Here is a 123,927-nt window from a genome sequence, read left to right on the forward strand (position 1 = left end):
CGGGTAACACACCACACACATAAGTGTTTCCATACTAAAAAGCAAACGAAGCCGGCCCGGGCTACAGAGTAAGTTTAAGGAGAGACTGATCATTAAATAATTTGGAGCTGGCGAAAGCGCAGTGGCTGAAAGCTCTCTCAGCAATCATAAGGTCCTCGGTTCCATGCCCACTGCCATAGAAGAGTCCAAATGTACTCTCTAGCACGCAGAGATCCAGCTACCCTCAATCCATTTGTTGAAAACACCATTCCTGGGCTGGAGCGATGGCTCAGTGGTTAAGATCACTTGCTGTTCTTCAAGAGCAGGTTCAATCCCCAGCACACACATGGCAGACTGTAACTCTCATTTCAGGGGACCCAACGCCCTCACATAGACATATACGCAGGCAAAACATCCATGCATGTGAAATACAAATAAATTAAAAAGAAAGAGAAAAAAGAAAATGCATTCCTCCTTTCCCTGAATCCCCTTTTGTGGCTGACCAGTTGACCATCAGTAGATGTCAAGCTACTGTCAGCAAGATACTGACTTGAGCTTGAGGTGAGAGCCAAGAGCCAGATGCAAACCTTCGGGGCAGACAGGAGGGCTCATGTATATCCAGCCCCTTTGGAATGTCTTATTCTGTGGTACTCAGTGATACTGTAGTTTTCTCTTACTAAAGGAAAACTAAGCTTTAGAGAGATTGTGAGATTCAGGAACGGCCAATCAGGGGCCTGGTCTCCTGTCAAGCTCCCGGAAAAGAAATGACTGTCGCTGACCTCAGTTGGTAGAATGCTTGCTTGCATCAGCACTGCATGGGTCCCCAGCGCTAATAAAACGGGGCATGGTAATAAGTTCCAGCCCCACTGCAGAGTGAGACCCTGTCTCGAAAACAGAAAGGTCCAAGGTCATCCTCATAATGAGTTCAAGGCCAGCTTGGGATACAAAAGAGGCTGCCCACAGAAGGAAGGGGAGGGAAAGGAAGGAGAAACAAGCAGTATGGTTTGTAAACAGAAACATGGCTTCTACCCAACAGGTCTACGGTGGCATGTTCAGGGCTGACTGGTCCACTCCAAAGGCAAGACTCCAGCTCTGGGGAGCTCAGCCTGGCCCACAGGGTTCAGCATAGCAGTTGCCTGTCCCTGGCCATGTGTGCACAGTCCAGGGCCTCCTGCTCTGGAGGCCAAAAGGGTCTGTGTCAAAGACTACTTCAGGCTCAGTCTCGAACAAGCCACAGTGCACAAGAACTGCTAAGGCTATGGGTTTGCTTTTTTGGGTTGTGTGTATGGGGATTTTTCTGTGGAGGGAGGGGTTCAGCTTCCTCAGTCCTGCTAAAGGTTTGGCTGTCTATTTCTGGAGAGGTTTGGAACACATGGAGTGTACACGCTCACAGACATGTGCACACGAGAGCTGGACTGCAGCCCAGCCCTGGGGAAGCTGCTTCCCTGGTGACAGATTCCCAGAAAGGAAAAGCCCACGTGTGAACGCATATGAAATCATTAGGTTGCCTAGAGCCTGTCCGTCACAGGATGCCACAGCCACCTGATATTCAGGAAACAAGGATGCTCTAAATACCAGGGCAGAGAGGTTCTTCCTTCAAAGGAGAACTCTCAGGGACTACAGAGAGAAAGAGTGAGTCTGCTTCCTCCCAAAGGGGCCAAGAAGCCCACAGTTGACTTCAACCAGCAAGTGGTGGAAGCCCAGCAGTAACCTACATGTTAACTACCTGGGGCGATGTGCATCTGTTACACCAACCCCAAGGAAACGTGCCCCCTTCCCTGAAGGTCCCTGTTGCTTTGTAGATTTGGTCCATGCTAGGAAGGGGGATAGGACAGAAAGGGGACAACAAATACTTATGTGTAAGTCTCCACCATGTAAACAAACACTGGTTAAGTATGTAAGTGGCTTCGAGGGCAGCGGTGTGTGTGTGTGTGTGTGTGTGTGTGTGTGTGTGTGTGTGTGTGTGTGTGACTGGGGGGCTCCAAGGTTCTGAATAACACAGGTGACTACTTCCTCCTCCAACAGGTGGAGCCTGTTCCCGAGCTCCAGAGCAAATTGCAGGTTCAAGGTAATTTAGACAGAGAGACCCAGCAGACAACATGCACGTGCAGTACATGGAGGGTGACTCCCCAGGCTTGCCCAGTTATTCAGCAGGAAGTCACTTTGTCACTTCCATGTTTGTTATTAGAAGATAATGGTCAGGGAGTTGAAGGCCATTCTGTAGAATCTCTGACCAGGAGCCGAGCATCGTAGCTCACACGTGTAATCCTAGCCCTTGGGGGCAATGCTGGGAGGAGTGTGAGCTCAAGGCTATCCTCAGCTACATACTGAGTTGGAAGCCCGGGCAACCCAAGAGTCTGTGTCTTAACAATAAATCAAACCAGATCAAAATGAAAATATTTGATCAAAGACTTGAGTGTTGTCGAAATTACTGAAGAACAAGAAAGGGTTGGGATGGGGTTGAGGATTTAGCTCAGTGGTAGAGCGCTTGCCTAGCAAGCGCAAGGCCCTGGGTTCGGTCCCCAGCTCCGAAAAAAAGAAAAGAAAAAAAAAAAGAAAGAAAGAAAGAAAGAAAGAAAGAAGGAAAGAAGGAAAGAAAGAGTTGGGATAGTGTCCCAGCCCAGAGGAGCATCAGCAAGCTAATCACATGGAGTCCTGCATGGGTTCTCAGAATGGAAGGCTTTGCTGTGTGTAGCATACATCTCTGGGGGTGGGAGGAACTGAAGCATGGTGGCAGGGTGGGACCCAGGCTTCACAGTGCCCTCTGCCTGCATCCTTCCTCCATCCTCCTCAACCCAGACCCTGGCAACCCTGACACCAAGGGCTCAACCTCGTTACCACTGTCTCCTGCCCAGCTCATGGACGGTGAAGTGGTTTCCGTGGTGGTGGTGACTTTATTGCAGTATGTGGCCTGAGGCTGGAGTCTCCCCACAGCAAAATTCGTGGGAACAACCCCAGCTGCAAAAAGCACCTCCTGGTGTTTTCACATCTGCCGAGACCAGCGAGGGAAGGCAGCTTTAGGGAGCAGATGGTAAAAATGCTGGGTGATCACTGTGGACAGAACGTCAGGGCAGATGGAAGCCATCTTGGAGACAACAATGCTTGCTGCATACACTGCAGGTGAGCCGCATGGGCACAGCTCCGGAGGACAGGCAGCAGCATCGCTCGCACCACAGTAAAGAGAACACTAGGGAGGCTGTTTAATAACAGCGGTAGGCTCTCGTGGGAAGGGTGCCTGGTCTCATAAGAGACCTCAAGTCTTTGTCAGGCTCCCTAGGATTGACAGACCAAAGAACCAACAGCACCAAACTCCCCCCTGCTTTGCGGCAGCTCCCCGACTGCTTCCTGCAGCATTCCAGCTGGGCAAGGACCACAAACCCACGCGGACACTTGAAAGCGGTGAGGACTGCAGAGTCTCACTCAACAACAGTTTGAGGCGCTCTGTTCGTGGAGCTGGCTCTTGCTGGCATGAGTGAGAGGAGACAGGTGCACTTTGGAAGATGCCTGTCATTTTCTGCCACCCCCTCCCCATTCCTTCAAATAGGAAAGTGGAATGTAGCTTACGTTCCTCCCAGCCCAAACAAGCCTGTGGCGTGGAGCAAGGTGGGGCCTGCCTCACCCGGACCCCACTGAATTACCTCCTGTTTCCAAAATTAGCCACTATAGTTGAGTTACATTGACGAGCTTGGTAAACTCACTCATGTAACCACACACGGGGCGGGTAAGAAGGCCCTGGCCAGGCTCCCACCAAGTTAATTTACAGAAAGAGTCACCAGGAGTTGGGAACAGTCAGGTAAGTAAGTCATAGTCTTTTGGGAGTCTGAAAACATAAAAAAAAAAAAAAAAGTCTGGTGTCCCCTCTTTCTGGAGGCCCTGGGCCTGTCGTCCTGCAGCACTTGAGGACCCTGGGCCATCTCAGGTTCTGAGATAGAGGCTATAACTGACACCCCACCCTGCCCTACCCTACCCCCGTGTCTCTGGGCTCTCCAAGTTGTGGAGTTCCTAAGACCTAATAATACACACAAATCAGAAGGCAGGTCCCAGTCCCTAGCCATGCAAGGGCAGGAAGAAAGTTGATACCTGCCCTGGCTTGTCCCCTGGCTTTGCCCTCAGGCAGCACGGCTGCCCAGGACCAGCCGGGCCTATATTGAGAGCATGAGCCTGCGGGTGGGAATGGCTGGCATGCATGCAGCTGTCCCAGCAACCCTGCCCAAGCCATCCAGCAGAGCTGAGCTCACAGGGACATTGTCATTATTGCTGTCTTCCAGTTAGAACCCATGGAAGCACTGCACATGAGGAAGGGGACGCCACTTAGGGCAGGACGACATCAACCGAGGAGGTCATGTGTACTCAGAAGACCCGCCCAAGGTCTAAGTGGGAAAGGAACCACCTGAAGCCCCACCATCCCGGAAGTCACCTTAAGATCTCCTGACTCCGGGGAAGCACAGGCAGAGACAATGTCTTGATACAATAGTATCTACTAGTATCTGTGATCACACCCCCTTGGCTTTGTCTTGATACAATGGTATCTACTCCTTGCTCTCATATCCACTAAGTAGGACTCTTGGAAACTCTTCTCCCTAGGGGCAGCTCTCAGAGGGACAGTTCCTTTACTCCAGGTCACCTCCCCCAGCTAGGCCTGCTGTGAGGGAGCCAGTTATGAAGGGAAACTTGGTCTTTACTTTTCCAAGGCTGGTCAGAGAACGGCAGGCATCTCAGGGAGAGTGTCTAGAAGCTTGAAGGAAGGTTGCTTCGCCCTTGGGATCAGGGGATCAGAACCTGAACCCTGGATATCTGGACTCTTGAGAATTGTCTATCAAAGCTGCTCTCAGTCCTGAGTTTACATTTTAGGCTGTGCTTACTGGGCTAAGGTAAGCCACAAAGCCAGAGCAGGCTTGTCGGTGTCCTCTGCTTCCTGCTGGGGTCAGGCAGCATTGAAGAGAGGTCAGCTGCTGCCACAGGCTTCCCTCCAGAAGAGGAACCTGTGCCAGGGAAAAAGCGCGCATAGAAAGCTTCAGTGTTCTGGGAGGCCCTGCTTCAGTCATTTTTCTGAGTGTGGGGATCTTCTTGAAGACAGACCGACACGTTTTTGACTCTTTTCCACCAGCTCCACAAGCCAGTGTCTATCCCGGGGATGTGGGACACACATTCACTTTAACCACCCACCTCCCCAAAGCATGTTGAGGAGATGCATGTTGTCCTACCTCACCTGGATCCCTCTTCTGGAGTGGACAAAGCTCCACTCAGTATGGACTTTACAGATGAGAAAGAGGAAGCTTAAAGACATGGCCTAATCTACCCAAGCTACCATTCTTCCCTGAACGGCAGCCCCGGGGCTTCTGTCTGTGGTTCTGTCTTTATCTCAGCATCCGTTGTGTAGCTGAGAGACCTGTCACACAGGTGCCTGTGCCCACTGTTCCCTAGCCCTTCCTGAAACAGATGCCTCTGGTACCCCAGCCTGCTGCTGTGCTTGTAAATACTCTGTTCCCAGAGCCTCTAAAGCAACCAAGGGCCTTGCAGCTCTAAAGCACTTAGGGCCTCCTCATAACAGCAGAATTGCTCTGAAATTCCAGCATAGATTTTCAAATGACTCCTTCAGCCCTTGCCCTCTGCCATCAGATTCTCCTCCACCAACTGGAAGGCTTATTTCACGCAAGATGTGAGCAGGCGCTGGTATAAAAATAGAAGCAGGCAGTGGGCGCTGCTCAGTGACTCACTGAGAATGGCTCTGTAGACAGCTGCTGCCCAGCTCCTCTCTCCCTCCTCCTCCCCCTTCAAGCTCCCCTCCCAACCAGCACCCTCCCTTCCCTTTGCTGTCCCTCTCCCGTTATCCTGGGCTCTCATCTCCTCACCCCCTTCCCTTCCCTCTACCCACACACACCTACACACACACACACACACACACACACACACACACACACACACACACACAGAGCAGGGACTCCAGAGCCCACTAAGGGTCAGGCAGGACTATTTACACAAGATAGGAGGGGACCACGGCAGCAGGAGCTCTTGCCCTCCAATAGTCATGGATTTTCTTTTTTCTTTTTTATTTTATTTTTTTATTTTTTTTCTTTTCTTTTTTTCGGAGCTGGGGACCGAACCCAGGGCCTTGCGCTTGCTAGACAAGTGCTCTACCGCTGAGCTAAATCCCCAACTCCTAGTCATGGATTTTCTGCTCAGCATGTTTTAATTCCAGTTGTACTGAACCTCCCTCCTAGCCCCAAGCTTCCAATGGACTGAAGGGAAATGAAAAGGCTTAAAGCCACCCAGGGCCCGGGCTGCACCCCTCCCCCACCCAACACAAGGTGTGCTGGTGGTAAAAACAGATCAGTGATTTCCAATTGTATTTATTTATTGTTTATTATTATTACTTGCTTATTTAACGTAGGCTTGAGTGTTCTGTCAGATGATTACACGCTGGGATCAAACCCCAGTCCTCCGGACTAGAGCTTTTTTTTTTTTTTTTTTTTTTTTGATTCTTTTTTTTCAGAGCTGGGGACTGAACCCAGGGCCTTGGGCTTCCTAGGCAAGTGCTCTACCACTGAGCTAAATCCCCAGCCCGACGGCCAGAGCTCTTAAAACAAGGAGCCATCTCTCTAGCTCTCTCCCAGGGTTCTTATACTGCACAAACTGTATGTGTCCAGCAATGAGGTTCACGCAGTGGGGCAGCCACTCTCAGCACCCACACCTTCTCCAGCCACAACCTTTCTCCAAGTCCAGCCATGGCCTTGCAAGAGCCTCTCCTCTCAATATGTCAACTACTCCTGGCCTCCAGAACTCCTCCCCAGCACTATGACTGGGTCTAACCTTTCTTCTTCTTCTTCTTCTTCTTCTTCTTCTTCTTCTTCTTCTTCTTCTTCTTCTTCTTCTTCTTCTTCTTCTTCTTCCTCTTCCTCTTCCTCTTCCTCTTCCTCTTCCTCCTCTTCCTCCTCTTCTTCCTCTTCTTCCTCTTCCTCCTCTTCTTCCTCTTCTTCTTCCTCCTCTTCCTCCTCTTCTTCCTCCTCTTCCTCCTCTTCCTCTTCTCCTCCTCCTCTTCTTTTTTAATTTATTTCACTTTTCTTTAAAAAATTTTTATTATATACATTTCTTTCTTTTTTTTTTTTTTTTGGTTCTTTTTTTCGGAGCTGGGGACCGAACCCAGGGCCTTGCGCTTCCTAGGCAAGCGCTCTACCACTGAGCTAAATCCCCAGCCCCTATATACATTTCTTTACTTACATTCCAAATGTTATTCCCTTTCCCGGTTTCCTGTCCATAAGGCCCCATCTCATCCCCTCCCCCTCCCCCATACAGGTATTCCCCCCATACATCCCTTACTGCCCCCCATATTCCCCTGCACTGGGGGTCCAACCTTGGCAGGAGCAAGGGCTTCCCCTTCCACTAGTGCCCCAACAAGGCTATTCTCTGTTACATATGCAGTTGGAGCCCTGGGTCAGTCCATGTATAGACTTTCAGTAGTGGTTTAGTCCCTGGAAGCTCTGGTTGGTTGGCATTGTTGTTCTTATGGGGTTGCAAGCTCCTTCAACTCTTTCAATAATTCTTCTAATTTCCCACAAGGGAGTCCTGTTCTCAGTTCAGTGGTTTGCTGGTAGCATTTGCCTCTGGATTTGACATGCTCTGGATGTGTCTCTCAGGAGAGATCTATATCCGGTCCCTTTCCGCATGCATTTTATCTTCATCAATCTTATCTAGTTTTGGTGGCTGTATTTATATGGGCCACATGTGGGTCAGGCTCTGAATGGCCATTCTTTGAGTTGCTGCTCTAAACTTTGCTTCCATATCCCCTCCTATGGATATTTTTTCTCCTTTTAAGAAGGAGTGGGAGCATCTGCGTTTTGGTCATCCTTCTTCTTGAGCTTCCTGTGGTCTGTGGATTGCATCTTGGGTAATTTGAGGTTTTTTTTTTTGGCTAATATCCATTTATCAATGTGTTTTTCTGTGACTGAGTAACCCCACTCAGGATGTTATTTTCTAGTTCATTCCATTTGCCTATGAATTTCATGAGGTCATTGTTTTTGATAGCTGAGTAGTACTCCATTGTGTAGATGTACCACATTTTTTAAATCCATTCCTCTGTTGAAGGGCATCTGGGTTCTTTCCAGCTTCTGGCTATTATAAATAAGGCTACTGTGAACATAGTGCAGCATGTGTCTTTGTTGTATGTTGGAGCATCTTTTGGGAATATGCCTAAGAGAGGTATAGTTGGGTCCTCAGGTAGTCTAACCCTTCTCCTTTGCAGCCTGTATGGAGCCTTCTGTTGGCATTCTGTCTAAGCTCCACCCCCACAGTTACCGAGCAACAGCCAGGTATGCTCCACCCCACAGTTACCTGGCAATAGCCAGGTATGCCTGACTCACTATAAAAGGGGTTGCTTGCCCCTCCTCATTCTCTTCTCTTGCTCTCTTGCCCTCTTCCCCTTTGTCCCTTCTCTCCCCCATTTAATGAGAGAAGAAGAGTAGAAGAGTAGAGGAATAGAGGCCAGCCATGAGCATGTGGAGGGAAGGGGGGATGGAAGAAAGGGACGGGGACAAAGAGGGCATAAGAGCAGAGAAGAGTGAGAGAGGAGTAAGAGGGAGAGGAGGGGGCAAGCAGACCCTTATATAGTCAGGTACAGATGGCTGTTGCCAGGCAACTCTGGGGTGGAACATACCTGGCTATTGCCAGGTAGCTGTGGGGGTGGAGCTCAGACAGAATACCAACACCCTGCTTTCCTTGTCTTTTCCTGATGATGGAAACCAGGGTTGGTTCCATAGCTTAGCTAGTGCGGATAGTGTTGCAAAGCACTGATGTGCAGGGGTCTCTGTGGTTTGTTGACTTGGAGTCCTTCGGTGAAATCCCCAAAAGTGGAGACTGTCTAGCAGAGCACAGGGGAGTAGGGAGGAGAGAGAAGGGAGAGAGGAAGGGCAGGCAGGTGGAGGAGATGCTCAGCGTGCATTATACGTACAGATGTCCTCAAGTAACCCTGTGCAATGAACATTAACACTGACTGGAAAACTGAAATGGCCCGTTATTACCCCAGAGCCTGGCTGATTCTTTGAAAGTGTCACCTCGATACAGCAGGAAGGAGACAACCCCATCTGGAACTGAAGAGACCTGTGGTGACTCTCTGGCCTCACCTGCCCTGGCATATGAGTGACCTTATGGGATTCCTTTCTTATTATATATTTGTTTGCTCAATTACTTGCTTATTTTGAGTCAATCTCTTACTCTGTAGCTCTGGATGGTCTAGAATGCTCTGTGTAGACCAGGGTAGCCTTGAACTCCCAAAGATCCACCTGCCATTTGCTTCCCGGGTGCTAGGGTTACAGGTGGTCATCACCACATGTGCCTTATGTGATTTCTGAGGGACTGTAGACCCTCTCCCCAATTCTCTCTTTGTTGGGCAAGGCCAGCATGGTGGGGGCAAAACATAGCCCTCTCCCCCTCTGTTGTCTCTCTGTTCTGTCTGGGAACTCCTAGGGAGCTCAGCTAGCCCTGCCTGGACTTTGAGGGACTCTCAGGGAAGTGTGGGAGAACTCCCCTCCCCTCCCCTCCCTGCTGTGCATGATTTACAAGCTATGACACTCACAGCCCCTGAGTTTAGATCCAGCTTTCTCCCCTACCTCTCCACAGGACTCAGAGCTGCAGGTCCCTTCCCACAGTGTTCTTCATGCATCAAACCCAGGCCTGGTTGGCTTTAATGTCAACTTGCCACAAATTCGGATCATCTGGGTAGGGAGCCTTGCCTGAAGAATGCCCCTGGTTGGTTTGGTTGATGTGTATAAATTTACCTTTATTCCCCAGATGTAATTGTCATCTTGTTGGCCTACTGCTGAATAAGCTCACCCTTTCTTGCTCTTTCTGAACTCTGGCTGGCTGGTTCAACTCAGCTGTTCTGGCCCAAATTCCTCTGCAAGCTGACTGATTAAAACTAACTTCTCGGGCTGGAGAGGTGGCTCAGAGGTTAAGAGCACTGACTGCTCTTCCAGAGGTCCTGAGTTCAAATCCCAGCAACCACATGGTGGCTTACGACCATCTGTAATGGGATCTGATGCCCTCTTCTGGTGTGTCTGACAGCTACAGTGGACCCATACATAAAATACATTAAAAAAAACAAAAAACAAACAACAACAACAACAAAACTGGCTTCTCACCGAACTGCTCTGTTCGGCCTCAAACTAACTCTGGCACTCTGTTCTAAATATCTGGCTCCTTCTTTTTTTTTTTTTTTTTTTTTTTTAAAGATTTTATTTATTTTATATATGCGAGTACACTGTAGCTGTCCTCAGACACACCAGAAGAGGGCATCAGATCTCATTACAGATGGTTGTGAGCCATCATGTGGTTGCTGGGAATTGAACTCAGGACCTCTGGAAGGGCAGTCAGTGCTCTTAACCGCTGAGCCATCTCTCCAGCCCCCTGGCTCCTTCTTACTCTCTGGTTTCAACTGCCTCTGCATGAACTCACGAACAAACTCAACTAAACCGCCTTGCCTGAAGTCAAACTCCACTCTCCCTGTGTGGCTCTTAAGTAGCCTCTCTTTCCTGTCCTCATGAGAGATGGATATATCCTCTTTCCGACTCATTCTGGTGAATCTTTCTCTAATTCGTCACTTTGTCTGCCCCTCAATTAGGCATCACTTTCAAACATGAGTGCTTCCTACAAGAAGCCAGTTTTACCTTTGTTGTTTGGGATTAAAGGTTTGTATTAAGGCCGAGTCTATTTCAGCCAGATTACATAGACCTAGAAGGTCTTTGGTGTGATCTTCTTATGCCAGAGCAGACACATTGCTGGATTAAAACTCTTCTAGAGAAGTGGAAAGACCTACCCTGATTGTGTGCAGCTTCTTCTAGTAGGAGTCCAGATAAGGGTGTGGGAGACGGCCAATCATCTTGGCCTTTTTTCTTGCGGCAGAGTTAACTTGGCCTTCGCTGCTGTTGCTGCTGCTGCTGCTGCTTCCTTGCTGACTTCAGAACCAACAGTTCCAACCTTTACCCTATGAGGAGAATAAAACATTTGTATATAGGTGGATCTCTGAGTTAAGGCCAACCTGGTTTACAAAGGAATTCCAGGACAGCCAGGGCTACACAGAGCAATCCTGTCTCAGATAAAAAAAGAAAAAAGGAAGGAAGGAAAGAAGGGAGGAAACAAGGGAGGAAGGAAGAAAGGAAGGAACACTTGCACAAAAGCAGGGAAAGGTAAAAGATTTAAATTCCTTGTCCTAAACACAGCACAGAAAATACCAGTATTTAATGTTTCTTATAAAGTCTACCTTATTTTTAAACATTGTCTTCAAATCATTAAAAAGGAGTTTAGGGGGGGGTTGGGGATTTAGCTCAGTGGTAGAGCGCTTGCCTAGGAAGCGCAAGGCCCTGGGTTCGGTCCCCAGCTCCGAAAAATAGAACCAAAAAAAAAAGGAGTTTAGGGGTTAGGGATTCAGCTCAGTGGTAGAGCGCTTGCCTAGCAAGTGCAAGGCCCTGGGTTCGGTCCTCAGCTCTGAACAACAACAACAAAAAAAATCAATAAAAAGGAGTTTGATTTTTTTTTTTTCTTTTCCTATCACATCTCGGAGTGAGAAACTCCTCTAGGGAGGGAGTGGAGTGCCTCTTCAGTAGCTTGCGTAGTAAGCCCCTGAGTTAGGCTCTACCATAAGGGGCTAATTATTCCATTTATTCAGTGGCCTGGTTTACTGGAAGCCTGCCTTCCTAGGGGCGGTTCCTTGGCCGGGAAACTGACCTGGCCCCATTGGAATGTCTACACTCAGGCCAGAGATTCTATTCTCTTGACTAGGAGTTTTCTCTTAACAGACTGTCTTAGTCAGGGTTTGTATTCCTGCACAAAACATCATGACCAAGAAGCAAGATGGGCAGGAAAGGGTTTATTCAGCTTACACTTCCACATTGCTGCTCATCACCAAAGGAAGTCAGGACAGGAACTCAAGCAGGTCAGGAAGCAGGAGCTGAGGCAGAGGCCATGGAGGGATGTTTCTTACTGACTGGCTTCCCCTGGCTTGCTCAGCTTGCTCTCTTATAGAACCCAAGACCACCAGCCCAGGCACCACCCACAATGGGCTGGGTCTTCCCGCTTTGATCACTAATTGAGAAAATGCCTTACAGCTGGGTCTCATGGAGACATTTCCTCAGGGGAGGCTCCGTTCTCTGTGATGACTCCAGCTTGGGTCACGTTGACACACAAAACCAGCCAGTGCGCAGGCTTTCCTTGCTACTTAAACCTCCTGCTCCCCCTCCTGCCTCCATTTTGGGCTCCCCCTCCTCTAGTCGCTAAGGCTGTTCTCCAAAGTGGCAAACCCAGCATCTGATTTCAGGCCCTTTGGTAGCTGTTGGGGTGTCTACAGCCAAGAGTGTTTTGGACCTCTTGTAAGGCTTTCAGACAGGGAGAGAAGAGATATTTAGCCATTGCTTAATAAGTTTAGGTTAAAGTAACAGTTGGGCAAGGTGGTATAGGCCTTTAATCCCAGCACCAGGGAGACAGAGGCAGGCAGATCTCTGAGTTCAAGGACAGCCTGGTTTACAAAGCAAGTTCTAGGACACCTAGGGCTACACAGAGAAATCCTGCCTTGGAAGACAAAACAAGTGGCCAAAATTAGTTTTCTTTCTCTCTCTCTCTCTCTCTCTCTCTCTCTCTCTCTCTCTTTCTTTCTTTCTTTCTTTCTTTCTCCTTTCTTCTTTGTTTGTTTGTGTTTGTTTTTGTATCATCGAGGCCAGTTGAGGATCTGGTTCTCAGGGTCCCCTGGACTAGGAAGGGATCTCCTGTTCCTTTACCCTTTCACCACAAAAACAATTTCACACTTTATTATTTTTTTTTGTTTGTTGTTTGTTCCTTTGTTTTTTAGATAGGGTTTCACTGTATAGTCCTGGCTGTCCTGGAACTTCTTTTGTAGACCAGGCTGGTTTCGAACTTACAGACCCACCTACCTCTGCCTCCTGTGTGCTGGGACTAAAGACCTAAGCCACCACCACCCAGCTTTGTTCTCCTTTCTTACTAACATGAGACATTGTAACAGACCCTGAGGCCTCAACACAACTTAATACCATGAGACATTGTAACAGACCCTGAGGCCTCAACACAACTTAATACCATGAGACATTGTAACAGACCCTGAGGCCTCAACACAACTTAATACCATGAGACTCTGTAACAGACCCTGAGGCCTTAACACAACTGACTCCATGATGGAAGAATCGTTCAGCCGCGATACTCAGCATGTAAACAGTACCACCTGCCGGGGCTAAGGCAAATGTCTGCTCTGTAGTTCCGGGAACATCTCCAAATGGACTATCCTTGATTTTTTGGGTTCTGTAGTTCTGCTGCTGGCTAACCGTTCTTGTTAACTGGAATATGTCAACCTGAGACATATTTTTTGTGCTTAAAAGTTCACACTGAGGGTTGGGGATTTAGCTCAGTGGTAGAGCGCTTGCCCAGCAAGCGCAAGGCCCTGGGTTCGGTCCCCACCTCCGAAAAAAAGAAAAGAAAAAAAAAAAAGTTTACTCTGAGAAAGACTCAGGGCTATGCTGGGATCCCAAACACCACTTTCTATTGGCTTAACCCCATGTAGGAACAGTCCTCTCTGGCGAATACACTACAATGTAACAACATCAACAAATAAATGTATCCTCTGTTATGAAAACTTTCTCTCTGGGGAGAAGGGGGAACTCAGTCATGTCTCTCCTGCTTCATGAGGTCCCAATGACGAACCAAACATTGGTTCCATCAAAGTTTGCTCTGGGTGACCAATGGGTTTACTGAGCTTACTGACAGAACATGGCTGAGATGTTTTGACTGGAATGTGGGTCCTCAAGAGTAGCCACACTGGAAAGTCTTCGCCCTGTACCTGAGGGCTCCCCCAAAGCTGCACAGGTGGTCCCCCTCTCCCTAATCTTTCCCAACTATGTACTTACTATAACAGCTCCTCCCCGAAAACCATGAGGCCACATCTGACGAGGACAGAATTACACACCTCCGACTGGGAAGAAAGGCTTGCTGCTCAGGTGAAAGTCCAGTGTCATGCTCTAGCCACTACAAAGGACCCTTCACGGTCACCAAGCCCAGCTGCCTTAGCCTGCTCTGACAACCCACTGCTGGCTTTAAGAGGACAGCAGCTGTTTGGCTTACAGAGTAGTGCTGTGTAGTTCCAGCTATGTGAGGAGCGCTGACCCCAAACTATATACGTAAGATGAAGTAATGCGTTAATATGGCATACGCACTGCTAAGCTATGAGGCTCTGTAAGTCCCCAGATAAATCTCCTAGAAAACACAAGACAATCTTTGTAGGTCTATTCCTCCCATTGGTCTGTCTCTTTGGAGAACCCTGACTAACACATCCTCCCGGCCTCTGAACTAGAACCCCCACCACTGGGAGGGTGGGGCTTTTTCCTTTGCCTATTTATTTGACTTTCATTTCACTTTAATGTTTCAACGCTAACATGATACATAACTGCTGGAAATATTAAGTCAGGAGGAACATGGAAAAGTGGGGGGATGGGCAGAAAAGGAAAAAAAATAAAACCCACAAAACCCAGCCCTCGTGCTCCCCGTAAAAGCTTTGTGGTGATTCGTCACTTTGACCTGATTCCTCTGTCCATTTTACCCTTCATTTTGTTCTTTTTTCATGGTTCAGATGGTCCACGGGCACATTATGTGTCAGTGTTAGCCTGCAGGGCCCTCGGTCCCCCTGGCCTTCCAGCTGCTCTTGTCCTCCTGGGGACTTGTCCAGAACAGCAGGTTGAAACAGGCAGCAGGGCTGGGGCTGGCCCTCAGCTGGTGGAGTACTTGTATAACATATGCAAAGCGCAGGTTCCACCCCCATGCTCCATAAACTAGGCTGCTGGAGCACCCCTTTAGCACTAATCACCTAATCTGATCATCTAGATCAGAAGGTCAAGGCCGTCCTTTATTTTTGGCAGAACAACAACAAACAACAACAATAACAAACAAACCAGAGGACAGTAGAGTTTGGGTCACACCCCCACACACCCCTGGCTCCAAGTTGAGCTGAGCAGCGCTTCAGAAGCAATGATGGGACTGACACTTTTTAAGACTGGGAGGCTGCATTTTATCATTGTTTGCATTGCTGTTCTGTGCTCCTTTGTTGTGTGGAAAGCAGTGCTCTGACCATGTCTCATCTGGCCTGCTCTCACACCCAAGGTTCCTACACGTTGGTTTCTTTTTTTTTTTTTTTTTTGGTTCTTTTTTTCGGAGCTGGGGATCGAACCCAGGGCCTTGCGCTTCCTAGGTAAGCGCTCTACCACTGAGCTAAATCCCCAGCCCCACACGTTGTTATTCTCTCCCCTGCTGCTATTCTCTCCCCTGCTAAGCTAGAGCCCCAAGGGGAGAGAACGGTCACCTGAGTGCATGCTGAGATGCTCAGACGCACAGTTTGTGGTGTATTCTCTCTCTCTCTCTCTCTCTCTCTCTCTCTCTCTCTGTGTGTGTGTGTGTGTGTGTGTGCTGGTGTGGTGTGACCTGTTTTGTGCCTCATTATGTTGTTTTGTTTTGATCAGGGTCTCATGTTGACCAGCCTGATTTCAAACTTACTGCAGAGCCTAGGATGAATTCCTTTATCTCCCTAGGGTTGGGATTACTAGCATGTGCTACCAAATTCAGCATTCTCTCTCTATCCCTCTCCCTCTCCCTCTCCCTCTTTCCCTCCTCTGTCTCTGTCTCTGTCTCTTTGTAACTGTCTCTCTGTCTCTGTCTCTATGTGTGTGTGTGTGAGTGTGTGTGTGTGTGTGTGTGTGTGTGTGTTTTCTGTGTTGGGAACATGCTACACTGAACTTTCAAGCCTAACAGTTTGTCAGACATCAACAACTTTCTCCAAGGGCATGAGAAGATGCAGAACACTTAACAAAATGTATGACCCTTGCTTCTTTTCAGAGAAATATCAGGAAAAGAAAGGAAACCTTAGGCTTGGTAAGTCTTGAGTGAAATTATACAGTCCATTAGACTCTGACTGGTGCTCAGGGAAGCAATTCGATTCCAGAGTCTAAATTCTGTCAGCTTCAGAGTATCTTGAGTTGCTTGTTGATTGCCACTGCAGGAGAAACAGGTCATTACCCTGCCCATACTTAAGTCTCTGGCTCCAATGTGCCCAATATGGCAGCCAACCTAGAGAATACTGATGGTTTCCTGGGTGATATTCATTCAGATATGTCCGGCATTGGGTATCAGCAGGCTGGGCATCCCTAGTTATATTTAATATTATTAATACAACTTGAGTTCCTATATAAGGCTAGAAATTGATCCATCTTGAGCTTTCCTCCCTGCTGGGTAGAACAAACGTGTGGTTTTCAGTCTGGTATCGTCCACTCATTGTAATAAAGTCTGAAGCTGTATTTAGAAGCCAGCTCTTCTGAACAGTGCCCTGGGGCCCTTGGAAATTCCCGGAGCTTGTCAATGGGAAAGAAAGAGGGAAGAACCCTGAGCTCTGTGGCAGGTAACAGGTACATGGTCAAGCCCGTCTGTGAACATGCGTCTAAGTGAACTTTTTTTTTCTTGAGTTGGCATCTGTTTTATTGAAATCACTGCTCTTGGAAATATTGACTGGGACTAGTAAGGTACTTTTATATCAAGTTGGGTCTATCAAGTGATATTAGTGGGATGGCAACTACAGAGAGGCAGGGGTCGGGGGAGGGTGGCTGAGAGTCCAAGGCCAGCCTCTACTACATAAGAGATCATGTCTAAGAAAGAGATAAAAACAGGTATAGTTGTCTCCTGGGGAATTTCAAACTGTCGTGGTTTGTTTCTTTAAAACATTTGGTGGTGGCTGGGATGTAACTCAGCGACTGCGTGTTGTCCTAGCATGCTTAGGGCACTGGGTTGGGTTTTTAAGATGGTTAAGTGGTGACCGATATTTGTGCTTATGATGTCTTCTTCTATGAGCCCGGCTGCCAGCCTTGGACTTTGTGAGCCCAGATCCTTCCTTTCTGGATAGCCCAGATCCTTCCTTGTTCTCCCTTCCTGGTAGCTTCCCCACAGTCCCGCAAGAAGAGAGCCCCTTAGCGCCACCAGCATTTAATGGAAAGGAAGAGTTGGTGACTGTTAAAAGTTCTCAGTACCGCTGGTTAGACTAGAGGATCCAATTTCCAGACCTGGCGAGAGGCGATTCGGGCAGCACCACGGCCAGCGCCTGCCTCACAGCAGGCAGTGACCGCCTCTTAAGGGGGTTGGGGGTGGGGAGATGCTTTGCCAAGCAGCCAGGGACCAGACAAGCCACTTAGATCCCCTTATAGGGGGGACTGGCTATGATCTAGAAGGAAAAACAATGGGGGGGGGCGAGAAGACTTAACTTCCTAACGTCTTTCTTAAGGAGCTCACCCAGTCTGTGAACAGTGAGAGGTGGAGAAGGGTCCTTCGTTTGCCCACTGCCTACTCCCAGTAAATAAAGACAACACACACTTTATTGGAGCAAAACAGAATGGCTGGCTTTAATGCTTCAAGTTTTCCATTTCCTTCCACAGGGCTTTGTTTGAAAAATAACAAAATGAGGTAAAACGAGTGAATCTATGTACACGTCAAAAACAGGCGCCGGCTGCAGTGGCGGCGATGGAGCCACGGCGGAGGATGGGGCCACCCTGCAACCATAGCACGATGGTCGATTGTCGTCCTGAGGAGAGAGAGCGCGTACACAGACGCGGGTGCGCCTAGAAGCATTTGCGGTGCACAATGGAGGGGCCGGCCTCGTCGTACTCCTGCTTGGTGATCCACATCTGCTGGAAGGTGGACAGCGAGGCCAGGATGGAGCCGCCGATCCACACTGAGTACTTGCGCTCAGGGGGGGCGATGATCTGCAAGACAAGAGTGTCAGGTGCCTGCGAGTTCCCCCCGCCCCTGGTCTCCGCCCATACCAGGCGCGTCATCCACCTTGATCTTCATGGTGCTGGGAGCCAGAGCTGTGATCTCCTTCTGCATGCGGTCAGCGATACCGGGGTACATGGTAGTGCCCCCTGACATGACGTTGTTGGCGTACAGGTCCTTCCTGATGTCGATGTCGCACTTCATGATGCTGTTGTAGGTGGTCTCATGGATCCCCGCAGACTCCATACCTGGTGGCCCGGGGGAGAGGCAGTGTGAGCAACCACAGAGTCAGACTAAGGGCACCGGCGGGAGGAGACCCCGTACTCTGAGGCGTGGGATGAGGGAAAATTGATTCCGGCAAACCAGCGGAGCCGGAGGCTCACCGATAAAGGAAGGCTGGAAGAGCGTCTCCGGGCAACGGAAGCGCTCATTGCCGATGGTGATGACCTGCCCGTCAGGCAGCTCATAGCTCTTTTCCAGGGAGGAGGAAGAGGCAGCGGTGGCCATCTCATTCTCGAAGTCCAGGGCCACGTAGCACAGCTTCTCTTTGATGTCGCGCACAATCTCACGTTCAGCTGCAGGAGCAGAAGCAGTGGGAGGCCTCAGAGCAAGGCCTGGGGCATGTGCTCACCCTCTGCCGGCCCACCCTCAGCGGGGCGTTGAGAGCACGCACCTGTGGTCACGAAGGAATAGCCACGCTCGGTGAGGATTTTCATCAGGTAGTCAGTAAGGTCGCGACCAGCCAGGTCCAGACGCATGATGGCGTGTGGCAGGGCATAACCCTCATAGATGGGCACGTTGTGGGTGACACCGTCCCCAGAATCCAACACGATGCCTGTGCAGGGGAGGAGCAGTGTGTGAGTGGAGGGGACCAGCAGAGAGAGCAGGGACAGTGGTTCTGGACTGGGGGTCATCAGGGATTGAATGGGAACGGTGCAGGGTCTGAGGCAGAGGATTCAAAAGCTGGGCTGGAATGTTGGGGCGACGCTACCTGGACCAGAGTGGGCCGTGTGTGAGCACTCACCGGTGGTACGGCCGGAGGCATAGAGAGACAGCACCGCCTGAATAGCCACATACATAGCAGGCACGTTGAAGGTCTCAAACATGATTTGAGTCATCTTCTCCCGGTTAGCTTTGGGGTTCAAAGGGGCCTCAGTGAGCAGGGTCGGGTGCTCCTCGGGGGCCACACGCAGCTCATTGTAGAAGGTGTGGTGCCAGATCTTCTCCATGTCGTCCCAGTTGGTGATAATGCCGTGTTCAATGGGGTACTTCAGGGTCAGGATACCTCGCTTGCTCTGGGCCTCGTCGCCCACGTAGGAATCCTTCTGACCCATACCGACCATGACACCCTGCAGATGGAGACATCAGATACTTGTTACTACAGCCAGGGGGCAGGGAGAACACCGGCTGTATTCGGAGAGCCTATCTTCTGCTAGCAGCCTGACCTGGTGACGGGGCCGACCCACGATGGATGGGAACACAGCCCTGGGGGCATCATCCCCGGCAAAGCCAGCTTTCACCAGGCCAGAGCCGTTGTCACACACAAGAGCGGTGGTCTCGTCCTCGTCACACATGGTGTCTAGTTTCTGCAAAGAGAAAGTGTTGAGCGTTGTGAGTATGTGATGGGGGTTAAGGTGAAGCTCTGCTTAACCCATCTTCACTTTGGAGATCCACACACTCCTCTCCCCCAGCCCCTTCCTTGCACAGGGCCAGAGGATGCTCTCCCAGGTCAAGGCTGTGCTTTTTGCTATGGGAAGCAGTTTGTTGGCCACTTTAATCCCTCCATGTAGGCATGCAGAGGACATCCTGAGATCCTCAGCCTTCGCTGTTGGCCACACATGTCACAGCTAGCGCTGGCGCTATTCCTCTCTACTCAATCTCATCTGTGAAGGAGGCATTAAGGTCCACCTGCCAGTCTTATGAGAGCGGCAAGGATTTTGCCCAAGGAAGGGTAATACTGTCCCAACTCTGGAAAGAATTGCCCGTTTGAAGCCCCACGGCATTCCAAACTCAGAAGGAACCCTTCCACCCGCCTCCTATTTCAGAGAAGAGTAGCCTGGCACGGTGCTGGGCTTTAGAAAAGCCTTGAGCTCAGAAGGCTAAGACAATGCTTGCCTCTCTCCAAACTCATCTTCAAGTCAGTCTCCCAGGGGCTGGCTCTGTGGGAGATCCAGCCCACCTCTTGCATCACAAGGGCCCAGATTTGATCCCAGCAGAGAAAGAGGGTGGGGAGGAGAGAGGGATGAAAGGCAGGAGGGGAAACTAATTCAGGGAGAGAAATCTCAACCAACCAGGGGCTGGTGTGTGGCTCGGTAGGAAAACACTGGCTTGCTCACTTGCAGGAGGACTCGGATTTAGTCCCCAGCAAGGGGGGGGGGAGGGTAGAGTCTGAGGGTGGAAATGGATGGGTGTCAGACACCCCCTCCCACCAGGCAAAAAAGTCAGCATCCCAAATGGGCTGGATATGAGTTTGGAGAAATTTCCAGAGCCCAGTGACAAATACAGGCCCAAGGCTCAATAGGTTTCTCTGCTGGGTCTCCAGGTCACCCTCCCCACCTCCACCCTACCTGCTGCTCTGACTCTGGCCCTGGGTGCCGAGGGTAGGAAGTGAGGCTTCACGTCCGTGTGACCGCCTGTCCCTAGCTCAGGTTTTTATATAGTCCTGGAGCTCTCTCCACACCGCCCCGAAGGAATGTTGTTGCCCTTCCCAAGCCATATTTGGGTGTTGGGCACTAGAGTCCCTTCGGCTGCTTCTCAGCCTGGGTCCCCGCCCGGGTCTCCTGCACTGACCAAAGAAGGAGAGAACTGGCCCTGGCCCAGGTAGCTAGGACCGGACCGGGCCGTATATGGAGAGTATCCCAGCTGTCCGCTCCTCCCAACTGGCTCCAAGGCTGCTGAAGGGCTGGGCTGGACCAAAGGTCACTGTTTTGCCGATCACTGATCTGCACTTCCCAAGTTTTACCTGTTTCAAAGGTCTCCCCAGATCTGCCCACCTGAGCGTGATTGCTGACTTGTCACAATGCACTCCACCTACGGGTTCTTAACTCAGACTACCAAACCCTGATGCGAAAGCCCAGGGGAGGGAGCCCTGTTGTCAGATGAGCTGGGAGGGGTCATGGGCCCCAGATAGGGATGGAAAAGAACCCCCACATTCAAACATTTTCTTCCCCACCTCAAAGCTCCCCAATCCAGAGATCTGACACACATCACCCCCATTCACCCCCACAGGCTGTCAGTCAGTGTAGAACATGCAGCTGTCACTGGGTAGACAACTGGTGGAAGAGAGGGGAGGAGGTAGTGAGGGGAGAGGCATGGTGGCTATGTGGCCTTGGCCCAAGGAATGTGAGGCCAGGGCATTAGAGCTGTCCCCGAATTCTACGTGTACTCTTGAAAGGAATGGAAGGGCCAGTGTGCGCATGTGTATCCCAAACTCTGGAATTGACTGGCATCTTGTTGGCTAGGTTGAGCAAATGATACCCGTTCTCCTCTGGTGGCACTAAGTTTCCCTCCCCTGGGTCTGAGCAAAGGGTCCCACCTGGAACTGTTGGAACCTAGAGGGGGCTGAGGCAGGGAGAGGTGGTGATGAACGTGCCTTCTAAGGAGCACTCAGATCTTACCCTGCAGCCCAAGAGCAGCTCCTCCCACCAGACTCATCTTTATATTTAGAGGATGATGCCTGACAGCCAGGCTGCTTCCCATCCACCTTGGGGGCACCACCTGCCAGGCCTGTGTGGGTTCTATTTATACTGCAGATAGATGGGGATCTATCCGCCTTTGGGTTTCTAGAAGGAGCTACTTATGGAAGCTGGGGCAGGGGGGTGAGTAGAGGTCATCTCTTGGCGCCTGTCTCAATTTGGGAATGGAGAGGGATAAGAAAGCCCAAAGGAAACTGTTCTGTGACCAACCAGGCGACATGCTTGGAGGGGTGCATCAGAGCCAAGCCTCCATGGAGCCATTCACTTTTCTGATGGCTTAAGCGCTCCCAAAATAGCTGTTCCCATTTGGAGTGGAACTTAGCAGCTGGGACAGGTGCAGAGCCTCTGAGAGAAGAGGCTCCATGAAGGGACTCCAGGCTCCCACACAGCTCTTCCTAAACCGGGGCTGCACTGCCTAACCAGCATCAGTCCTGTGGCTTTGCCTTTACCCTGTGCCGGGACAATGGGACCGTTAGAATAGAGCAAGCAGCACTTTGGGCATTCATATTGGGGCCATGGATGGAGGGAGAATTGGGCTGATGTGCTGGACCACAGCAGGGCTGCTCCTAGAAGCTCTTGTTAATCCCACTATGCAGATTTCTCAGCTGTGCGTGAGAGCACATTCAAAGTGGACCGTGAATACATGTATGCAAACTACAGGAAGCCTGCGGCACCATGCCTGGGGCAATGTCGGTGGCAGGTGAGCAGGGCAGATGAATTCTAACCTCAGTTGCACTCTTTCCTGACAGTTCTCTGGAATCCTGGCTAGGCTCTCACCATCTTCCTGCTGGTCCCCTAAATGCTTGTGTGCAGGGCGCTTCTACCACACCTCTCCCTTTTGTGCCATTACCCCTCACATCCTGTTAGTCCTTGCAGTATCTACCCAGGCAAGGCTGCAATCTCCCAGTCTTCTGTTGTAGCAAAGGTTTGTATTAGATCAGTCTGCCCTTCCCCAGGGGGCAGCAGCTCTGAAGTCACAGAGCCTCACAGGGAGGGCACATGTGTCACAGGACAGCCTTATGGACCTGGTCCTCTCCCTCCACTCATGTACTCTGGGAACTGGATTCAGGCTTGCCCCGCTTGTGATGCTTAACTGCCGAGCCTAAGAAGCTGGTTCTTATGAGTAAAAAGCAGACAAAAAGAAAACCTTGTTTTTATTAAGGCTATAGAAGATCTGTACAAGGAAGGACCTGCCATCCTAGCAGGGAGGGAAACCAGAAAAGCTCCTTTGAGAACTTAAGTCAAAAGGTGTGCAAAGTACTCACCCTTCCCCACATAATACAAAAGGTGGTCTACTGCAGCCTGAGGCTCATTTCTTTTTTTTCTTTTTTAAGATTTATTCATTTATTATATATTCATTTATTATACAGTGTATAAATACACTGTAGCTATCTTCAGACACACCAGAAGAGGGCATCAGATCTCATTACAGATGGTTGTGAGTCACCATGTGGGTGCTGGAATTTGAACTCAGGACCTCTGGAAGAGCAGTCGGTGCTCTTAACTAGCGAGCGTCTCTCCATTCCGCGAGGCTCATTTCAAACAGAAGTCCCAGGCTTCTAGGTAAACCAGTTATGTGGGTTTATTTTGGATATGAGCTGAATGTCATGCTCCACATGCCTTAGAAAACTGTTCTAGCCAGGGCTGGTGTGTACACTTGTGGTTTTAGCACTTGGGAGGCTGAGGCAGAGGGACTGAGAGTTTGAGGCCAGCCAGAGCTGCATAGTGAGACCTTATCTCAAAAGTTAAGTTTTATAAAATGTGTGTGTGTACAATGTATACAATATACATACATTGTATCATACACATGATAAACATATTTACAACATATATACACTGTTTCCCAGCATATACTGTATTTTATACATGGTTGTCATGCCATTCTGAGGACAGACTGGGTGGGTGGTGGAGGCTCCAGTGAGCCTGCAGTTAGCCTGGAAACACTCAAGAGTGCAGGGCCATGACAGGCTGAGATGACAGCCTGAGATGCCGTGAGTTCATCTTGCAGACCTCTGGCTCTCCCCACAGCAGTCGGTCAAGAGAATGAAACAGTAAAACCTCTCCCTCTGTGCTCCCTATAGGTTGCCAGGACCCTTTCTGGGGGTTTGCAGTCAGTGTGCCTGTCCTACCCAGGTCCTGACTGACTCACATATCCTCAGAGCACAGCACACTCACCTCGGGGACAAGGGTGGCTGCTGTCACTCACAGTCCTGGTCAGTTCACATGCTGAACTAATGAATAGACCAACAAGGTCCCAAGAAGAATGTGTCACTGGGTACCAGGAGAGACTTAGCTACTTCATTTAGAAACAAATCATTAACTCTTCAGAGATGAAATATGTGCCCAGTCTTTAAAAGTTAGGAGGGAAAGATATTCAAAACTAAACGTCGTCATTTCGTTTACTGTTGGATAAGTTGAAATGCCAACCATTCTGGAGCTGTAGTTGTTGACAAAGGTTTAGCTCCCTCCTTCAGACAGGTAGGCTTGGCATGACAGGGAGACTGGAAACCATCCTAGTCCTATCAGTCAGGACTAAGATCACAGCCAATGCCAGCACCATATTTGGTAGTAGCGACAAGTCACTGATGGCTCAGAAAGCCACGTGAATGTCTTACAAACACTCTAAGACTCCTCCATTACTGATGGGTGTGGTCGTCTACACCTTAATCTCAAACTCAAGAGGCAGGTAGACCTGAGTCTGAGGTCACCCTGGTCTACAAGAGTAGATTCCAGATCAGACAGAGTTACACAGTGAGACCCCTATGTCAATGGGTTTTTTGACTCTTAATTTTATCTTTTTAAAAAGACTTATGTATGTGAGTACACTGTCACTCTCATCAGACACACCAGAAGAGGGCCTCGGATCTTATTACAGATGGTTGTGAGCCACCATGTGGGTGCTGGGAATTGAACTCAGGACCTCTGGAAGAGTAGTCAGTATTCTTAACCATAGAGTTATCTTTCCAGCCCTTGCTTTTAACTTTTAAACCAATGTAGAAAGTAAGGAACATCCCCAGTGAATTACCAGCTGTCAACTTTCCTGAGTTAGACTTAGTGTTTTGGTTTCTATCTAGGTCAGAGTGTAAGTCAGTAAAACCTCATCTTAATTTTGCTAAGTAGGTACTTCCTCTGGCTCTGATGAGAGAGAAAGAGAGAGAGAGAGGGTGGGGGGGAGAAGAAGAGGAGGAGGAGGAGGAAGAGGAAGAGGAAGAGGAGAGGGGGGGCGGGGAGGGAGGGGAGAGAGGGGGAGGGAGAGGAAGAGGCGGGACAGGGAAGAAGGGAGCCAGCTTCCCAGAGACTCCTCAGTGTACCACATGCAGAGGGTAATCTCTAATGTTTCCCACACCTCACATCACTCCTGCTGGCCTGCTCTCTCAGACTCATGGCCTCTTTTAATTGTTGACTCAAATACAGACACAACCCGCTCAGTCCATACAACTGTTATGTGCGTGTATATTATTCCAGGGCTGTAAGACAAGACCCTACTATGCTGTCCAGGCTGACTGTGAACTCAGGGTCCAGTGCTGGGATGACAGGTATATGGCTCCAAACCTGGCTCAGTCTCACAACCCTCAAGACAGTAATTGATGTGCACACGAGGCCGCGCTGGAGAGACTGCTGCCTCGGTGGACCAAGGGAAGCTGGAGAAGGGCAGCAACACAGAAACAAGGGCAACTTCGAGTGGAAGAGGAGGAGGCAATACCTTACAGCTGAAAAGGGACATTAGGGTTGCACCTCCTTTTACATCATGCACCCACATAAAGCATGGAAAACCCACTGCCGCAGATAAAACAGACCTCAAGTTGATTAAGAAAAGACCTAAGTTTTTTGGCCTCAATATTTTTTTAATAAGCAAACATTTATACAAATTTTAGAAAACTATTTCTACAAATGTCACATCTGTCCTTGGACATAATACTCATAATTTGCTTTTAGAACAAACTCGAAGTAAGAGTTGGACTTGAGGCTCCCCAGCTGCTCGGCCTGCAGCAGGTCCTTCACCTCTGGTAGATACTCGCTGAGCTGGACGCCTGCAAACAAAAGACATGGTCACTCTGGTCCTGAGATGCCCACGCTGCCCACGCTGTGGCCTCCTCGTCCGGAGCCCTCAGGAGGATGGCAGCTTCTCCAGAGCCCTGCAGGTTCCTATTGGTCAGAGCAGCTTCTCCAGAGGAAATCTTCAGTAGAATCCAAAATTTTCCTTTTTTTCTACAGTTTAAGATATGTCTTTAATGTGTAAGTTTTCAACTAATAGTCATTTCTATGTTGTCCTATTGGGGGACTAATTTAATAGAAACACCATCACAAAGCTGGCCACAGTACTGCAAAGATGTTAAGACTCAACCAGGGAGCCTGTCTTACCAGCACTCAGGATGCTGAAGGAGGAGGATCCCTTGAACCTGAACGCACGCACGCACGCACGCACGCACGCCTACCCACCCACCCAGCATTTTACTATCAGGGTCTCTTTGTTGTCGCTTTGGTTTTTTGAGGCAGGGTTTCTCTGTGTGACAGCCCTGGCAGTCCTGGTCTTGCTCTGTAGACCAGGCTGCTCTTGTACTCACTGAGATTCACTGCTGCTACCTCCTGAGTGCTGGGGTTGAAGGTGAGTACCAGCACATCAGGCCTGGTTTCCTGGTTTTAAATGGGGTACCCCTGAGAGGAGGCACTTGTCACGTTAAAGTGTTCTTGATGTATCCAGCATCGTCTTTTTTTGTATTTGTTATAAGTTGAACAATTCAATATCATCGAAACCCAAAAAGCTTACTGAGCAACTGTGTACCAGGCAGGGGAGGGCATGTTTTATGCAGATTAAATGACACACCTTGCACCATGTGTAGCATGGGGATCGTCTGACTGCCATCCTCAGTCATTCTGCAGGGTCGCTGGAGTCAGGCTCCATTCACTCACTGGATGTTTCAAATACAGCATCTCTGTATCTACCAAGACCTGCCAGACGCAGGCCAGCTGGTCTGCGCACTGCCAGGACCTGGTACCCTGGTGTTGATCTAATAATTCTGTAGGAATCACATCTGCTTCTCTGTGGCCTGCTCTGTCTTCTGTGCCTTCCTGACATTCTGCATTAAGCCCCCAGTATATAAAAGAAAGGGAGGTCTTTTGAGAATCATCTTTCCCAAAGCAGTACAGACGTGGGCCTTTTCCAGCAAATATGATTTTCTCACTGCTTTAGACACAGACATACTCAGTCCTTAGTTTTATATCTTTCTCAAAATATTTATTTATTTCATGTATATGAGTACACTGTCACTGTCTTCAGACACCAGAAGAGGGCATTGGATCCCATTACAGATGGGTGTGAGCCACCATGTGGGCGCTGGGAATCAAATCCAGCTTCTCAGGAACAACAGCAAATGCTCCTATCTGTTTAGCCATCTCTCCAGCCCCAATTTCTAAATTATATTTTCTTTAAGATATATTTATTTAGTCATTTAGAAGTATTTTATATGTATGACTGTTCTGCCTGCAAGTATGAACGTACACCTCATGTGTGCCTGGTACTGAACAGGCAAGGACTTCAGACTCCCCAAGACCAGAGTTACAGACAGCAGGAAGTTACCCTGTGGGGGCTGGGATGGAACCAGAGCTCTTAACCGAAGAACCAGCTCCTACCTACCCTTGCCCTCCTCGTGTGTGTATGAAGGTCGGAGCACGACTTCTAGGAGTTGACTGTTTCCTTCCACCACGTGGGGATGAACTCACGTCCTCAGGCCTGGCGGAAGTCTCTACTGCTGAGATGGCCCAGCAGTCATGTGTGAGCTGGTGACTGTGCCATGTGTGAGCTGGTGACTGTGCCATGTGTGAGCTGGTGACTGTGCCATGTGTGAGCTGGTGACTGTGCCATGTGTGAGCTGGTGACTGTGCCATGTGTGAGCTGGTGACTGTGTGGCAGATGTGAGCTGCCCAGCATGGGACCTAGGAACTGAACGCCCGTCTGGTAACTGCAGAGCCATTTCTGCAGCCCTCTTGTCATTTACTCTTGAGCAGCTCAGGAAGGAAGGAGTACACCGAGAGTCTATTTCTCTTTTCACATCTGCAGTCTTTGCAGGAGTCAGCAGACAGTCATTTCAGTCAGACTTTGGCTGTTATAACCAGAGTCTGTGTCAAGGGGTGAAGAACTTCAACTGAACCTTGTTAACCCTGAGGCCCCAGTGCCAAAAACAGAAAAGCACCTTCACTGAGAACAAGGCTTATCCTGCACAGGATCCCAATTCATCTGACCCCTGGCACGGGTCATGTTGGCAACACACAATTCCCACGATATCCAAAATTAACTTGCAACGTTTTCTGTGTAACAGCTTTAATTGTCCTGGAACTCACTCTGTAGACCAGGCTGGCCTCAAACTCAGAGATCTGCCTGCCTCTGCCTCCTGAGTGCTGGGATTAAAGATGTGCTCCACCAAGCCCCCTGCAACATTTAATCTCTAATAGTTAATAAATCACCTACCATCTTTTATAAGTTTCTGCAAGATCTTCACAAACACACTGTCTTTAGACACTTCAATCGGATCGTCTCTGCCATCTGAGCCAGACCAGCTGAAAAAAAAATCACAAGGTAAACGGAATCATCATGGCAACTGACACATGGTTTTTGTTTGCCACTGTGGCCTTCTCCTGATAGCCATGGGATGACAGGTTCTGGGACACTGCTCTAAAGTATCAAAGTGACAGACTTTAGACATGGGACCTATCTACATCTGTATTGGCCTAAGCTACACTGGCAGCACATGCTATCAATTCCACCACCACAGAAGCTTTAAGACTTTGGTTTTTTGAACATGGCATTTTGCTATGTAGTACAGGCTAGCCCCAAACTCTATCCTCACGCCTCACACCTCTCAGGTGCTACTAGAATCACAGGCACGTTATCATACCTGTTGTGAGGCATCTTTCTGAAGAAAATGCTTCATTTACAAACCTAGTCAGCATCCTAGAATGCTGTCCCGAGCACAGCAGTCTAAACAGTTCTCAGCACTTCCTGTCTTTCCTGACCATGAGTGTGCGACCTCAGCTGTGGCCATGAAGATCCTGCAGCTGTTTTCTAGTGCTCCATGTACACAGCCACAGCCAATGTAAAACAAGGGCTTAGTGTGTAAACATTCTGCCATCCAGGTCTGATGTTGCAAGGTTGACACCAGGTGAAGAAGGTAGGGAAGGAGAGAACTTTCCACGGTTATTCTCTGACCTCTACCACACCCACATACAATGGCTAAACATTTGAAACTGGGCCAGGGAGTTCTCATCACAATACAGTATGTTTCTGAGAGCGAAAGACCTGGTCCTGCTCCTCACTCAGGAGCCTGCCTTGCATTTTGCCTAAGCAGCATAGTGGAGCCAGTCCAGGGCAGAGAGAGGGAGGGAGGGAGAGCTGGCCCAGCCCCTCCCAGGCTGGTTCCTTGCCTTAACTGGGCAACACAGTGAAGCTGGCTCTGGAGGATGTGCAGGTAAGCCAGCCTAAGGGCACGACAGCCAACCTTGCTCTTGCTGACGGTGGCACTGGGTGGCCTAGCTGGAGCAGTGGAGAGCTCCCCCTGGTGGTGCGGATAAGGTAGAGCTGGCAGGCTGGCCAGCTCAGCTACCTACCACAGGCCTAGATTCAGGGCTCTGATTGGCCCACAGTCTATATACTCTTCAAATGGCGAGAGATGTGTGTAAGGACCAGCCCTGCTGATCCAAACCTGTAGGATCTCCATGACACAGAGCAACAACAGGATAACCAGGAGAAGGTCCAGTAAGGACCCAATATTGACGATGTCACAGAAGCCAGAGATGTGGAGCCAGACCAATAAGTCATTGCAATGAACAGAGCAAGTAAAGATGTATGGACAGATGGACATACTGTGTGACACACTGTGACATGTTACAGCTTCCAAGATGGGATGTTTCTATGCTTTTGTTGTTTGTTTTACTGGGGGAGTTGCAAGGGCATAGGAAGACAGACAGAAGGGGTGGGGAGATGAGTGGGGTTGGAGTGCACAACGGGAAACTCAATCAATACGCAGTAACCCATGGTGTGTTACGCTAAAGGTGAAACACCCAGAAGCACGTAAGCCATCTTGTGTGCCCAGTCACGGTTCCCACCCGTGGACCTGGTGCCCGAGAGGACTTACTCGTCTCTCTGCAGCGCTCTGCACAGGATCTCCAGTTTCAGGTCATCGATGTTCACATCTTCCTCCTGTACAGCAAACAGAGCAACCCGACTAAAGCTCGGCTTCACTGAAGAGCACAGTAAAACTTCATAATCCTGGCCCCAAGTTATACTGCGTTCACACGAACTCACAACCACCGCCACCTAGAAACTTGCCTATGCCTATGAATATTTTGCTGATATGTATATAAATGTACTGTGTGTGTGCATGATGCCCAGGGAGGCCAGAAGAGGGCACAGGATCTCCTGGAACTGGAGCTACAGATGGTTGTGAGCTGCCATGTGGGTGAGGAACACACCAGGGTCCCTGCAAAAGCAGCAGGTGTCCCTGCCTGTGACGCTCCAGTCCCCTTTACCCTCTCCAGTGTTTGCTCTGCTGACAGCTGTGCTGGTCCCACTGAGTTCATCAGGAATCTCAGAGGTTAAGATGATAAAGGGTCGGGCAGGGAAAGCCCAGAGAGGCCCCGGGGTCAGGAGGCACATCTGTAATCCTGCAAGGGAGAGAGAAAGGAGGACCCCTGGTCTCACTGGCCAGCCAGTATAGTCCAAGTGATGAGTTCCAGGAAAACAAATGACCTTGTCCCAATGGACGTGTGTGGATGTGGTCCTGAGGAGGACACTCAAGGTTGTCCTCTGACCGCCACACCCAGGTGCACAGATGCACACATGCAGACACAAACATGAATGCACATAGGATAAAAACCCAAATGGCTATATAGCCAGGCATGGCGGCACACACGTGTGAGCTCAGCAGTTAGATGATCTCCATCATACCAATACCCTATTTCAAAAACAAAACAAAAATGGAAAAAAACCAAAACCAACCCAAATCCGAGATGGGCTGGGGAGAGGACGCAACCATCAACAGTGCTTTCTACTCTTACAGAGGATGGGGTTTGGCTTCTTGCACCCACGATGAGGTCACAGCCGTTTGTAGATTCGGTTTCAGGGACGCTGGCACCCCCTGCTGGCCTCTGTCGGCACTGCACACAGATGCTGTACTACAGGCGTGTGGCAAACATTCACACAATAAAATCCCCCAACAAAAAAGGCGTGGGACAGTTATCACCATGACCTACAACCTATCAAGCAACTGCTCCTTACACAGCCGGAAACACAACCCAGAGCCTCCACCTTGCATCCTGACCTCTGGAAGCTGAGAGACAAGCTTCCATCAGGCACCTACTGAGGAACACCGTGCGACTTTGAAAGGCTCCACTGAAGTTTGTTCTGTGGCAGGTAAGGGCACTTGTCACAAAGTCTAATGACCTCACTTTGCTCCTGGGAACCCACCTGGTAAGGAGGAGAGAACTCTGGCGTATAAGCTGCCTCCACACGCAAACGCATAAATAACCCCTTTCCAGTTTTTTTCCACTTGCACAGGAAAAGCCAACTGGAGATGTAGCCTTTCCTGTCAGTTCTGGAACAGTCTGGATGGATGTCTGCCTTCACAAGTAACCTTAGGCTCTTAACCAAAACCGAATCTCTCCATAAGGACATCTTTTTATGCAGATGCCTGGGGGAGTGTTTTCTCTTTCTCTTTTTTAACTTTTTTCACTCTGTAGACCAGGCTGGCCTTGAACTCACCTGCCTCTGCGTCCTGAGTGCTGAGAGTAAAGGCGTGGGCCACTCTGCCCAGCTGGAGGATTTCTTACCTCATCAATGTACTCCAGTAAGTCCAAGGCTTTCTTGAAATCATACTCATTGGCTCTTCTGTTTTCTTCACAGATATACAGCTGTAACAAGTCCAAGGCGGATTACACACAACATTTAAGGAGGAAACAAGTCATTATTTTCTTTCATATAATCTGCATGTATTTTTTTGTAGCCAAAGAACAATGTCACATTTGGGAGCTATTTTGTGTTTATAGAAAATTGTCTAACACGGGCTGGAGAGATGGTTCAGTGGTTAAGAAAATTGTCTAACAATGGATATTCTAAGCCAAAAGTTGATTTGTACAATTCGATATACATGATTTTTTAAAATGACAAAACTTTCTATTCTTAGGCCAGGAGTGCAGCACAGCTCTCTCACAGGCTCAGGAACAAGCTTTGCCATAAACTCCTGCCCCTGAGCTCACGGGACACTCGGTGTCTGGCTCTGGAAGGCCACTCTTTCAAATGGCTTTAAAAACTACAACCTAGTGCTCGCTTCAGCAGCACATATACTAAAATTGGAACGATACAGAGAAGATTAGTATGGCCCCTGCGCAAGGATGACACGCAAATTCGTAAAGCGTTCCATATTTTTCTGAGAATAGGACCCCCGTTGAAGGAATCAGAGAAAGAACTGGAAGAGCTTGAAGGGGCTCGAGACCCCATATGTACAACAATGCCAAGCAACCAGAGCTTCCAGGGACTAAGCCACTACCTAAAGACTATACATGGACTGACCCTGGACTCTGACCTCATAGGTAGCAATGAATATCCTAGTAAGAGCACCAGTGGAAGGGGAAGCCCTGGGTCCTGCTAAGACTGAACCCCCAGTGAACTAGACTGGTGGGGGGAGGGCGGCAATGGGGGGAGGGTTGGGAGGGGAACACCCATAAGGAAGGGGAGGGGGGAGGGGGAGGTTTGCCCTGATACCGGGAAAGGGAATAACACTCGAAATGTATATAAGAAATACTCAAGTTAATAAAAAAAAAAAATAAAATGTAAAAAAAAAAAAAAAAAAAACTACAACCTAGCACACAGCTGGGTTTGTGGTGAGCACCTTCGTAGCCCAGGAGGCTCCGGGTCCAAGTGCCTGACACCATAGACGTGAACAAACGCCTGTGTGATCTAGTCTCTCTGTGATGACAGATGACTACACATGTTACTTAAAATCCTGCCATCTTTTAATCAAAAAACATTTTTTTTGATTAAAGGATTAACCTTTAATCCCAGTGCTCAGGGAGGTAGAGGCCGGTCTCCAAGTTCAAGGCCAGCCTGGTCTATAAAGTGAGTTCCCGGACAGCCAAAGCTACACAGAGTAAACCCTGTCTTGAAAAAAACAAAACGAAACAACTCAAACAAGTTTTTTTTTTTTAATTAAAATTACCAATATGAGTTTTCCTATCTCCTTCTGCTTAGCATTATATGTCATAAGACAAATTTTATTTTTAAAAACTGTATATAATTCTTTAAAAATGTCCTAGCTTTTGCCACCATAGAGTCTTAAAATCTATAATGTTTTGCAAAATCCATTTGCCTCCACCCTTGAAAACTGGAGAGTAGCATTTAACTGGCTGGTGTGTCTGAACAAGCCTGGCATCATGGTGTCCATGAATAACGGCACGCACAGCCTACATCTATCTTAGATCTCTCAATTAAATGTCCCCAGGAGAGCGCACCATCAGAAGCTGCTGCTGGCCGTGGCTACTCTCACTCAAGGCCCTGGACTGCTTGATTTCCTCTGACTGTGAGGAGGAGGAGGCAGAGGGCACAGCCCCAGCTGCCCCTCTGATGCATCCTAGATGCTCTGGCCTTGCCTGGATCACTGTTGCCAGGAAACAGTGCAGGACTTAAGTCTGCTTCTGAGCTCCTCAAGAGCAGCTGTGCTGACAGGAGCTGCAGATAATGCCTGGGAAGAGTCTCCACGGCTTGCACTCCTACTCTAAGAAAGAAAACATCTTACTGTGATTCCTACAAGTCCTCTGAAGGAGGGAGCACCAGGACGGGGAGGGCCGGGCAGCTTACACTCCTGCATCTAACAGCTTTCCTAGGGGAAAGATCTCTCTCTCTCTCTCTCTCTCTCTCTCTCTCTCCAGGTGAGAGAAGGGAAAGACCCTATGGGGAGCTCCAGAGCATGGCCTAGCAAACGCCAACTTGCTCTGGGTGAGGACACAGGACAAGGCTGTGAGACCTAAGACACTTACACTGATGAGCTGTGGTGCAGTCAACACGGGCATTGCACTAAGACTCAGCTGTCTCTCGGTCAGCAGCTGCTCTGGCAGGGTCTCCTGGTGCAGCAGGAAGCGCTCTTGCTCAGCCATGGCTGGTGATCAAGGACAATGGGATTTCACTGCTGCCATCGTCAGTCACTCAAATGCAAATTAAAGCCCACCAGCCCTAAACAGCTCTAAAAGGCCGGTCACTGCATGGGTTCAAGCCCTCTGCCCAGTGAGGTTCTCTGCCAGATGCGTGCCCACCATAGCAGTCACAACAGGCTGAAGCCCAGCCCGTCCTCAGGGCAGCAATGTCCACAAACTCTCGGCAAGCAAAACAAAACCAAAATCACAGCAGTTCCTTCCGGAACAGGAAACTTCCAATCCATCCCCTTCCACAGAAATTACTCATAGAATTAAAATTGATTTAATTTTTGAGACCAAGTGGGATCACTGGAGTGCCCAGCCACTAAAAAAAAATGTTTTTTTCTTTTTTTAGACAGGATCTTACACAGCCCAGGCTGGCCTTCAGTTTCCTATGTAGCCAGGATTGGCCTTAAAACTTCAGTTCCTCCGCTTTAGCCTCCAAGGTGCAGGGATCACAGGCAGGGGCCACCAGGCCTGGCTTTCCTCCTCCATTTCTTCCCCTCCCCCTTTCTATCATAGGGAGGCTGCAGCCCTCATGGCATTTAAATTCTAAGTATACAGGAGGTATTTTTTTTTTTAAGATTTATTCATTTATTATATATGAGTACACTGTAGCTGTCTTCAGATACACCAGAAAAGGGCATCAAATCTCATTACAGATGGTTGTGAGCCACCATGTGGTTGCTGGGAATTGAACTCAGGACCCCTGGAAGAGTAGTCAGGTGCTCTTAACCCTATAGGAGGTATTCCTAAGAATAAGGACGTGCCTTTAATTCCAGAACTAGGGAGGCAGAGGCAGGAAGATCTTCAAGTTTGACACCAACCTGGTTTATAGTGAGTTCCAGGACAGCCAGGACAGAGAAATCCTGTCTCAAAAAAATACCCTCCAAAAAAAAAAATAAGGGCTGGAGAGATGGCTCAGTGGTTAAGAGCACTAACTGCTCTTCCAGAGGTCCTGAGTTCAATTCCCAGCACCCACATGGTGGCTCACACCCATCTGTAATGGGATCTGATGCCCTCTTCTGGTGTGTCTGAAGACAGCTATAGTGTACTTATATGCATAAAACATCTTAAAAAAAAAAGAAAAGGGCATCTAACCACCAACAGCATTATCCAGTCTGCAGAGGTTAACACGCTTATTGCACTGTCATCTAGTATTAAATACGTTCATGGGAGGATAATACTGTAAGTTCAGATGCCAGCTCGGGCTTCAGAGTGAGACTCCATTTCAAGGGAAAAAAAGAGAAGTTCAAGTTTCCTAGGTGTTCCCAAAATACTCCTGCCAGTGGTTTGGTTGAGCGATGACCCTTGTGCCTTCACAGTACTGACAACTGAAGGGTGTAGGCTGGGTGTGTACGGTGCCCTGCTCCCTTGTGCTGAGGCCACTGGCAAAGGGACTTGTGAGCTGATGACATGGCTTGTCTTAGCTGAGAGGTCTGTGCTGACACGAGACCAGGCCTCTCTTCTCCCCAGCCCCTCAACCCAATGGCTCAGTTTTTGCTTATGTAGAAGTCGGAGGCTGACACAGGATGTCTTCTTCAGCTGCTCTCTACCTTAGTTCGTTTTCAGACGGAGTTTCTTAAACAAAAATCAAACCAGAGCTCACTGATTTGGCTGGACCAGCCACCTACCCAGCAGACTGGGGATGGATTAATGACTCCAGTCCATGGCTGAACCCTAAGACAGGCAGCACCATCCTACTGAGATGGAGTGACCACAGGCAGACACAGCGTGCTCCTCGATTACCTTCGATCTTCTCTTGCAGCGTGTCCTCTGAAAGGTCTGAAGCTAGGGCAGCCAGTTTACTCAGGCCGAGAAGGGTTTTTTTCTTTGCAAAGTAACGGGTCTCCATATTTGCCAAACCTAGCAGTGTTGTATGAGCCTACAATAAACAAAACAAGGAAGCTGTCTGAAAGGAAAACACATTGGTGAGCAGTGAACCAAGCTGGGGTCAGTGTCAAAGCAACCCACAGTGAGACCGCAGGCTGACAGGGCAAGCACAAGAAGGGAGACTCGGGAGACTCCTCCCTAGCACCCTGTCCCCAACACTTCACTATACACCGCCTCTCTCCTAATCTGAGTTGTGTGCATGTGTTCCTGTTTGTGTGCACGCAGGGCAGAGGTACTTGGTATCGTTAAAAAATGTTTTTAACATTTATTCTATGTATTTATTTGAGTGTTCTATCTACATACACACCTGTGTGTCAGAAGAGGGCTTAGATCCCATTACAGATGGTGTGAGCCACCATGGGGTTCCTGGGAATTGAACGCAGGACCTCTGCAAGAGCAGTCAGTGCTCTAACTGCTGGGCCACCTCTCTGTCCCCAAGTTTGGAGTCTTTCTTTTATGAGACAGTGTCTCTCACTGAGCTCGGAGCTCATGAACTCGGCTGCCTGCCCAGGGAGCTCCAGGATCTGCCTATCTCTGCCTTTTCAGTCCTGAAGTCACATGTGTGCCCTGGAGGTCAGTCCTGAAGTCACATGTGTGCCCTGGAGGTCAGTCCTGAAGTCACATGTGTGCACTGGAGGTCAGTCCTGAAGTCACATGTGTGCCCTGGAGGTCAGTCCTGAAGTCACATGTGTGCCCTGGAGGTCAGTCCTGAAGTCACATGTGTGCCCTGGAGGTCAGTCCTGAAGTCACATGTGTGCCCTGGAGGTCAGTCCTGAAGTCACATGTGTGCCCTGGAGGTCAGTCCTGAAGTCACATGTGTGCACTGGAGGTCAGTCCTGAAGTCACATGTGTGCACTGGAGGTCAGTCCTGAAGTCACATGTGTGCACTGGAGGTCTGGCTTTTACATAGCTTCCCAGGATCCTAACTCAGACCCTTCTGTTTGTACAGCAAGCACTTACTGAGTCATCTCCACAGATTCCATGATTTAAATTTTCATTACAAGTCATTAGCAAGAAAAAACTATTGATTTTATATAATTAATAAAATGTTTACAATTTTAAAAATTTAGTGGACCGAGCGCAATGACCCCCATCTGGAGTAACAGATGTGCACATGTCTGTCTGGACGCCCACATGGGTGGTGTCATCCCAGACACATGGGCCTGGGCTATGTAAGAAGGTTCCTGAATGTGAGCCTGAAGACAAGCTAGCAAGCCGAGTCCTCCATGGCTCCTGTCTCTGCTTCTGTTTGAGTTCCTGTCCCAACTTCCTTCAGAGATCACTGTGATTAGGATGTGGAGGCCAAATCAACCTTTTCTTCCCTAAGTTGTTCTTTGTCACAGTGTTTATGACAGAAAAGTGTATGTGTTAAGAATCCATTAATAGTATGTTTTAAATGAAAAAAAGGAAAAGTTTATTATAAGTTGACACATCTTACGTCTATATATTCACGGGATACAAGATGCAGTTTAAACATGCATACAATGTGAAAAGGTAACGGCTAACAAACACATCTACACCACAGGAACTTACCGGTCAGAGACGGATCATTAGATAAGCAGGCTTGGCACCAGCATGGACCACCTGAGTTTGATCCCTAGCACTAGGGTGAAAAGAACTAACCTGAGGTTGTCGTCTGACCCCTCCCCGCAGTGCTCACGGTGCGCACACACACAAAATGATGTAAAGAATTTTAAGTCAGGTGTGGTGGCGTATGCTTTTAATTCCAGTACTCACAAGGTAGAAACAATGAGACCTCTGTGACTGTGAGGCCAGCCTGGTCTACAAAGTCAGTAGTCAGTTCCAGATTAGCTAGGGTTACAGAAGAGACCTTGTCTCCAATGAGAAAAGAAAACTCAGGGTTGGGGATTTGGCTCAGTGGCAGAGCGCTTGCCTAGGAAGCGCAAGGCCCTGGGTTCGGTCCCCAGCTCCGAAAAAAAGAACCAAAAAAAAAAAAAAAAAAAAAAGAAAAGTCTAGATACTATCCATTTACCAGCTGTATAGCTATAAATACTTCTTCTTTTTTTTTTTTTTTGGTTCTTTTTTTCGGAGCTGGGGACCGAACCCGGGGCCTTGCGCTTCCTAGGTAAGCGTTCTACCACTGAGCTAAATCCCCAGCCCCTAGCTATAAATACTTTAATTATTAAAACTGAGATTAATTCAAAGTACTTAAACTACATAACCAGCTACTTCTTATAACCGAACCATCTTACCTTTTCTAATTCTTGACTATTAATTTCATGTAACCAGCTGAGATGCTCATGGGCTTGCAAAAAATTTGCCAACTGTCCATGCTGAGAAATGGGCTGAGATAGCAATTTGCCCCGCTTTCCTTTCTCCAGGTACCAACGAAAGAGAAAGTCTGAAAAATTCTACAGAGAATAGACCAAGAATATGTCAACAGGTAGTAAAACTGTTTTAAAATATAAAATATTCAGTCCCTTTTAGAACCCCCAAACAGAAAGAATCCCTCCAACTTTTTACCACGTGTGTGTGTGTGTGTGTGTGTGTGTGTGTGTGTGTGTGTGTGTGTGTTAGGGCGTGCCCACATGTGCCACGTTAAGCATGAAGGTCAGAGGACAACTTGGGAATTGGTTCTCTTTCCACCATGTAGGTTCTAGGATCTAAGTCAGGTCATCAGGTGCTAAGCTACCTTGCAGTTCCCCAAACAGAATTTTTTAGCAAGTAATCCTGTGTTCTAAAAATACAATACAATATAGTTGGGGCTGAAGAGCTGGTTCAGCATTTAAATCACTGGCTGCCCTTACAGAGATCCCAGGTTCAATTTCCAGGGCCCACATGGTAGTTCACAGCTATATTTAATCCAGTTCTTAGTGATCCAATACCCTCTTCTGGCTTTTTCCAGGCATGCATGTGGTGTCTAGACATACATGCAGGCAAAACATCCATATACATTTACTTAAGAAGCAAAGCAAAACAAAATACTGTCCCATATGATTAGCGTCTGCCCCTCATGGACAGTGCATTCCTACTCTTGAATCCGGCCATCTCTTGACAAATCGACTAAGAAGCACTGGTGTGAGGGCTGGAGATTACTCAGCAGTGAAGAACTCCCACAAAGGACCTGGTTTAGTTCTCAGAACCTACATGACGGCTCACAACCAGCGGTAACTGATGTTCCAGTGGATCAATGCCTTCTGACCTCCAGAGGCATTGGGAACGCCCATGCTGCAAATATAAACCCGGGCAGGCAACATCATAGACATCAAAGAAACAACTGAAGAGAAGTGAAGCACGAGCATCTGTGCTAATACAGGACCCACATACTGGTCCTCACAAGCACACTGCACACACACCACCAAAGGTCACTGGAACTCAGTTACATTAAAACCTGTTCAGCCAGGCATGTGGTTTAAAACCCAGCACTGCAAAGGGAAGGACAGGTGGGTCTCAGCTAAGGTCAAGGTTTAGCTACAAAAGAAGTCCCAGGAGACCCTATTTGGAAAATGAAACCTGTTTTCTTTTTTTTCTTCCTCAAGCCATTGACAGCTACTTATACCCAGTGGTTCGGCTCTGTAGTGGCGGTCTGAATTTAATACCAAATTCCTTTAATAGTGGAGGGGAATGGCTTTTATACGGTTAACTCATGGGACAAAGTAGCTATTTAAAGGACAATCAAATCATCCTGGCAGCATCAGGCATCAAAACTTTGTCTAAAAACAGAAAGCTGGCATCAGAACTGCTGATGGTAGGAGCCTGTCTGAGTGCTCTACAGGCCGGCTCCCCGCCTGGGAGGATGCTCTGTTTCAAGCGATCCATCCCTGTACTTCAGAGGTCAAACCACCAAGGTGAAGGTTTAACATTTCCCAAAGGCGTAAACCTCCCCGTGTTTATGTGGTGGTGTGATGAGATGTCCCCTACGGGTTTGGACATTTAGTCCCTTGTCAGTGGCACTGTTTGAGTAGGTCTAGGGGGAGTGGCTTAGTGAAAGAAGTATGTCACTGGCCTCAGACCACGCGTTTCTAGATGAAAGACACGCAGCCTTTCCATGTTTAAACGGCCCTAGGCAGCATGACACCCCTTGGCCTGTGAGAGTCCACTTCCCTACAGATGACTCCGTTACTCATTTCCAGGTTCCATCTGGGCCGCTCTCAACAATAACAAGGCAGCCCTCTGGGCCACGCTCTCTTGTCCCCAGCCCATGGTAGCCCTTCATTTTTAAAAATGCTTTAGGCAGCACGGTAGCTAGGCAACTGTGGTCTAAAGCGGGGAGGAACCCCGCACCAGGACTTTAAAGATATGTTTACAACACGAGATGGCTGACAATGAACAGCCTCACCCCATCACCCCATCTCTAGCTTGCCCTCTCTGCTGGAGGCTCAAGATGTGTGAGCCTTCTGCTTTCGATGGTCATGCGTTTGCTCTGCCTCTGTAAATGTAAACGCACTCTTCCCTAGTTGCCTTGGTGATGTTGTATCACAGCAACAGAAAGGTAGCTGACAACCATTTACATAAGGACGAGTATGCTGACAAGACAACATAACGTGAAAACCTGTCATCTTCCCCTCTCACTCTTCTTCATTTCAAAGCCACAGCAGCTTTCTGGAAAGGGAAAGCCTTAGGCAGTGTGGTACGAGAGCCCCACCCCCACCAGTGTGGTTACCTGGTCAGCGAACTGGGTCATGTAGCGCTGGAGTCGGGCCTGGTTGTCCGTCTGCTCACACATCTGCACCAGGATGTCGAAGTCACAGTACTTCTCTGCCAGAGAAGCTGCCCATGGGTACTGGCCTAGTGTGACTTCAGGAGAAAGAGGCGATGCAACATCAGCTGTGCCCATTCCTGATCCTCCTACTCTCTCCTGAGAGGCAAATGCAGCCCTCGGTCCCTTGCTGGTCCTCAGAGCAGACCCCATCACTCACTAGCAGAACAAACTTTCCTGATCTGGCTATGAAAGGAAATTGCTACCCGCTCAACACCATGCCACCACCGCCGACCACCAGGCCCTGTTCTAAAACCAGTTGTTCACATGAAGGCCTGAGTTCGTTCTTCTGAGCCAGCCTCTCAAGTGCTAGAAAGATGCCACCCCGCCGGGCACGCTGAACCCCATGGTTAAGGGCATCTGCATCGACAGATTTCCTTTTTCAATCAGTTGACCCCCCTGTGCTGTTTGTATCAGAATAATTTTACAAAGCTGGATGACATGAATTCAGAAAGCTCTCCAAATGTGCCTGGTCTGCCCTGGTCACAGGCACATTAACTGCACAGATTGCACTGTGTGAGCTCTCCAACCCCTACCCACAGCCATTTCTGACGCTCAGACACTCACGAAGGGGAGAGAGGAGCTCCGATCTTTTCTGTAGGTATTCCACTTCCAGACTGCTGTATCTTTCTTGGTCACTGGATTTCTCCAGAGACTTCAGCTGGGAAACGTAGCTGTCCAGGAAGCAGTCAATCAGGGCCACCAGCTGCTCCATCACGATGCTCCGGAGGTTGCTGTCAGCCTGAGGGTACACGGTCTTCAGGATGATCCCGTGCTGGCGCATGATCACCGTGCGGATGCCCGATGGACCACTTGTGGCTGGAAAGGCCAAGGTAACTTCCTAAGATTCCATGACGGTAGGGGAAGGCCAACTACCTGGAAATCAGGGCTCTCCACTGCTCTAGGAAACAAAGCAGTGTTCAGGTGATACCCGCTCATGCCCTGTGAACCTCATCTTTTTCTCAGTGGAGATTTTCTTAACACAGGTCCATGTGACACTGTGTCCTTCCCAATTCCTCAATGCTGCTCCACTTACTCTGTGACATGAGTGGGAAGCAGAGTCTACTCCTCCAAAACCTCCACCCGCTGCTGTGGAGGCCTCGCTACTGAAGCCTCGCACCATAAATCCACTCAGACAGGAAACACCAGGATGGAGTCAACAAAACAGACAAGCCAAGCAGTGGTGGCCCATGCGTTTAATCCCAGCACTCGGGATTAACTGGAATCTCCGAGATTGAGGCCAGCCTGGTCTACAGAGTGAGTTCCAGGATAGCCAGGGCTGCACAGAGAAACCCTGTCTTCAAAACAAAACAAAGAAACCAACCAAGCAACCAACCCAAGGGACCCTTTGAGTCTAAAGATGTCCGTTAAGCTGTCCTTCATTTCACTCACAAACCTGCCCTAAGGACTGACACAGCACTCGCATGGCAGACTGCGGGAGCGTGTTCTGAGCAGGGCAGTACCTGTCCAGGGCACATACTCGGGCTCCTTCCCTAGCGGCTCCTCCCGACTGTACATAGAGCCTTTGTTTAGGCGGTAGTGAGCGGCAGCCTGCAGCATGTCCTGGGGAGATGAAACACATCGTCACATGTGGGAAGCAGGAAGCTGTCAGTACCATTCAGTCCCTCTCTTCTGTGGGACGCTTGCCTAAGGAAAGCCTGCAGCAGCAGCCAACAGCACGTGCGGGCTCTTTCAGGTTTCAAAAATCTGCGTTACTCCATAATTTAACTTCGTTTCAGAAAGCTAAAGTAACCAAAGTAGAAAAAAATGTCACTATAGGGCTGAGAGATGGCTCAGCGGTTAAGAGCACTGGCTGCTCTTCCAGAGGTCCTGAGTTCAAATCCCAGTACCCACATGGTGGCTCACAACCATCTGTAATGAGATCTGATGCCCTCTTCTGGAGTGTCTGAAGACAGATTTTATATATATATATATATATATATATATATATATATATATATATTTATATTTATATATATTTATATTTATATATATATATATAAATATATATATTTTCTTTAGGAGCACCTGAATGACACCTTAGGTAATGATCTAAGTAACACATCTTGAGCGACTAGCGCAGAAGGTAGGTGTAGCAGCAGAGCACGTCCAGCTAACTGGAGCTGAGGCTGCAACAGGAGTTCAAGGCCAGAGAAATGAGTGGACTCTGGCAGTTACATTAACAGCAAAACCTCTGCAACGATGTTACAGAAAAAAAGAGAATCCTTTCCAGACACAAAGGTAAATTATAGAACCATTAGTGTGCACAAAGGAAGAAGAATAAATCTGTTAGTCCATAAGAACACAGGCTGTCCTAGCTTTTTGGAATTTAACAAACAGCGATAATCTCAGAGCTCAGGCTACACAGAGCAGGGTTAAGAAAACCACTCTCTTGCCCTACCCTGGATGGTGGCTGACACGTTACCTTGAGGACTGTATTGACATCGATCGCCACTTCTGCCCACTCCTGAGAGACCAGTGCAACGTCACGCAGGACTTGTTCTTCATGCTCCAGGAGGCACTCACAGATCGTGTCCACCTGGGACACCTGAGGGCAGAGAGCCACAGCATTACGCTCTTAGGGATAATAAATAGGTCCTCCTTGGCAGGCTGTACTCCATCCTTCAACAGAGGCTAATATACTGCGGAATGATGAAAGTAAATGTGACCTGTAAGTTACTGTCACTTCAGCGAATAGACGGAACCCAGAGGTGACTTTCGGCACCCTAGAGGATGTGTCTAACGAAAGCCAATGAAGACTCCATGCTCTCACCAGTGTCCAGTGGTGCAAACACAGCTGCTGTGCTATGCCACTGAGTCGGTCTGAGGGGTTAGCACTGCCTTTATGAAGCCTTGAATGGACCCCACCTCTTCCCAAAGCAATGACAAGGTGGGGCGCTCCTCCAACCAGGCCTCCTGCCCTTTTCCTGTCTATAAGGGCTGCCAGAGCAAACATGGCCCTCTGCTGATGTAAGCAACCATCTCTTAACATTATTAGGACGCTTCAGGAATGTGCCGCTGCTATGTGCAAGCAGACAGGATAAAGTATCGCTCCAGAAAGAGGGCTGATGGGAAAGGACAGTCACTGGGTTATAGTCAGTTACGTAGAAGCTTGGTCTTGGGCCAGTGAGACGACTTAGCCTGCTGTCATGCCATTTGACACATTTGACTCCTGGGAACCACAGGATAGAAGAACTCCACACATAGGCCACACGTATAAACACACACACACACACACACACACACACACACATGCACACACACGCGCACGCACACACACGCACACACACGTGTGTGTGTGCGTGTGTGTGAAAAAAGTTTTGTTTGTTGCTTTTTTTTTAAGAGTCTGGTCTTGACAAAGTCAAACTGCCAACATGCTAGAGAGCAGGCGCTCCTATGCGCTGCCAGCAGTGCTCAACTCTTCATCCTAGAGCAAGCTAGAGGCCTGAGAGCCTACTGAACGAGGCCCACTTCCTGTGCGAGTCACGAGGAAGCCCCTTTCTCAGTCAACTGTATCTCCTCCTGGAGGGCACCAAGTAACAGTCTCCTAAAGCAAGCGCCCGAGCGAATACATTATGAGGTCTTTAACACTCTGCCCCCAGGGACGACCACACATGGCACAGTGCAGCGAAGACACAGGAGGACAAGAACTAGCGTGCATCTGACCTCTCGAAAGAAGACATCGGCAGGAGTCAGGCTGGGGGGCACCTCACACTCCCTCTTGTTCAGGGCGAGCAGGATAGCTGCATTCACCAGGTCTGGCAGCCGAGAGTGGTGGTTTTTGAGTGTGATGGCAGCTGACAGCTTTTCTGCATGTTCACAGAGCAGCAGGCGGGTGGTCATGGGTGTCCCTCTGATTGGATAAGAGTCCAGCCGTCTAAACAGGCCGACCTCACAAAAGCAAAACACAAGCACATGTTCTCAGAAAGCACTCCTAGAAAATGTGGCCACATTCTCCTAGGAGCTTCCTTGCTATAGGCTACTGCTGGGCGACATTGTTCTCAATGTGTATAAGGTAGAATCATACAGGGCTCCATGCAGGGAAACTCAAGGAAGCCAGATCCCTCCAAGGAAACACCCAGAAGAGGACTAGAACGCCAGCCCAGCCCTTAGCCCAGTGCTGAGGCTTACTTGGTGAAGGAAGTCCACCAGGAGGCAGTGAGCTTTCATCTTGTCCTCCAGCTGGTGCAAAACGATCAGCGAGGTGTTGCTCAGCCCAGGGGCCTCTGTCACAACAGAGCAAAGTGCAGACACAAAACCATTTTCAGAACAGCAGCAGACAGAAAGAAACAAAAGCTAAGAGATCTAAAGGAGCAGAGCCCCAATCCTCAGCAAAAGTTACACACATCACTGAGATGTAGCACTGAATATATAAGTCAGTGGTGGCTCACATTAGTAATCTGACCTTTTGGTAAAGCAGAAGCAGGAGATCACAAGGCTAGCCCAGGATACAGTGACTTCTGGGATATCCTAGACTACAAAGTGAGAGCCTGTGTCAAGAGCTTTTAAATTCAGAGAAACACTTAGCAGTGTTGACACTGTACTTATTCAAAACAAAAGGTGTGCCCTGGGTTAGCCACTGTATGGTTTGGCTCCAAGAAAGCAGCAAGGAAACTCCCAAGTCCTTAGTAAGGCACAGCCAACATCTCTGAAGCAGATCTCTGTGTGAAGAGAGATGTGCATCTGAGACAATTTCTGGTAACGGGGAATGCACAGCAGTCTAAGTAGGTTGTCACCTGGGACAGCTGGGGGAGGTGACATGGTGGGAAGTCACCTGGGACAGCTGGGGGAGGTGAGGTGTTCACTTCTGAATGCCAAGTATTTCTCCAATACCCGGGAGATCCTACTAGCCGATGCTTGGAGTGTGCCAAAATTATTTACTTTGCAGCAAGTGAGTACCAAATGCTTACCAACACCCCTGTGATGGTTACTCTTGGCTGTCACATGCAGTGACACTTCTGGAAATTAAAAACTCAAGCCACTAGGCACACCTATGGGAGTTTTATTTAACTGGATCATTTGAGATTGGTAGGAAGATCATTTGAGGTCAGAAGACCCATTCTAAATCTGGGCCATACCCTGTCATGGCAGCCAAGTAAAGACAAGGGAGAAGCTCTTGCTCTTCGCTTGCTTGCTCTCACTCTCCCTGGCAAGTCGACGCCTTCACTGGCATGAGAGCTGACTTTTCTTTGGGATTCTGGTGTACTGAAGGCCAGCTGAGACAGCCACCCTTGAGGACTGAACAACTACTGGACTGCTGAACTTTCTGTTGGTAACCGGTCATGTGGACTAGCTGGACCACTGCTTGTAAGGCGCTCTAATAAATTCTAAATACTTACTCATTCTACCACTTCACTTTGTTCCTCTAGAGAACCCTGACTAACACAATCACGAGGCTGTTTTAGATAAAAATGCTGACAATCATGACTTGTTCTACTGACACACAAGGCCATGTGTTTGGGGCCCTTGTCAGAATTTGCCAGAGGAAGGCTAATTCTAATTGCTTGAGATGCTAAAAGTACGCGGAGTGGTCACTGAATGCGGAAACCACACTCCTGTCTGCTCTGTGTTTCGATGCCTTCATCATCTTGAATCAAGTTGACTTACCCTGGGGGACAGACTCTGCCCAGCGTGGGTCCGAGGCTGGGTAGTCATCGATCAGGTCCACACTGATCTGAGTCACAGCCTTGTCTAACTCAGGATCTGACTCCAAGTCAGTGTGAGAGGAAAAGAGCTCATCAGCCATCATCTGAGCGCGGCCCAAGTCTTTCCTGCAGTGAATGGAACATGAATGCATCTTGAAGACAAAACATTCCCAAGCTCAGCACAGAAACACCGAGGTCAAAACCACACGTCCATGCTTCAGCCCAGAGGACTGCTAATACTACAAGAATAAAGTTCCCGTGCCGCTGTGCACTCATCAGTGCACCGAATCCTTGTCAGGCCGTGCACTAGGCAGTGACTGGGACGCTTTGCAAAGTCACAGTGGCATCGGTTAGACCACTAAACACGCAGTGGCATATTCACAGGCAAGTGCTCGGGCATGGAAAGACAGACAGAACTGTGATGGTTCACGTGTTTACTGGACAGGCTCTAGAATCACCTTCAAGACAAATCTCCAGAGTTTTCTAAGTTGAGGTGGGAAGACTCCCCCATTGGCTAGACTGAATAAAAGTGAAGTGGAACTGAATATGTCCATTCTCTGCTCTGCTTCTTGACTGACTGCAGATGCAATGCACTCACCACTCCCTGTGATGACCACTCCCCATTCCCTGTGATGACCACTCCCCGTGATGACCACTCCCCACAATGTCCACTCCCCATTCCCTGTGGTGACCACCCCCATGACCACTCCCTGTGATGACCACTCCCCATTCCCTGTGGTGACCACTCCCCGTGATGACCACTCCCCACAATGTCCACTCCCCATTCCCCGTGATGGCCACCCCCTGTGACCACTCCCTGTGATGACCACTCCCTGTGATGACCACTCCCTGTGATGACCACTCCCTGTGATGACCACTCCCCATTCCCTGTGATGACCACTCCCTGTGATGACCACTCCCTGTGATGACCACCCCCTGTGACCACTCCCTGTGATGACCACTCCCTATGAGAGATGATCCCCGTTGGCTCTAAACTACAACACAATTCCTTCCTTTTTTAAGCTATGTCTCAGACACAACAATGAGGAAAGTAACATACCAGCAAGCACAAAGAAGGACAATAAACCCTTCAGAGGGGAGGAGAGCTCTGTGGAGGAAGAGGCCAAGAGGGGATGCTCAGCCATCCACAGAGCATGTTCTGTTGTCAGCAAGGAAGCTGCATCAGATGAGAAAAACAGGCCACCTAGTGTCTTAGCTAGAGTTTCTGTTGCTGCAATAAAGCACCATGACCAAGAAGCAGGCTGGGGAGGGAAAGGGTCATTCAGCTCACACTTCCACATTGCTGTTCATCAGCGAAGGAGGTCATGACAGGAACTCAAAACAGGGCAGGATCTTGGTGGCAGGAGCTGGTGCAGAGGCCATGGAGGGATGTTACATACTGGCTTGCTTCCCCTGGCTTGCTCAGCCTGCTTTCTTATAGAACCCAGGACCACCAGCCCAGGGACAGCACCAGTGAGCTGGGCCCTCCCCCCTTGATCACTAACTGAGGAAATGCCTTACAGCTGGGTCTCATGGAGGCCTTTCCTCAGCTGAGGCTCCTTCCTCTCTGATGACTCCAGCTTGTGCCAAGTTGACACAAAACCTGCCAGTGCACCTGGAAGAGTTTAGGGAACAAGTTTTAGAGCAACAGTCTAAGGGACAATGAGGGCTCTTCTAAACTAGGGAGACATGAGGAAACAAGCAGATACCAGTAAGGCCGAGAGGAAGAGAAGTGCAGTGTACACTGAGAAGGGATGAGAGATTTGAACGTGCACAGCCTGGCAGACTGGTGTAAGGCTGCGTACAACCCCAAGGCCCCAAGAGATGAGCAGGCCCCACTCTAGTTCTGTCAAGAATGGGAAGTTAGAAGACTCTGGTAATAACTCAGAACTCTAGTGGTAGAATGATTTTTTTACCGTGAAGTGTCCACTTCCTTAAAATTCCTAGTGCAGTCCTGAGCCGTGCACAAGTAGAGCTCGTGGGAATCTAGGGCATAGTTGTGTTGGGCCAGCAACACTTCCTGCGGCTATTCAGGCTGAGGCCCCTTCCTGTACCTGGTAACCCTCTGGAAACACTTCAAACTGCCTGCATCAGGTGGGCCACACTCTGTCTACCTGGAGCCTCACGGTGCACTCTATTTGGGAAGGATTAGTTAAGGATCATCTCAGGGGTGGGCCCTAGACCCAGGGCCTACGGCTGTTACAGTTATGTGTGAGCGCAATGGGACAAGCCCGATACCCCAGCACTAGGATGCAAGGCTGAGGGAGGATGATCTCAAGTCCTAGGCAGCTTAGGCTCCATGAGGAGATGCCTCAGGAGAAAGAAACTCTGGAAGCATCACAGGCTCATCAGGGGCCATGGCTGTCGGGATGAGAGAGGCATGAAAGCACTCCCCAGAACCTCCAGGGCACCTGCAGCCTTGGAGTGTGAGCCCCACAAGCCACAGAGTTTATGGTAATTTGTTTTGGTAGCCACAAGAAACCAAAGTCAAAGCTGGCTGCGTTGTCAGGTACCGTCTACAAGACCATCCCTAGAGACCTGTGCAGGACCAAGTAACCCAAATCTCTCTAGGAAGGCTGAGCCAGAAGTCCAAGGCCATAAATAAACACCACACTGTCTAGCGCGCCCCCATGTGGACAGGAAGGGGAGTCCAGCAGACCATAAAAAGGCAGCCTTAGGGGCTGGAGAGTTGGCTCAGCGGTTAAGAGCACTGACTGCTCTTCCAAAGGTCCTGAGTTCAATTCCCAGCAACCACATGGTGGCTCACAACCATCTATAATGAGATCCGGGGTCATCTTCTGGCCTGCAGGCACACATGCAGACAGAAAGCTGTATGATGTACATAATAAATAAATAAATATTTAAAAAAAAAAAAAAAGGCAGCCTTAGACTGACACGCTTAGATTCTCAGAAGTGAACACGCACCATCCTGCAGACTGTGTGAGCGAGGGGCGGGGCGGGTGGGGCGGGGCAGGTGGGGCGGGGCAGGAACTTGGCAGTAGAGGCAGTAAATGCTGAAAAATCATCCTTCCAAACCAAGCTGTGCAAAGCAAACTACTGCCCCTCACTCCTCTCTCAACCCCACAAAGGACTAAACGCCAGAGTCAGTAACCATCCTGCCACAGTTCTGGCAAGAACAGACTTGGTAGGCAAGGCGTGGCCATGATTTTCCCAAGTCCGTTCAAACATAACCAACGCTGTCTACGAAGGGAAGCACGTAACAGGCAGAAAACGTGCTGACAATAAACTGAGCTGTGACCCCGTGCCCACTCGTGCCCTAGAACCTAGACGGCACAGTTCTAAGGCTACTGTGCCCAAGCATACGCAGTCCATCAGGAATCCTGCACTCCACACACAAGCCCGGCCAGCCAGGAAGACAGTGGGGTGGTTAAGTTCCAGGGACTCTGCATAGGAGACTCTTCTGCTACAGGGGAAGACGTGGTCAGGACGAAGAGGGCTGAACTGATCTCTGGGCTGGAGCCCCAGGCTTCCTGTGGCTGTAGGGATCTACTTGTACAAGACCTAACCAAGATCACAGATGCTTCCCCAAACTCTCATCAATAAAATGTATATACATTTTTCAAATAGAGATAAATGAAAACCAAATAACCCAAAGCTAAAAATAGACAACACGTGAAGTTTTTTTTTTTTTTTTTTTTTTTGGTTCTTTTTTTCGGAGCTGGGGACCGAACCCAGGGCCTTGCGCTTCCTAGGCAAGCGCTCTACCACTGAGCTAAATCCCCAGCCCAACACGTGAAGTTTTATCTGTTACGTTTGACTCTCAGGACTATTTGACAATCTCTGGAGAGAATGTGGTCATAACAAACAGGGCAGGACCAGTGTGGTACAGGCTTCTAGTGGAGAGGCCTGGGGTACCGCTCAACAGATGACCCTAACTGGTTACCTGTCTCAAACGTCAAGGCAGCGATCACACACTACAGGAAGCAAAGAGCCGCCAGCCAAGACCTTAGAAATGTGAGAAGTCCAGGCAAGAAACAGCCACTTCGGAATCTGGGCACAAAAGAGAGAGCACAGCTGGGACCCGCCCAACTGCCATCTGCCCAGACCTCCAACAGCCAAACTGCAGAACCTGAGCAAGGCTGCAGAGCCACTAGGTTCTGTGGAACTGAACCTCAGCTAAAGAGAATACGTCTCTAACATCCATCACACTCGATCTGCAACTCACTCGCTCTGATCCTCTACAAGGGAGACCTTGTCCACTGCCTTCAGGATGCAGATTTTAATGGCCATTGTTTCCCACAAAGGCTGTGTCAGATCCAATGTTCCCAACCTATGTGGAGCCTCTTGCGGCTCTCAGGTAGACAATCATGTAGAACCCCAGCACCCACAAAGACCTCCTCACCACTAGCTCTTGGTACCCACCAGTGCACAGCAAGCATCAGTCAACTGTGTCCCACACAATCGGTAAGCTGTTTTTATAAACGCTGTTATTCACAAGTTTACCCCTGTGTTATTCGAATGCTGATTTCTCTGCCCTCACATCTTGTTTCAATCTGGACAGGGCACTGTAACACTCGTACCAAGAATCTCCTGTCTCAAGCTCATGTGACCAATTCTTACCATTTATTCTCTGCCTTGTCATTAAATGCTGATCACCCAATGGCTGGGCAGAATAGAGAACAGGGTGGGACATCCGCCAACCAGAGGAAGGAGAGAGGGATATTCAGATCCTCGAGGCGAATGGAGGGTTTAGAGCTATGAGGAAGGGGTCTGGAGAAAGATCATGGAAACACACCTGACCCCGAGGTGCCAGATCAATAATAAAATCCAAGGATGGGATGGGAGGAGGCAGATTAGCATAGGAGGCTGAGGGAAATCATTTAACTGCTCAGCTATTGAGAGCCATTTTAAATAAATCTTGATTTCTCTGTGTAGTTACTGGGGACTAAATTATCTGCTAATATTTATATTAATAATGCATTTATAAGTGATTTAGTGTGCTGTGCCAGCTGAGCATAGTGTCCATGGCTACAGATCTAGCAACAGAGGGGCAAGGCGGGAGGGCCAGCCTGGGCTACATGGCAAGACCTAAAAAACAAGGAGTGTGCTGGGGTGGCAGGAGTGGCACCTGCTCTTTCAGAGGACCTGAATTTGGTTCCTGTCACCCTCATCAGGTGCCTCATAATCACCTGTGACTCTAGCTCCAGGAGATCTGATGCCCTTTTCTGGATTCTATGAAGACACGCACACGCACACACACACACACACACACACACACACACTCACTCATCTTTAGTAAAACAGTGCTGTACCTGCAGTACTGCAGAAATGCAGTTTTAAGCAGTTTGGTCTTGTCTTCATGGGCTGCAGTGTCGTTTTTTGTGGTCTCAAAAACCATACTCTGCAGAGAAAAACAGCTACAGCTTAGAGGAGAAGGTACAGGGTCCTCTGCACCTGAAGAAGAACCGGTCACAGATCGCACACCCAGAGCACACTGCCGATGGCCAATCAAAGCCCTGCAGGAAAGGCAGGTAACTCAGGACTTTTCACCATTGGTCAGAACTGTCCCAACTGTCCCTAGGCTTGTCACAATGGGCACTGGCACACGGGGAATGACACGGCTGAGCAGGCCTAAGGAGAACTAAGAAGGAATGGAGTGGCGTACAAGGATTTCAGGAGTTGGAGCAGCTAAACAATCACAGGATCATCAACAGGCGCTAAACACACCCGATCCATATCAACTGCCAAATCGCTTCAAGGTTTCTGTTTAAAATGTTTATCTTTATTCCACATGTGTGCTGTGTCTAAGGCCCTGAAGGCCAGAAGAGAGAACAGGATCTCTTGAAACTAGAGTTACAAATGGTCATGAGCTACTATGTGGGATCAAACTCGAGCCCTCTGTTTAGCCATTTCTCCAGCATCCTCCTCCTCCCTCTTTTTATTGAGACAGGGTCTTGCTATGCTCCTTGGCTGACCGGAACTCTCTATGTAGACCAGGCTAGCCTCTAACACAGAGTTCCACCTGCCTCTACCTCCTCCCAAGTTCCGGGTATTAAAGACTTGTACCACCATGACTGGCTTCATTCACTTTGACTTTCAATTATGAAATGTCCACACAAAGTTTGGACATAGGAGCGCATGTCTGTTATTCTAACACTGAGGAGAATGAGGCAAGAAGACAGAGTTCAATGCCAGTCTGAGCTACACACACGGCAAGACTCCGCCTCAAAGAAAAGTCTCCACACCAAGACTTACAGACATTAGACAAGCCAGTGCCTTGTGATGGACAAAATCAAATATGTGGATTTGTCATGATTTCAGTGGAAGAGAAGACATATTCCAGGCAAATATGAAATTATTCTTTGCAAACACTTTTTGTATTTTGTTTTGCAAGATAAGGCAATATTTTCTTTTAATAAATTTCAGATTCTCACATATTACACTACACAAATATGAGTGGCTGTGGCATTACTACGTTTCCCACTCCTGTGATTACTGAATTAGTAAACAAGAGTAGACAGTCTTTAAAACTTAATTTGTTTTTTTTTTTGTTTTTTTTCTTTTCTTTTTTTCGGAGCTGGGGACCGAACCCAGGGCCTTGCAGTTGCTAGCTAGGCAAGCGCTCTACTACTGAGCCAAATCCCCAACCCCTTAATCTGTTTTTTATATTAGCAGCTTTGGAGTTTGTTGAAAGAAACACAGTTGGTTACATTAGTGTCAAAATAATATTTCTTGTCTAATTTTTTTTCAGTATTTCATATAGTCTTTAAATGAAAAAAAATTTTATTTTAAACATTATTTTATCCTTTTGTGACTGAAATATTTTTTATTGTTTAAAACCCCCAAACTTACAGATAAAGTTACCTCAGGTTCAAGATAACAAAGTTGATTTCTTATTTATTTTTAATCTCGTTCTGAGGTCACTGAGGAGAGGGCTCAGTGAATACAGATACTGGCTGTGCGAGTTTGGCTACCTTGAGCTTGAGCCGCAGAACCCACGTAGGGTGACATACAGGTGCCAGGCATAGGTGGAGACCGGTCTTTAGAGTCTGGACAGTGAAGACAGCAGGATAAGCCTGGCCACCTTCTTGAGGTGACCCCAGGAAGACTACCCAACGAGCACCCTCCAGAGCTGCTGGATGGTGTGTGTGACATCAACTCAGCCAATGGTCCATGCTGTCAGTGCTCCAGAATCCCACAGCAGCACAATGTGTGCAACGCCATGAGCGCTCCCCTGGGCTCAGGAGCCATACCAGCCATAGCCCTGAACCCTGCTCCTAGGAAAGGTAGGGAAAGGAGAGGAGGAAGTATGAGTTGTCCCAAGTCCTTGCTTTAAAGCTGGTGACCTAGAGACACACAGGAAAGAGCAGAAGGAATGGCTGAGACCTACAAGCAGCTCTTCTGGGAAAGAAGACCTAGAGATGGGGGACAAGAGAACCAGGAACTGATTTCCCAGTCCTTTTAGACAGCTGCCTTTTCTGGTGCGAATGTGCTAATAAAATAAATGTTAAGCGATCGTGGGCCTTACCTCACTACCCCGTCCACCACCGGAAGAGGCCAAAGACTCTTCCAGGCCTTCTGCTAACAGGGACATACTTTCCCTTGGAGTGACAGACACCAGACCACTGTTCCTAGAGAAAAGGATAGGAACTCCACCACAGGAGCCAGCGCCCAAAATGCCGTCTCCTGAGAAAAAAATATACACCAAGATTACACAGAATAATTCCTCAGATCTACCACCCCAACTATCCTGATGGCCTGTGACCTTTCATGTTTACAACTCCTAAAACCTACTCCATGAAGCAGACTGTCTTTCCACTTTAAAGACAAAGCAATTAAAGCACTTGCTGCTTCTGCAGAGGACTGCAGTTCAGTTCTTAGTGACCTCACGGAGAGGCTTACAACCCCTGTAACCCCTGCTGCAGGGACTACACCCTCTTCTGGCCTCCACTGCTATCCCTGTTCCTACAGATAAAAATCTTAAATACAACAGCCAACCAAACAAACAAACAAACACATACATACACAGAAACTTGCCCTGCAAGGGAACAGTGAGCAAAGCCCTCCTCGACTCTTCCAAATTCTTATTCTGAAAACTTAGAATGGCAGTATCTCTGCCCTGTGGTCCCCTTGCTTCTTGCCTAACTGTTGGTCTCTGCTGGGCTGATCGGGCAGCTGGCAGGCGGCTCTGCACCTTAGGAACAGCCCGCAATACTGAACCACCATGCAGCTCTGCCATGGCCCTGCCTGCCCAGCCCGCCCTCTGCAGCAGTTGTGGGAGGATGCCCCACCCGTCAGCATCTGTCTGTCTGCTCTGCACTGTGGGTGGCTCCCAGGGGTCTTCCCGCCAGGGCTGGACTAATCAGAGTGAAGACTCAGAGCAAGTCTCTCACACCAAGACGAGCACTCACTTCTCCCAGTGCTAGGTCTTCCTCCTCAGTCTCTTTTGAAGAAAAAAAAAAAAAAAAAAAAAAAAAACCCTTTAAACTACTTTTGCCTGTAAAGATAACAGTTGGGGAATTCTGCCCAGCTTGGGCATTCAGCATGGCCGTGAACTCAGCTGCTGCAAACAGTACTAACGTTTCTAACTGGCAAATCAGAAGCAAAATGTACAGTAAAAGAAGAGAAATAACCAAGAATGGCTAATGAGTTTACCAAAGAATTATTTATTGGAGAGATGGCTCAGTGGTTAAGAGCACTGACTGCTCTTCCGGAGGTCCTGAGTTCAATTCCCAGCAACCACATGGTGGCTCACAACCATCTGTAATGGGATAGGATGCTCTCTTCTGGTGTGTCTGAAGACAGTGGCAGTGTACTCATATTAATAAATAAATAAATAAATAAATCTTTATTTAAAACAATTCCTTATTGAAAGTTGTATAGTACTGGGGAATGAGTAGACACATTTGAAAGCAGAACGAGAGTCCAGGAAGACACCAGATGCATGCAATTAACTGAATTCTGACAAAGGCAAAATCAAATCAATGAAGAAAGAACCATCTTGTCATCTACAGTACCTTGTGTATCGAAGACAATCTTCTCCTGAGGAAGCGAAACCTTCCCAGTTCCTGTGGAGCATACAAAGACAGCGCTCTCCATGTAGAGGTAGGTCATCTGGCTTGGGAAGTCTGGCACCATCAATCGACATGCAACCAGGTCTTCAGACTGGAGGTAAATTAGAATTATAGATAGTAAGAATGAAGACAAAATATCCGTGTGATTTTCGCAGCCATGTTTACATGACAGCATTCCACACTGATGTTAAATTCTCATTCACTGATTACCCTGTGAAAGTTATATACTACACAAGATGACTCGCAAACAGGACGGGAGGTTCGTAATCACGGCCACTGCCTGGATGCTTGTGTTCCTCTGGAGTTCAGGTGCTGAGCTGCTAACCATGTTAACATGGAGTCTGAGGGGCCCTGCCTGGTAAGCCTGCTCGCCTTCAGTGAGTGCAGCAACGAGAAGGTGCTGGAGCTCCAACCGGCAGGACTTCCGATAGCTATAAATTACCCAGCCTCAGATATTTTGCTACAAGGGCAAATAAACTAAAATACTTGTCTTACAAAAATCATTTGTTGAATTGTAATTAGCAAATTTTAATACTCTTTTATGAAATTAAGATAAGTCAAGTGTGGTAGCAGGACTAAACACCTTTAATCCCAGCACTCGGGAGGTAGAGACAAGAGGATCTCAGTGTGAGGTCAGCCTGGTCTACAGAGTGAGTTCCAGGACAGCCAGGGCTACACAGAGAAACCCTGGCTTGAAAAGCCAACCAACTAACCAAAAATATTATAACTCAAAGTTTGCAGCAAATGAGAAATTAAAAGCTTTTATTTATTTTTATACTGACAGATGCAGAAAAAGCCCACTTTGGTTCTGTCCTCTTTTTTGAAGACAGTTTTGCTCCGTGTCCCTGGCTGCTTGGCTGACCTTAAACTCACTGGGATCGGCCGTCCCTAGAAAGGCGTGTACTTCCTGAGGAGCATGTACCACTACACCAAGCTGGGTCTTGTGTTACCAAACATGTTCAGGCCTGAGGCCACCAAACAAGCTCTCACGTCCAAGACCATTGAGTTTATCTGTTCCCACATGAAATCAGAGGAATAAACATAAGTACAAACTCACTAGACACAAAACTAGGACTACAGTCACCATCGCTAAGGAAGTCTTTTTAATGTGTGTGTATGTGGCACCTGTATGTGGATATGTGGACAGATGCAGGACCACAGGGGGGCTACATGCTTTAGAACCCCAACTCTGGCTGGAGGACAGGTGGCTCACAGCCACCTAACATGGCTGCTGGGAACCAAACTTGGGTCCTCTGCAAGAGCAGCAAATGCTCCTCATCATTGTCTCTAGTTTCCTAAACTAATATAGGAAATATTTCCTTAAAGTGAGACGGTAGGACATACTTCATTCTCAAGCTGTTTTCTTTATATCTTCCAGCACTTGGTGAAAAATTAAAATGGTACTGAGCTATGATTTCCAGCAATACTGAACTGAAACACAGGAGAAGGTTTACTCCTGTTAGGAATAAAAGATAACAGCTTTTCGTATGGGACTCAGATAAGCAAGTATATTAAGAACAAAGATTTAGTAGCTGAAGCAAGGGCTCTGTGGTCGATGCTCTGGAGAGGACCATGTCGGTCCCCGCACTGCTCTGGCCGGCTCACAATCAGCTGTGACTGGCTCCAGAGGCACACACAATGCCTCTGCCCTCTGCAAGCGCTGCCCTCACAGGCAGGTACCCCAAAACAAGCAGATGAGGGCCAGGCAGGGTGACACCTTTAACACCAGCACGTGAGGGGCAGAGGCAGGCAGCACCCCAAGTCCCAGGATGAGCCAGAGCTACACAGTGAAGCTCTGTCCCTAATAACGGCGCAGGAGGACGGATGCTGCATCAGGTAAATGATGTCAGTGATGAGAGGACGTGTTTAACCTGTCTAAATACTCAACACTCGTGCTACTGTCTTCTGGTGCTTTATTCTGTGGGGTACACAAAGCAGTCATCCCCTAGGCACATGGAATTGGTTTATAACATAAAGGTCTCAAGACTGAACCCCGGGAAGACACCATGGCACATACCTAGAACAACAACTTGAAGACAAGAGACAGAAATGTCTGGACTATGTAGTCAGACTAGACGACAGTCATCCTGTCTCAAATCAAATCAACACCCACCCCCAACTGAATCCAAATATTTCACATGCGCTCCCCATCACACTTCCTCTCCACTCAATAACAAGCTACAGCCAAGCACCAAGGTCTGGCTGTGGGCCACCGTCGGTATCATCTTCCTTTAGTTCAGACTGGGCCCGAGTGAGGTAGACAATGAACAGCAATAATATCTACAAATTTCCAAATCTTGCAAGCAAACCTCAAAGACACCAATGGTTGTACAGGACCCCGGTGTGCTGTGGTCTCCTTGTAACCTGACTTACCTGGAAAGGTGGGTTATACTGAGTCACTTCAACGGTGACTGCATCTGACATCTGGTTACCGTTGTCCTCCACTGTGATCACAGAGTAATAGACAAGACAGGGGCTGTCTCCCAGGTGCCATGCTGCTGCCAAAATCAGGAGCCCATCACTAGAAAAGGGGGGTGGGAAGAGAAAGGGGGCTTCTGTGTGTGTTGTTGTTTTAAGGCAGGGTTTCACTAGATAGCCCTGACCATTCTGAAATTCACAGAGGTCCAAAGGCAAACGCCAAACATCCTGCAGGCTTCTCTCTAAACAGTAATGCCAGATTTTTACAAAATTATACGCACACACAGTCACCATATAAACTAGAGCCCTGAATCTAAATATTTGAATACCTAAGGGAAGGAAAAAAACATTCTCACAATTACCTCAGTGCAAATGTTTACAGTGGCTTTACTGCAGTAGCCAACTTGAGAGCAACCCAATGACTTCAACTACGGAGCAGAGAAATCCTGGCATGTCTACATATATTCTCCTGAATACTACTTAGGAACGGAAACAAAGTAATGTCTGAACCAATTTTAAATCCACCATGTCAAAGCTGAATCACTCAGCACGAGTCCACTTATACACCATTCTGAAAAGGAGGGAACTTTGAAGAAGGGATCCCTAACTGTCAGGGGCACAGAGGATTCTGGAGGGAGGGGGTCTCTCTCCCCATCACCGACACAGCTCAGTCTCTGCCTCGTGCCTGTAGATGGCGCTGTAGCACCAAGCAACACGGCCAGCTCTGCTGCCACAGCTGTGGTTAATGACTACTGTGCGTCCTTAGGGAGACTCACAGAACTAAAATCAAGCGCACGGATGGTGGCACACACCTGTGACTTGGGGCTAACAGACAGAAGGACCTGGAGTGCAAGGCCAGCCTGGGCCTGTCTCAAACAAACAAGCAAGCAAATAACCCAAAACCTCAGAAACGCATACGGAGATGACTCAGTATCACGATGTGTGAATTATAGGACAACCAGCCTCAGCCTGACTTAAAACTTGAGTCCATTCCTCAGGTCAAGGTATCTAATGCCGTGGAACAGCACCTATGCTTGGAACCCGAGCCTGCTGCGCTCACTAAAGCACTCGAGTGAGGCTGACTGAGCATGGAACCCGAGCCTGCTGCGCTCACTAAAGCACTCGAGTGAGGCTGACTGAGCATGGAACCCGAGCCTGCTGCGCTCACTAAAGCACTCGAGTGAGGCTGACTGAGCATGGAACCCGAGCCTGCTGCGCTCACTAAAGCACTCGAAGAGTGAGGCTGACTGAGCATGGAACCCGAGCCTGCTGCGCTCACTAAAGCACTCGAAGAGTGAGGCTGACTGAGCATGGAACCCGAGCCTGCTGCGCTCACTAAAGCACTCGAAGAGTGAGGCTGACTGAGCATGGAACCCGAGCCTGCTGCGCTCACTAAAGCACTCGAAGAGTGAGGCTGACTGAGCATGGAACCCGAGCCTGCTGCGCTCACTAAAGCACTCGAAGAGTGAGGCTGACTGAGCTTGGAACCCGAGCCTGCTGCGCTCACTAAAGCACTCGAAGAGTGAGGCTGACTGAGCATGGAACCCGAGCCTGCTGCGCTCACTAAAGCACTCGAAGAGTGAGGCTGACTGAGCATGGAACCCGAGCCTGCTGCGCTCACTAAAGCACTCGAGTGAGGCTGACTGAGCATGGAACCCGAGCCTGCTGCGCTCACTAAAGCACTCGAAGAGTGAGGCTGACTGAGCATGGAACCCGAGCCTGCTGCGCTCACTAAAGCACTCGAAGAGTGAGGCTGACTGAGCATGGAACCCGAGCCTGCTGCGCTCACTAAAGCACTCGAAGAGTGAGGCTGACTGAGCATGGAACCCGAGCCTGCTGCGCTCACTAAAGCACTCGAAGAGTGAGGCTGACTGAGCATGGAACCCGAGCCTGCTGCGCTCACTAAAGCACTCGAAGAGTGAGGCTGACTGAGCATGGAACCCGAGCCTGCTGCGCTCACTAAAGCACTCGAAGAGTGAGGCTGACTGAGCATGGAACCCGAGCCTGCTGCGCTCACTAAAGCACTCGAAGAGTGAGGCTGACTGAGCTTGGAACCCGAGCCTGCTGCGCTCACTAAAGCACTCGAAGAGTGAGGCTGACTGAGCATGGAACCCGAGCCTGCTGCGCTCACTAAAGCACTCGAAGAGTGAGGCTGACTGAGCATGGAACCCGAGCCTGCTGCGCTCACTAAAGCACTCGAGTGAGGCTGACTGAGCATGGAACCCGAGCCTGCTGCGCTCACTAAAGCACTCGAAGAGTGAGGCTGACTGAGCATGGAACCCGAGCCTGCTGCGCTCACTAAAGCACTCGAAGAGTGAGGCTGACTGAGCATGGAACCCGAGCCTGCTGCGCTCACTAAAGCACTCGAAGAGTGAGGCTGACTGAGCATGGAACCCGAGCCTGCTGCGCTCACTAAAGCACTCGAAGAGTGAGGCTGACTGAGCATGGAACCCGAGCCTGCTGCGCTCACTAAAGCACTCGAAGAGTGAGGCTGACTGAGCATGGAACCCGAGCCTGCTGCGCTCACTAAAGCACTCGAAGAGTGAGGCGACTGAGCACTCTTCACAACTTACCTATGTTGAGAGAAAAACTGTTTAATCATCAATTACAGAAATCCAAGCCGCTGTTTATAAAAAAGCTTATTTTGCTTGTTAAAACTTATGTACTATTCTTTATACTGTTGCCCAACAAAAATGTTAAATATCCCCTAATGCAAATTCTTCCAAGGTAGCAAGCACCTTCTGCGGGCAGCCACTCCTAAGCAAGTTAATGAGGGCTCAGGTGACAGCCCTTCCCCTAATCCTCCCACTGCCACTCAGAGGAGAAAAATTCGGGACTTGCAGCTCTAAATTGCAGCTCACTGTCATCACGCTGATGTTACAGCAAGGTCAGAGGAGAAGGCCGAGGGCATATCCTCTCTGTACCATTCAGATGACACAGTGGGCCATCCCAAGGTCAGGGTTGTAAGAAGGGTCACTAAAGAGTGTATCACCATGCTACCAAGACTGGAGCGTTATCTACATAACAGGGTCTTTAAGAAGTGGTCCTAGGGCTAGGATTCCCTGACAACTTTGTTACCCATAGTGCTAGAGACTGCTCACCAACTGCTAAGAGCATTGCTACTCCTCAAAGGCCTGAGATCAGTTCCCAGAACCCACATCAGGAGGCTCAGAAGCATCAAACTCCAGCTCCAAAGCATATGATGTTTTCTGGGCTCTACAGGTGTACGTGTGCATGTGTATAGACACACATAGAGAGGGTGGGAGAAAGATACAGAGAGAAAGAAAGAGAGAGGCTATAAATCTTTTTCTTTTTTTTTGCATTTAAGTTAGAAAATTTTACTTTACATTTAAAAAAAAAAACCCTTCACATATTATTAGATGTTGAAACTGACACTTTCATGTAATTTACCCTACTGTTTATTTGGTTTACAATAGCAAGTATCCCAAATTGCTATTTTCCCATTTCTTTTCAACTTAAAACATGTGCTATAAAGTGAAAAAAATCTGTAGTGATGTACAGTGTGGAGTGAAATAAGACACCGAAGAACAAACGAAGCTAATTCTCTATCTGAAAAAGTAAGTTTATGAAAATATAAAAGGAACTACCAAACATATTTGCAGTCAGGTTAAGTTAGCTGGCCTTCTCACAGCATCTTCAGAGGCAACCGGGGCGAGGCTATAAATCTTAAAAAACAAAACAAAACAAAACCTTCTACAAAAACCCCACTTGGGAAGTAAAGACAGGCAGGTCTCTGTGAGCTCCAGGCCAGTTACACGCTCCAACTGTAGCTCGCTAAGCATGTCAGCCCAGACTGTAGCTATGGAAGGACTGTGAAAGGTCAAATGGTAACAGGAACATAGCATTCTCACACAAGAAGCCCGTGCACTCCCATCAGGGAGCTCAGGAACCTGAGAGGGAACAGTGACTGAGACAAGGAACAAGAGTCCCCAGCTCTTACTTTGTCATAGCCCGACACCATGACCCAGAGGCAGAGTCTCAGGGCAGCAACTCTGAAGCAGCTTTCATCCTCATTTTCAACCTGAAAAGGCCATGGAGGGGTTGGGGATTTAGCTCAGTGGTAGAGTGCTTGCCTAGCAAGCTCAAGGCCCTGGGTTTGGTCCCCAGCTCCGAAGGAAAAAAAAAAAAACAGAGAAAAGGCCATGGCAAGCACACAATAACCTACACCCTAAGTTTCCAAAAGCCGGGTAAAGTTAAATGAGAACAAGTATGTCTTTAGTAGAAACTAAGAAAATGCTGTCATTTTTACCTCCTGGGTAGCTTTTTATGGGGTTTTCAGATCTTGCCGAGAAACAAGTCAACAGACTCACCAGTGCTAGGGAGATAACCACACCTCACCATGGCAACTGCAACACCCTTCTGAGAAACAAGGACAATGGTTGTGCTACACCAACACCAGGATACAGTCATCACGACTCTGAAACCCATGAAATCTTCAACTGTCCAGGTATGGTGGTGGCACACACCTTTAATGCCAACACTCTGGAGGCAGAGGCAGGCAGCTCTGCGTCTGAGGCCAGCCTGGTCTACAGAGTTCTAGGACAGCCAAGGCTGCATAGTGAGACCCTGTCTCAAAAACAGAAAACAAAAAAGTCTTCACCTTGGTTTATTTTTGACAGAGTTTTGTATATAGCTCAGGCTGGTCAGGAACCGTAATCCTGCCTCAGGTTGCCTGAGTGCTGAGACCACAAACTGATCTGCCAAATCCTTCCTGAAAACTGCTAAGAGGAAACTCAGGGCAAGCATAACCATGTGCGTCTAGCTCGCAATGGAGGACACAGCCTCATTATATCAGCTCAGTCACAGACTGTGGGACACAGAGCTCCTCCACTGACAGTGACAAGAACCCCATGTCTCCATAGAGAGCAGAGAGCACTGTTCAGGACTCCCTTGGCAACAGAAAGGAGGGGGTGTTAGCATCACCTTAAGATTGAATCAAGACAGATTGAAGATGTAAGTCTCACCGGGGCACGGACACACTATTTACAGCTGAGGAATGTTTTTATTTCCCACATGGACCAACACCACTACCTAAGGAACGGACCTCTCAGAGGCACAGTAACCATACGAACTCTGGCACAGCAGGCAGCAGGTCGCCTGCCTGTTTCAAGTGAGGTACTTACCAGTTTTGTTTCAAATCCAAATACTGAATGCTGACCCCTTCTTTAATAGCTTCATAGTTACTTTCAGACCCCTAAATGGAAATACCGAAGTGTAAGCTCCCAGTAGTTACTGTGCCTTTTTTTCCAATCACTGTATGCCTGGCCTGGCAAAGCGTTGCTTCCATGAGCAATGAACATTTGAAAACTAGCCAGGTGCACACCTTTAATCCCAACACCCAGGAGGCAGAGACAGGCAGATCTCTGTAAGACTGAAGACAGCCTTGTCTACAGAGAGTTTCAGGAAAGGCCGGGCTGTAGAGTGAAACCCCGACTTTAAAAAAACACTAGGTCAGCTGGGTATGGTGGCACATGCTTATATTCCTACTGAAAGGTGGCAGATGCAGGAGGATCAACTACATAGTGAGTTTGAGGCCAGCCCGAGCTGCACAAGACTGTCTTACATTACAGGCACTCCCACGTATATGTATTTAATGGCTATCCACTTATTACATGGAAATGTGCTCAAATAAATGAGGCAGATGGGCGGGCTGTGGTGAAGCTCGCCTACAGTCCCAGCACCTGGGAAGCCGAGGCAGGAGGGCTTAAAGAGCCACAACCAGGCTGGGCTGCATAAGGTGAGTCCCTGTCTCAAGAAAACAAAAGACAAAGGAGCGATGCGTCACACACCCTAAGTGCTGAGTAAACCACAAGTGGGCCCCACTGCTCCTCACCCAAATAGCATCGGTGATGCTCTCCTTCAGGGCTCTGTGCATATCCCAACTGTAAACCTGCTTCTCTGAAGAATCATCCAGTTCCCATTTGCTGATGTTTGAACTCGTCAGGGTGTAGAAACTTGAATTTCCTCTGTCCCACAGAACACTGGCCAGCTGTGCAGAGAAGGGGGACATGCTAAGACAGACTCCAACTTCGTGTGCTTTATAGGTTTCTGACTATAATTCTTGTTCCGGGCTCTGTAGGAAGAAGCAGGCCCTGAAAGCAAGGCCAGCTCTCCAAAGAGGAGGCCTGGGAAGAGCAGAATTGGAAAGCAGAGTCGGGAGATGGGAAAGTTAAACAATCCTCAGCGTCCTGAGAGAATCGGTGTCTTATTAAATTGGAAGCATATGTAAGAACTCTTTAAAGAAGCCACAGCAGAGTCTTGAAAGTGAAGTCTATAAACTTAGTAAGTCTGGAGACGTTTGCTTATGGCTTCTGAAACAAGAACTTGAATGGAATCCGGTAGGGAGGAGGACACTTATCAGGCATTGCTGTTGTTCCTATGAGTAGACTCCTTGGTACCAAATAGATGTTAAGCTATGTACATGGTTTTAAGTTATGTACACATGCTTTTTAGTTTAAAACCCCATTGTCTCCATTCTCCTGTTATAGGGCAAGACAGGGCAACAGTGAAGCCGTCCCTGCCTGTGAACAGGAATGTTAACAGAGCACAAGCCAAATTCAACTTTAACACTTTCACAATAAGGCTGGAGAGACTTCTCGCTCTTCAAGAGGACTGGAGTTGAGTTCCTAGCACCCTCATGGCAGCTCACGACCATCTGTAACTCCAGTTTCAGAAGAGTTGATGCTCTCTTCTGGCTTCTTGCAGGCACCAGACGACCATGTGGCATCCAGAAATACATACACAGGCCAACACTCAGACACATAAGAGTGAAAGAAGAGAAACACGGCAGCTTACATTCATATGATGGCAAGACCACTGTCAAGGGAAACTTTCAACTTAGTGTAAAGGAGTTCTTTGTAAACTTACCATGAGGTCACTAGTAGGGGACAGAATCCCAAAAAGGGAAGAAACCCTCCGGCCAATCCCCGAGAGCATGCCTTGGCCCTGGGGCAGGACATGCTGGTGAATCTTCCCTGAGCCCTCAGGAATCAATCGAACCAACTGGCTTCCCACAGAGGACAGGATGAAACTTCCTCCCTGTGAATAAATACCAAGTCCTTTCGTTAACTAATACACAAAAATGCCCTTACAGCTTTTTAAATCTGAGTTTTAAATGAAGGGTTTACTACTGGTATGTTCAACAAATGTCAGATTTGGGTTTTTTTATTTGTTTGTTTTTTGAGGCAGCCTCATGCATTCCAAGCTGGCCTTGAACTCACTATGTAGCCAAGGATGACCCAAAATTCCCCATCCTCCTGAATGCTGGGATCACAGGGTATGAGCCATCACATCTGGTTTAAGTGGTTCTAGGGATAGAATCAAGGACCGGTGCCTGTTAGGGCAACGTCAGATTTCTTCCATAACTGTAGATTTCAGCAAGTATTATCCCAGTGTCTAGGAGAATTAGCTTCAGAGTCTCTGTGTCTGTCTCTCTCTCTGGTAGACAGGGCTTCTACATGTAGCCCAGGCTATCCTCTGCCTCCTGAGTGCTTGGATTAGAAGTGTGCACCACCAGGCCCGGCTTGTGCAAGCCTGTCTAAGATCGCCTTTGTAGAGTGCTTACGTGGAATGAGCCGATACACACTGCCCAATGAGTAGCCTCCTTGCTCTAGTTCACATCAGGCCCTCACCACCTTCTTTCCTTGCCTGTCTCTAATGCCTCCCAGGTCCCCACAGCAGTTCAGAACCCACATTTCCAGCTTCAGACCTTCCTACTAGTCCACACTGCAGTTCTCCCCATACGCACCTGCACTGCTGTCAGGAACCTGCACACCTTCTCGCCTCCCAAATCCACAGAGGTGTCTGAGTAGGTGTCTTCCCTGGCAAGGCTGGGCCAGTAGCGGATGGACCCCTCTTTGGTAGCAACCATGACAGAAACAGCCTTGAAATAAAACCACAGTCATCAGCAACAATACAAGAAGGCTTTACAAGCAGGTGCCTAAGACACTGATGAAAACAAGAATTAATGTTTAATTTTATTATTTTATAGAATTGTTTATTTTAGAGACGGTCTCACTGTGTAGTCCTGGCTAGCCCTGAACTCTCAGAGAGCTGCCTGTCTCTGCATCTCAAGGATTAGGATTACAGCTGTGTACACCATGCCCATCAAAATCCTTAACAGACCAAGCAACAGCAAAACTGCCCGTCTCCTCTGGTCAGGCACGTGAGTCTCCCGTGTGCAGACGGTGTGAGTGCCCATCGTAAGGACACACGGCAGGTCTATCACCCACTCCTTATGTGACCCTGGCGGCCGCGCTTCCCTGTTTTATCTGGACCCAGTTTCCATCTCTGCACTTTGAGAACACCAGAGAACAAACAGACTAAACTGCAATCTGCTTCTCCACCTGTTTTCCCTGAGGTTTACCTAAGAAAGGACCCACAGGTCACTCCCAGCTCCAGAGCTGCAAATAAAACTGCTGTAAGACAAGTGACCTTTGTGTTACGTTTCCATTTCTCAAACAAAACTATAAGGTTTGCAGGTAGATAGATAGTTAGAAATCTTCTATTAACTGAGATATCTAGGCTTAGAAAGACATTTTGTTTGCTCTCACATATTAGCTTTTCTTACCTATTTTTATTTATGTGGCAGAGAGTGTGCACAGAGGCCAGGAAACAAATAAGGAGAAAAAAAATCGGTATTGTGAGCAATGAGGTTGGCAATAAACACATGTGATCTGAGGGTGGGAGGGGCTAAGTGGGGAGAGGGAGCAGGGAGACGGGAGACTAAAGCTAGGTTACAGACCCCAGCCCTGGGAGCAGAGCAGGTGATCTCTGTGAGTGGGAGGCCAGCCTGGTCTACAGAGTGAGTCCAGGACAGCCAGGACTGCACCCAGGACAGCCAGGGCTGCACCCAGGACAGCCAGGGCTACCCAGAGAGACCCTGACTCAAAAGGGGGGCTGGTGGGGGAGGGAATGAAACTGGGAAGCAAGAGTAGGAGTGTGCACCGGAGTCTCAGCAGCCATTCTATAGCTGTCTGTACTGCTCCCCCGTGCTGTCTGTCTGCACCGCTCCAGTGGCTGTCGATGCCAAGCAGCTCCTCACGGGCTTATGTGCCGAGCTTACTCTCTGGTACAGTTGTGTCTACTGAAGACTCTGATCTTTTTTCTTTCTCCTTTTTCTTTGACTTGGGTATTTTATGTGTATGAGTGTTGTGTGTTTGTGTTTGTGTGTGTGTGTGTGTGTGTGTGTGTGTGTTTGGTGCCTGCTGAAATAAGAATGCATCTGATTCCTGGAACTGGAGTTACAGATAGTTGTGAGCCACCATATGGCTGCTGGGAATTAAACTGGGTTCCTCTGCAGGAGCAACAAGTGCTCTTAACCTCTGGGTTATCTCTGTCTTTAAATTGGATTTATGAGTATGTCCTCAGTCTGTACCTTGCTGTTTCATATTCTCATTTTACAAAGAGTATTGTTTGTTTGAGACAAGGCCTCACCTTGTCTAGTTTGAGCTCACTGGAGTTTGACAGAGACCAGGCTGGCTCTGTCCTCCTACAGCCACCTGACTCTGCCTCCCAGGGGTGGGATTAAAAGTGTGCACCTCCACACCAGCCTCTCGATCACCTTTTCCAGAATGTTTTTTAAAAATATGTGTGTGCACGCACGCCTGCTTGTCTGTATGCTCACCGCTTGCAGGGGTCTACAGAGGTCAGAAAGGATTGTTGGGTCCCCTAGAACTGGAGTTACCAGCAACCATGAATCACCCAAAGTGGGTGCTGAGCACTGAGCTTATCCCCTGTGCATGAGCCACACAGGCTCTTAACCACTGAGCCACCTCGAAAGCCCCTTCATCATCTTTACGCACATACCTGAACAGAATGTACTTCACCTGAGGTTGCAGCATAAGACAGTGCCACCAAATCAGCACTCCAGTGGAAATCGCTAGGGGGCAGCTGGAGGTCTTTGCAAACAGACAACTGCAAGGCAAACACAGAGAGCAAACCCTTTACATTCCAGCCAGGGTGTTCATGCAGGCTCCTCTGATCCTCTGCAGACTCCATGAGTCCATCCTGAACACTATCCCACAATAGCCTTTCTATTCTCAGCTCTTTCTGACCAACAACAAAGCCAGGGATACTAAACTGGACTTCTATATGAACTAGCCTGTGCTTGTGCCAGGCCAAAGGTTCTATTGTACAAGTGGTTCTCAGCCTTCCTAATGCTGTGATCCTTTAAGGCAGTTCCTCATGTTGCAGTGACCCCCAACCATGAACTTATTTCATTGCTACTTCAAAACTGCGATTTTGCTGTTGTTAGAAATCATAATGTAGGGACTGGAGAGATGGCTCAGTGGTTAAGAGCACCCGACTGCTCTTCCAGAGGTCATGAGTTCAATTCCCAGCAACCACATGGTGGCTTACAACCATCTGTAAAGAGATCTGATGCCCTCTTCTGGTGTGTCTGAAGACAGCTACAGTGTACTTATATATAATAAATAGATAAATCTTTAAAAAAAAATCATAATGTAAATATCTGATATGAGACCCCTATAGGGTCATGACCCACAGGTTGAGAACCACTGGGCTAGGGGAAGTGGCCAGGTTTCCAGCAAAACTTTGCTAGCTGAGGTAATAATTTATTTGACTTGTAAAACTATTATAGCCATAGAGAAATTACACCAAGGTCTCCAAGGTTGAAAGCACCCTCTCAAACGTGGTGCTGGGCTTTCACTAAAACGTAGAAAGCACTCAGTTAACAGACAGAGCTGATCCTTCAGAAGAACCTCAACTGCAAGGAAGAGAGCACTGAGCAGCTTGTAGCATCAGAGAACAGTGTGAAAGGATAAATGAGAGGAGACGCCACCATGGCTAGGTGAGCTCACGGAAACGTGGCCCTGAGGGCCACCAACTGGAGTTCAGAGCAGGCCAGATGAAGTGCAATAAATTATAACTTGGTGTTATCAATAGGAAAATAGATTTTTAATACCACGGAGGGCAGACATCTGCCCAGCTCTCGTGCTGATTAAGGCTTGTTCTAAATATAAAGGTTGTGTGTCTTTTATCCAGGAACTCAATGGCCAAAGGCAGGGTAGAAACCCTGGACTGGAATCAAAATTTTCTACAACAATAGCCCAGAGCTCAGAGACAGTAGTGTCTCAAGTGCATGTTCATTTCTTTTGACCTGTAATCAATGGGTCTTTGGAGAAGGAAAAAAAAAAAAAAAAAACTAAAGATATCAATAAAAATAAAATATTAAAAGAGAAGATTTTGCAACACACTATAGATGTACATTCAGTATTTAATTATCCTGCTTTTTTATTTACTTAAAAATCTGGTGGTTTTCTTTAATTTTCTTTCTTTCTTCTATCCTTCCTTCCTTCCTTCCTTCCTTCCTTCCTTCCTTCCTTCCTTCCTTCCTCCCTCCCTTCTCACTGTATGCCTGCTCTGCTGCACGTACACTCACAGGCCAGAAGAGGACATCAGATCCCCTTACAGATGGTGAGCCACTGCGTAGTTGTTGGGAATTAAACTCAGAACCTCTAGAACTCTTCACCACTAAGCCATCTCACAAGCTCCCATATCCTGAATTCTCAATGCTTGCACAGACTGACTGGCTGTCCTCATAAACTTCAAAGAATAAAGGTGCAAATAAAGAGCCAGCTGGGATCCCTTTCCCGACTGGGTATCTGAAGGGCTATTACCTTAGTCACAGGGGACATAGCAATCTTCCAAACGAGGAGCTTCTCTTTGCATACTAGGCAGGCCCACCCACCTTCATCGACGTGGACAGAGAGCTGGTCGTCAGCTGAGGGGATAAGGCACACAGTTCACCCCATATCCAGACCACGAAAAAGTCGTTTCATCTCCTTATAGCAACATCTTTTTACCACATTAGTCACCAAGACAGGAAGCTGCATTACGGCTCCTGCAGAGGACCAGGGTTTGGTTACCAGCATCTACACAGTGACACACAGCCACCTATGACTCCAGTTCTAGTACCAGCATCTACACAGTGACACACAGCCACCTATGACTCCAGTTCTAGTACCAGCATCTACACAGTGACACACAGCCACCTATGACTCCAGTTCTAGTACCAGCATCTACACAGTGACATACAGCCACCTATAACTCTAGTTCTAGAGGAGCCAATCGACCCTTCTGACACCCACAGGTTCATAATCACACATGGTACACATATATACTTAGGCATACACAGAGGCAATTATCATAATATATTATTAAAATTAATTTAAAAATGCAAGTCACATAACTTCCAAATATTTAAGATTAATCTATCAAAAATGAGTTATTTAGTTCTGATAATTACTGTTAGAAATATATCCAAAGGCAAAAATTATTAGAGTATATGTTTAATACTCTTTAATTTTTGTTACAAAGAATATTTTTTTCTTAATTTTTTTTAAGATTTATTTTATATATATGAGTACACTGTCACTATCTTCACATACAGAAGAGGGCATCAGATCCCATTACAGATGGTTGTGAGCCACCATGTGGTTGCTGGGAATTGAACTCAGGACTTCTGGAAAAGGAGTCAGTGCAGTTAACCACTGAGCCATCTCTCCAGCCCTATTATAAAGAATCTTAGCTAGGCATGGTAGCACATGCCTTTAATTCCAGCACTCTGGACGTAGAGGCAGGTGGATCTCTTTTGAGTTTGAAGTCAGTCGGGTCTAACCCTCAAAAACCAGAGACAATTTTACTTCTGTAAGAATCACTTATAATTTGATAAACCAAACAATAACCCTCTTATTAACAACTATTTTCAAAGAAATTACCACATTCCTCCAAAAGAATATAATGTTCAAATAGAGCTCCTTAAAGATATGGTAAATCATTTCATCATAAGGAAACACAAGAGCATTGTTTACTATGGGAAAAAGTAAGTCAATTTACCACTGTGTCTAGGGAGTGGGGGTGAGCCTTCATAAATGTGTTCACAGCCTTGAGAATCTTATTTGAGCTTTGCTCTTTGCTTTTAGACAAGGTGGCAGTGCAAAGCACACAGCACTGGAAAGGAACATGCTAACTGTGTAAACATGCCCGAGCTGTGCAGGACTTTCTGCTGACCTGGAGCCCCTGTGCAGGAGTGTTCAGCCCCCACCCCATGCAGGTCTGACCCAACATTAGATGTGGTCAGACCTGCAATGTAGACAAGTTCTTCAAGTCTACACTGCTCTTGTCTGTAGCTCTCAACTTCTTGGGATTCCCTCCTGAATCCCTAGAGGGAGGCTACGTACTGTTTAAACACAGACATGGCATGACCCAGAAGTATGGTCAGAGATTTAAACTCAGTAAGAATTAAACATTTCAGGGTGACAAAAAGAGAATGAAGTGGGGGAAGGCAGGTGGAGGAGGACACAGGGCAGAGAGTAGCAGTGTGAGCATCACCATACCAAAAGCCTAAGGACTGGCAGCCAGGGTGGCTAAGCTGAGGGACAGTAAACGGTCCTTTACAACAGGACATTTTATCCTCGGCTACTCAGTGGGTAAGTGCCCACAGCTCAGGCTTCATGATCTGAGAGCTGCCCTCTGACCCCAACATGCTGGGACTGAACAGACCTTGAGTGATGTGACACACACAAATATAAAAGTTTTAAGTTAAAATGCTGAGAGATGGCTCAGTGGTTAAGAGCACTGACTGCTCTTCCAGAGGTCCTGAGTTCAATTCCCAGTGCCCACATGGTGGCTCACAACCATCTGTAATGGGATTGATGCCCTCTTCTGGTGTGTCTGAAGACAGGCACATGTATACTCACATACATAAAATACAGTTTTTAAAAAATGCTAAGATGCATTCTAAAACTTTGTCTCCCTTCAATGCTTGTCATGACCACCGAAGCCATTTCAGTCACAACCTGTAGTTTGCCAAACATCGTTCTAGAAAAATGCAAAGGTCCAGTAGACCTGTTAATGAAGCGACTTGGGCTGACATGATGGCATCTTGGTCTGCCCTTCCCTGTTTCTCTCTTCTTTCCCTGTGATTGACGCCTCCCAACTCTTGCATCATCTTTATGCCAGCAGAGGCTTTAAAGATATGATAATAACCCAATACTGACTTAATAACAACCCAATGAGTCTACCACATGACTTGTAGGACACGAAACCCCATAGGCCTGTCACATGACTTATGGGACACTACACAGCACTCAGAACCCAGAACTGGAGGCAGAACTTGACTCTAAAACACTATTTAATCTAACAACGCAAGGTACTGCACTTTGGATGATTCTATAGCTAAATTCCCTATATCTAATCAACTCAAAAGTTGGGGATATAAGGGACTGAAGTACACACATCGTTCTTAGAATCACTGGTGTAACTGTGTTAGAAAGATTCACTCAGCTTCACAGACCAGTGTCTTAGGGATGAGGAGAACTCAGCAGGCTGCCTACTTCTCTACCAGACAAAGCCAAAGTGTTATCACATGTGACCTGGTTATTGACCAATATGGGGACAAATGAAAAGACAACACCTACCCTCAGCCATCGCCAGGGCTTCCATGATCTTAACAGGGAGCGATGATCCAAACACTCTCACGTCATAGTTCACAGACTCTGATATGGAGTGGTAGGGGAATATCCGAGTAGGCGTTCCTCTAAAGAAAGAGACCATGTTGGATCACCTGTCACCAAAAATTCCCCATTATCCTTGCCTTTACACACCTATTCCAGCTACCTCTGATGAGGTGTAACGGTGAAAGACACCAGCCTGACTGTACTGTACAGTAGAACTCACGGAACTGTCTACCTCTAATGAGGTGTAACGGTGAAAGACACCAGCCTGACTGTACTGTACAGTAGAACTCACGGAACTGTCTTATTTTGCTTCCCATTGCTGTGATACAGACCATGAGCAAAGCAACTTGAGGAGGAAGGAATTTATTTCATATTTCCAGGTCACTGCCCATCACTGAGGGATGTCACGGCAGGAAGTCGCCCAAAGCAGGAACTGAGGCAGGGCCATGGAGGAATGGTCTTTCCTGGTTTGCTCAGTTTGCTTCCTTATATACTCCAGGGCTACTTGCCAATGGATGGCACTGCTCAGTGGGTCAGGCCCTTCTATATCAATCACCAATAAAGAAAATCATCCCCAAAGGCAAGCATGTGGGGACATTTTCTTTCTTTAAAGATTTATTTATTTTATGTACACGAGTAAGCTGTTGCTAACACACCAGAGAAGGCATCAGATCCCATTACAGACAGTTGTGAGCCATCATGCAGTTGCTGGGAATTGAACTCAGTACCTCTGGAAGAGCAGCCAGTGCTCTGCTCTTAACCACTGAGCCATCTCTAGGGTGGGGGTTGGGGGGTTCTCAATTGAACTCCCCTCTACTCAGATGATTCTAGTTTGTGTCCACAAAAAAAAAAAAAAAAAAAAAAACAAAAAAAAACAAAAAACAAAAAACAAAAAAAACTAGCCACCATGCCTGAACCATATGAGTTCAGTAATTTGGAGTGTGCACACCTCTGCCTCTGAGGTCAGTGCTGTGAAGGATTCTTCTCAAACAATGAAAGTCAAAGCCAGGCACAGAGATCACAGGCAGATCTCTGTGATGTTTGAAGTTAGACTGGTCTACATAGAACCCTGTCTCAAAAAAACACAAGCAAATAAAGGGTTCCTTGTGCCCACTCAGCATCACAGTTACTCTCTGAATTATCACAAGACTTGCAGAGTCCTACATTTTCACCATAAGTCTCAGTCAGACTCAGTATTCCCTGTTCTCATGCAGAAGAAATTCACTTAAAGTGTGTGTGTGTGTGTGTGTGTGTGTGTGTGAGAGAGAGAGAGAGAGATGAGAGATCGCACACCCGAGAGAGAGAGAGAGAGAGAGAGAGAGATGAGAGATCGCACACCCAAGAACAGGTGCCTAGAAGCCAGAGCATTGGAACTGTCTTGTAGCTGGAATTACAGATGGATGTCAGCCATCTAACATGGGAGCTGGAAAGAGAACTCAGTTCCTTGCTCTTAACCCCAGAGCCATCTTTCCATCCCAGAAATTCACTTTTGAAAGAACAGAAGAAATCCTCTCGAACAAAGGTAACCTGATTCTGAATTTTTGTATTAATAACATGGAGGAGGGAAACGATTCTACTAGACATGTGATTGGGCAGCACACCTGCGGCTTTAGTGAAGCACACACACACTGTCTGTCTCTCGTAAAAAGTGATTTTATATAACCTAGTCACAACGTCACATTTTGTGGCCCAAAGTCCTTTAATTGTCGACTAGTACGTAGTAATAGCATTTGTTAGGCACCGAGAAAACATTTTTGTCAGGGTTTGTAGGTTCTTACCATGAGTCAGATCTGTATAACGAATCCTGAGACTATGGTAAGGATGCTGAGATCCTGACATAAAGGTGGAACTGTTAAATAAAATTATGGTAGCCAGACAAGCTCCTGCATGCTTGAAATGTCAGTAGCTGAAAAGAGGACTGAGCAAAGTCAGACTAGGGTACATAGCATGGCCTGTCCAAGAGTGGGCAGGACCGAGTTCCGGGCTGCACTTCTACACTAGATCATAAAAAGATCAGACCAGACCAAATGAGTTACTGATGTCAAATGCCACAGTTTCAAACCACAACTTTAAACAGCTGCCCGCAACTGACCTGCAAAACGAGGGCCACCGTTAAACAGCGTCAATAATATGCAAGGATGACCAGGAGTACTTTCCAACTCTGCGGCAACTTACCCTGCTGCCTGGTTCCATCTGCCCGTTTTGGAGCTGAGCCTGCTGGTCACCGAACCCGCACTTACCTAGAGCTCACTGAGCTGCGCCGGCCTACCGGCGAGAACAGCACAGGCGAGCTAACCGCAGATCCCAGAGACAGGCCCCTCCTGCTCGCTCTAGGCGTGGTCGAGGGCCCGATTCCGACTAGCGGACCCCGTCGGGTCCCTGGTCCCGGGGTTCGCGGAGAGGAGACGCCTGGAAACATATCTGCAGAGTGTGGAGGAAGCTGCACTCGCGGGCTAAAAGCGAGGACCTCGCGCGCCGGGTGCTTGAACACCAGAGGGGCGGGAAGGCGCCTAGAGATGATGTAAAGACAGGGCGCTCAACAAATGGGGAAGGAAGGCGCGTGGCGATGACGCCAAAGCTCGGCGCCGAGAGGCAGGGCCGGGTCGGAACTGGAAGCGCTCATGTGACGTCACACCCAGCACCAGTGGGGCGGGGCAAGCGAGTTTGAATCCTGAACCTTGTTTCGCGAAGTGGCATGAGTTCCCGGGACTGAGCTTGAGAAGTGCAGTTCTCAGGCTGGAGTTGACCCTCTGCGACCAGCGCGGACTGGGGAAGGAGGCGCTCGTGGGCGGAGCTGAGGAGTCGCGCTCTGTGTGAGGCGGTGGTGCGCTCACAGCTTTTCCCAACCTAATTCAGATTGGTTCAGGCTTATCCTTCGTCCGCATGTCCGGGCTCTGCTATGGGCTGCAGCTCTTTGCTTTCCAAGCACAGCTTGCACTTTGATGGGTCTGGTCTACTGCCGAGATTCGGAGATGACTGTGGCCCCCCAAGTCCCAGACATGTTCACTCTCACCCCTGCCCCTGAAGTCCTAGAACCTTGTAGAAGACCTATAGCAGGCATACACACAGCTCTGTTAGTCCTCTGCGGCTGTTTTGCAAGGACGCAATGTGTGGACGGGGATGTTATCTCCATTCTACTCCCCACATTACCAAACAGTGAACTTGAAGGATTAAAAATTAATAATAAGCCGCCTAGCTACCCAAAAAGAAGAAGTAGGGTCTGTGAGAACATGAACTTTTCACCCCTCCCTTGCTGTACAATGGTTCCCGGAACATTCTTGCATGAAAAGTTTCCTGGAACAGCCACAATGACCCATAGCCTCCGGCCACAATGGTCCAATGGCCCTGTAAAATGTCACAAAGTCCTGGGTGTGTTGCCTAGTGTTACACATGACTAGCATATGACCTAAATGTATGGGCAGTTTATGGTTTTGGAATTCCCCTCCTCCCTCCCTCTTGATCCCCCTGGTTTGTGGTTTTTTCCTTTATAAGCTCTGTGAAAATTCAGGTCGGGGTCGAACTCCTCTACTCCCTGTGTGGCGTATGAGTCTCGACCCCAGCATGCTGGCCTGAGCTCTCGTTTCATCTCGCTTACAATAAATCTTCCTCGTGTGATTACAGCAGGTCGGTGTCTGTGTCCTACTGGGTGCGCGTCTTTCCCGAGACTTGAGTGGGGGGCTCCCTTCGGGGTCTTTCATTTGGGGGCTCGTCCGGGATCTGCGCGACCACCCAGGGGTCCTAGACCCACTTGGAGGTAAGATTCTCTGTTTTATCTCAGCGCTGTGTCTGGGTCTGTGTCTATGTTCTGTCTGGGAATCTGGTGCGATCGCTGTTTCGGTTTTGCGGACGCTCAGTGAGACCGCGCTCCAGGAAGGAGAGCGGGGTGGATAGGGATAGACGTGTCCAGGTACCCACTGTCCGTTCGCCCTGGGAGACGTCCCAGGAGGACTCAAGGGGGGACCAGGGACGCCTGGTGAACCCCATCTGATAGGTCCAGAGGAGACTTTACTCCTTGACGACCGGTTTGTTAGGCAAGGTCTGCGACCTGCCGATCAGTTTCAGTGCCTCTGGTCGACACGAAGTCGACGTCGGTTTTGTTTTCTTTTTTCTCTTTTGTTTGTGCTCGTGTGTGTGAGTGTGTGTGAATTAAGTCCTGTAGTCTGTGTTTTTCGGTACCGGTTTAAGGTCTTAGTGCACTGTCTGGGCAGAAGAAGGTTTCCTGCCCTGTGCACGGGTGGAAGAAGGATTCCCGCCCTGTAGAAAGCTAGCTTGAGAGTGCACTGTCTGGGCAGAAGGAGGATTCCTGCCCTGTGCACGGGTGGAAGAAGGTTCCCCACCCCGAAATGGCGCCTGTGAGTAGATGAAGGATTCCTACTCCGAATAGTCTTTTTCTTTCTTTTTTTCCTTTTTAGAAAGCGCACCGGGGGACGCCCCAATCGCGCAGGCTCTGGGACTCGTGAGAGACGTTCCACGAGTCAGCCTTTGTTGGGTCCTGGCTCTGGGACGCGTGAGAAACGTTCCACGAGCCGAATTTTGTCGGGAGGACCCGGCAACGGACAGTCAAAAAGATCTGACTGTGACTTGACTTTGGAGGTCGCGTTCGGCTGCCTATTTAAGTATAGGCACGGACAAGTGTGCTTAGATGTGTTAGTGTCTGTTGTCTGTATTCTGTTTCTGTGTTTGGTATCCCAGAAGCAGCTAAGGTTAAGCTGCAGTTTGGGCCAGGTACTGAAGGTACCAGGCATCTGTGGAAATTGGTTATAGGATGCTTTGTCTTGGTCTTGTTTGTCTGGATTGTTTTCTGTGGTATTGTCCAGTGTCTTTTTGACTTCTTTTCGTGTTTGAATTTGGACTGACGACCGTGTTTAAAATCTTGGACTGACGACTGTGTTTGAAATCATGAAACTGTTTGCTTTGTTCGTTGAAGAGTTTTACTTGGTCCCCTTAATGCTTAGTGAGTAAGAAACTTAATCTTATGGACCCCGCTCTAGTGGCGGTGTGTTGGTTGATAGCCAAAGTTAATTTTTAAAATAGTGTTTTATCTGTGCTCGCAGCACACAGTAGAGGGGAGCGAAATTAGCTGCGGAGCTGCTGCAGCGAGCATGGGGACTTCTCAAGTCTCACCCAATTTTTCTGGCTCTTCAGGAGCTGTTTAAAAGGAAAAGGCTTAAGGTAAAAAGAAACACTATAGAGAGATTTCTTAGTGAATTACTACACCTTGATTCGCGATCTCTGGGAATCTCATGGTGGACAGCTGAGATAAGCTGGAAAAGGATTTAAATTTTGCTTGGGAGCAAAGAATCTTAAAGGCGGAGTTTCAGCCGGTATGACACTTAGTGCATAACTGCCTAAAAGATCAAAAATGCTGTTAACAGGCTAAAAAAAAAAAGGGACAGGCTGCGTTAGAAATGCTACAGGAAGAATAATCTAAAAAGGCTGAGAGCTAGGTGGGGCTATAAGGAAAACAAGAATAGGAAAGGAATTTCTGACCTTTGCTCACAGTAGGAGAGCACTCATTTAGAGAAGTTCTTTAAGGAAGCCTGCCTTATCTGCTGTCTTTATTCCAAGGGAGGAGTCAGTCTCCAGCACTAAATTACTTGGAGGTGGCCAAGGTCAGGATTAATGTTTTCTTTTCCTTGGCCCCTTTAAACCCAGTGAGACAGTTTGGTAAAGGGCTACTACTGAGGTCCTGATAGCCCCAGGTGAACTGGTTACAATTCTTTTATCAGCCCCCTGGCATCTAGCACCCAGGTTCTAACCATCTCTCCATCCTTTTGTTATTAGTTGTTACTAGAAGCCTAGTGTCATTTGGAGGCTGGTTCTCTTGAGAGGCAAAGCCACGGAGCTGACACTGACAATGGCCTTTTTGTTCCAAGAAAGGCCTCCTGGTTTAGCTGTGTGACTAAATGCTGTTTGCCCTCTTCGGTAGACTCTATTCTCAAGATTCTCTTGTTTTCTCACCATCCCATTTGATATGCTTGTTAGTAACTGTTACAGGTCTTCTTTACCACCGAGGAAAGACGGAATCCTACTAGAGGCCAGAAAAAAAAAAAAAAAGAGGGTTCCAACACGCATAGAAGGCCCTCACTTCTGCCTGCTCTCTTCATACGCCTGAAGGTAGGGAGTGCCAGGTCTGCGGCCAGGCTCCAAGGGTGGGTCTCTGAGGGGCTGGAAAGTGCCCCACCAATCTGGCTAAGATAAGGAAAAGATATGAAGAGAAAGTTACAGAAACTTGAAGGGTTAAGCTAAGTCGCTGAGAGAGTTATTGTAAGTTGCAGAGAAAATAAGTTGATGCATGGTTCAGGGTCTGTGCAGAAAAGTGGACAGCACCTAATAGCTGTAGAAGAAGATGCAGAGAGACAGAAAAGAAAGAAAGAAAGAAAGAAAGAGGTAAAGAGTGCAGGAAGCTAGGGAAGAAAAGAGACTAAAAGAAGAGGAAGCTAGAGAGCTAAAGAGAGATAAAAGACAAGAGAGGAACATATACTGGCCACAGTAGTTAGGGAACCTAGGAAGACAGTACCTGGCAACAGAAGAGAATTCCTGGCTAAAGATCAGTGTGCCTAATGCAAAAAAAAAAAAAAGACACTGGGTCAGGGACTGCCCCAGAAAGAACAAGAGAGGACACTGGAGAGCCTCTTGGTCCTAGAGTGCTGGCTATGTACAGAGATAGAAGGGAAGTGTGGATGCAGGGACCCAATGCTCTGTGCTCCTATGCCCCCCAGTGGGCCAATATCCAAAGACCTTGAGTGCAAGGGGCTACTGGCAACAAACAATACTTATGGACTGCCCGAAGAACAGTGGACCTTGGCGTGGGCCGGGTAACCCACTAGTTCATAGTCATCCCTGACTGCCCCTATCCCTTGCTCATGAGAAAATTGCTCTCCAAAATGGCTTGCGTGGGCTGAAATGGCTGGGTGAGGCCATGTGTATGCATATCTACAGACTGTGTATGTGGAGCTTAAGACCTGTCTCAGTGCACCAGTACCTGATGCTGGGAGATGTGTGACTTAGTCCTGATCTGCCTGGAACACATCACTCCTGCCAACCGGGCACTAACAATTATCACCCAATCCAGGACTTAAACTGTGATAGAGTGGCTGATGTTCTGCCTTTGAATAGAGTGTCCCAAAAGATGGGACCACTGGTCAGCTGCCATGGACTAGATTCTCCACCTGTTGGGGGCAATCTGGTCACCTTGCTGCCCAATCCTGACCTGGAGCCACCACAGCACGAGTGTCAAGCACTGGCAGAAGCCCATGGGTGGAGGAAAGACCTCTGCGACTGGCTGATTGACCCCTGCTGAAAGCCGAGGCTACCTTGTCCACAGACGGGAACAGTTCTCTTCATGAAGGTCAGAGATAGGTGGGTGCTGCCATGGTGGACAACACAATGTCATCTGGGATGGCTGAACCTCTACCCCCCCCCAGTACATCAGCACTGCAGATGCCTTTGCCATCTCTTGGATGCCCTGGTGAAGCCAACAACTGTGAGTACTATTCATTGCTCAGGATATCAGGAGGGAAGAGATTCAGTGGCATTGGGCAGTAACAAAGCAGATAAAGTGGCTCGGGAAATGGCTATGCAGGAGCCTATCCTGGTTGAAGGCCTGCAAGAGACAGCCACTGAGAACTAGGATCGGACTAAGGGATGGCCTCACTTAGAATGTAAAACAGAAGAAAAGGCCCAAATTGCTTAAACGAAAAAAAAAAAAGACAATGGCACACTTGAGGGGAAAGCTATACTCCCCAGAGAACAAAGAAAAGACTCACTTTGCCAAATACAGAAATGGACTCATTTAGGAGATAAAAAGTTTGTCCAAGTAGTTAAGTGTATGTAATAGACTTTAAGATTTTAGCCAGAGAGGCAGTAGAAAGTATAAGGTATGTCAATAAGTGAATGCTTAGCAAGCAAACAGGGCAAAGAGACCTAGAGAGTTTGGTGAAAAGTCGAAGTGAACTTCACTGAGATAAAACCAGAAAAATATAATCACAAGTATCTCCTAGTGCTTGTAGATACTTTTTCAGGAATAGATAGAAGCTTTCCTCACCAAACAAGAGACGGCCTCTGCAATCATCAAGAAGATACTGGAAGAAATCTTCCTCCGATTTGGAATGCCCAAGGTAATCTGGTCAGACAACGGCCCTACTTTCGTTGCCAAGGTAAGCCAGGGTGTGGCCAAGTATTTAGAGGTCGATTGGAAATTACATTGTATTTACAGACCTCAAAGTTCAGGACAGGTAGGGTAAATAAATAGAACTCTAAAAGAGACCCTGACCAAATTAACCATGGAGACTGGCACAGACTGGGTGACACTCCTTCCCTCTTGCTCTCTTCAGAGCAAGAAATACCCCTTCCAGATTCAGCCTTACCCCCTTTGAGATCTTATATGGGGCCTCAGCCCCCCTGACTGTATTAGATGATGTTACTGAACCAACATGTCATAGTGCCATAGTAATAATGATTTGTGTGCCAGGCTAAAAGACCTACAGGTGATACAGAAAGAAATCTGCTCACGGCTGACAGCAGCCTATGCCCCGGAGACCCCTGAGACATCCCATCAGTTCCAGGTTGCAGCTACACTGAGTCCAGACACTCGAGCCTCGCTGGAAAGGACCGTACCTGGTGCTGCTGACCACCCTGACAGCTGTCAATTCTCAGCCCTCACCAGCCATGTACTAGCTGTTGGGGCTGAGAGCTGGGACCTAGAGGGAAATTCAGTCATGTTTGTCCTGGGTTCTATCAAGATAGGTGTGGGATAGGCTTGATTTCCATTACAAATGATGTAACATTGCATATGTTAGTACTCTTAACACTTCTTGGGACTGTGCCTCAGGGATCACAGTCCATATAAGCTTAGAAGTTCTAAAAGCTAGTCATGACCTTGGTGGATAGGCTTGGATAGTGTCCAGGTTAGAATCCTCATGTTAAGACTACAATACCAAGCTGTTATGCTAGATGAAGCTGAGTTCTCCATGAAGTTCTAGGATTAGAACTATTAACAAAAAAAGAAGAAGTGGGGAATGAAGGATTAAAAATTAATAATAAGCCGCCTAGCTACCCAAAAAGAAGAAGTAGGGTCTGTGAGAACATGAACTTTTCACCCCTCCCTTGCTGTACAATGGTTCCCGGAACATTCTTGCATGAAAAGTTTCCTGGAACAGCCACAATGACCCATAGCCTCCGGCCACAATGGTCCAATGGCCCTGTAAAATGTCACAAAGTCCTGGGTGTGTTGCCTAGTGTTACACATGACTAGCATATGACCTAAATGTATGGGCAGTTTATGGTTTTGGAATTCCCCTCCTCCCTCCCTCTTGATCCCCCTGGTTTGTGGTTTTTTCCTTTATAAGCTCTGTGAAAATTCAGGTCGGGGTCGAACTCCTCTACTCCCTGTGTGGCGTATGAGTCTCGACCCCAGCATGCTGGCCTGAGCTCTCGTTTCATCTCGCTTACAATAAATCTTCCTCGTGTGATTACAGCAGGTCGGTGTCTGTGTCCTACTGGGTGCGCGTCTTTCCCGAGACTTGAGTGGGGGGCTCCCTTCGGGGGTCTTTCAAACTAAGGTAAACCCGAGGCTGTACTCGAGTTCATAAACATTCAGGGCTGATAACTGCCTTACTTGCTGAACTTGTGAGGTCGCTTGTGACTTAACTTCCGCGGGTGACCTTTCCTTTTCAGTTCTTTAATTGCATCCCGCTTGTACTCCACTGTAGCTGGACTTGTGGCTACTTTATAGGTTCCTATTTCCACCAACCCCCCAACACTAGGTAGGAAAGAAAGAAGGCTAGAGGTTTGGAAAGGGGACTTCGAGATCCGTAGACTTCTTCCTGCTGCTGCTGATAGAGGCATCGAGTTCCTTGGGGGCAATTTTGACTTTTACTGACAAACAAACAAACGCTAAGAGCTCAGAAAGCCAGAAAGAGGGCATTGGGCTCTGAAGCTAGTTACAGGGGGGTTGTGAGCCACCTAGTATGGGTGCTGAGAATTGGACTCAGATCCTCTGCAAAAGTGTTATGTACTCTAAACCACCAAGCCTTCTCTCCAGTTCCTCACACACTTGATTTCGTTATTTATTTTATTTATTCATTTATTATATATAAGTACACTGTAGCTGTCCCCAGAGAACACAGGAAGAGGGCATTAGATCTCATTACAGATGATTGGGAACCACCATGTAGTTGCTGGGAATTGAAGTCAGGACCTCTGGAAGAGCAGTCAGTGCTCTTAACTGATGAGCCATCTCTCCAGCCCCCTTCCCCTCCCCCTGTTATTTATTTTTGAGACAAGATCTCACTATGTAGCTTTGCCTGTCCTGCAATTCACTTTGTTGACCAGGTTGGCCTCCAACTCAAGAGATCTGCCTGCCTCTACTTCCCAAGTGGCTGGGATTGAAGGTGTATGCCACTACACCCAGCAGTGATTTTCTTTTAGAGTGTATGTTTTCCTTAAGCTTGCCTTTATGGTTTTTCCTTTTTTCCCCACACCCATCAATGTAGTATTACCTAATTCTCACTATTTCAACATCTCCAAGTGAGGAATTTTCTGCTCACAGATGCTGAAAAGCCACTCCAGCCCTGCAGAGGTTTATACAAGGGGTGGTCAGCAAACCTAATCTTCTGCTCTACCTATTCTGTGTCCACAGTGGTTTCTCGAGTGATTGTGGTTTACTATTTTTGGTGTTTGAGACAAGGTCTTGTGGAGCTCAAGGTGGCTTTGAACAACTCCTGGTCCTGAAGGTACAAGAACAAAGCTGACCCCACCAAACTTCTTCAGACATCACTCTGTCCACCTCCTACTACACGCCCTGTAAATCAGAAGCAGAGAGGAAATGTTCTGGGCTCTGTAGGACGTAAAGGCAGCTGCAGAACAAGACAAAGCTGTTAACTTCTCTCAGCTGGAAGAAAACACAAGATAACAAAAGCCTAAGTGTGATCTTAGGGATGTAAGATCACAGGCATCCTGCCTTCCCACCTAAAACTTATTCAGCCGGTGTTTACTTAACCATTCCCCTTTTTTTGGCAAAGACAGCTTTAATTGCGTACTTGTCAAGCTGATCACAAAGATATCAAAGTCGCCCTTTCTTCTTATTTAGTAATAGCTGGGTGTGGAAATGCACCCTTTTAATGCTAGCACTTAAGAGACAGAGTCAGATGAATCTTTCTGAATCCTTGTCTCAAACATGCCCCCTCACCCCAGTAAAGACATTTAGAAGAGCTACCTGTAACCTCTGCAGGACCAGACGCTGTTCAAAGCCATCTGGGGCTACAGGAGACACCCATCTTAAAATACCAACAAACAAAACCCAAAATGCAGTTACCTGAGAGACCGTTATGGACACAAAGTTGTTAGGCACATCAGAAGTAAATATAGTAAGCAAACACACACAAATGCACACAAGGAAGAGGAGTCATCCGTACCCTAAGGATGAGAGAAGGAAGCCCTCCAATCTAGGAAAACCTGGCAATGGTACCCGAGACTTTAGTTTTTTGCAAAGTGGACTGTAGGAGAATTTTGGCTTCTTTAAACACAGAGATGTTATAGGAATGGCTTCAATTTAACCCAGGTGTGGGATATGGGCTGCTTCAGATTGTCTACAACAGCTGACTAGGAGGCAGTGGATCTCCTGAGTTTGAGGCCAGTCTGGTCTACAATGCGAGTTCCAGGACAGCCAGAGCTACACAGAGAAATCCTGCCTCCAGAGATCCACCTGCCTCTGCCTCCTCATGGCCGGGATTAAAGATGTGCGTAACTGTGTCTGGCTTGCAGAGGTATGGCATAAACTCACAGACACATAAAAAATATTTTTAAAAACCTCAAATAAGGGGTTGGAGAGATGTCTCAGCAATTAAGAACGCTGGCTGCTCTTCCAGAGGTCCAATTCCCAGAACCCATGGACGCTCACAGTCTGATGCCTTCTTCTGGTCTGCAGGCATACAGGCAGACAAAGCACCTGTATATATTAAAAATCAAAAAAAAAAAAAAAAAAGAAAAACAAAAACACACCGAAATAAAAGCCAAGCATGTAGCATGCATAGACAAGACAATACTCTGGAGCTCTAGGGTCAGATAGCCTGACAACAGGATCACTGAAAGGTGAGGAGGGCCACTCCGCTGTCCCCTGACCCTGGGCAGTGTCCTCCCAGCTAGGAGGAACCAAATCCCTCAGGAACAGTAAGGAATTTTCTCCCCGAAGTTGCCTTTGTCTTGCTGTTATAGCAAAGAGAGGCTAAGACAAGTGACAACCAGTTCACAACTTAACAGAAGCTGTCTCCCTCGATGGGTGCGACGTACGTGTGACCCAAGTGTTCGTCTAAAGCGTGGCATTTACCAGAGCACCAGATGTAGCGTGTACAGAACGCTGGAAACGAAGCAGCCTGCAAACACTCTGCTTGCCACAGCGCTTTGCCAGTTTCTTTTTTGCCAATTCTGCCTGCCTCTCTCATAAGCTGGAGTTTTGAAGGCAGACACTGCTGGACCCTTTCTCCAGGCCACTGCACTATACTCTTGGTGGGGCAGGAAGTACTTAGTGGGGCCGGAGTAGCTGGACAGACACTAGTAAATGGCAACCACAGGAGAAATAAAGAGGCTCAGATAAGGAAAGGTGTGGGCTCAGTCACTCCTCTGTGTGTGACATGTTAGGTTAAAAAGATTTGAGCATAACACATTCTACTAAGAAACTAAATATGGGGGCTGGGGATTTAGCTCAGCGGTAGAGCGCTTGACTAGCAAGCACAAGGCCCTGGGTTCGGTCCCCAGCTCCGAAAAAAAAAAAAAAAAAAAAGAAAAGAAAAGAAAAAAAGAAACTAAATATGTGAGCTGGGGAGATGGCTCAGTGGTTAGGAGCACTGACTGCTCTTCCAGAGGTCCTGAGTTCAAATCCCAGCAACCACATGGTGGCTCACAACCATCTGTAATGGGATCCGATGCCCTCTTCTGGTGTGTCTGAAGACACCTACAGTGTACTTACATATAATACATACATACATACATACATACATACATACATACATACATACATACAAGAAACTAAATAGTGGGTGGTGGCAGCATGGGTGGTGGTGAGTTTAAGGCCAGCCTGGTCTATAGAGGGAGTTCCAGGACTGCCAGGGCTACTGTCTCAAAAACTAGGGGTAAAAAATAAAGTGAGTATGTACAAAATGTTAAATGATAGCCATGGGGCTGAAGCCATGAATCTAAGTCAGTGGTAAAGCACTTAGCACGGGTGGGGACCCTCGGATCAACCTCAATATCATAACAGACACAGACTATGTTCACTATAAATTTTAATCTGATATAAAATGTTAAACATACTAAGAAATAAAATGTGGTGACTCAATTGGACTTTTGTAATGCTTCCCCACCAGCCTGATTTGCAGCTGCCCTGAGTTCTGAGAATGCCCTGCAAGGAGCTGAGGAAATGCGGGCAGTGGGTGAGGACCGGCACAGACCGGTGTCTACCAAGACCACCACGCACGACCCCGGAGCCTCGTCCTCGTCAGTCCCCAGAAGTAACACAGACTCTGACACTCTGCCTCTCACCAAGAGACTTCTTCCAGAATGGCTAGAGGCAATCAGCACGGCAGTGTCTGTTTAACTAACTCTTGGGGTAGCTATGCCTCTGGCTCTACATTGCCAGCATTTAAAAAAAAAAAAAAAGCACTTCTTCCTGAGGCAACATCCAATCAACAGCACTGATTTTAAAAAAGGGCAAATTCATTGGCCGTTGTCATTGCCATCAGAGCTGTGATACTAGGTGACAAACCACAGGCACAGGAGGAGCAAGGGCACTTTTATAGAGCAGCTCCCTGTCAGGGTTCCATGCACTCCGTGGAGTAGGGCTTCCAATCTCTTCAGATGTCTCTCTGAAACAGTCTCACAAGAGGCTGGCTTTGAACTCACTAAGTGCCGGGGCGCAGGGTGTGAGCCACTATACTCCTTTCCTTTTTTTTTTTTTTTTTTTTTTTTGAAACCAGAACACTTATTTCATGAGTGCTGAAATCTTCAACATGAACTGGATGCTGCAACAATTTCACTCTTGGGTCTAGGTTTTTCCTTCACAGGAGCCATGTCTAAACCTAGGATAGACAATCCAGGAGCCTCATTCCCCCAGGCCCAGCACTGTTCCGCCTCCTGGTCTTGGCACTCTGTTAAAGACTCACTTGTGCTTGGCAGGGCAGCCACACTCGCCGCCACTACAGGTCGACTTCGGAGGGTGGTAGGACTTAGCGTAATGGAAGCAGGACAACGTGTCTTAGTTCTGAAGCTTTCCAAAGGATGACGTTCCTTTTGTTGCCTTGCTTCTGCAAGAGCCACCGTACTCAAGTCTGAAAATTCTATTATTCAGATTCGGCCTCATTAATAAAAATTTAAAATATAAAACTACAATATACCTGTGAGTTACATATTTAAAATGGGTATTTTTTCTCAAAATACACGCTTCAACGAATGTGAAATGGATTTTCATTCACCTCTGTTGGTAATACCTGGTTGTTTGTACCTTGCTTCTCAAAAGGAGTCAAAGAACGAGGAAGTGATAAAAACAGAAGCTTTCCAGCTCACAGAACGGGATTTCTACCTTTGGCAAATACATCAGGCTCTCCAGTACCCAGATGGGGACACTGCACATTCTGACAGGTACGGACGGCCTGTAGTGTCCCAGAATTCCGACACCTGAAGATGAAGGGGACAGAAAAGGCAAACTTTCCCTCAGTGGCCCAGGTAGGTGCCCCAGTGATTAGGAAACTGGCTTAAACTGGTTAGGCATTTAGTTTCCAGTTCCCTTTTTAAAGCTGTCACCTGAGACCAGCTCAACTCTGGCAGCAAGCACAGGAGGTGAGGTGTTCCGCTCAGCCAGCAAACACTGGAAACCTGCAGTCACGTCAGTGCCTTAGACATTTAGAAAGTTACAATTTTACAGCGGCACAAAGGCCTGGGAGGACAGGTACACCCATAAAACAATTTTGTACATTCTTCGTGGAAAGAGGCATGTTTCAAACAACCGAAGTACTCACAGGCTTCACTCAGCCTCTAGGATCTGTTCCCCAATGCTGTTTGGCTTTAAGGTCTCTCAGACAGCCCACCCCTGACCGCTGCTTTGTCCCTGTCTTTAGACAGGGTATTGATAAGTAAATGCTGGAGTCCAGTCCTTCAGCCTCAGCTACCCGAGAGCTGGATGGCAGGCTACGCCTGTGCAGGTTCCAGGAACTGCTCTGCCCCGTTATGTAGCAGGAGACTCTGCTTGTTCATCAGTTTTCTGTAAAGCCCATTGGGCTTCAAAAGCAGCTCCTCATGTGTCCCATGTTCACAGATCTTTCCTTGGTTAAGGACGGCAACGAAATTGGCGTTCTTAATGGTGGAGAGGCGGTGGGCTATGATCAACACGGTTCTTCCCTCCATCAGCCGGTCAAGCGCCTCCTGGACCAGGTGCTCGTTTTCGGCATCCAGTGCGCTGTGACAGACAAGGCCACACAGGAGGCAGAGATGACAGAGCTGCACACATGGCTGCACACACTGCGAAGACACCCTCCAGCCCGGACACACACGCCAGACACACATCGTCACCCACGTCACAGAGATAACCTCACCTGGTTGCTTCATCGAGGAGAAGAATTTTGGGGTTCTGAAAAAGTAAAAATGGAAGAAGAGAAATGGCAGATCAATGAACACAGCTCTGGACAGTGAGCAGACGGCTAAGACAGTTCAGCACGGAAAGGTGCTAACCACCAAGCGTGACAGCCTTAACTCGACTGCCAGACCCGACAGCATTAGAAGGAGAGAACTGATCTGACAAGGTGTTTGCTGGCCTTTGTGTACCCCAACCCAAGGTAAATAAATAAAATGTAGTGAAAACATTTAAAGTCGACCATTATACTTCTTAAAAGAGTTATTTATTTATTTTACATATGTGAGGACAATGCTACTCTCTCAGACACACCAGAAGAAGGCGTCAGATCTCATTACAGATGGTTGTGAGCCACCATGTGGTCGCTGGGAATTGAACTCAGGACCTCTGGAAGAGCAGTCAGTGCTCTAAACACTAAGCTGTCTCTCCAAGTAGCTCCAGTTTTTAAGCATTTTTTTAAAAAAAAAACTTAATCAAAGGGAAGTTATTACATTGATTTAAAAATGAAAAGCAAAGGCTGGAAGACAGCTACAGTGTATTCACATACATAAGTAAATAGTTGTTTAAAATAATCACTACATACTGAAGAGAGTAGTCAGGGAGATGTTTCCTCAAAAGCACAGAGTCTGCCTCCCCACCAAGAGGTTCTTCCTTCTCCTGGCTGGAAATCTGTCTGCTGGAGGCATCTGATCTCCTCAGCAGAACAACCGAGTAAAGGCTAAACCCCACTCTGACACTTCGTTCATCATCAGCCACCAGTCAACTGATTGTTCCAGGTAAGAGGTCCCCAGACACTACTTCCACAGCAGATTGTAGAGACGTCTCTCAAATGTGACAAATACTCGGACAGTAAGCCCGTGAGCGCAAGCGCTCACACACACACACACACACACACACACACACACACACACACACTCCTCACAAAGTCGTCGTCTTACCTTCAGCAGAGCTCTGGCTATTGCGATCCTCTGCTTCTGCCCACCTGACAGAGACAGAGAAGGCAAGCGTAACAAAAATGCTTAGGAAATTTCCCACTAAGACAAGTGATAATTTGGAGGGAACTTTTTCCATTTAACCACAATGTTTGGGCAGGACTTTGTTTTTAACCACACTGTCCTACCAAACTGCAAAACAAGCAATTACTATAGCTAACGCAGACCGAGGCTTTCCTCCTTCACAGGGGATTTCCCTGAGCACACAGGCCTGTTGATCTGTAACAGTCGTGACTGGAGCAGACCCTAGGATTGCTTCCATTTCTACCGGTGAAAACTGATACCTGGTGTGGTGGTGAATGCCTTTGATCTTAGCACTCGGGAGGCAGAGACAAACTGATCTCTGACAGGATGTGGCCATTCCTGAAACTCCAGGGAGTAAAAAGCAGCAGCGATGCTTTGCACACATCTCCATTGCTCCGTGCTGGCACGCGGCCTTCATCCTTCCCTCCTATGGTCTTTTGTCTCCTTGCCCCACAGGTTGGTTTGTTTGTTTGATGTGCACAAGAAGCTGGAGGTTATAACCCAGGCACTTGTCCCCTTCTCTTTTAAGCCCGAATTCCATGCAAAATCAGGGAGCAGGTGGCGTGTTCAGATGCAGGCTTGGAGTGAGGAATCCAGCCATTCCCATCCGCCTTGCATCTGGCTCCTTCCCAAGACGCCATCTTCCAGCAGACAGGACTGCCTGGCGCTCACACCTCCTTATGTGGGTGGGTGGTCTAATGAGACCCCATTCTACTTGAGGTACTAACAGCATCCTTTCAAGCTGACCAATGATGGGACATCTTCATTCACAGTGACACTAGGTTGCATGTCATTTCATCGAGGTGCTGCCCTCACATGGAGCCATTGTGGGATGCAGCAAATCCCCAGCCTGGCCCTCCGAAGTGTGGAGCTGAGTGCCCCAGAGTGGTCCTTGGAGCATCCTGGGGTGAAATCCTGTAGCAGCGGCTGGTGCCCCCTGGAATACTGCCCTCGACATCAACTAGCATGCGGAAAACCTATAATGAAATATCTACTCCCAGGCATTTGGGTGCAGCGGGATATAGCTACACTTCTGGAGGGTGACACAGGAAGACTAAACATTCTGAGCCAACCTGGATGGACAATGAGATTGCGCCTCAAAAAACAAAAGGAGCAAAGGGCCTGCAGCCTCCTTGACTGAAACGGAAACCTGAGGATCCTGCTAAAATAAAGAACGTGCAGCAATCGCTCCAAGGGAGCGGGGGACGTGAACGATGAGCCCCCAGCCATGAGTCTCCCGTGATGATTGCTCTTCAATCAATAATCATGGTATTGTTACTTCATTTGTCCTCTGTGGTCTAAGAGGTCTCAGAACCTCTAGAAGAAATACGTTTCAGCATTGGCATCGAAAAAAGAAGTTTTGGGGGCTGGAGAGATGGCTCAGTGGTTAAGAGCACTGACTGCTCTTCCAGAGGTCCTGAGTTCAATTCCCAGCAACCACATGGTGGCTCACAACCATCTGTAAAGAGATCTGATGCCCTCTTCTGGTGTATCTGAAGACAACTACAATGTACTTATATATAATAAATGAATAAATCTTTAAAAAAAAAAAAGAAAAAAGAAGTTTGTGTGCAACAAAAATGTGCTCGTCTTTAGCTCCAGCACAGGTCGCACTTCACACTGTACAGCCAGTCGGAACGAGCTTCCCTTTCCCCCAAGAACGTGATGCCCACTGTGAGCAAATGTGCAATTGTCTGCTGGACGTGAAGATGTCCCAGAAGGGCCAACCCTGCCTCCCCGAGGTGAAGCCATTCACATGCTCAGGCCCGAAGGCCACAGAAGGATCACAGTCTCTCTTCACAAAGCCCTCAAGTCAAGAAGGCTTTACGTTTTTCAGAGGTGCTTTAAGGAGACAAGTACAGCCTAGGAGGTAGCTTGGTGGTACAATGCTTGCCAACAATGCTTAAGGCCTGGGGCTCTACTCCTATCGCTACACAAGACAATGAAAGGGCATCAATGAAAGAGATGGCAGATGATCCATCAAAGTGTTCACTCTTTGCCCTGTCTGCTGGAAAGTTCACTGGTCCTCACTGGGAAATAAGAACCCTTTGTGGTAATATGAATAAAAATGGCCCCATAGGCTCATATATGTGAATGCTTTGTTACCAGAGAGTCAGTCAGTCTCTCTCTCTCTCTCTCTCTCTCTCTCTCTCTCTCTCTCTCTCTCTCTCTCTCTTTGCTTGCTTAGGATCGGGATGTGCTCCTTCTCCAGCACCATGCCTGCCTGCTGCTGTCATGCTCCCCCTGCTGCGGTGCTCCCCACCATGATGATAATGAGTTACCCCCTAAAACCATAAGGCAGCCCCTAATTAAATGCTTTCTGTTTATAAAAGTTGCCTTGGTTGTGGTATCTCTTCACAGCAACAGAACAGTCTGAGATGACTTCTGTGCTGAGTTTCTGTGAGATAATCCTTTCCCTCAGGCAGGCTGTCATTGACCACTACATCACACCTCTCTTCTTTAATTCCCTAAAGCCTCAGGTTGCAAAGGACATCCTTCCTCTTCCTCAGATGAGCTCAAAGGCTTGTTGTCACTCACGAACTAGCAGCAGTCCCAAGGAAAGTTCTGGGTACAAGTGAAGGAAACACATCCTTTCAGGAAGGATGAGGGAGTTCTCCCAGACTGCAAGGATGGGAACCTCATCTGTAACCGACGGTGCAGCGGGAACCACGTGGGAACGTCCTGGGGTAGGTGCTTCTGCTGTACTGCGGGAGTTAAGTCAACAAATGCTACATGAGGACCACGTACCAGACAGGAGGACACCCTTCTCCCCAACCACAGTGTCGAAGCCCTGTGGGAAGCTACGAATGAACTCAGCAGCATTGGCCACTTCTGCGGCCCTCTCCACCTGCCGGGCTGTGACCGAGGAGAGGTTGTCAGCACCATAGGCAATGTTTTCAGCAACAGAGCAGGAGAACAGGACTGGCTCCTGAAAATGGAAACACAGCACATTTGTCAGGAACTTCAGACAAATCCCATGGGCACCACGGAGCTGAGGCCGGGCCTCGGTCAAGAGTGACGCACACTGTCTGGAGGTCTTGTTCTTCTTCAGCCTCACCCAGCTGACTTTAAAAGTTCCAGTTCAGGTAAAGGTGCCGGTCGTCAAGCCTGATAACCTGAGTTCTCAAGCCCAGAACCTCAGTAAAGGAGAGAACCAGTTCCCCTAAGCAGTCACCTGACCTCCACATGCACACCATGCTTTGTGTACATGCATGTGTGTGCACATACAGACGGGGACACACACAGACACACACAGACACACACAGACACACACACACACACACACACACACAGACACAAACACACACACACACACCCCCCAAATAATGTAATTTTTTTCAAAAAGGTCCCAGTTTACCACGAAAAAGACCAATGGTTTGCTGTCTTCACCACACTGTGGGAAGGAGACCACGATTGCTGACACATGACATTCTGTAGGGCTAGCAAGGCCTGGAGGACCCAAGTCTGACAAAGGGTCCGTGTCTATCCCTTGCTTTCTGACAAACGACCAGACCCCACCACAACTTCCTGATGGAACCCAATGCAGCACAGCAGTCTCTCGTCTCTCCTCTGCCCTCAAGACACACACTGCTGAGGGAGGTCTAGGCGGTACCCCGGCTGTACCATCCACCACTCTAGTGCACAAGTCCCCATCACAGGGCAGGAACAGGAGGCACGGGAGTGACCACAGGGTGCACAGCGGTGAGAGAAAGCTGGCTGGGATTCGGCTGTTGCTCCGTGCGGTCTTGTACAGGCAGCTCTGTGAAGAGGAGCCACACTTGGTTCCCACAGCCTTGCAGGGGAACTGTGAGGAACAGCAAGAGCTTCTGCCAGTGCTTCCTCGAGCCCCCAGTGCTGCACAGAAACACCAGTCTTGGCTCTCAAAAAAGTCAGCACTGCAATCGATGAAGTCTGTTTAGTCCCTGGGCCCCAGGAAGTTTATGTGTGGAGTAGGTGTGTGTGTGTGGAATGGTGTGTGTGTGTGGAGTGGGTGTGTGTGGAATGGTGTGTGTGTGTGGAGTGGGTGTGTGTGGAGTGGGTGTGTGTGGAATGGGTGTGTGTGGAATGGGTGTGTGTGGAGTGGGTGTGTGTGGAGTGGGTGTGTGTGGAGTGGGTGTGTGTGGAATGGTGTGTGTGTGTGGAGTGGGTGTGTGTGGAATGGTGTGTGTGTGTGGAGTGGGTGTGTGTGGAGTGGGTGTGTGTGGAATGGGTGTGTGTGGAATGGGTGTGTGTGGAGTGGGTGTGTGTGGAGTGGGTGTGTGTGGAGTGGGTGTGTGTGGAATGGTGTGTGTGTGTGGAGTGGGTGTGTGTGGAGTGGGTGTGTGTGGAATGGTGTGTGTGTGGAGTGGGTGTGTGTGGAATGGTGTGTGTGTGGAGTGGGTGTGTGTGGAGTGGGTGTGTGTGTGGAATGGTGTGTGTGTGGAGTGGGTGTGTGTGGAGTGGGTGTGTGTGTGGAATGGTGTGTGTGTGGAGTGGGTGTGTGTGTGTGTGGAATGGTGTGTGTGTGGAATGGTGTGTGTGGAATGGTGTGTGTGTGGAATGGTGTGTGTGTGGAATGGGTGTGTGTGGAGTGGGTGTGTGTGGAATGGTGTGTGTGTGGAGTGGGTGTGTGTGGAATGGTGTGTGTGTGGAGTGGGTGTGTGTGGAATGGTGTGTGTGTGGAATGGGTGTGTGTGGAATGGTGTGTGTGTGGAATGGTGTGTGTGTGGAGTGGGTGTGTGTGGAGTGGGTGTGTGTGGAATGGTGTGTGTGTGGAATGGGTGTGTGTGGAGTGGGTGTGTGTGGAGTGGGTATGTGTGGAGTGCTGTGATCATCTGGAAGCCTCTATCCCACTCCTGACAAATATGAGACTGAGGAAAAGCACAGGGGAAGCAGCTCCGACGAAGGTAAGTGAAAGGGAAGCCTGTCTTCCTACCTGACTTACTGTCCCAATCTTGGATCTCAGCCAGACGGGGTTTAGCTGACGAATGTCATGGCCATCAAGACTGACTGTTCCTGATGGGAGAAGGCAGAGGTCACCACAGGTCAAGGATGATAAGCAAAGTGAACCCAAAAAGGAAGAAAATCTCCGATTCAGTGCTCCCACCCTCACTCCCTTTCTGACACAGGATCTCATGCAATCTAGTTAGCCTCAAGCTCCCTGTGGCACCAAGGGTGACCCTGAACTTCCCCTCCTCCCTCTGTCTTCCTGGGAGGGGGAGGAGTGTGCCACTGACCCCTCTGCCCCTAAGGCTGTGCTGAGGATCAAATCCAGATTTATGCAGACTAAACAAACACTAACCAGCTCATCCCCATCCTCAACCCAGGCAACTTTTGAAGACTGAATTTGTAGTCAGGACTTGGAGTGTCGCTAGTGGTGAGATATTCCCATGGCATGTGCAAGGGCCTCCGTTCTGTCGCAATCACTTAAAAAAAATGAACTTCCATAGTGTCCGCATGGAACCCAAAACCAACAAGGCAGGGACTTTCAGAGCAGCAGGAGTCTTCTGTGGTGTCTGAGGCTAGATCCTTCCCTAGGGGATGTTGAGCCTAACCAGCCCCCCTTCCTGAGTTTGGAGGTGCTGGCGGCTGGGCTACCTGGTAATGTTGGTGTTCCACGAATCTGATGTCTTTTGCAGAGCCTTGATTCCAAAGAGAAGCGTGTGGGACAGGGGCACACACAGCGTGCACTGGCTAGCAGTTCTGACGGCAGCCTCCTGACTCTACAGTCTCCTGATCATGCTGGAATCTATCAGAAGAGACCATGAAGGCCTGCTTCAGGGATGGGGAGTGTCCTGCAAGTTTAAACTGGAGTCTCTTCAGCAGCCTAAGACTGCAAAACGGTACACGTACATACATATCTCATGAACGGATGAGACAGCCTCACACTGGCTTTCAAAGTCCAAAAATTAAAGCTCATGTAGGCAGGAAAAGGGGTAAAGATAAAAAGTAACACCCTCTTGCTCTTAAAGGGTGGTAAAATCCTATTGAAAACATAGCCAAGCAGTGTGGTGCATGTCTTTGCTCCCAGCACTTCCGAGAAAGAGGAGGAAGAAGAAGAGGAGGAGGACGAGAAGGAAGGAAGAAGAGGAAGAGAACAGAGGAAGATGAAGAGAGAGGAGGGCTGGGGAGATGGCTCAGGAAATAGAGCATTTGCCACAGAGGTAAGGACCTGAATTCTGTAAAAACACACACTAGATTACAAAGAAGCAAGCACAGCGGATGCAGCCTGCAGTCCCGTGCCTCCGAGAGCTGAGGCGGAAGGGCCGCATGTTTAAAATCAGCCTTGCAGAGCTCAGCGAGAACCTGCTTTGAAAGAAAAGGTGAAGAGGGTTGGGGGGATCCTGCTCGCTCAGAACAAGGTCAGCAGCGTCACCACACAGAGGTGGACCCTGGCCGCTGGATTAGCTGTTCCTAAGACAATTAAGGAAGTGGGCCTGGTAGTGCATGCTTGGAATCCCAGCACTCAAGGAGACAGAGGCAGGAGGATTGCTGTGGTTTGAGATGAACCTAAACCTGGGTTCCATGCCAGTCAGAGCTTCAAAGGAGACACTGCCTCAGTAAACATAACCAAAAACAACAACAGTGACAACAAACAAACAAACAAACAAACACAGCCAAGAAGGGGGCTGGAGAGATGGCTCCATGGTTAGAGCACTGGCTGCTCTTCCAGAGGTCCTAAGTTCAAATCCCAGCAACCACATGTGGCTCACAACCATCTGTAATAGGATCTGTTACCTCAGCACATGTCAGGGCAGAGCTCCGGTGTGGGTATGGGAGAGCTGACAGCACCCATGGCTGCTGGCACCAGAAGGCATCTACTGGGCACTGCTGACCCATTTCCAAGGGCAGGAATATGGGGAAGTGTTGCCAGGTATGGTCTCCCCTGGGCATGGGGTGGGAGCTGGCGGCAGGAGAAGACCCCGACGGCTCAGGGATGCCTCTGCCTGCACTGCCACCTACCAGAACTGGGGTCGTACAACCGCAGCAGGAGTGAGACCACCGTTGATTTCCCAGAACCACTAGGGCCAACCAGCGCTGTGACAGATCCAGATGGGATGGAAAGACTGAAATCCTGGAACACGGACACCTCCGGGCGAGCAGGGTACGTGAAATGCACATTTCTGAACTCCAGGGCGCCCTGGAAGGTTTTCTCATCTAACACGATCCCCTCTGAAACACAAGAGGGGAGGCAGAAAGCTACAGTGAGAGTGGAGCTCGGGGCGCCCGTCTCCGTGTGTGTCCCCTTGCCTGACTGAAGTGAACAGAAACAGATGCTCCTGGAGGAGCTGTGAGGAGCGCTGCATGCTGGGCTTATCATGTAAGGTCTTGTGTGACCTTATGGACCTGAGGTGTCACCTTCTCTTGGGAGCAGTGTGAAAACCGACCCTTGGGTCTGACCCACCTCAGTCACAGTGCCACTGTGCTCAAGTAGCTTCTGTGCAGAGTTCTTCATCTACTCCAAATGAACGTTTTGAAGGCACAGTGACAGGGATGCATGGGAACCATGAGGATAAGGAGGGTCAAAGGTTTCTTAGCCCCAGTGTGGCCTGGCCTGACATGGAACACACACCACTTATCACTGGATCTCACGCTTTAGCTTTTATCAAGGCCACAGCACTGTAAGCGCCTAGCAGTATGCAGACATCCCCTGGGTGCTGAGTGGTGCTGCTCATGGCTACCCTCCGCCCACATCTCCTGCAGGTGGTCTAGGCCCAGGGCTTGAGGGACGGTGATGACAAGGAGGAGGAGATGGGCCTCCACTCGGTACCAGCAACCCAGCATTACTGCCCAGAGCCAAGAAATGTGAAGCCTTTTATTCATCTCTGCCTTCCCCAACCTCTTACAACTGTCAGGATCACTAAGGAAGGTTGGAGAAGGCCATCTGGGTGTCCCTGCTTGCTGCTACCCTGCCCTGGGTGGTAATGAGTGGCTGCAGGTGTACATACAGCATGCCGTGTCATCAGCCCCACATTTCCAGAACATCCCCCTAAGTGTACCTATCAGTGTCCCATGGGAACCCTGACCTCCCTGTTTTGCAGTTGGGGCCACCTCTTGGCAGTGGCCCATTCCCTGAGGAGGGCAGAATGCCAGTCTAACTGTCAAAACTAGGAACAGCCCCACCGCATACCCACCGTTAAAAGGCAGCCGTGGTTGTCTCTCCAGCAGCTCCCAGAGCCGCCCGCCAGCACCCAGGCCCTTCATCAGCTGGGAGTAGAATGAACTCAGACCTGAGGGCAAGAAGAGTCTATCATCAGCTGATGAGAAAGGCCACAGGCCCTCCTGCCTGGGGAATCCTGGAGACAGCAACCACAGCTGTCACTGTGTAACCTGTCACTCTCTCTGAAGAAGCTGAGGCCTTAGCTGCTCTACCTCTTACCCTAGTGCTCCTACAGCCTCTCTTTCTCAGAGTCCTATTAAGGAAAATGACCACACTGCTCACCAGTGACAAGTCACAGCACTGCAAGGAAAGCCACCTCCTCCTCAGACAGCACTTCAAGTGCAGCATGGGAGCCTTCCCCATGTGAACTGAAATCCCTACAGGAAAGCTCCTACAAGGGCCTTCAGAGACAGGAGAATCTTAAATGTGCACAAATAAGAGAAAGATGCCAGCCAGGAAAGGCTGCATGCTTTACTGATTCCAACCCCATGACACTTGAAAACTTCCAAACAATACAGATAGTAGAAAGCAACCTGCCAGGGGTAGAAGAATTAATAGGTAGACACGGAAAAGTGCAGGGCAACCAGGGCAACTCTCTTCTGATGTTACAATGGTGAATTTAGGGCAATACACATTTGTCCAGACCATACTGTGTGTGTGTGTGTGTGTGTGTGTGTGTGTGTAGACTCAGCAACTGTGTAACAATGGCCGCTCTGGTGAAAAGGGTACTAATCCTGACACTGGGGTGGGACAATCACTGAAAATGCAACAACGTTGCTTTTTAAAAAGAATTCTAAGACTGAAGACCAGCAGTTGTACTGTAGCTGTTGGTTTCAAGCAGACGCGCGACGCCTAAAGAACTGTCTTCCTGTGGTTTGTTGGCTATTCTGGACTTCAGTAGAGAATGACTATTCCATTTGGAGGAAACAACCCCTTGTTCTGTCTGGTTTGACAGCTTCAGTAATGACTGATTCTTAGGAACAGCAGAGTACTGCTGGGAAAAGTACTGGGAAAAAACTAATTACTTAAAACAAACAAACAAACAAAAAAAGATCTAAGGCCCATGTAAATTCCAGGCCAATGGGGTCTATATAGTGAGTTCCAGGACAGCTTTTAAAAAGGTCCAAAGGTGAGTGTGGTGACCCACACTTGTAATCCTAGTACTCAGGACACGGAGGCATGAGATTTCAAAGGCAGCCTGTGCTATACAATAAAACTCTCGAGTAAAACAAAAATACTTGGGCTGGAGAGATGGTTCAGTGGTTAAGAGCACTGACTGCTCTTCCAGAGGTCCTGAGTTCAAAGTCCAGTAACCACATGGTGGCTCACAACCATCTGTAATGGGATCTGATGCCCTCTTCTGGTGTGTCTGAAGACAGCTACAGTGTACTTAATACAATAAATAAATCTTTTAAAAAACACTTTATAGTTATTAAAACATGTAAATATATATGTGTATAGAACATATAAATGCTACTCTCAGCTTTTCCCAGAGAAGCATCTCCTTGTAGTGAATAGCAGTGAATAGAGAGGCTCAGCCATGACCCCAAAAATTGGCAAGATATCCATTGAGAGCTCACCCCTAACAGGGCTTTTATAGCACCTCCACTAAGGCTCAGGAATATTTGCCAAAGAATGGATCAAAAGGATGTCAGAACAAGAAGACAGGAGGAGGGGCTGTGGAATGCTTTCTTCCAAGCATCGAAAGCCTTTGCCATCAGGAGCTCACCCACCGGAGCCATGGTTGCAGACACTGGACCCCATAAGACTGGCCCTGCAATGGGCAAGAAAGGGGCCGACAGGGCCCTGCCATTCTCTGCTGAACTTCTGGCAACCCATAGCGTCTGGGAAAGGGAGGGTCACTGTCTTCATCTGTTCCCACTGTTATCCAGAGCCACACGACAATCCAGGTTAAACTCAGTGGGACTCAAAACAAAAACCCATGAGCATGGGAAGAAATCTGCGAAGAGGAGCTGACAGGGAAGAAGAAAGGAGAGGATGGGTGGAGTGGGGGCGGGAGGGGGAGACAGAATGTCCTAGGCACATGGTATGAAACTGTCAAAGAACAAAATAAAATTAACAAAAGCTTATTATTAATTCTGAGGGAAGAGAGGAAAGAGAGACTCTGAGTATGGACAGCTTAAGAGTCTGGGTAGCAACATGTGTGAGGTGAGACTCGCCCTACCCAGGCTCAGGGCCTCCATCAGTGCTGCCAACGATCACACATGCCTCCCCACCCCCCAATGGAAAAACACATTCTATAAACGCAGGCTGGAAAACACAGCTCCCCAGTGGTCCTAAGCTGTGGAAGGACACCACGGCCCCAAATTTCCCAACAGGGAACCTGCTTGCCCACTCACATAACTTCAGTTTTGCTTAAGAGACTGGCACGGTAAGACTGCCTGCTCATGGGGCCTGTTTTTCAATGTGCACCCTCAGAGCCTGTTTATATGATATACCTCCGATGCTCAGTCCGACCCAGAAAGCGTACATGAGGAAGGAAGAGAGCTCGCCCACTGTCATGTGGGTGCTGCCCAGCAACAGGCCTCCTTTGTACAGGACAGACAGCACAATCAAGTTTCCCGAGAGCCCAGCCTACAGGAGGAAGAGGACAAAGATGTCAGTGCGACCAAAGGCCTCTCGGGACAAGAGTACAAACCAGGCCTCTGCCTCCCTTTTAACAGAAAACTTCCCACAGAAAGGTTTTGAAATATTTGCAGCAGTGGAGGAAAATACCTGCATGCCCACAAGCACGCGCTTAGACACTACTCCCCTCAGTCTACTCACTAATCTACTCAGCTCAGAGAAGAAGAGAGTCGCACCTAAGCCTGCCTAACGGATGTGGATCGGTCTGCCATGTTCGTGGCTCTGAGGAGACATCCTCCACATGGAGTTGCAGCCCTAACCCATCTCTGTGAGCTTCAGTCCCTAGTGAGACCTCTGAATGCTGCTTCTCTAGCCATTAAACAGCCTCTGGGGTTTGGACGGAGATGTCTTCATTTTCTCTTTATCTGATTTTGGTTTCTTTGTGTTTGACAGTCTCACTGTGCTGTCCAGGCTGCCCCAAGCTCACTACAGAGACCAGGCTGTCCCAAGCTCACTACATAGAGCAGGCTAGCCTCAAACTTACAATACGCTGCCCATCTCAGCCTCCTCAGTATGCCCAGCACACATGGTGGTTTTTCATTCAGAGTTCCTGGGCACTCTGTAACCAGTTTCTTATACTTTCTTCTAGAGTGCACTGAAATTATGTAACCCTCAAAGGAAGCAGACAAATGAGGGTACATCTGAGGTCCCAGAAGCCTGTGTAAACACATGCTGTGGCCCAGTCTTATGGTGCAGAGCATGACTATGCAATGTCAGTGGTCTTCGATGCTGCCCTGCACATCGGGGACTAACAGCAGACCTTGCACATGACACTTCCTTGCTTTCTTCTCCTGTCATAAAAACAGCTTAAAATCCAAGTCCATCCTACGATTGAAATAAAACTATTTCTACTGTGTCAAGAGTCACAGGATAAAAAAATCTCACCACCTGCAACGATCCACTTACCGCTCCAAAGAAGCCGGCTCGTGCCAAGGCCTCCTTCCGTGCCAGCTGCAGCAACTGGTCCACTCGGCTGGTGTACTTCTCCACTTCTGTCATCTCCTTCCCAAAAGCTCGGATGGTTCTTATGTTTCCAATCCGCTCCTCAGCTAGCTACAAGGATTCGAGCACATGGTAAGGGCTGGAAAGTCGGCTGGGCAGTTAGGAACACTTGTTGCTCTTACGGAGGCTCTAAATTCCCAGCATCCACGTGGTGGTTCACAACCCTCTGTTAAGTCCGGCTCTAGAGGATCTGATGCCTTCTTTCCTTCACTGGCACCAAGCACACATGTGGTGCACAGACATACACACAGGTAAAACACACATAAAATACACACACGCATACGCACGCACACACACACCCCAAAGGGAGAGTGTCACACTGTAATTGACTGTGAAGTCGTCAAAGTGTGTTTCTTGTTCAGTATTCTACCAAAGGAAGGCTCTATATGAGTAAGATCACAGCAAAATGCAAAGAAGAATACATTTTTCTGTCAGACAATATAAACTGTGGGGCTGGAGATGGCCCAGGAAACTAAGAGTGTTCTGTGTTCTTGCTGAGGAACTGAGTCTGAGCTCACCAACCTCACCACTCACAACTGCCTGCCTCAGGGGACCAAATGCCCTCTTCTGGCCTCTGAGGGTAACTGCATTTATGTATACTTACCCCACCCCATGTATATGCAATTATAAAATAAATCTTTTTTAAAAGAAGACAGTGCCCCACAGTGTGCTTTATGGAACTAATGAAGACATGGTGCCCGCCAGACGCCACGGTGCCCACTGGACAAACACATTAGCTTCTGTTTGTCTTTATTTCTGTCTTTTGTTCAAAGAAAATGTTTAGGGAGGTAGCCTAGGCTAGTCTCAAATTCATGATCATCCTAGCTCAGGCTACAAAATGTGGGCTTCCAGGTATGTTCCGCCATAGCTGGTCATATTAGCTTTTCGTCCTACCAGGAGCAGTGACAGAAGGCAGTGAGAAACTGACACACACCAGGTGTAGGGCTCACAACTGAGGCCAAGGCAAGAGGAGTACCGTGAACCTGAGGCCAACCCTGGCTCCAGGCCAGCCTGGGAAACAGCAAGTTGATGCAGTCTCAGGTAAGTGGCTAGCCAGGTATAGAGTGTTTCGAGTCTGTCCACTGAGGGAAAAGGAAGGGCCTCATGGCCTGTTTCTTTCCCTGGTGCTGATAGTGGGAAGGAACACACCTTGTGCATCATGCCTCTGCCTGTGGCTCTGAGCCCCGCCCCTGGATCACACACTCTGGGAAGGTCAGTACCTGTGTGGCTTCTGCCAAAGAGTCCTGTGTGGCTTTGGACAGTTTCCGTAGATATCGCCCGTAAATCACAGCGAGGACAGAGATAGGTGGCACCACACTCAGAACAAAGGTGGCCAGACTTGGTGACACAAAGAACTGTCAAGAGCAAAAGTCAAGAGCGTTTGTTCCTTGAAGTGGCAAGGCATCCTCAGACCCACCATGTACAGCCCGAAAAGACACTGTCTCTAAGCCAAGCCTCCTAATTGGGCTGGGTTTCCGTGCCATGTTTGATCCTAACAAAACCCAACACTTTTAACCCCAGCACTCAGGAGGCAGAGGCTAGCCTGGTCTACATAGTGGGTGACAGACCAACCAGGTCTATATAGTGATGCCCTGTGTCAAAATCAAAACAACCTCAAAGACTCATGGAGGGCATGCTCCCGAGGAGGCTGCGGCTAGACGGCTGGGGAGAAGACGTAGCCAGTACAGCCTCTGGCTAGTTCTAACATGTTCTAGTATGTTAGCTCACATCCTCAAGGACAGAGAGGGAGGCAGGACAGAATGACGCTCCTGTGCTCTGCACTGTTCAAACCACATCATGAGTTCTACATTTGGGTATAATCACTCTAAGGCCCTGAGTGACCAGAATTTTCCACATACATCAGATCAGAGAAGTCACCGAAGTGCCCCATGTTACATGCAGCCGAAGCAAGGCTCCTAACGCACCCGCCACAGGGTTGGGGCTTGGGAGGAGACTTTCCAGAGCTCAGCAGCCTAGAGCCAGTGGACCAGCTCTTGCCAATTTAACTGCAATAGTGGCCCAAAGAATGCGACCTTCTTGAATCATATTAGACTTCCTCAACTCTGTGTGTGGCCATTGTTTTAAATGGTCCTATGACTCCAATGCATTGTTAAACCTGCCCGGTCTCACTTGCACAGACTATTCCTTCCCTCGAACCATGGCTCTGCTCAGTAACTGGCAATCCCTTTTTATGTCCTGCCCTTGGCTTTGGCTTGGCTTTTGGTTGCTGTTGTTTTTTTTTGTTTTAGCGCAATCTCATATAGCCCAGGCTAGCTTCAAACTAGCTTGTGTAGCCAAGAACGACCTTACCTTTCTGATTCTCCCGCCTCTATCTATGGCCCCGCCATATGTCACCATGCCAGGTGTACTGGACATAGAACCCAGGGCTCAGCGCATGCTGGGGAAGCGCTCTGCCAACGGAATCGCAGCCCTTGCTTGCCTTTTTTTTTTTTTTTTCTTTTTTTCGGAGCTGGGGACCGAACCCAGGGCCTTGCGGTTGCTAGGCAAGCGCTCTACCACTGAGCTAAATCCCCAACCCTTGCTTGCCTTTTAACCTCGCCCCATGAACATTATGACCACACTCGCACGTTACTCAGGCCAGCAGGGCTGGCTGGAGTGAGCTGAGCATCAGAGATAAACAGACGTCTGTGGAGCAAAGGCCACCTTGCAGGGGCACAGAGGTGAGGTCTACACCCCTTTAACTTTACACTTGGTTCCCAAAGGTGCTCCTCACCCTGACACAGTTGGCTGTCTTCACACCTGGTTTTCAGGAAATGCCACTCTCTAAGTGATACTTACTCAAGAGAGCTGTAGGCCAGGCCAGGAGAGGTGATCCCTTTGTCCCTACAGACGGGGGCAATGCTCTCGGTTCTATATGCTTACAAAAGGACAAGAACATCTCAAGCCTCTCATGGCCACCAGCTGTGGTCCCAAGAGGTCTGACAGAAAACGCCAAGAGAAGAGGCGGACATACCATCATGCCAACACCAACCGAGGCCTGGGCCACAGCCCTCAGCCCGTCAGAGAGATTCTCGGTCACGGAGTGGCCCAGGAGTGCGGTATCCGAAGAGAGGCGGTTAATCAACTCGCCCGTGCGGGTCTTGTCAAAGAAGGCAACCTCTTGCCTTAGAATGGAGGAGAAGAGTGAGGTGCGCAGCCTGTTCACAATGCTCTGACCTGCAAAGCAAACGAAGTGGTCAGAGGTGACGGCAGCCACCGGCCACTTGTGGGACGGCCACCACCGGCCACTTGTGGGACGGCCACCAGCAAGCTGTTTATTTAGCCCTTACATCAGCACATCAGCTCCGTGGATCCTAGCACGGGACGGACTCATACAGGTCCTGGCCTGCATGTATCTGTATGTAACTTCCTGTTAGCAACTACAGACTGTGGGAGCCGGGAGAGGAGATAGTGACGAAGTGTCATGGCCAGTGAGAAGATCCAGCAGATGAAGGTCCCTGTCATACCAACCTGATGACCTAAGGCATCACTTGGGACCCAGAAACCCAGATAGAGGTGGCACCGACTCCAGAACGTTTTCCCCTGATGTGCATGCCTGCCTGCACATGTATGTAAACATATCATAACAACGAAAAACACATTTTAATTCTTTTTCTTTTCTTTTCTTTTTTTCGGAGCTGGGGACCGAACCCAGGGCCTTGCGCTTGCTCTACCACTGAGCTAAATCCCCAACCCCACATTTTAATTCTTTTTTTTTTTTCTTTTTCTTTTTTTCTCTTTTTTTTTTTCGGAGCTGGGGACCGAACCCAGGGCCTTACGCTTGCTAGGCAAGCGCTCTACCACTGAGCTAAATCCCCAACCCTTCACATTTTAATTCTTTAAGAGGTAACATGGTCCTTGGCATGTGAGGAGCATCACGGACCCGGAGCGTCAAATCTGTTCATGACTGGCTGCCCTTACATGAACTGCACTTTGCAATGGCAGGAACGGGTTAATCAGCCGGACATCATCTTACCAGTCACACAGACCTGGAACGCAGTCCTGGGCTACCAGCAGTGCTGCTGCTAAACCGAGTTCTCTAAAGGACAGCCACTCAAGTTCCCGCCCCGGTGGCCACACAGCAGTATGGAGCAGACGGCCCTTGCTTTTGCCACCTGCTCAACCCTGACCATGAGAAAGCAGAGAATGATGTAATGCCACAGCAGAGAATGATGTAATGCCACAGCAGAGGATGATGTAATGCCTTCCTGGTGGGATGTGAGGTCCGAGTGCAGTATTAGGAAGAGAAGGGGCCTGGAGCAGTGACACTCGAAGCCCTGACCCGACCCCAGGTCCTCTGTCACCTAATGAGACTGACCTGAAGACTGCATGAGGTAGACACGGATGCTGTTCGCGGCAGCGCCACACAGGAACACACAGGTGAGCCCAGCACAGAGGCGAGTCAGGCTGTCGCCAAAGTCCTCGGTTGGGTTGGTGTAGATGACATCAATGATCTTCCCCAGGAAGAAGGGGGCCGACATGGTGATGACACTGGACACGGCAAGAAAGCCAACCGCAGCTGGAAGACAGGAGTGACGCTCAGACTCACAGCACAGCACAGGGCCATGTCGAGCACACGGGGCCTCAGGCCCACATGGCCTCAGTGGCTGGGCGCTCTCCTTCACCAACTGGCCTGTCTAAAGGATGAGATGGCTTCGGGTTAAGAACAAGAATCGTGGCTGTGAGAGAATGTGCGTTTCCTCACACGGCTAGAGAAAAGGATGTTATGGCTTGTATTCCTTCCCCTAAGGAGCACCTGCAGCCACAATGGCCTCCCTCCTGTCTTCTGGTATTCAAACTCATCTCAGATCCTGCTTCTCTTGTATTTCTGCTCCTTGCTCTGACTCCTTGGCTTCTGACTACACCTTTGCTCAATGGGCAGACTATCCAGGAAAGTTATCTTCTGTGTGTGTGAGGAAGGGGAAGCCTTTTGGAGACAAGGTCTACCTCTGTAGCCCAGGCTGGCCTCAGAATCACTAAGTAGCTCAGGTTGGCCTTGAACTTCCCATGACACCATCTCGGCTCCTTGAATGCTGGGATTATAGATACGGGTCATTCATTGTGCCAGGCTAAGTGTCCTCAATTGTGCTCCATATTTCAAAGCCTTCTATGTTAGTTTTGAAGAGCAGTTCCTGGGATCCAGTTGTACCCGGCATGTCCTTTCTGAGTATTACAGCTCTGGGGAATAAACCATGAAGTGACAATTATCAGGAGATTAATTCTCCATGTAAGTGAACGATAGATAAGGAGGCAGAGGCTTACTGAAAAGTTCTAGCCATGTGTGGTGATGACTGTCTGCGAACCCAGTACTTGGTGGGCAGAGGCAGATCTCTGAGTTCAAGGCCAACCTATTCTACATAGCAAGTTTCAACCCCACCCAACCTCCAAGTTTTAGCTAGGTAGGTGGCTGAAATAAACAATGAGAAACTTTAAAGTCTAGTTAGAAAGAAGACACACACCACAGACAACCACACCCATACTTTTAAGGAACATGATATCATACATGACTGATTTTTTTCTGCTTGTGAGACTGGCAAGGATTACATGCTCATGATGATGGTGAAGCTGAGGGAAGGAGGCTCTCACACTGGCGGGAGCGCACACTGCACTGATGAAGGAGCGGGTTCACACCAGCACCAGGTGAGGTCACAAGGGACTAGTAACGGTCTCCTGAGGATTTAACTTCCACGCCACGGAAATCCAGATCCAAGGATGTAGGGTTATAGCATTGTTTATAACCAGTAAAAGAATCCACATTTTAAACACCCACATAAATAGGGTAAGTGGAAACTACTATTGAGAATTTATAAATATTAAGCCACCAATATAAGGAATGAAGTCACTCTTTGGGTACCTGCCTAGAACAATTGAGCAAGATGTACTGTGGGATCCAGGCCTGGTGACACAGGGCTGATACCCAGGATCACAAGTTCAAGCCTAACCTCAGCTACAGAGTGAGTTCAAGACCAGTCTAGTTAACTTAACTTAACTTAACACTCTCTCAAAATGAAGAGGACTATGGATGTTGCTAACTGGTAGAGCACTTGCCTAGCATGTGTGAAATCCTATGTTTAATCCTCAGTACTGCTAAAGCAGAGAAAGAAGACAAACAGACAGACAGACAGATGGACAGGACAAACAGATGGTTAAAGATCAAGTCCTAGATAACAATATCAGCATCTGCAGAGTGGTTCCCTCTTTTCCCCTTCCTCAGAGTTTACGGAGTACAGAATATTTTTGGAAGAGTGGCAGGTTCAGCAGCCCAGACTCCTTTCACAAGGGGTGCTATGACAGGGCGCAGGGCATGTCTGCCTCTTCGGGGCTTCTCTGGTTTGGATAACAAACCTCGCAGGAGCCTTGCTGGTTTGTGGCAGGACTGACTGCCGGTGACTGCAGGGAGAGTCCCCTGGCCCCCTCTGTGGAGGTTAGGGGCTTCTTTCTCCTTGGGCGAGTGTTCAGGCTATGGCTGTGAGAGCTCGGACCAGTGAGTCAGCAGAGCAAGTGAGTGAGCACAGGGGTGAGGCGCACCTCTTCAAAGCCTCCAGACCCTGCTTCCTGCCCTCCATGTGTCTTACTCGACAGCTAGTATTTCATTCAGATAGCAGCCTCCTTACACATGGTCCAAGAACACTCAGATGAGAACTCAGATTGGAAGTTAAAGATTGGTCTTCAAACATCATAGCCAACGATGCCTCGTCCGCCTACAATCTCTCCGAAATAAAACCACATCACACCTCAGTGATCACCAAACCATTCAGCATGGCTTCCTAACTGTAAGGTGTTTGAAGTTATCAGTTTTAGCACTGTGAATTATTTTTTCACGCTCTGAATAGCTGTAGGGATTTCACCAGGGGTTGAGGGAACAGCTCAACCTTGGCATAGTGCCAAAACGTGGCCACTCGAGGCTTCGGGTAAGTCACGACAGCGGACACCATTGACAGTGCCTTCTCCTCGAAGTTACCAGTGGACTCGGTCACCATCTAAGGTGGAAGGTACGTGTCCCTGAACCACTGGCCAAATGTCACACACACACACACACACACACACACACACACACACACACACACACACACATCCTGACATTCTAAGTGTGCAGCTGGCTCACTGCTCATGTCTCCTTGGCTGCTGTGACCCCCTCTCCCCTGCAGCACAGGAGCTCAGTCAACACTGGCTGAATGACTGAGGGAGCGCTGGACTTTGGCAAGGGAGCGGCAAAGTGCCTGACCGGAGCAAAGTCCTTTGCCAGCTCAACAGGGAAGGTCAGACCTGGCCGGCCACTCAGGAGCTCACATGTCAGTTGTCAAAACTCACAGCCATCCACGACTCCAGTTCCTGGGGACCCGACGCACTCTTCTACAAGAACCAGGCACACCCCTGCCCCTCCATACACACGCAAAAACATTTAAAATTTTTAAGTAAAAAGAAAATGTAAAAGAGAAAAACTGCATAATCATAAAGTGGGTGTGTTGTCACCCCTGCATACCCACACGGACACTCAGGAGGTAGGCAGAGGAGTGTCAAGAGCTCAAGGTTGTCCTCCACTATCTGTGGAGTTGGAGGCTACCCCTAGCTACGTATCTTGAAACAGGACAACACACCACCACCCATAATCTCAGTCTAGCCGGATCGTGTGAACCAGGGCAGAAACGATTCCCTCTTGGTGTAAGCAGCAGGTTCCCAAGGGACAGTGACAGGGCAGGGAGAGTGGCCTGACTCTGGTTCCACACAGCTCAGCTGATGTCGGATGCTCAGGAAAAACCCCTCCTAAAGGCCGGGCTCTGCTCTAGTTCCCTTTCCTTTCCCCCTTTTTCTAAAGATTTATTTATTCATTTTATGTATGTGAGTGCACTGTCGCTGACTTCACACACACTAGAAGAGGGCGTCGGATCCCATTACAGATGGTTGTGAGCCACCATGTAGTTGCTGGGATTTGAACTCAGGACCTCTGGAAGAGCGGCAGTCAGTGCTCTTCACCGCTGAGCCCCCTTTCTTCTCTTTTGAGATGTGGTCTGGCTATACAACTCTGGCTAGCTTGGAACTCACATATAGACTGTGCGGACTCACATATGAACTTGCAGGCACTCTACTGCTTCCGCCTGTCGGTGCTGGGATGCGTGGTTTGAATATGCTTGGCCCTTGGGAAGTGGCACTATTAGGAGGTGTGGCCTTGTCGGAGGAAGTGTGTCACTGTGTAGGTGGGGTCTGAGGTGTCCTGGTGCCCAAGCTCCGCCCAGTACAGAAGAGAGCTTCCTCGGGGCTGCATGAAGAAGAGTCTTTCTCTGGTGGCCTTCAGAGCAAGAAGTAGAAGAACTCTGGGCTCCTCCAGCACCGTGCCTGCCTGCACGCTGCCATGCTTCCCACCAGATGACAACAAACGGAACCCCTGAGCCTGAGCCCAATTAAATGTTTGCCTTTCCGAGAGTTGCACTGGTCATGGTGTCTCTCCACAGCTATAAAACCCGACTAAGACAGAGGACTAGAGGCACTCCTGGAACACACTATGCAGACCAGGCTGGCCTCAGACTTGCAGTGATCTTTCAGCCTCTGCCTCCCGAGTGCTGGGGTTATAGGTGTGAACTGTTACATGCCAGACATATCTAGTTTCCTAAGTCACATGAAGAATCTGCATGCTGTGAACTACATAACCCCAGTTCCAACTGAGTTCTTACGCTGTAGTGATACCCACTCGAAGATGGGGGGGGGGAGGACCTGATGTGGTGAAGCACACTTGGAATTCCTCCACTCAAAGGGCAAGTTCAAGGCCAGCCTGGTCTACTCAGCCAGTTTCAGGTCAGCCATGGTTACATAGTGAGATACCTTCTGGGGGAAAAAGGAAGGCTATTTGGCTAAATCCAAACTCATCCAAGTATAGTCTATGTGCTGGTTTATTAATTCATTTATTTAAAATCAATTTTAATAACTAAACTGCTTTGGCTCCCTGCGGTTTGCACATGCATACACGCCCAGGAGCAATCTGGATTCAAGAATGAAAGACAGACAGACAGACACACATACACACACACACACAGACACGCACACACACGCGCGCACGCGCACACACACACGCATAGACATGTGCACACACACACACACACACACACACACACACACACACACACACACTTACCAGTTCATTTTTGGCATTCTGTGACTTGCTCAAAGGCTGAGCACTCCTAAACCCTCCCCTGCTAGCAAAGGTTCCCGTCCAGTACTTCTAAGGCTCCTAACTTTCCCTTGTACCCCAGGCCCAATTGGGGAAGTGGCCAGTGGCCCCTCACCTGGATTCTTACATGGCTGATTGGCTTTCTCTCCTGCAGCTCTTACATCCCCTCCTTCCTTTCACTTCCTAGACCTTGCAGATCCAAAGGTCCTGCCTTAGTCTACCTGTCCGGCCATTGGCTGTTGGCTCTTTACCAATGGGGTCAAGGACCTTCAGTGTTTGGACACACAGATTCCCGATTTTCGGGGCCAGATTAATTCAAAGCATTAGAACCAATCCCCAACATCTTAGGATTTGTTTTACTTCATACGTGTGGATGTTTTGCCTGAATGCATGTATGTGTGCCATGTGCGTGGTGGATCTCCTAGATCGGGGGTTACCCATGTTTGTGAGCCACACGTGGATGCCAGGAATCAAACCCAGGTCCTTTGCAAGAGTAGCCAGGGCTGAGCCATCTCTCTAGACCTTACAGATTGATGGATTGATTTTTATTTATTGTAGTGGTTTGAATAAAAAATGGCTCCCATAGGCCCATGGAAGGTGTGGCCTTGTTGGAGTGGGTGTGGCTTTGTTGGAGGAGGTGTGTCACTAGGGGTAGGCTTTAGGATCTCAGAAGCTCAAGCCTGGCCACTGTGTCACTGTCACTCCCTGCTGCTGAGGATGCTGACATAGAACTCTCAGCTCCTTCTCCAGCACTGCGTCTAACTGTAGGCTGCCATGCTTCTGAGCTAACCCTCTGAACTGTAAGCCAGCCCTAATTAAATGGTATCTCTTTACATGGATAAAACATTAAGACTTTTATTTATTGGACTGGAGAAATGGCTCAGTGGTTAAGAGCACCGACCGCTCTTCCAGAGGTCCTGCGTTCAATTCCCAGCAACCACATGGTGGCTCGCAACCATCTAATGGGATCTGATGCCCTCTTCTGGTGTGTCTGAAGACAGGAACAGTGTACTTATATATAATAAATAAATAAATCTTAAAAAAGACTTTTATTTATTATTATTTTTTTTTTGAGACAGGGTCTCTCTGTGCAGTTCCGGCTGTTCTAGAACTCACTCTGTATCCAACTCAGAGATGTGCCTGCCTCTGCCTCGTGAGTGCTGGGATTAAAGGTGTGTGTGAGTGACCACTGTCCAGCAGTTCATTCATTTTTAACCCTGTGTATACATGGGTGTGTGGGTGTTCTCAGAGGTCAGTAGGGTTGGATTCCCTCTCAGCTGGAGTTTTAAGTGATTGTAAGCTGCCTGACATGGGTGCTGGGAGTTAAACTCTGGTCCTCTGGAGGGCAATGTACACTCTCAACCACTGAGTCTTCTCGTCAGCCCCAATTTGCTTACTTATGTTTGAGACGGGGCCTCATGTAGCCTAGGTAAACCTCACACTAACTATGCAGCCAAGGGCAATTCTTCTTCCTCTGCCTCCCGCTCTAGGATGCTGGGATTAGAGGTGAGTGCCAACACACCAGGTTTTATGCAGTGCCGGGATCAAACCTGCGGCTTTGTATGTGCCAGGCTAACCCAGTCTGCCAACTGAGGTTGTTTCCCAACCTCTGGCTTATTTTACTGTTGTTGCCCCTTCGTATTACAAATCTGAAGGTAAATGAGATGGGTTTTGGCCATCTGGATTCTTGGGATCAAGGTTCTGCCATAAGGGGCTGTGGGATATCAGGTTCCGCCCCAAATCCTAGACCTCACTCAGCACACCGCAGGCTGGAATTCTCCACCTTCCCTCCACAGAACAGTGCAGCACCTGCTGGCCTGCCAGGCCCCAGCAGCTTCTATAGCTGTTCTCGGGCTGTCACTCTCAGTGCTAGCAGTCCTGGCAGTCAGAGGGGGCAGAAACAGTAAAAAGCAGACGGCCTCAGGTCCGCATCAGGTCTGGGAGGTCAGAGGCTGAGGAGGGTCAGGAAAGCTGGTTCTGAAGAGAAGACAAACAGGACCAAAACCCAGCTCTGCCACCAGCATGTCTGACCTAACACAAGTCACTCAACTCCTCTGTGCCTCAAATTTTCCTACAACAGACAGACGACGACAACAGCAACAGACCCTCCTCCTGGAGCTGCCTTGAGCAGATCAGACACAGAAGGCGTCTGGTACAGCAGCCGGTAGCTGTCGTTTCAGAAACCTGTGCACTGGCTCAGTCCAGCGGTAACTCAGCTGTCCCGTCACAGAGACCAGAGACTGAAAGGAAAAAGACAAAAAGGCAGCTTCCTGTCTGCAGGCAGGCCGGGGTCTGCAGGGACTGGGAGGTATTTTCAGAGATGATGTGGATATGACAGGGAACAGGGCAGAGGACAGAAGGGAGATGAGGGAGATTGACTCTAGGCTGTGGAAGGAAGTGAGGATGGGGGCCGAGGGCCTAGACTAAAGCTGGACAGGAAAGGGGTTCAGGAGATGGTCAGATCCCTGGAGTAGCCCCCGCATCACAGGCTGTGCCTCTTGTCCCTCACACCTGTTCTGCCAGACCAATGATCCGTCTGGGCATCAGGAAGCAGCAGCTGTAAGAAGTCCCTTCCTTTCCTGGCTGTCCTTAACCATGGTCCCTCCATAGACATATGTACAAAAGTCAGCCATAGTTCCAGGCCGGCACCAGTTTTTTGTTTTTTTTTTTTTTGTTTTTTTGTTTTTTTGGGTTTTTTTGTTCTTTTTTTCGGAGCTGGGGACCGAACCCAGGGCCTTGTGCTTCCTAGGTAAGCGCTCTACCACTGAGCCGGCACCAGTTTTTAAGAAGTCATTATCGCACACTGTCAGCCCTTACTAGGAAACAGGAAAGCAGCCGACCCGAATCCTGCATATCTGCACTCACGAAGGGCATAGCTAGGAGCCTGCCCTGTGAGCCCAGTCACCCAGCACTCTAGTTATCTTCTCATCTCAGGGCCACTGCTCACCGGGAGAGCCGAGCCCCAGCCTGCTATCTGCTAAACACACAGAAAGCCTGAGTAAGTATTCCCTGTCTGCTCTGTGCACGTTCCCAACAGTCCCGGGCTCAGCACCTTCTGAGGCTCCTGGTGACCGAAGAGATAAGAGTGACACTGAATGTCGAAAGGCTCTGGGTAGTGCTGCAGACTTGGTGATACGGCAACAGCTGAGATCCTGAAGGAGTGGGCTGCCAAGAGGAGTGACAGCAATCAGGCCGATTCTGCTCTGGGTGACCATCTGCAGACATCTCCAATAGGAGGCCCTGCCTTTCAAGTTTTGGGTATAGAACGTCAACGTCTTCTGGGGAACAAACTGCTGAAGAGGAGGGAAGGGAGGGTTAGCACTGAAATTCAACCCCCAGTCTTGGGATGTGTATTTTCTCTAAAACTGGAAAACTAACATCCGAAGCCTGGAGTGATAGGGTACGCTTTTCGTCCCAGAACTCAGGAGGCTGAGGCAGTGGATCTCTGGGTTCAAAGCCAGCCTGGTCTACAGAGCGAGTTTCAGGACAGCCAGGGTTACACAGAGGAATGTCTCAAAAAAAAAAATGAGGGTGGAGGAGAGAGAGGGCGGGGAGGGGGAGGAATGGAAGAGAGAAAGCAGAGTGAGGGAGGGAGCGAGGGAAAACTAACATTGGCATTTCTTCTCTTATTATCTCCTTTTGGGGGCTCTTTCAAAGAGAAACAATGGCAGGCATGGTGGCTCCTGCTTATAATCTCAGCACTCAGGAGGCTGATGAGGGAATGAACGATGCTGTGAGTCTGTGGTTAGCTTGAGCTATAAAGCGATCTCCTGTCTCAAAAACCAGACAGACAGACAGACAGACAGACAGACACAAACCTACTCAACAGCTCTGTCCCCCCAGCACTTCAGAAATGTGCCAACCCTTGGCATGATCTATTACAAATTAACGGCACCGCCACTTCCTCTTACTTCCAGCAGCGCCAACGACCAGACCGCCTTTACCGTGGCCTCTGAAGAACGTAAAAGCTGTCTAGAGAGCGCTCCTTCAGTCTTCCTGAAGGCAGAATATATGTGTTACCTACTTAGGAAGCCTTAAGACGTCCCAGCACTTGAGATCTCAAGCTGGAGAACCATCTGGACTAATGGCAAGACCCTGACTCAGAAACAAAACCCTGACTGTCAGTGGCAATGTGTCTGTCCCTCAGGTCACACACCTGACAGCTCAGTGAGGTAGACTGGTGGCTCAGATGATGGAAGCCGGTTCCAGTTCTAACTTAACTTAATGCAGACTCCACGGTATGCTGGCAGGGCAGGACAAGTGGGGCCAGGTGACAGGTCATAGACATGACAGGCACAGGCAGATAGGGAAGGGCTAGGTGGCATCAGCAAAGCCTGACTCCCCACAACTTTGAGATCTGAAGTTTCAGAAGCAGGAGCCTAGGTTCCTGCCTCAGCCCCTCACAGTCTGCACACACTCAGGTGACCAGGGTCTCCAGGCTCCTCCGTGCACACTGTCTGCTCCTCCATGTTCCCCCTCACGCCTGCCCCCCACCGTTGGATATCTTTTAAACCTGGGTTTGGTGGCTCACACTTATAATTCCAGCACTCGAGAGATGGACAAGAGGATCAGGAGTTCAAGGACGCCCTCAGCTACATAGTGAGTTTGAGGCCAGCCTGGATTATATTACACCTGTCTCAGTAATTCAGTGATTAAGAGCACTGACCACTCTTCCAGAGAATCCAGGGTTCAGGGTTTAGGGTTCAATTCCTGCTACTCACATAGCAGCTCATAACTGTAACTCCAGTCCCAGGGGATCAGACACACATGCAGGCAGACAAAACATCAGCACACATAATAAACTAAAACAAAACAAGTGCTCATCTAATGAAAGCAAATAATTCATTTAAAGAAATTAAAGAAAACACAGAGGAAAAAAGCTTACAAGATAGTCGAGAAGAAAAGGACTTTTTCCATCGAAATTCACAACCATCGTAAATTCTGTCTTCTTATAGTAAGGTCACAACAACCTCCTGACTCTCGTAGATGGCAGATCCCCTGTGCCCTTGCTCCATGCCCAATGGCCCCCAAAGAGGGTAATTTGTGCAGATAGGGGCTCAACAACCAACCTGAGGTCCTGCCTGTTTCAAGAGTTGTATGACAACGTCTTTCCTTTTGCAATACCCTCATGCCTATCCCATTTCATCTCGCATCCAAACGGTTTCCCTGCCTGCTAAGCAGGGATTCCCAGCAGGAGCAGGACTCCATGCCAGCTTCTCAAGGTAATCCCACAGGAGGCGGGCACAATCCACATTCATGAAAGGACTGGAGATTTAGGGATCTGGGTCTCAGTGTGCCTTTGCTCCAACCAGTCTTGCTTGCATTGGCTGCCAGACATGGGGGAGTTACAGAATACTGTCATTTAGACCCAATCAATTCTGATTTCTTTTTAAAAGCCATTTGTCGATCCGGGTGAGTTTCTGTCTAGTTTCTTTATGCCGTGGCTAATGCCTGGTCCTGACCAAGCCATTTAGGGAGGTGACAGCCAGCACGAAGTTCACAGTGCTCAACTTCATCCTGTTAATTTTTGGTGGTTGCCTTGATACTGTGTAACCCTAGCGATTTTTTTTTTGGTTTTTTTTTGTTTGTTTGTTTGTTTTTCTTTTCTTTTTTTTCGGACCTGGGGACTGAACCCAGGGCCTTGCGCTTGCTAGGCAAGCGCTCTACCACTGAGCTAAATCCCCAACCCTCCTAGCGATGTTATTATTATTATTATTATTATTATTATTATTGTTGTTGTTGTTGTTGTTGTTGTTATGCTAGGCAAGCGCTCTACCACTGAGCTAAATCCCCAACCCTCCAAGCGATGTTTTTATTATTATTATTTTCATCATCATCATCATCATCATCATTTTAAATGTATAATATAAAGTAGGCATGGGTTTTGTCAAAACTTGTGGTGTTTTTTTCCTTAAAGGAGGAAACGCTAGCTTATTCAGAGAATGCACCAAAGCAGTCGCTGACAACAATTTTAATATTCTGGTAACAGGCTCTACAGATGGAGAGCGTCAGCCAGCTGGGAAAAGGCATCCATAGCCTTCCAACAGGTGTCAGCAGACCTGATCGCCCTTGTCAAGGCCGAGCCCAGGCCGGGGCCCACCGGCCGCCCACTGGTCTCCCCCAGGGTTCCTACCTGACAGTCTCCCGCGCTCCGGGCGCACCAACCCCAGGAGCTTCCACACTTCTGAGCGCCCGGTCGTCGCGGGCCGCCGCTGCGAGTCGTTCCCAAGGTCTCGCACACCGGTGGCCGCTGCTCCCTGGAGCCTGGCGAACAGGGGATGCGCGGCGCGGGGTCCTGCCAGCACCCAACACCTGCGGATCCCCGAGGAGGTGGCCCACCGTCCCACGCCGCCAGGCAGCCCCGAAAGGGGCACGGGAAAGCGGAGGCCCGGGCTCGGCTCGTGGATCAGAGAGGTCCACGCGCGTACGAGCGGAGTCCACTCAGAAGCCAACCATGTCCGAGAGGAGACGGCCGGGGCCCAAGCTCGCACAGCAGGGCCCCGGCGCGGAAACAGCAGCAGCGCCCTGGCAGGAGGGGCGCGCATGGCGCTGCGTCTGCCCCGACAGTCTCACCAGCCGGCCGGGCCGCAGGACCCGGGACCCTCCCGGCCCGGCCCGAGCACGGGGCGGGGACGCAGCAGCGGCCCGCCCCTCCTGCCCCATCGGGCGGGCGCCCGGGCCGCGCCTTCCGCCTCGCAGGGTCCACCCCTGGGCGGCGACCAGCCGGTAGCTCCCCAGCAATGCCTTGTCTAGGCTGCAGTCGCCAGCGCCTGCGCCCGCGAGCCGCACGCGGAAGCTTTTTCGCGCTCCTGCGCCCTCCGCGGCTTGTGAACCTGGGAGCGTCCGAGCCCTTTCTGTCGCCGGCCACTGCCGAAGTGCGCACGCGCGGCACTCTGGTCGCAGATTATGGACCGCGCTTGAGACCTTTGGGTACCTCTGCCTTGGATACGGTCGGCGGACCAAGGAGACCAAGGCTTTTTATAGGACTGTGCAATGTAGGAGCTGCTGCAGAGGCCGGGAGAGTAGAAGTGGCCCCTCGAGCAGCACGGCGGGCCGTGGGTATCCTATGGAGGCCTGGAGTGAGGAAGGGGGAGAGTTTGTGGACTCCTAGATAGTTCGCTCGACCAGAACGAAATGCAATGGAGCCACTGGAGTTCAGCCGGGCACACGCTTTTAATCACAGCACTTGAGAAGCAGAGACAGGAGATCTCTGAGTTCGAGGCCAGCGTGGGCTGCATAGTGAGCCCCTGTCTTTAAAAAAGGGGAAAGGGAGAGTCGCAAAACAACCTCAACATCAATCAGTATTTTAGTTCAATATATTCCTGAAACCCAGCACGAATGGAAAAAACTCTTAAGGAACAAAACATCAGACTTTCAAACGCATAAGTCTCCGAATTTGCAGGATTCTTCCTCTTTTTACCCCAGTCCCAACCCTGGAAAAGTCATTTATTAAAATAGGAAGTGGGAGGGTAATACAGCCTTCACTTCATGAGTACCGGGTCACTTAAGTTCAGAAAAAAAAGAGACAAGAAAAAACAAAACCAACCAGTAAGCAGTTGTAGTTTATGTTTTTTATTTTGTTTTGTTTTCCTCTCTTAGAAAATTCCCCATGTTTGGCCCAGACATTGAGCACCCCTTTAATCCAAGCACCCAGGAAGGAGAGGCAGGTAGAATGGAACTCTTTGAATTTCAGCCCAGCCTAGTCTACATAGAGAGTCCCAGGATAGCCAGGACTACATTAAAAAACAAAGTCTCAAAAATAATAAGAATATAAGAATTTTCCATATTTGTCTGGATCCTGAGACTTCAGCATCTTTGTATGTTTTCACACTCAGACAAGGGCCTCACCTGCATGTCAAGTTCCGAGGTGGAGAGGTGAGCATCACCACGAGAACAGGTTGGAGCAGTGGGAAGTCCTTTACAATGCAGCCCCGAGACCCAAGAAGACTTGAGTTTTCTTCCCATTACTGCAGGAATTCTAACCCCGGGGAGTCGCAGGGTGAACTGAGTTTGAGCCAGCCTGCTCTACAGAGTGAGTTTCAGGACAGCCAGGGTTACATAGTGAAACAATGTCTAAAAGAAAAGAAAAAAAAAAAAAAAAAAAAGACCCTGCGGCTCTTGGATTCCTAGAATTCACATCAGGCAGTTCACAACTGCTTGTAACAGCAGCTCCAGGGACTCCGATAATGTATGTCTCTGAGGGAGCCTGCACTCACGTGCACACACACCACGCGCACATAATTTAATCCTGGAGTAAGTGACTGGCTATTCGGAAATGCGTTAATATATTATCTCAATACCCTTGAATGGAAAAGAATGACTATTTCCATAAAATCTGAAAAAACTTGGGCAAATCAACACCACTCTTAACAAAAAAACAAAACAACAACGGAATACAAAGACATGAGAATAACACCCGATGGGAGATGGGATGGACACAGGGCTGCTTTGGTGGTGGGTTCTTTAGGGCAGTTTGTGGTAGTTTGTTGAGTGACACGTGGCGTCTCTGTTGGGTTTTGTTGTTGTTTGGCAGAATGTCTCTATGTAGCTATTGTTACTGTTTTTGGTTTTTGACAGCATCTCCTAGTACAGTCCTGGTTGCCCTGGCCCAGGCAGCCGCTGCCTCCCGATTTGCAGCTGCCCACCCTTAAGCCTGTGAATTGATGTGATGAAGGGTACATTTCTTCCTTTTAAGCCAGCATCTTTCTTTACTTCAGGCCGTAGTGTTAGGACTGGGAATGCGAAGGAAGGGACATTGGTATCCACCGCCTGTTTAACATCACACTAGGAGTTGGGTGCCGTAGCTCACAACTAGAAAGCCCGGATGCGGATGTGGAAGACTGAATCCGGAAGACTGCCTTGTGTTCAACCCCAGCCTGAGTTCCAGGCTAGGCTGAGCTGCACGGAGAGATCTTGTTTGACTAAAACAAAGAAACAAAAACAAAAACAAAAAGCCCCAAAGGAAATAAAAGTGCTGACAGTTCTTTAGCTTAAGTAAGTGTTGGAAAAGTTCGCAGGCATGACTGCCCCATGCAGGCACAAAGTCAAAACGTGCCCAGGATTTAGTGCTCAGCAAAGAACGAGGGACCAACAGGTGACGAGTGTGAGAAAGTTGTTCACGTTTTAGTTGGGAAAGATCTTTACTTCAAAGATACAGTAAACTCGTACACCTCACGCACAAACCTAGTTAATTTTCAACATGGCAGTGCCTGATAACTCGAGGTCATCTTTACTCTGAAATATCATCTGCCACACTGCCGGCTTTTCTTATCTTTCTCCCTCTGAGCTGGAAATACCCTAATCAGCTGTAAGCAGCAGAGCAAACGGAGGCTTCCTAGGGGGCCTGCAAGAGTCAGACTTCACAATGTGACACACCAATGATCATTTTGCCTGGAGCTTTTGGGCTTCCTCCTCTCTGGTCAGAAACTCCGTGCCATGCCGCCTCATCTTGTATTCGTGTTTTCCAGCCTGGCTTTGAACTTTTGCCCCTGCTGCCTCTACCTGCCAAATGCTAGGATCACGGGTGTGAATCCCTGTGTCCATTTTCAATCCGAACCAAACAACCCCGAATGTTGCCTTGGTTTGTCTTTAAGCTTCAGAAGGCCCCATGTTGTGAAGCGAGGCCCACTATATCCCAGCTGCCACTGCTGCCTATCCCTCCCTGTTGTCTTGTTTATTTTAAAGACAGGGCCTCACCCTGTAGCCCTGGCTGGCCTGAACTCAGAGATCACCCTCCCTTCGCCTCCCCAGTGCTGGAATTAAAGGCTCGCACCACTTCATGATCCATCAACATGAGACTGTGTGAGGGATCGTTCTGGAACATGCCCTCTGACACTAGCTAGCTCCTAAACGGCTTCCATTCTGGGTCCAGTTTGTTTTTTCATTTTATATTCTAAAACGGTAGTTCCCGACCTTTCCTAATCCTGCGACCTTTTAGCACAGTTCATGTTGTGGTGACCCCAACCATAAATAGTTTGTTGCTACTTCATAACCTCAGTTTTGCTACTGTTCCGATTGCCATGTCAATATGATATTCGAGATCTCTGATATGCAGCCCCCAAAGTGGTCACGACTCACAGGTTGAAAACCGCTGCTCTAAAAGCACAAGGTGGGGAGGTCAAACAAGCCAGGTTTTAAAGAAGCCTACATGGCGGTCAGGTTGTTCAGGGCACTGTATGTCTGCACTGACCCAGTGTTTCAGTCATTTCTCCTGCTCATTCTGTTTGAGGTGGCGAGCGAAGTTGTGCCTGGCACACAGGCAGTACAAGCAGTGCTTCAGGTAAATCACTAAATCAATCAATAAAGCAGTATCTAGTAACTTTTTTAAAAAAAAGATCTATTTATTTATTTATTTATTTTATGTATGCAAGTACACTGCAGCTGTCTTCAGACGCCAGAAGAGGGCATTGGATCCCGTTACAGATGGTTGTGAGCCACCATGTGGTTGCTGGGAATTGAACTCTGGACCTCTGGAAGAGCAGTCAGTGCTCTTAACTACTGAGCCATCTCTCCAGCCCCCTCTAGTAACTTTTTAAATTTTATTCTACCTCAATGTCCTCACTATGATATCATACATTGCAAGCTATCAAAAGCTTGATGTTATCTGTTTTAAGGCATAGAAATGATTATTAAAGGGCTTCTATGCCATTTGGTGGTAAATGCCTGTGATCCCCAAGGAAGCTGAGGCAGAAGGATCACAACTTCAAGGCCTTGCAAAGGAAATACATGCTGGGCAATTTAGTATGACTTTATCTCAAAACTCAAATACATGAATGGCTAGGGATGTAGCTCGTTGATTGTGTCCGCCTAGTATGTATAAGGACCTGACTTCAACCCAACACTGCACACGCACACACACACAGCCCTGGTTAGGGATAAATTACACCCCCAGTTTTCACACTGCAATCTTAATCTTCACAATTCCTCAGAATGGGACTGTGTTTGGAGGTAAAGCTTTAATGAAGAAATTATCATTAAACAAAGGCCTATGAGCAGGTCTTAGCCTAATACAACCTAAGTAACAGGAGATAAAAATAGACACCCACAGGCATGGCCCCATCTATAAACCCAGGTTCAAGAGAAGCCAGCCCTGGACCTGCTGACGTTGGACCTACAGTCTCCAGAACTGTGAGATCAGTTTCTGTGGGGGAAGCCAGGTAATAGGTGCTCTACACGGCGGTGCTGCTCTTCCAGAGGTCCTGAGTTCAAATCCCTGCAACCACATGGTGGCTCACAACCATCTGTAATGGGATCTAATGCCCTCTTCTGATGTGTCTGAAGACAGCTACAGTGGACTCACATACATCAAATAAATCTTTTTTTTTTTAAAGGCATTTTAACAGCAATGGGAAAAGTAACACGATGTTGATTCAGAACTCTGTATGAAGGACTCACCGTTCAGGAATTTGTGTCTTTGTTTACACTCAACACCATAACGTACACGTGCTTTTCTTGGTGACACCATACTGCTTTCCAGACTGCCTACAAATCAGAATTCTTGGAGAGGTACTTAAGGAGCAAAGGGGAACGGCAGGCAGATGGCGCCCTCTTGTGTTATGCTCTGTGCAGACCTTGGGGAACAGGACCCTTGGCTCTATCTAGTGTTATAGGCTCTGTTTAGGCTTAGGAAGGAGAGGTTTTTCAACCCTTGGCAACACCAGTGTTAGAGCTTATGAATGGGCTTAGGTACCAGGATTCCTCAGCACTAAATCGTGGTCAGTGTTGAAGCTCCTGGGTCTGGACTGAGATGAGACCCTTGGCTCTAAAGCACTGACGACCTGTAAACTCTACAGCCAGGCCGAGTTCTCCCTGTGCCTTCACTCTCTTCTGTCTTTAACACCTGCTCTCTGCTCTGCCTCTGCCGGCTTTTTCCCCCCTTTTGGATGTTAAGACAGAATTTCACACCGTAGTTCAGACTGACCTCAAACTTGCGGCAATCCCCCTCAATCAGCTAAGCACTGAGGCACGATGGATGCTCAGAAATATTTGAAGAATGGAATTTTTTTTAAAAATGGCATCTAATTCTTTTTATGTGGATGTTTTGCCTGCATGTATGTCTGTATCACATGCATGCCTGGTGATCAGGGAGGCCAGAAGAGTGTCGGGTCCCTGGAACTGGAGCTATAGGTAATTATGAGCTGCTATGTGGGTACTAGTAATTAAGCATAGGTCAGTGCTCCAAACCACTGAGCCATCTCTCCAGTGTCTGCTTTATTTTAGATTGGTTTTGAACTTGGGATAATCTTGCCTCAGCCTTCCGTGCTGCTGGGATTCACCACCAAGTCCAACTCTACCATCCTTCTTGCTCCCGGCCCCGCCCTTTCTCCTTAATGCTGTTCAATATTCTTTGTAGGCAACACGCTCCACAAGTGAGCTGAACAGACTGCTTATATAGCCAGAGGTGGCTGCACCAATCACAGGACTGTATAAAAGGAAGCTCTGTTCGTGTAAGTCACAGCACCATTCTTTTAGACTAGACCCAGCAGGCTCCACTGCTTCTAGAGAAAGTGCTTCCCATCCTGACCTAGGTGGAGAGGACAGGGGATTACCTGGAGTTTAGTCAAGCTAATTACAGCAAAAGAACCTGTAGTTGTGTGGTTTCTCTGAGGCATGTGTGATGTGTTCAGTATAGCGGATACTGGCATGAGTGCAGTCTTGCTGTTTGAAGGACACTCCTTTCCCTCCAGGGAGCTACAGTGTCAAGAGCTCTCACTGAGGAAGTCAGGTTGTCCTAACTTCAACATCTCTTTTTTTTTTTTTTTTTTTTTTGGTTCTTTTTTTCGGAGCTGGGGACCGAACCCAGGGCCTTGCGCTTCCTAGGCAAGCGCTCTACCACTGAGCTAAATCCCCAGCCCCTCAACATCTCTTACTGACAGGAAAATGATCTGGAGTGCTCAAAATTAGAACGTAAAGGATTTTAGGTTAACATTAAGTAATGCAAATAATTTTTAGCTGTGCTTTAAGGCCCAGGGTTTTAGAGTGTGGCTTCTCTTCCTGCCAGTCTATTTCTGTTCACCCATAGAACAGTTACAGCCCACAAGTTATTCAAGTCTAACTTGATGAACAGGTTTTACAGGTGACTTAGAGGAGCATAGGTGACTTGGGCAGCTGCCACAACCAAAACCCCACCCCAACACGAGGATTTCTTTTCCTTTTCTTTGGTTTGAGACAGGGTTTGTCTGTGTAGCCCTGATTAATCCAGAACTATGTAGATCAGGCTGGCCTTTGCCTCCTGAGTGATGGGATTAATGATGTGCTCCACCATGCCCAGGTGGATGAAGACTTAACAAGTCTTTTTTTTTTTTTTTTTTTTTTAAGATTTATTTTATGTATGAGTACACTGCAGCTGTCTTCAGACACACCAGTAGAGGGCCTCAGATCTCATCACAGATGGTCGTGAGCCATCATGTGGTTGCTGGGATTTGAACTCATGACCTTTGGAAGAGCAGTCAGTGCTCTTAACCACTGAGCCATCTCTCCAGCCCTTAACAGAAGTCTTAACATCCCTGGAGTTCTACGCACAATGTGTAGACTGTGACAGCACCCCTCTCCCTTAGGACCTGCTTATAACCTCAGAAGAGGATCATGAGAACTCCTGCCTTCTCCTAAGAGGGAATGTTCCAATCTAGAGGCAACAGCTACCCAACACAGGGAGAAGCAGGTTCCCCTACTGTCTGATGGGTACACAGTGGTGGTGACCTGAGGTTAAGCCGCTTTTTCATCATTGTGTTCATGAAGATCAGAAAAGGGCATCAAATCCTTAGGACTAGAGTTCAGGATGGTTTTAAGCCACCAAGTGGGTGCCAGGACCCTAAACCAGGTCATCTGGGGGAATAAATGCTTGTGACCTGAGTTCTCTCTCCAACCCTTTTAGCAGAGGCTGCCCAGTCTGGTCTTAGACTTCCTGCTGTTCCTGTTCCAACCTTCTAGACAGCTGCACTACCTGGCCTGGCTCTGGGTGACCTACAGCAAATACTTAACGTAAATTACAGCCCATGGTCCTTCCATAGCATCTAGTATTGCAATGCCAGCTTGAAACTCTACTACAGATGATGCTTGTTGACAATTACCAGGGTTACAGATGGTATTAGTTTTGCTTACCACCTTCTAATACAAATTCTGTCCCTAGAGAAACACGGACTTGCAATCACCTAAATTGCCTTCAGTGACTCAAATGGACAAGGAGTGCCTGTATCCTTCCTTAGTTTCACAAGACAAGGAAATTCCATAGTGGACACTTTTCCTTTTTGACAGGGTGTCAGTGACAGGTATGCTGGTGTAGAAAACAAGGATTCCACTAAAATATAGCACTATGAAAGAAAGGCTAAGTACAGTTTTAATCCACAGGTAGTAAAAGATCAATCTGAAAAAAGACACAATTCTAAGTCTACACTGAGCAGACTTCTATGCAACCAAGACATTGTAAGCAGGGCAAACACAGGATGCAGCCATTCCCAATTTTATTTTTCCCAGCTTTTTCCTT

At 48.5% G+C, this 123,927-nt stretch overlaps 3 protein-coding genes and 2 non-coding genes across 8 annotated transcripts; 2 read left to right on the forward strand and 3 right to left on the reverse strand.

The window, feature by feature from the left end:
• Nucleotides 1-17,373: 17,373 nt before the first annotated feature.
• On the reverse strand, nt 17,374-20,400 carry Acta1 (actin, alpha 1, skeletal muscle). The gene is made up of 7 exons (NM_019212.3): nt 20,340-20,400; nt 19,218-19,358; nt 18,797-19,121; nt 18,446-18,607; nt 18,156-18,347; nt 17,839-18,020; nt 17,374-17,762 (listed from the first exon to the last, which is right to left on the reverse strand). Exons 2-7 carry the CDS (start codon nt 19,344-19,346, stop codon nt 17,619-17,621), a joined length of 1,134 nt encoding a protein of 377 aa, NP_062085.1. The 5' UTR covers nt 19,347-19,358; nt 20,340-20,400; the 3' UTR covers nt 17,374-17,618.
• A 4,870-nt stretch (nt 20,401-25,270) lies between these two features.
• Nucleotides 25,271-74,377, reverse strand: Nup133 (nucleoporin 133). 2 transcript variants are annotated; one of them, NM_001400955.1, is given in 26 exon segments: nt 25,271-25,498; nt 27,934-28,022; nt 29,597-29,661; nt 31,290-31,370; nt 33,492-33,610; nt 35,394-35,529; nt 37,751-37,909; nt 40,162-40,295; nt 40,825-41,076; nt 41,721-41,820; nt 42,683-42,805; nt 43,924-44,148; nt 44,389-44,483; nt 45,865-46,028; nt 51,176-51,264; nt 53,392-53,549; nt 54,881-55,028; nt 57,311-57,458; nt 62,500-62,570; nt 63,210-63,365; nt 64,244-64,414; nt 65,124-65,258; nt 67,184-67,291; nt 69,016-69,119; nt 71,818-71,936; nt 74,097-74,377. In NM_001400955.1, coding segments are annotated over 26 exon segments (3,465 nt in total). In that variant the 5' UTR covers nt 74,276-74,377; the 3' UTR covers nt 25,271-25,361.
• Nucleotides 31,779-31,885, forward strand: LOC120098745 (U6 spliceosomal RNA). Its single transcript, XR_015644489.1, has one exon. It is a non-coding gene; the product is annotated as a U6 spliceosomal RNA (small nuclear RNA).
• A 7,521-nt stretch (nt 74,378-81,898) lies between the features above and the next one.
• Nucleotides 81,899-116,073, reverse strand: Abcb10 (ATP binding cassette subfamily B member 10). Of its 3 annotated transcripts, NM_001012166.1 has the most exon segments (13): nt 85,798-87,304; nt 87,441-87,475; nt 88,417-88,460; nt 91,243-91,423; nt 93,410-93,489; nt 95,437-95,646; nt 96,609-96,704; nt 99,094-99,229; nt 100,187-100,333; nt 101,503-101,637; nt 103,257-103,459; nt 104,601-104,801; nt 115,579-116,061. In NM_001012166.1, coding segments are annotated over 13 exon segments (2,148 nt in total). In that variant the 5' UTR covers nt 115,991-116,061; the 3' UTR covers nt 85,798-87,036.
• On the forward strand, nt 97,430-97,566 carry LOC120098684 (small nucleolar RNA SNORA2/SNORA34 family). Its single transcript, XR_015644474.1, has one exon. It is a non-coding gene; the product is annotated as a small nucleolar RNA SNORA2/SNORA34 family (small nucleolar RNA).
• Nucleotides 116,074-123,927: the final 7,854 nt, after the last annotated feature.

Source organism: Rattus norvegicus, chromosome 19 (assembly GCF_021556685.1).
Source record: "Rattus norvegicus strain SHRSP/BbbUtx chromosome 19, alternate assembly SHRSP_T2T, whole genome shotgun sequence".
Lineage (NCBI taxonomy): Eukaryota > Metazoa > Chordata > Mammalia > Rodentia > Muridae > Rattus > Rattus norvegicus.

Bases quoted from the DNA above. Each gene is read 5' to 3' on its own strand.
- Nup133 (XM_087594300.1), bottom strand. From the start codon at position 46,006: ATGATGGCTGATGAGCTCTTTTCCTCTCACACTGACTTGGAGTCAGAT. The intron at 44,484-45,864 runs GTAAGTCAACTT...CTGTTGTGACAG, and splicing joins GGCAGAGTCTGTCCCCCAGG to AGGCCCCTGGGCTGAGCAAC. The intron at 25,499-27,933 runs GTAGGTGATTTA...TTTTGTTTGCAG, and splicing joins GCAGAAACTTATAAAAGATG to GCGTCCAGCTCAGCGAGTAT.
- Acta1 (NM_019212.3), bottom strand. From the start codon at position 19,346: ATGTGTGACGAGGACGAGACCACCGCTCTTGTGTGTGACAACGGCTCT. The intron at 18,348-18,445 runs GTGCGTGCTCTC...CTGCTCCTGCAG, and splicing joins CTATTCCTTCGTGACCACAG to CTGAACGTGAGATTGTGCGC. The intron at 17,763-17,838 runs GTGGATGACGCG...CTTGTCTTGCAG, and splicing joins CCAGCACCATGAAGATCAAG to ATCATCGCCCCCCCTGAGCG.